The 132629-nt window shown below is 34.6% G+C and overlaps 1 protein-coding gene across 1 annotated transcript; it reads right to left on the bottom strand.

Annotated features, from left to right (window-relative positions):
- Positions 1-32155: 32155 nt before the first annotated feature.
- On the bottom strand, positions 32156-131593 carry LOC148954941 (calcium-activated chloride channel regulator 2-like). Its single transcript, XM_089107996.1, has 13 exons — positions 131312-131593; positions 84295-84571; positions 74771-74909; positions 64975-65130; positions 58014-58113; positions 49785-50015; positions 46919-47242; positions 46064-46291; positions 41650-41820; positions 39079-39184; positions 37838-37987; positions 35936-36160; positions 32156-33747 (listed from the first exon to the last, which is right to left on the bottom strand). Exons 1-13 carry the CDS (start codon positions 131456-131458, stop codon positions 32783-32785), a joined length of 3219 nt encoding a protein of 1072 aa, XP_088964122.1. The 5' UTR covers positions 131459-131593; the 3' UTR covers positions 32156-32782.
- Positions 131594-132629: the final 1036 nt, after the last annotated feature.

The raw sequence follows: 132629 nt of genomic DNA, 5'->3' as shown, positions 1-132629 counted from the left end.
TAAAGCTTTAGTTATAGAAATAGGAATTTAACTTTCTCGATAAGGGGTGGGTTTTGTCTTACCAATATCGACAAAATACGATTTTTTTTTACTTGTTTTACGGAAGAGTTGTCCAGCGATTTAATAAAATCAAAGTGTTTTAAAATAAGTTCTATCAGACGAACATGCTTCGCCCTTTTTTTCTATTAGAAAAACGTTTTATTTTACTTTAACATTAGCTAGAATGAATGAAACAGCCACTGCTTTCAGTGGTTCGAAAAGAGGGGGGAGGGGTCTAACAGCTCCTTATATTCCGAAAATATGTGTTTGTACATCAGTTATAAATCCTCCTTTTCTTCGTATTTTGTTGAGAAAATAAAACAATATTGACAGAAATATTGACAAAGCCAAAAAGTTTGTCACTTAAATTTTGCATTACGTATTTTAGCAGACCCCCCCCCCCTCCTAGGTTTCATTTAAAATTTGGATAGATTTTAATAGCTACTGTGACAAGTTGGTTTTTATTTGGTGTAGCAGGGGATATTTACTAGCCTGAGACATGATAGGAAATTGATTCGCAATTAAAATTTTGACAGATTAGTTTACTTGCTGTACAATATTTTATTCAAACTTTTAGAATAGTTTTCAATTTTGAATAAAGATTTTGTAAATCAATGTTATTTTTAATAATGCAAGTAAAATTACTTATATAAACAAATAAATTCTTGTGTAAGATTCACTTTTGCAGCAAATATTTTTAGAGAAAAAGAATAAAGATGGGACAAGTTTGATGAAAAATCGAAGAACTGTATTGTGCTTCTATTCTACTTGGTATTCTACTTCTATTCTACTTAAGCAATTTTTGGAGAGCACCTGAATTGGACACTGGCTAACGCCGGTCTTCAGCATGGAGCTCGGAATTAGTTCAAAGTAATTGAACAATCGAAACGAAGGAATGGTTGAAGGAATTTAACTATAGACGATAATTAAACTTTAGCTTTAAACTGAGGTCAAGTACACATTCGGTTTTCAGCCAGAAAGCACTCTAAGCACCACAAATTTAGTGATTTTATAATAAGATATATTGATTTTATTATATTTGCGGTCCAGCTTCTGATGAAAATGCCACTCAACAGACTTGATTGTCATTGGATGGTGAATATATTGCATATCAAAATAGCTGATCAAGGGAGATGACCATAAACTGTACAACCTGTATTAATAAAGAAGAAAATTTAAGGAAAATATAGGGTACCGGTGAATTATGCGAACACCGTGAAAGAAGTCAAGTTTGGTTAATGCTAATTAAATATAATAAAACAGGATGAATATATAATAGTTTATAAAAAAAATTTGGGCTATATATTTTTACCTTAGAGGGGGAGGGGGTGAATCATAGCATATATTAAATATGTAACCTAACCTAGGTACTTTCCCCCCTAGCCCCCCCCCCCCCAATTAATCGTTTAAATATTGTAACCCATTGAGAAACAACGGTTTTGCAATCATTTATCTATAGTGGTCTCTTGCAAATAGCCCGTTTGACGGGTTTTCTCTGGTGACTGTAGCATTTCCCGTTTGATATTCCACATACAGTATATAGCGGTATCCACATAATGCACCCGTACAAAATATAGTAAAGAGCAGTCACAAAATCTACCACACGTGGCTCGATTTTAAGTTTGTTGCAGGTACAGAAAATATATTATTTCTATTTTAGCCTATATTCACATCCTAACGTCTAATTAGGTGCGTTATATAGACTACATATTTCTAGTTATCAACTACTATATTAAGCTGAGGTGGCCTATACTCTGGATGAGGTGTAATTCTAGCTGAGGGGTTTTTCACTATCTTGGAAAATAGTCGCACCAGGAGAGTCAAACTTGCAGGAATTAACTAAGACCTTAAATCATGCCCCAGAAAGGTGTTTTCTAGCTCCCTAGGTCATTACTGTATTTTTTTTTTGTCTGAAAATTCAGGAGTCTGGTTTAAAAGTAGTTGATTTCACAATCCTCGGTGCATTTGAAAGGTCCAGACTTCATATTAAAAATAGGAATACTTTTATTCCAAACCTTAAATCTGAAATACTTGTTCAATCTAGAGTGGATGGGGAGTTCACTGAAGCTGAGGAAATTATTAAAAACACCTTGCTGCTAAACTAAGAAACAGTCAGGCTAAGAGAAAACTATTAGAAAACTAGTAAAGCGTTCTATCCCAGTCCCATTTATTGTTCTTTCTAAGAGCACAACTTTGCATGAAGAGCTTGGGGAAAATTATGCAAGTGAGGCTGTTGAAGAAGTAAATGAGGTAGCTCATTCTGTTGAAGAAAATTCAGTAATTGCGAGTATTCCAGACGTTTGTGACGCAGGGTGCTTCTTTTGCAAGGAGTTCTAGTACAAACATTAGTCTATATCTTCATCTATTTTGTCACAGGAGGATAGTCTAGAAACCCAGGTTGTAATGTAGTTAAATCAGATACTCAAGAAAATTCTGGATCAGAAATTCATTTTAACACTAATAGTATTAATTATACTAACTCTTTTGAAGAGCCAGATGGATCGTTTAAGGCTCCTCCAGGAAAGAAACTGCCACTGACTTGAAAAGTAAGACACATGGATGAGGACACCAGTTGCAGTGAAAGTTATGAAGTAAATGAAGCACTCAGAAAAAAAAAGACCTACCGTTCATCTTATGACCGCGGCAAGGACAAATACAACCGCAGCAGAATAGTACGTGAATAAGAGATAGTTGCAGCATTGAAAGTGAAAGTATTGAAAGTGAAGTATGAAAGTGCAGTATTGAAAATTCTCTAGAAGAAGCCATCTTGTTTTTATAGGGTAAATCAGACAGCGCTCAGCTATATCAAGAAATGCTTGGCCCTGTCTAAATTTCATTTTCCATTTTGGGCTAAACGTAATAAAACTAAAAAACATCTTGACTAAACTGCAAACCGCGCGAGTCTAAAACTTCACACGCAGCAGCAGAGCAAAGGGTAAACGAATGGCAGATACAACCGAAAGTTGCAAGCCATGAAAGGTCATCCTTAAAAGACTTTGCCTAGCCATTTTTGGATCCTAGCATGATACGCATATTTTTAGAAGCAAAGGCAACATTGTTTGTCAGTGGCGTTTTTTTTCTTCAAAACATTATCTGTATCCTCTGGCTTTGAAACAAACTACTCAACTAGTTTATGCTCTTCCAGAGAATTTTCAATACTGCATTTCCATACTTCACTTTCAATACTGCAACTATCTCTTATTCACTTACTATTCAAATTAGATTTTTATTGCTGCGGATGTATTTGTCCTTGCCACGGCCATAAGATGAACGGTAGGTCTTTCTTTTTTTCTGAATACTTCATTTACTTCTTAGCTTTCGCTGCAACTGTTGTCCTCATCCATGTATCTTGCGTTGCAAGTCAGTGGTAGTTCCTTCCCTTGAGGAGCCTTAAACGATCCATCTGACTCTTCAAAAGAGTTAGTATCATTAATACTATTAGTGTTAAAATCAATTTCTGGTCCAGAATTTTCTTGAGTATCTGATTTAACTACATTACAACCTGGGTTTCTAGACTATCCTCCTGTGACAAAATAGATGAAGATATAGACTAATGTTTGTACTAGAACTCCTTGCAAAAGAAGCACCCTGCGTCACAAACGTCTGGAATACTCGCAATTACTGAATTTTCTTCAACAGAATGAGCTACCTCATTTACTTCTTCAACAGCCTCACTTGCATAATTTTCCCCAAGCTCTTCATGCAAAGTTGTGCTCTTAGAAAGAACAATAAATGGGACTGGGATAGAACGCTTTACTAGTTTTCTAATAGTTTTCTCTTAGCCTGACTGTTTCTTAGTTTAGCAGCAAGGTGTTTTAATAATTTCCTCAGCTTCAGTGAACTCCCCATCCACTCTAGATTGAACAAGTATTTCAGATTTAAGGTTTGGAATAAAAGTATTCCTATTTTTAATATGAAGTCTGGACCTTTCAAATGCATCGAGGATTGTGAAATCAACTACTTTTAAACCAGACTCCTGAATTTTCAGACCAAAAAAAATACAGTAATGACCTAGGGAGATAGAAAACACCTCTCCGGGGCATAATTTAGGGTATGAGTTAATTCCTGAAAGCTTGACTCTCCTAGTGCAACTATTTCCCAAGATAGTGAAAAACCCCTCAGCTAGAATTACACCTCATCCAGGTATAGCCTATCTCTGCTCATTATAGTAGCTGATAACTAGAAATATGTAGTCTATATAACGCACCTAATTAGACGTTAGGATGTGAATATAGGCTAAAATAGAAATAATATATTTTCTGTACCTGCAACAAACTTAAAATCGAGCCACGTGTGGTAGATTTTGTGACTGCTCTTTACTATATTTTGTACGGGTGCATTATGTGGATACCGCTATATACTGTATGTGGAATATCAAACGGTAAATGCTACAGTCACCAGAGAAAACCCGTCAAACGGGCTATTTGCAAGAGACCACTATAGATAAATGATTGCAAAACCGTTGTTTCTCAATGGGTTACAATATTTAAACGATTATTTGGGGGGGGGGAAAGGTTACAAGTTTAATACATGCTATGCTTCATCCCCCCCATCCCCTTAATGGGCAAATATATAGCCCAATTTTTTTTATAAACTCTTATATTCCATCCTGTTTTATTATATTTCATTATCATTAACCATACTTGAATTCTTTCACGGTGTCCACATAATTCACCGGTATCCTATATTTTCCTTAAATTATCATATTGTAAAATCAATAAATTTGTGGTGCTTAGAGTGCATTCTGGCTGAAAACCAAATTTTGAAGTTGACCTCAGTTTAAAGCTAGACTTTAATTATCACCTATATTTAAATTCCTTCAACCTATCCTTATTATTGATCGTTCAATTAATTTCAACCAAAGTTTAAACACATACTGAACAAGTACTGACAAAACTTATCCTCTCCACACAAAAAAGTGACCCTTTGTCCGCGTCTCCGGAGACAATTCCATACCTATGCGAGCCTGGCGACTAAATCACAAGTTCCGTAGATAATTTTAATTGTTCCGTAAAAGCTGTATTAAATTTAATGTATTGGCTCGGAACAATTAAGTATTACAACATTTTCCTTCTAGAGGCACTGAGCTACAAGGGGTCACTTTTGAAAACTGTTGACTGTCCTTGGTCAGTATATGATTGTACTTTGATTTTAACTATTTTCGAGCTCCATGGTAAGATACCGGCGTTAGCCAGCGTCCAATTCAGGTGCTCTCCAAAAATTGCTACAGATTGACACATATCACAGCAGATTTCTTCGATTAGACACTAAACTTGTCCCAAGTTTATTCTTTTTCTCTAAGAATATTTGCTGCAAAATTGAATCTTACAAAAGAATTTATTTGTTTGTATAAGTAATTTTACTTACATTATTAAACATTATAGGAATTTACAAAATCTTTATTCAATATTGAAAATTATTCTATAAGTTTGAATAAAATATTGTACAGCAAGTAAACTAATCTGTCAAAATTTTAATTGCGAATCGTTTTCTTATCATGTCTCAGGCTAGTGAATATCCCCTGCTACATCAAATAAAGACTAACTTGTCACAGTGGCTATTAAAATCTATCCTCATTTTAAATACAACCTAGGAGGGAGGGGGGTCTGCTAAAATACATAATGCAAAATTTAAGTGATACAACTTTTTTGCTTTGTCAATATTTCTGTCAATATTGTTTTATTTTCTCAACAAAATACGAAGAAAAGGACCATTTTTAACTGATATGCAAACACATATTTTCGGAATATAGGGGATCTGTTAGACCCCCCTATTTCCGAACCACTGAGAGCAGTGGCTGTTTTATTCATTCTAGCTAATGTTAAAGTAAAATAAAACGTTTTTCAACTGGGAGAAAAGGGCGAAGCATTTTCTTCTGATAGAACTTATTTCAAAACACATTGATTTTATTAAATCGTTGGACGACACTTCCGTAAAGCAATAAAAAAAAAATCATATTTTGTCGATATTGGTAAGACAAAACCCCTTATCGAGAAAGTTAAATTCCTGTTTCTATAACTAATGCTGTATTTGCAATAATTGTTCTTTTTGAATACCACGAAACATGCACGAAATGATTTTCTCCTCTCCAGTACAAGAAGTTTTGGGTGTTTTGTTCGAGGGGGGGGGAGGCACAAAAAAAATTTACAAAATGCATCAAGATTAGTTTATTTGCATTTTTGTAGCTTTTTAAGAGCTACAAAAAGGCAAATAAACTAATTTAAACTTTGGGCGATAGGGAGCTTAGGGTGTGCTTAAACCAGTTAAGCCCTTTACTCTGGATGCGACCTTGAGTGTTTATATGATAAAAAGTACAGTTTTTATTTCTCTGTCGCCTTGAAATCTGTTAATGGGTAGTATAGGTAAAAGAGAAAGAAAATAAATCTATTATGTATCTTGTCAAAGATGTTTTGTCAGAACTGAGTTTAAGCATAGAAGCGACTCAACTATATGAGGTAACCTAAATAAAGAACCATCGCCAGAAAGAGACAGTCGTGGCAATTCGTGAATCCCCTAAAAAAATGCTGGGGGGAGGGATGGTAAAATTTTTATATGAGACAAAGTAGTCCGATGCAACATTCAAGATTTAGTTCTTCTAGTCGCTTCATTACATATTCACATTTTGCCATTCAATTTCCCGAGAACTTCAAATTATTGTGATTAATCCACATGTTTTTAGTGCATTTTCAGATTCAGTCGTTTTTTTTACCGAGTTTAAACCCCCCCCCCCCTCTCGCCCCCAGATTTTATCCGACTCTTAAAAAATTGACCAAAATATATGCAAAAAGATTTTGGGTGCGTTTTGTAATACCTTTTCTGATTTCCAATTTACCCTTTTCTGATTGCAAAATCTGAGGGGGCCCAATGTGAAACGGGTGCCAATAAACAATTTTGGGGGGGGGAATGTGACAAGGCCGCAAGTTATTGAACAAATTGATAGATTCATTTGTAAAAAGCAGAAAAAATAAGGAGTGAGGGTGCAAGAAAAATTTATCTTCTGGCCCAGACCGTATTCTGACTAAGGTTGTAAAGTTCATTCTTCCTGTCATCATTTCTGCCCTCACGAGACTTATCAATGTTTCCTTTGGTAATGGTGTTTTCCCAACTGCTTTAAAGCGTGCTCGCGTTATTATTCGTTTTAAAGGTGGATCAAGGAATTATCCTGAAAATTATCGTCCGATATCCCTTTTATCAGTGTTTAGTAAAATATTTGAAAAAGCCATGCTTTCTTGACTTCTTAATTTTCTTAATTGTGAAAACTATTTTCATGATTTTCAGTTTGGTTTTAGGGCGAAGCACTCAACTGAGGATGAATGCGCAACTTTTTTGAATTATTTACATTCAGTTCTTGACTCTGGTCTGATACCTGCTGCTCTTTTTCTCGATGTACGAAAAGCATTTGACTCACCGTACTGAGCAACCGTACTGAGAGCTTCTATCTATTTAATTAATACCTTTCACAATCGAATTAAATCAAACAGATCGTGGTAACGAACTGTAAGTAAGGAGCGACACGACTAAATAGTAACCAAAACTCTAAAAAATGGAATTTGTATATCAATAGAAATATCAAAGGAATTACCTTGTTATGCTGATTCTAAATAAATAAAATTCATTAGGTTTAGTGTTACCCATCAAAAACTACGTGCCTGAGAAAATTTGCCTTATTTTCAAAATAAGGGTAAAACACGCCTTAAAAGTCATAGAATCTTAACTGTAGAAGTCTCAAGCTCCTATTTGCAAAAATGTGGAATTTTTTATTTTTTGCCCGAAGAAAGATCACGGATGCGTGTTTATTTGTTTTTTTTTCTTTTCCCCAGGGGTGATCGTATTAACCCAGCAGTTCAAGAATATCGCAAGAGGCCTCATTCGAACGGAAATTAAAAGTTCGATTGCCCTTTTTAAGTGAATAGAAAAAAATGGAGGGCAACTAGGCCCCCTCCCACGCTCATTTTTTGTCAAAGTCATCCGATCAAAATTTTGAGAAAGCCATTTTGTTCAGCATGGTCAAAAATATAATAAATAAATCTTTGAGGATGACTTAATCCTCCAAAGTCCCCGGGGAAAGGGGTGCGAGATATGAACTTTGCCCAATGTTTACATATAGTATTGGTTATTGGGAAGTATACAGACGTTTTCAGGGGCGATGTTTTCTGGTAGTGGGAGGCGGGGATTATATTCCCTCCTCACCGCCTCGCTCTTTACGCTAAAGTTTTACTCTTTCTAACAACTCTATTTTTTAAAACAATAAAAAGATTTAGCGCAAAGAGCGTGGCGTTGAGGAGGGGACAGCCCCTTTCATATACGGAATGATTTCTGTTTGTTTTAAGTTTTAATGTCGCTCCTTACTTTCAGTTAGAAAAACTTTTTTTTTAATTACTAATAAAAACGTTCGTAAACAAAATTAAATAACTTTTGAAAAAGCCATTTAACCAAGAAAAAGTAAAATTAATATGCTAATTCTATTTTAATTATTCACGTACGATGAGCCAAAATCAAAACCTGCATTTATTCAAAAACATTCAGAAATTAAATTAAAAAAAAACAAGCTGTCGTGATGTAACAGGGCGAGAATCTTGTCAGGGATGTTTTGACGTAACAAGGCATGTAAATAGGACTATTGGAAAAGGGAAGGCATGTCATAGAATCAATGGAGGGGGTACTACTAGCCCCCAATAAATTTTTCTTGCCCCCTCACTCCTTATTTTTTCTGCTTTTTACAAATGAATCTATCAATTTGTTCAATTACTGGCGGCCATGTCACATTCCCCCTCCCAAATTGTTTTTGGCACCTGTTTCACATTGGAACCCCTCAGATTTTGCTCTAGATCTATCCCTGACAGATAGGGATAGGCCACGACTTTGGGAAAATTTGTTTGTTTTTTTAATCTTTAAGCAGCATCGGTAAAAACTGTCAAATGAAGTCTGGCAATCAGAAAAGGTACTACGAAACGCATCCAAAATCTGTTTGCATCCATTTTGGTGGATATTGAATGGCAAAATGTGAATATGTAATGAAGCGACAAGAAGAACAAAATCTTGAATGTTGCATCGGACTACTTTGTCTGATATAAAAATTTTACCACCCCTCCCCCCAAATTTTTTTTAGGGAAGGCAAGAATTGCCATGACTGTCTCTTTCCGGCGATGGTTCTTTATTTAGGTTACCTCGTATAGTTGAGTCGCTTCTATGCTTAAACTCAGTTCTGAGAGACATCTTTGACAAGTTACATAATAGATTTATTTTCTTTCTCTTTTATCTATACTACCCATTAACAGATTTCAAGGCGACAGAGAAATAAAAAATGGACTTTTTATCATATAAACACTCAAGGTCGCATCCAGAGTAAAGGGCTTATTTGGCTTAAGCACACCCTAAGCTCCCTATCGCCCAAAGGTTAAATTAGTTTATTTGCATTTTTGTAGCTCTTAAAAAGCTACAAAAATGCAAATAAATTAATCTTGATGCGTTTTGTAATTTTTTTTGTGCCCCCCCTCGAACAAAACACCCACAACTTTTTGTAGTGGAGAGGAGAAGATCATTTTGTGTATGTTTCGTGGCATTCAAAAAGAGCAATTATTGCAAATACACCTTTAGTTATAGAAATAGGAATTTAACTTTCTCGATAAGGGGTTTTGTCTTACCAATATCGACAAAATATGATTTTTGTTTTACTTGCTTTACGGAAGTGTTGTCCAGCGATTTAATAAAATCAAAGTGTTTTGAAATAAGTTCAATCAGAAGAAAATACTTCGCCCTTTTTTCTATTAGAAAAACGTTTTATTTTACTTTAACATTAGCTAGAATGAATGAAACAGCCACTGCTTTCAGTGGTTCGAAAAGAGGGGAGGGGGTCTAACAGCTCCCCTATATTCCGAAAATATGTGTTTGTACATCAGTTAAAAATCCTCCTTTTCTTCGTATTTTGTTGAGAAAATAAAACAATATTGACAGAAATATTGACAAAGCCAAAAAGTTTGTCACTTAAATTTTTCATTATGTATTTTAGCAGACCCCCCCCCTCCTAGGTTTTATTTAAAATTTGGATAGATTTTAATAGCTACTGTGACAAGTTGGTTTTTATTTGGTGTAGCAGGGGATATTCACTAGCCTGAGACATGATAGGAAATTGATTCGCAATTAAAATTTTGACAGATTAGTTTACTTGCTGTACAATATTTTATTCAAACTTTGAGAATAATTTTTAATTTTGAATAAAGATTTGGTAAATTACTATAATGTATAATAATGTAAGTAAAAGTTCCGTAGGTGATTATACTTGTTCCGTAAAAGCTGTATTAAATTTAATTTATTGGCTCGGAACGATTAAGTAGTACAACATTTTCCTTCTAGGGGCGCTGAAGTACAAGGGGTCACTTTTGGAAAGTTTTGACTGTACTTCAGAGTTGCCACCGTCAGTAGGATTTTACTAGATCTATTAAAAAAAAAATGTAGTAAATTTAGAGGATCTAATAAATTTCCCGAAATCTAGTAAAAACTAGTAAAAAGTCATGATTTATAGTAAACAAAACTTTTTTTTATTTTCCACGAATTCAGAGAAAAAAAATTATTTTAAACATATGACAATTTACAATTTTTGCTTGTCTATTTTACAATTTACAATTTTGCTTGTCTGTCTCAGAGACAGACAAGCAGTCACCTATTTTCATAAACAGACACTTCACTTCCGGCGTCTAAAGGTCAACAAAATCAGCTTTCTGTGTATCAAATCTTACCAACTAAAAATGAAGCTATAATGACACTTGGATTTGTGATAATTGGGAATCTATTGGAATCAAAACAAAAGCCAACCACCCAAGGTGATTAGGTGAATCTCCTCAGTTTGTAAATTTTTATTGAGGAAAAAGGAGCCTGCTGAGAGAAATTAAAAGTAAGTAGAAATGCAACATTATATATATATATATATATATATATATATATATATATATATATATATATATATATATATATATATATATATATATATATATATATATATATATATATATATATATATATATATATATATATATATATATATATATATATATATAAATATATATATATATATATATATATATATATATATATATATATATATATATATATATATATATATGTATATATATATATATATATATATATATATACATCCCATGCGCTTTGACTTGGTTTCAACTATTTCCGAGCTCCATGCTAGGATACCGGTGTTTGCAAGCGTCCAATTCAGGTGCTCTCCAAAAATTGCTACATATTAAAAGGTACAACTGAGTTCTTCGATTGGACACTAACCTTGTCCCATGTTTATTCTTTTCCTCTAAAAATATTTGCTGCAAAATTGAATCTTACACAAGAATTTATTTGTTTGTATAAGTAATTTTACTTACATTATTGTACATTATAGTAATTTACCAAATCTTTATTCAAAATTAAAAATTATTCTAAAAGTTTGAACAAAATATTGTACAGCAAGTAAACTAATCTGTCAAAATTTTAATTGCGAATCGTTTTCTTATCATGTCTCAGGCTAGTGAATATCCCCTGCTACATCAAATAAAGACTAACTTGTCACAGTGGCTATTAAAATCTATCCTCATTTTAAATACAACCTAGGAGGGAGGGGGGTCTGCTAAAATACATAATGCAAAATTTAAGTGACAAACTTTTTTGCTTTGTCAATATTGTTTTATTTTCTCAACAAAATACGAAGAAAAGGAGCATTTTTAACTGATATACAAACACATATTTTTGGAATATAGGGGAGCTGTTAGACCCCCCCCTCTTTCTGAACCACTGAGAGCAGTGGTTGTTTCATTCATTATAGCTAATGTTAAAGTAAAATAAAACGTTTTTCTAATGGAAAAAAAGGGCGAAGCATTTTCTTCTGATAGAACTTATTTCAAAACAAATTAATTTTATTAAATCGCTGAACAACACTTCCGAAAAGCAAGTAAAAAAAAATAATCATATTTTGTCGATATTGGTAAGACAAAACCCCTTATCGAGAAAGTTAAATTCCTGTTTCTATAACTAATGCTATATTTGCAATAATTGCTCTTTTTGAATACCACGAAACATGCACGAAATGATTTTCTCCTCTCCAGTACAACAAGTTTTGGGTGTTTTGTTCGAGGGGGGGGGGATGGTAAAATTTTTATATCAGACAAAGTAGCCCGATGCAACATTCAAGATTTTGTTCTTCTAGTCGCTTTATTACATATTCACATTTTGCCATTCAATTTCCCGAGAACTTCAAATTATTGTGATTAATCCACATGTCTTTAGTGCATTTTCAGATTCAGTCGTTTTTTTTAACGAGTTTACCCCCCCCCCCCCGCCCCCAAATTTTATCCGATTCGTAAAAAATTGACGAAAATATATGCAAAAAGATTTTGGATGTGTTTTGTAGTACCTTTTCTGATTTCCAGTTCACCCTTTTCCGATTGCCAGACTTCATTTGACAGTTTTTACCGATGCTGCTTAAAGATAAGATAAGATATTTAAGATATTTATTTCAAAAAGATCACTATCATAAGCCCACAAAGAGCCGAATTCGGACTTCGGAGTCGACAATATAAATGGTTGCACTAAAACTGGCAAAAATGAAACAACAACAACGAAATAGAAAAATCATAATGAACAATCATTAAACAGTCAATAATTAAAAGTGTAAAAAGTCAATTAAAAAGTTAAAAATATAAAAACTGGTCAAACTAAACTTACACAAATACGAATCAGAAAAAGAATTAGAACGGACATAAAAAAAGGAAGGGGGGGGGGAATAAGCGAATAAGCGGGGGGAATAAGTCGTGGCCTATCCCTATCTGTCAGGGATGGATCTAGAGCAAAATCTGAGGGGGCCCAATGTGAAACGGGTGCCAATAAACAATTTGGGGGGGGGGATGTGACAAGGCCACCAGTAATTGAACAAATTGATAGATTCATTTGTAAAAAGCAGAAAAAATAAGAAGTGAGGGTGCAAGAAAAATTTGTCTTCTGGCCCAGACCGTATTCTGACTAAGGTTGTAAAGTTCATTCTTCCTGTCATCATTTCTGCCCTCACGAGACTTATCAATCTTTCCTTTAGAAATGGTGTTTTCCCAACTGCTTTGAAGCGTGGTCGCGTTATTATTCTTTTTAAAGGTGGATCAAGGAATTATCCTGAAAATTATCGTCCGGTATCCCTTTTATCAGTGTTTAGTAAAATATTTGAAAAAGCTATGCTTTCTTGACTTCTTAATTTTCTTAATTGTAAAAACTATTTTCATGATTTTCAGTTTGGTTTTATGGCGAAGCACTCAACTGAGCATGCATGCGCAACTTTTTTGAATTATTTACATTCAGTTCTTGACCCTGATCTGATACCTGCTGCTCTTTTTTTCGATGCACGAAAAGTATTCGAATCATTAACGCACAAGATTCTTCTTTGGAGACTGTCCCATATGGTATAAGAGGGAGTGATTATTCTCGGTCTCTATCATATCTATCTGGTCGATTCATCTCGGTTGATCCGCACTTTTCTAACCCTTCGGGGATAGAGTTTGGCGTTCCACAAGGATCTGTTATTGGGCCGATACTCTTTTTAATCTACATCAATGACATATTAATGTGGTTCAAAATTTAAAACCTACCATTTGCTGTCATCTTTGTTAACCAGCATCCGTCACTAATTGTTACAGGAGTTCGTCCTCACCGGATGCACTTATTGCTTTTGCTGATGACAGTACTCTTGGCACAGCTAGTAGAACTGAGTCGGATCTTCGCTCAAAGATATATGCCGTTTTGTACGGGTGATCCAATGGTTTGACACAAATTATCGTATCTTAAGTATTAGAAAGCCATTTTTTCTCATTTGGTCCCGAGTCTCAGAAAAATAACCTCACCTAAATGAAATGTATATGTCAATAGGTTCCCTAGGCCGACCTAGGGATCGTTACATTTGATTCCTAAGCATCTCGCTTGACGAAAATCTTTCCTTCAAGCATCATATTGACCAGATTAAAGTGAAAGTTTTCAGGAGTCTTGGAATCTTTACAAAGCTTAAACACATATTTCCAGGGTCGATTCCTAGAATCTTGTTCTACAGCCTAGTTCAGTCTTATATTTCATATTGTACTTTTATTTGGATGTCAACTTTTCCCTCGTCTCTGATGCCAATTTCAAAACTTTATGATAAAGCAAAGACTCTTATTAAGCAAACTAACTGATCTTCACTTAAACCCTTGCTTGATTTGAAATCTATCTATTTTCTTTCTTGTTCTTCTTTCATCTTTTTACAGTTGCATGGCCATCTTCCTGCTGCTCTGTGTAATAATATATCTTTTGTTTCTCATCAATCGACTTATCGTCTCCGCACTTTCAGCAATTTACAGATTGTTCATACTCCATCAGTGAGGTCTGACTTCAACCCTCTGACAACTTGCAACAGGATTTGGAACACGCTCCCTGTGTCTGCACGAAGCTGCCACTCGCTTGGTATGTTCAAATTTATGTTAGGGATTTCCTAGCAAGTAATTAAGTTGTTTTTTTTATGATGATCATTGTATCTTATGATTTTTTTTATCTTATGATTTCTCTTTTGTTGAGTCTCTTAAGGGTTTGAATGTATTATGTTGAAAATGTTTTTGTTTTTTAAGTATTTGTTCCATTTTTGTTTCTCCCCTGTTTTTTCCTGGCCATAGAGCCTTACGGAGGAGTTTGCACTGAAGTGTATTTTGTTGAGTTTATTGATTGAATAAAATTGATTGATTGATTGATTGACCATAAATGGCAATTGTCGGATTAACACATATCAGCTGATTCAGAAGACGGACATTGATTCGTGATTTAATTTGCAAACATAGCTTCTAATAGAAAGTGACCAATTTGAACAGCACATTGTGCGATATTTGGTATCCAATATTTTCTCCCATCTTAATGATATATGCTTCAAATTTTGCTCCAAAATGCATGTCTTTGAACTTTTGCAGATTATCAGGCTTTGTAACGTCTATAGCAAATTGGCTAGTGCGAGCCAAAACATCTGCTTTGATGAAATTTGAACTTAGTTTCCTTCAAGCAGCTTTTCACCTTATTAAGAAGTAAATGAACTTGTACCTCTTCACTCTGAAACTCTATATTAAGTGTGTTCACCGCTGATAAAATTCAACAAAGGAACACACAATGTAATTTAAAATCATTGCTTTTAGGTACATTGTAAAGGACAATAGCTGATCGTATATTATCTGTAAGATAAGATTGAAAATAAAAGTTGACTGTCCCATATTGCTCTAGAAGACGTTATGCCACACAATCCATCGCCAGACATCTTGTTTTTCTAGTGTAAATCAGACAGCGCTCAGCTATATTGAGAAATGCTTGGCACTGTCTAAATTCCATTTTCCATTTTGGGCTAAACGCAATAAAACTAAAAAATATCTTGACTAAACTGCAAACCGCGCGAGTCTAAAACTTCACACGCAGCAGCAGAGCATAGGGTAAACGAATGGCAGATACAACCGAAAGTTGCAAGCCATGAAAGGTCATCCTTAAAAGACTTTGCCGAGTCATTTTTGGATTCTAGTATGATACGCATATTGTTAGAAGCAAAGGCAACATTGTTTGTCAGTGGCGTTTTTTTTGTTCAAACCTTTATCTGTATCGTCTGGCTTTGAAACAAACTACTCAACTAGTTTATGTTCTTCCAGAGAATTTTCAATACTGCACTTCCATACTTCACTTTCAATACTTTCACTTTCAATACTTCAACTATCTCTTATTCACGTACTATTCAAATTAGATTTTTATTGCTGCGGTTGTATTTTTCCTTGCCACGGCCATAAGATGAACGGTAGGTCTTTCTTTTTTTCTGAATACTTCATTTACTTCTTAGCTTTCGCTGCAACTGGTGTCCTCATCCATGTATCTTACGTTGCAAGTCAGTGGCAGTTCCTTCCCTAGAGGAGCCTTAAACGATCCATCTGACTCTTCAAAAGAGATAGTATCATCAATACTATTAGTGTTAAAATCAATTTCTGGTCCAGAATTTTCTTGAGTATCTTATTTAACTACATTACAACCTAGGTTTCTTGACTATCCTCTTGTGACAAAATAGATGGAGATATAGCCTAATGTTTGTGCTATAACTCTTTGCAAAAGAAGCACCCTGCGTCACAAACGTCTGAATACTCGCATTTACTGATTTTTCTTCAACAGAATGAACTACCTCTTTCACCTCTTCAAGTGAAAGAATTTTCCCAAAGCTCTTCATGCAAAGTTGTGCTCTTAGAAAGAACAATAAATGGGACTGGGATAGAACGCTTTACTAGTTTTCTAATAGTTTTCTCTTAGCCTGACTGTTTCTTAGTTTAGCAGCAGGGTATTTTTCATAATTTTCTCAGCTTCAGTAAACTTCCCATCCACTCTAGGTTGAACAAGTATTTCAGATTTAAGGTTTGGAACAAAAGTATTCCCATTTTCAATATGAAGTCTGAACCTTTCCAATGAATCGAGGATCGTGAAATCAACTACTTTTAAACCAGACTCCTGAATTTTCAGACAAATAATACAGTAATGACCTAGGGAGCTAGAAAACACCTCCGGGGCATAAATTAGGGTCTGAGTCAATTCCTGAAAGCTTGACTCTCCTAGTGCAACTATTTCCCAAGATAGTGAAAAACCCCTCAACTAGAATTACACCTCATCCAGGGTATAGCCTATCTCTGCTTATTATAGTAGCTGATAACTAGAAATATGTAGCCTATATAACGTACAAAATTTGACGTTAGGATGTGAATATAGGCTAAAAGAGAAATAATATATTTTCTGTACCTGCAACAAACTTAAAATCGAGCCACGTATGGTAGATCTTGCGACTGCTCTTTACTATATTTGGTACTGGTGCATTATGTGAATACTGCTGGGGGGGGGGAGGTACATAGGTTACAAGTTTAATATATGCTATGCTTCACCCCCCCCCCCCCCCCATACCCTAATGGGCTAACTATTATATAAAAACTATTATATATCCATCCTGTTTTATTATATTTCATTATCATTAACCAAACTTGAATTCTTTCACGGTGTCCGCATAATTCACCGGTATCCTACATTTTTCTTAAATTACCTTATTGTAAAAGCACTAAATTTGTGGTGCTTAGAGTGCATTCTGGCTTAAAACCAAATTTGAAGTTGACCTCAGTTTAAAGCTAGACTTTAATTATCGCCTATATTTAAATTCCTTCAACCTTTCCTTATTATTGGTCGTTCAAATAATTTAAACCAAAGTATAGACACATACTGAACAAGTACTGACAAAACTTATCCTCTCCACACAAAAAAGTGACCCTTTGTCCGCGTCTCCGGAGACGATTCCATACCTATGAGAACCTGGCGACTAAATCACAAGTTCCGTAGGTGATTATACTTGTTCCGTAAAAGCTGTATTAAATTTATTGGCTCGGAACGATTAAGCTGTACAACATTTTCCTTCTAGAGGCGCTGATCAACAAGCGGTCACTTTTGAAAAGTTTTGACTGTACTTGTTCAGAAGATGATTGTACTTCTCAATTCAACTATTTCCGAGCTCCATGCTAGGATACCGGCGTTAACCAGCGTCCAATTTAGGTGCTCTCCAAAAATTGTACAGCAGATTACAGTACAGCAGAGTTCTTCGATAAACACTAAACTTGTCCCACGTTTATACTTTTTCTCTAAAAATATTTGCTGCATAATTGAATCTTACACAAGAATTTATTTGTTTGTATAAGTAATTTTACTTACATTATTAGACATTATAGTAATTTACAAAATCTTTATTCAAAATAAAAAATTATTCTAAAAGTTTGAATAAATATTGTACAGCAAGTAAACTAATCTGAAAAAATTTTAATTGCGAATCGTTTTCTTATCATGTCTCAGGCTAGTGAATATCCCCTGCTACATTAATAAAGACTAACTTGCTATTGCCCAAAGGTTAAATTAGTTTATTTGCATTTTTGTAGCTCTTAAAAAGCTACAAAAATGCAAATAAACTAATGTTGATGCGTTTTGTAATATTTTTTTGTGCCCCCCCCCCCCCTCGAACAAAACACCCAAAACTTCTTGTACTGGAGAGGAGAAAATCTTTTCGTGCATGTTTCGTGGTATTCAAAAAGAGAAATTATTGCAAATACAGCATTAGTTATAGAAACAGGAATTTAACTTTCTCGATAAGGGGTTTTGTCTTACCAATATCGACAAAATATGATTTTTTTTACTTGCTTTACGGAAGTGTTGTCCAGCGATTTAATAAAATCAATGTGTTTTGAAATAAGTTCTATCAGAAGAAAATGCTTTGCCCCTTTTTTCCATTAGAAAAACTTTTATTTTACTTTAACATTAGCTAGAATGAATGAAACAACCACTGCTCTCAGTGGTTCGGAAAGAGGGGGGTCTAACAGCTCCCCTATATTCCGAAAATATGTGTTTGTATATCAGTTAAAAATGCTCCTTTTCTTCGTATTTTGTTGAGAAAATAAAACAATATTGACAGAAATATTCACAAAGCAAAAAAGTTTGTCACTTAAATTTTGCATTATGTATTTTAGCAGACCTCCCTCCCTCCTAGGTTGTACTTAAAATGAGGATATATTTTAATAGCTACTGCGACAAGGTTAGGTTAAGTTAGGTTAGGCTAGGTTAGCCTACGGAGGCGGCCGGAAGTTGGCGATACTAGCCTTACCAAACATAACCTAACCGAACTTAATCTAACCTAACCTAACCTAATCATACACCTAACTTTTGCCTGTCTCTCACCTAACCTAAGCTAACCTAAGTGAAGCGTACGTAGGCTAACCTAACTTAACCTAACCTAATCTAACCTAACTTAATCTAGCCTAACCTAACCTAACCATACTCGCCAGAAAAGGTTAGGTTAACTTATCATGAGCGCTCATGATAAGTTAACCTAACCTAACCTAATTTAAACAAGTAGAAATTTTTATATTTATTTATTAATATTTATTTATACCTAACCTAACCTGTTGTTTTGGAGTTTAGATGAAAGAGTTTGAACCATTGTCTTTAAAAATAGAACGAGTCCATCATTTTCTAATTTAAAAATTTGAGGGGTAAATCCATAAGACAAAGGAGCTAAAATTTAATTTAAAATTAGAATAGAACTTTAAATTTTTCATCTCTTTGAGAAAAAAAACCAGAACTGAAGTGGAACCTTTTTATTTTCTTGGAAAAATTAGAAGAGGACTTTGAATTTTTTATGTCTTTGAACAATTAAGAACTGAAGTGGAAGCTTTTTTCATTTTCATTGGTAAAATTCAGAATTGAGCTAACTTTTTTCACTTCTTTAAGAAAATTCAGAAGAGAACTTGAACATTTTGCACTTCTTCGAGAAAAATCAGAATTAAAGTGATGCACCTTATCTTCATGTCGAAGATTCAATATCAATGTATAACTTTTTATATCTTCTATGAAAAATTTGGAACAGAACTTTAAATTTTTCATCTCTTTGCAAAAAATCGGAACTGAATTTAAGAAAATTAGAATTAAAGTGAAACTTTTTATCTTCACTGGAAAATAATCACAATCATAGTATAACTTTTCCTATCTTCTACAGAAAAATTTAGAACAGACCTTTAAATTTTTACATCTTTGCGATATGATGCGTAATAATTGAAGGTTTATCCGATTCAATGCCAAAAGTTTTGAACTGAGCAAAATTTTTTCATTTCCTGAGGGAAGTTCAGAGGAGACATTGAACAGTTTGAAATTCTTCGAGAAAACTCTGAATTAAAGTTGAGTTCCTTATCTTCATGTTGAATATTCACAATCAATGTGTAACTTTTTCTATTTTCTACGAAAAATTTGGAACAGAACTTTAAATTTTTCATCTCTTTGAGAAAAATCAGAACTGAATTTAAGAAAAATTATAAATAAAGTGAAACTTTTGATCTTCATTGAAAATAATCACAATCATAGTATTACTTTTTCTATCTTTCATCTGAAAATTTAGAATAGAACTTTAAATTTCTTTATTTCATTGAGGAACTTAATACTGAAGTGGAATATTTATATTTTCTCTGGAGAGATTAGCGCTGAAGTGCGTTACCTTTTAAAGTTCAGTAGCGAACTAAAATTTTTCTTCACTTCGTTGAGAAAATTTTATATTAAACTACAAATTTTTATATTCAATGAAAATATTAACCAGTAGGTTATTTATTTTTATATATTAAACAAAAAAATTTAGAATTGAACTTTAAATTTCTTTATGTCCTTGTGAAATAAAGAACTGAAGTGGAAGATTTTTATTTTCTCTGGTGAAATTAGAATTGAATTGTGTTCTTTAGTAAAATTCAGAAGAGAACTTGAACTTTTCTTCACTTCGTTGAGAAAAACTGATTTAATGCATGCAATAAACTAGGTAGTGTCGATAACCTGTCATAGAGTACCAGTGGGAAAGCCGCGTCGTGTCTATGAACAAGCACAGAGTATGATTGGTAGAGCCGTAAGCATATTTCATGTCATTTTAAGATACGTAAAAAAGTTAAAAAAAATACCATGTTAAGAAAATTCAAAAATTATTTAAAAAAAATGGGGATGGGGAGGGGTTCCGGGGGTCTTTGGGGGCTTGAGGGCCATTAGGGGGACCGGGGGCCTTTTGGGTTGGGGTAGAGGACCTCACAACACTGTTCAAATGGAACTTGTGTATTATAACGATCACAGAGTTTCACCCTCAAATCTTCTTCTAAAATTATCTTTTAAAATCATCTTTTAAAATGTCTCTAACTGTTTCGCCGAAATAATTCCATAAAATGTCTAAAATAGTTTCACCCAAATACACCCTAAACGTAATTTCAGCGTGTTCCTTTGTTATTGGCATCTCTGCGCTGTCACATTTCAAATTACTAAGAAACCTGATTCCCGCGCTAAAACAATTCATCCCTAAGATCTTTCTTGGAGAATTGTTTCCATGACGTTTGGTTATTAATATCTTTGGAGTTCGACCAGTAGAATTGTTTCCAGGGCAAGGAACATTAGTGAATTAGATCTATTCCTGGAGCAGTACCTGTCAGATATTATTAAACTTTGCCCGGAAACAATTTGATTAATGACTGACAGCACAGGTGTTCCAAATTCCCAATCGCTTTAATTAACCACGTGTTCTCCCTAATGACTCTACGCCCATATTTGGTGTGGGGTTCGGAGTTATAGGGTCATTTCTACTCAAGTGGCGTCCGGACTATCATATAATCTACCAAGCACACAACTACCCCAAATCAGTATCAATAAATAAATAAAACCCAAAATGAACAAAAATTAAAATAAATATTAGAGTCAAACTCAAAACGAGCATAAATTAATATGAGTAGAGTTTAAAACCACTTATGCCTTCTAAAAGCCAGAATATAGTTTGTACTTTACAGAAAAAACCTTCAAATGAGTTTACTGAAAAAAAATGTGCATTGTCAATTTAATATACGTGTGCTTATATTTATTCCCAGAAATCTTAATTAATTTTTGATTTCTTAAAGTTACAAAAGTGAAAACATTTCAAAGAATTGTTTTCAGTAAAGCGCCAATAACGCAGTAGGTTTTAGGCTTCTGCAGTGAGGCGATACCCAAACTCTTATTTGTAGTTATTTTTATTCGATTCAAACTTGATTTGCATATTCTTTTTAACTTTCACTCGTTTTAAGATTTATTTATTCATTTACATTAATATATATTGTATGTTTGTTCGCATTGATTGTTTATTTAATTTCTGTTCGTTTTAAGTTTCATTTATACTTTAATTGCAAAAAATTTGTTTTCTTTTTAAGCTTGTTTTTCATATTCAATCGAAGCATTACTCGCTTTAAGATCTATTTATTCATTTATATTATTAATTGTTGTATGTTTTATGCTATGATTGTTTATTTAATTTCTGTTTGTTTTGGGTTTCATTTATTCTTTAATAGTAATTTCTGGTCGTTTTGAGTTTGAATTTTAACAGGTATTCGTATCAACTGAGCTTAAGTTTAAAATTACCTTTACTTTTCTTTGAAAAACTTATTTTTTGGAAGGTATTTTTTTTAATTAATCTCTAAAAATATTTGCTGCAAAATTGAATCTTACACAAGAATTTATTTGTTTATATAAGTAATTTAACTTAAATTATTAGACATTATAGTAATTTACAAAATCTTTATTCAAAATTAAAAATATTCTAAAAGTTTGAATAAAATATTGTTATCATATAATATGTGTTATGAATAAATTAGTGTTATCAAACGTATCTGTCAAAAAGACATTGATAAAGAATTTATTCACTCTGATACTTAGATTTTGTGAATGTTATCTGATGTATCAGACAAAAGGAAGTTGATAAAGAACTTATTCACTCTAATACATTGATTTTGACAATTTAATCCAACGTGTCCAACAAAGGATGTTGATATAGAATTTATTCAATCCGATACTTAGATTCACTCAATTTCTTATTTGATGCATCTGACAAATATTTTGATAGGAAAAATTTAATCACTCTGAGACTTATATTTTGTTAATGTTATACGATGTATATGACTATAGATGTATGCAAATTCCTTTTCTAACATCTCCGATGTTTTAATAGACATTCTAAACGTTTGATATGCCAGCATACTCTAAAAATAATGAACACATAACAATGTAATGCATAATATATTTTTAATGAAATAATGTCATGTAGAATATTATTACCAAAAATATATTACGATACATTATTAATATAAATGATCAACTTTGGACATTTGAATCTGTTCCATAAAATAGTTCACCATGTTCTCTCTTGATATTGTAGCTATTGTCATCACTTAGCTCGTAATCAGCAGAATAATCATTATTCCATTTTAAGTTATACACAATTTTTACTGATGTGTCACCGGCAGGTTCAATATGCGTTTCGTCTTTGGTATTATTTAATTCATTGACTGTTTGATCAATGGTACTAACTTTTGCTGGTACTTTGTTTTTTATCGATTTATCTTTATATTCGTCAGTGATATTTTTTATCAATGCCCTTTTTATTTTTCCAGCAATTTCACTTTCTATAAAAGCATTATTTTTACACTGGTAACAGTTACAGCAGATAGACAAGATATGCTTTATGAAATCAGTAGAAGAGTGGGCCTTTCTTTTCCTCTTTACTTTCATTTGTATGCTAATACCCGGAAGCTGACGATATGGTTTAACACTGGGTAACATGTTACCACAAGCACTAGCAAGAAGATGCCCCTCTTCACAAACTATTGTTTTTATGTTGGCATTCTCTTTGAGCGCAATCATCTCCGGAGATCTCAATCTCGCATATCCACCATAATAAGAGTTGAATTTTTTTGGTACTTCAAAGAAATTTAATTCCTTACTGTCATGACAATACACGCATACGTTTCCGTGCTACCACTTTTACTTATTTCATAGTTTAAATACTTCTCCTTGTCAGCATTCAATGCTACAACAACATTATCATGTGAACACGCTTTCTTAAAATGCTTCATCTTCACTTTTTAGAGATATTAGTTATGTGTTTATCGTTCCACTGCATACAAAATACTGATTTAATACATGCAATAAACTAGGTAGTGTCGATAACCGGCCATAGATTACCAGTGGGAAAGCCGCATCGTGTCTCTGAGCAAGCATAGAGTACGATTTTTAAAGCCGTAAGCATATTTCATGTCACTTTAAGATACATAAAAAAAAGTTGAATAATTTCGATGTCCAAAAAAAAAATTTAGTCCAATAAAAAAAAGTGCTACTACAAACTATATTTTTCTAATAGTAAAAGTCACGACTAACATTTCTTTATCATTCTCATTTTGAATTTGGAAAATATTAAAGGTGATTTTTTTATGTTTAAGTATGTTTCATGTCATTTTAAGAGATGAAAAAAAAGTTGAAAAAATACCATGCTAAAAAAATGGGGGGGGGTTGTAGGGTGGGGGTGGTGTGGGGGTTTTGGGAGGGAGGGGGTAAAAGGAGGGAGGTTTCAGGGAGGGGGGTGTAGGGCTATGACATAGTGGGGGGACTTTGGGCCAGAATAAAAAAAGTATGATTTGCCTCATGTACTAAGCTCGCAAACCATTTAAATGCAGTGTTTACACACTTTTTTGCTTTGATATTGCTCTTTACTGACCTCTAAAGATCCAGATTAAAAAATATTTAACAATTCGTTTACTATTTGGGGACTGTATAAACCATTCGATAAATTATATTATAGTTAATTTCTTTACCCACTAAGAATATAAATGAATTACTTACTTCTTGCTTATAGCTTTCATTAATATTCCTCTTGTTAGAATGCATGGTGTTATTTCAAATGCCAATTTTGAACTGAGAAAAAAACTCGTTATCAGAGTTTTTATACCCGTGTTAAACATAAAAAAAACATTAAAAAAAACACAAGAAAATACGCCTAACATATTGCCTAGAATTTCGTAACCATCAAGTTCGTTTACCCATAACAGGAAAACAATCATCGATGTATGAAAACAGTCATGACTTTTAACAGAAACATGAAATTTTAATATAACAATCATTGTACTGTGAACAGCACGAATTTTCATGGTATGTTGATTATAATTACAACATAAAAAAAACAACCGAAGATGTGACTTTTTAGGCGTGGTGATTTTTTTATGATACATGTATAAAAGGTAATATGGATTTGTTTTAGCTGTCTTGTCTCTTTAATTAAGGCAGTAATGTCTTTTCTGCCCTCTTCCTATCATTGACACAGTCATTTCCTACCACCCCGTACCTAACATTGATACAGTAATATCCTATCTGCCCTCTTCCTATCATTGACACAGTAATTTCCTACCACCCTCGTACCTATCATTGATACAGTAATTTCCTACCCCCCCCCGTACCTATCATTGATACAGTAATTTCTGACCACCCCCGTACCTTAGATTGATACAGTAATTTCCTACCACCCCATACCTTAGATTAATACAGTAATGTCCTACCACCCCATACCTTAGATTAATACAGTAATTTCCTACCACCCCGTACCTTATATTGACATAACACTACTCACGAACAAACTTACAAAATATTAAAAGAACACACTCTCCGTGAAAAAAGGTAACAATGATAAGGCCTGCAAGTTTGTTTTTGCTTATTTTTTTCGCGGGGGTAGGGGGGTAAGTATTGAAGGCCAGGGGTCAGTTTTCATAATTTTGGAATAGAAAATCGTTGATTAGTTGTTTTTGGGGGGAAGCCAATAGATGGAGAGTCAGCTCCCTTAGAATAATTTAGAATGAAATATCGTTAATATTTTTTTTAATGGGGGTTGGGTTGAGATTATCTTATCTTTGAACTATTTTATTAACCCTTCCATATAAACTTCACATGCCCTGGGGCACAACTTACAACGCCTGCCCCCGGGCTGTGGGGGATCGTTTCAGCCTTGGAGTGTTGTTATTTGATCTTTGAACTATTTTTAACAAAATAGCTATCGTAAAAATTTTATCGGAAGCGTTTAGGGAAAAAGGGGTGGGAGCTAGTTACCCACCGATCTCTGAAACGGCTCTTAAAAAGTGTCCAAGAACTTCTAATCAAATGACCCCCCTTAAAAGTTTATTTGACCACCCCTTTTATATGAGGTACTTCTTGTACAAAAAAATGATCAAAGATTCAAGCCTTATGGCATTTAGTATAGGCAACGCTATAGCGTTGCCTATAGTATAGCATTGCCTAAGAAATGCAGAAAGGATTTTTTTTCCGCATAATACCAGAAGCTATCATACAAAGACTGAATAGCATATTGGCCAAATGAAGTTCACTAATTCAGAGCAAGTATGCAAAATTCAAGATGTTAAACCACGGAAACAACTAAGAAATTTAACTTCCAAGCAGTCTTCATCAGGTTTCAGAGTAGAGATGGAGAAACTGAAACACCTTCCAACGTTCGCAAGCTAAACTAGAGACTAGACACTCTAAATTCTCAAATGTCCAATGTTAATTCGTCATTTTTGTGAGAATATCCTTTTACAGAGGTTGGGAGATTGGATGTAATTCGGTTTAAGTCAGCTTAAAAAAAAGCCTTTGAGCAAAAAAAGTCAGAAAATTGAAGTGTAATCTTTGTTGCAAATCTTTTTTTGAAGGCTTCTTCCACTTAACGGAAAAAGAACTTCTCAAGTCATTTAAAAATTGATATTCTAAAGAAGGTGATGGAAACTTCAAATGCCATCTTAGCTCCGCCTTTGTTCGGTGTCTAGAATAGTTCCTGGAAGTTTTATTCCCTTAGCTGGACAAATTTTTTTAGCAAGCTTAATAGCACTTCCATTGTAATCCATTGAAGTTTAAAAAAAAAATCTAAAAAGGTCTCTTTGGTTTTTTTTTTATCACGTTTTGCTTGATAGAGTATATGAAAGACGATTATAGGAGGGATTTATAGTTTAAACAAGTAATTTTAAAAATGTTTTCTTCTCTTTTTTTATTTTATTATTGTAAATCGCCTGAACTTGATAATGATTTGAATTTCATTTGACTCGTGCAAATTTATACTCGTGGATTTTCCGTACAATTTTTCTCCGAAAAGGGTATGAATATTTTTTTATGAGATTTTTGTGAGTTTAAAAGAGAAAAAGACTATCTCTGAGAACTTAATTAGTCCCATGAAAAGTGAGAAAAAAAATGACATGACAAATAGGAAAAAAAGGAACATGTTGCAGTGAACGAATGTATGAAAAGGCTAGAGAAATTATCAAACAAAACCTTTTTCCCGGGAATATTTTCCAATAGTCTACAGAAATGTACGGAACCTTAAAAAGTCTTGCCTAAAGAACCCTGAAATATTACTGGTGGGAGAGGGGGCGAAATTCCTAAATTTGAAACATTTCCAGGAAAGAGAAGTTGAACTGATTTAAAATATTAACTTTAGTATATTCTTCTGAGCGAGACTTAAAGTACTCTGTAAAAAATGCCAGTAATTACAATCCGTTGATAATACATTTCTAATCAATATACAAAATAAATAAATTACAAAGGAGTTATGTTAAAAATAAATGTAAAAGTAAATATATATTCTACACAGAAAGTCATTCTGTTTTCTGCGAATTGTTCTAGCCTGATTCTGAATGTTTGCCTACATTATTACATACTCACATTACAGACATGATGGGAGAACATAATTGTACCGTACCCGTCGTCTTAAAATAACAGGAGATAGCCCGTTCGAGTACTAATACTACTAATAACAACTCACCGCAGTACCAAGCCGCATGAGGTCAACACAGCTACGCGCGCTCCTCCTCCATCCTAATCTATTCAAAGCTTCCTCTTTTACACCCTCCCAGGAATTTCACATTTCCTTTAAATCTTTCTTTATGACATCCTTCCACCCAAGACGAGGACGACCTGCTTTCCGTTTAGCCCTGGACGGCTGGCCGAAAGGAACAAGCTTTCCGCCAAGAAAATTCTCCTTAGCCAACTTTAATTTGAAAAAAATAGACTTATTATCTATTTAATTTTTGATAGTTTCTCAAATCATGCTAGAAATCTCCTCTGTGGTATTTTTTCCCAGAAACCCCCCTCTCCCCAATGGAAAGTTTCTCCCACGGAAAATTCTCCAATGGAGAATTACTTCCGTGGAAGATTCCCCCCATGGACAATTTCTTCCGCTGAAAACCCCCTGAAAGCTTTCCCCGGACAACTCCCTGGAACATTTCCAAACGTAAAACTGAGTCGCCAAAGAAAAAGTAAGAACTAAAAATACTTTCCTATAGGGATTCCGGCAAATTTCCCCATGTAAAATTTACCCTGGAAAGACCCCCCCCCCGCAAAACTTCCCTCCCACGTAACATTGTCCCCGTGGAAAATCCAATCCCGATAATCCCACAAACACTATATGTAAGCAATCCGCAAATTTTATAACTTACATCCCTTTCCCCAGAGGCTGTGGGGGATCATCCCCATAGGCATATTTACTGGACTTTTCAACCAGGATGAAAACAATGGTCAGCTCAAGATCTTGATCAGGTGACATTGGGGAAGAAAGAGAGGTGGGAGGGGAACTAGTTGCCCTCCAATCTTTTTGGTCACTTAGAAGGGGTACTTGAACTATTAATTTCCGTTCGAATAAGCTCTTTCTTGATCTTATAGGATCATTGATTCGAGACAATCAACTCTGGGAAAAAAACAACAAATAAACTCACATCTGTGATCGGCAAAAATACAAAATTCAACATCTTGCAGATGGGAGCTTGAAACCTCTATGATTGGATTTTCTGATACGCTAAATCTGAAGGTGCAGTTTTTATTAAGATTCATTCACTTTTCTTGGGTGTTTTTCCCCTTTTTCGGAAGTCAGGCAAATGTTCTCAGGCTCGTATCATTTGAAGTTCGTTACCACGAATTGTTTGACCGACTAATGAATTCAATCATATTAGTATTTTTTCCTTTTGTGCAAGTTACAGCTTGCACAAAGGGGGTGGCACGGGGGGGGGCAGTTGCTCCCCCCTCCAATAAAGTAGAGAAAAAAAATATTATACATCCCATGCCCTTTGACTATACAGATAAACAAAAAATCGCGAAGAAAGGAAGAAAACGAGGACAATTAACAGCCAGTGAAAAAATTGAAAAATAATGCAAATATTTCGGTCAAGACCTCCGCTTGACCGTCCTCAGTGCAGAATAAAACTGATAAAAATATAAAAACCAAACCTTAAAATAAAAACACGAAACTAAAATTGGACGACCCTTTCTTAGTAACGGTGAAAGGGTAACTGAATAAAAAACACAAGTCTAAATTTCATTTCAGAATTTCATTTTGCGTAAAGCACTTTTAAAGGCTGATCGCTTTCCAGTTTGATTGTTATCGGAGACTCTATTCGATTTCACAATATAACTTTGTGGATGTATGTAAAAACGATCAGAATTACTAATTTTGTCATAAATGGGACTTAGAAAAATTTCTCCAGTGTCTCTATTTTTATTCGTAAGTTACGTATATTTATTATTAATAAAAACGTTCGTAAATAAAATTAAACAAGTTTCGAGAAAGCCATTTAACCAAATTGAAAATTGAAAAATTATTCAAATATTTCGGTCAAGACCTCCGCTTGACCGTCCTCAGTGCAGAATAAAACTGATAAAAATATAAAAACCAAACCTTAAAATAAAAACACGAAACTAAAATTGGACGACCCTTTCTTAGTAACGGTGAAAGGGTAACTGAATAAAAAACACAAGTCTAAATTTCATTTCAGAATTTCATTTTGCGTAAAGCACTTTTAAAGGCTGATCGCTTTCCAGTTTGATTGTTATCGGAGACTCTATTCGATTGCACAATATAACTTTGTGGATGTATGTAAAAACGATCAGAATTACTAATTTTGTCATAAATGGGACTTAGAAAAATTTTTCCAGTGTCTCTATTTTTATTCGTAAGTTACGTATATTTATTATTAATAAAAACGTTCGTAAATAAAATTAAACAAGTTTCGAGAAAGCCATTTAACCAAATTGAAAATTGAAAAATTATGCAAATATTTCGGTCAAGACCTCCGCTCGACCGCCCTCAGTGCAGAATAAAACTGATAAATATATAAAAATCAAACCTTAAAATAAGAACACTACACTAAAATTGGATGACTCTTTCTTAGTAACGGTGAAAGGGTAACTGAATAAAAAAACACAAGTCTAAGTGGAATTTCAGAATTTAATTTTGCGTAAAGCGCTCTTAAAGGCTTATCGCTTTCCAGTTTGATTGTTATCGGAGACTCTATTTGATTGCACAATATAACTTTGTGGATGTATGTAAAAACGATCAGAATTACTAATTTTGTCATAAATGGGACTTAGAAAAATTTCTCCAGTGTCTCTATTTTTATTCGTAAGTTACGTATATTTATTATTAATAAAAACGTTCGTAAATAAAATTAAACAAGTTTCGAGAAAGCCATTTAACCAAATTGAAAATTGAAAAATTATTCAAATATTTCGGTCAAGACCTCCGCTTGACCGTCCTCAGTGCAGAATAAAACTGATAAAAATATAAAAACCAAACCTTAAAATAAAACCACGAAACTAAAATTGGACGACCCTTTCTTAGTAACGGTGAAAGGGTAACTGAATAAAAAACACAAGTCTAAATTTCATTTCAGAATTTCATTTTGCGTAAAGCACTTTTAAAGGCTGATCGCTTTCCAGTTTGATTGTTATCGGAGACTCTATTCGATTGCACAATATAACTTTGTGGATGTATGTAAAAACGATCAGAATTACTAATTTTGTCATAAATGGGACTTAGAAAAATTTCTCCAGTGTCTCTATTTTTATTCGTAAGTTACGTATATTTATTACTAATAAAAACGTTCGTAAATAAAATTAAACAAGTTTCGAGAAAGCCATTTAACCAAATAAAAGTAAATTAATATGCCAATTTTGTTTTAATTATTCATGTACGGTGATCCAAGATCAAAACCTGCATTTTTTCAAAAATGTTCAAAAATTAAATAAAAAAACAAGTTTGTTTTAACTGAAAGTAAGGAGCGAAATTAAAACTTAAAACAAACAGAAATTATTCCGTATATGAAAGAGGCTGTCCCCTCCCCAACGCCTCGCTCTTTACGCTAAAGTTTGACTTTCTCACAACTCTATTTTTTTTAAACAATGAAAAACTTTAGCGTAAAGAGCGAGGCGTTGAGGAGGGGACAGCCCCTTTCATATACGGAATAATTTCTGTTCGTTGTAAGTTTTAATGTCGCTCCTTACTTTCAGTTAAAAAAACTTGTTTTTTTTTATTTAATTCAAACAAAGAGATCGTCATTATTCTATGGGTTGTTATTGGTTGTAAAAAAAAAAAAAACTTAGCGCACGTGCATTATACTGACATGACATCTAAATTGTTTAGGATCTTAGATATCACTTTAGTGGCAAGAACTATGACTTCAGCTCTCGAAAATTTATTACTGTGATTGAAATATAATTCAATGGAATTAACACTATCTAGTTAGCTTTGTCAATCCAAGGCTAAGGTTGAATTTTGATGCAAAGAAAGTGCATCACTTCTTTTGTCTGCCCGCATCTTGAATATGCTGTCCAGTTTGGCATCCTGGCATCTCCCGTGATGAATAAGAAAAAATTGAACCTATTCAAAAAAGAGCCCTAAGAATAATTTTTAAAGAAGCTAAGGTCCCATACTCACTCCTTCTAAAAAAGGCCAAGCTGGAAACTCTTGAGCACAGGAGAGGAACGGTGTGCTTCCGTTTTGGGAGGGATTCTGTATACACCACTACCCAGTACAGGGTCAACTCAGGAATGGATAAAACTGACCCTGTACTGGGTAGTGGTGTCTACAGGATCCCATGTCCATGTGGGAAATTTTTCATTGGTAGGAACCATCAACACCTATGTGAACGGTTACATGAACACAAAAATTTAAAAGATAAGTCCCTAAGATTGGAAAATAAAAATGACAATTTTGATTTGGCATTGGCCCTGTTTATTTACAAAAATCCGACACATCGGGCCCTTTCTGACGAGGAAAATTTAATATCTATTGTAAATGGCCTACCACAAACTTTTAAAGAGTTAATTGAGAAAAAAAAAATACAAAAACCGAAATTTTATGTATTTCATTTCATTAAGCCCAAAATTAGCCGTTCCCGAGACATTACTGATTTACCTTTTGACAACTAGCAGTCCCATAGTGGCTTTTTATTCGGTTCAATATCACCCAGAAAATTCCCTGAAAGAAATGTTTTTTTCCTGAAAGGAAAAAGGGAAATGCAGCCTGTAAACTCACGAAAGTATTAAAATAATGGATTTATAGCATTGATAAATTGTTAATTCCTTCATTCCCATTTGAGATAAAACCAAATAATACCAACTGAAAATTCTAATCCCATTATTGAAATCGAATCTGAAACAACTCTATTGAAAGATCGTTGTTTTTCATTTAATTTTTTTTTTTTGCAGAAATTTTTCAATATCATGATTTTTGTTGATTTGATCACAATTATTGATTGATTTGATCACATTGATTGATCACAATTAAAACACCCTATACTAAAACAATATTTATTAGAACTATTACATGTGAAGGTTTTCCCACCTCATTTTTCTACTTAAAAAGATTGTAAATACAGCATATCGAAAGACGAAATAAGCAAAAATCTTTATTCAAAACAGTAAAAATAACGCAAATATATTTACAAAAATCGATGTAAAAGAGATCACAAGTGATACGGCACTTCTTATATGGCAAGGGAGCTTTTTAGGTATATCTTTCCTTACACTGTGATTAAAGCTAAGTCCTGACAGGAGACGGTAAAGTGAAAACTGCGAAGCGAACCTGCTACACGAATTCTCGCAGGTCTATTAAACATGAAATTCTCTGACTTCTTTTCAAAAAACAATTTTTTAAGCCTGGATCTAGCATAATGAACTGAATATTGACGCAATTGATTCTTTTTGACGCAATTGGTTTTGCTAATGCGGAATTTAATATCTGTCAGAACCTAACTATCTTAAAATAGAAATTTTTGGCACCGGTTTCAATGTCCTTCTGAAATCAAACTTTGATAAATTCTGGAAAATCTACGTCACGGACATTCCCATCAGCATTTCAGAGGTATTACTTTGCTAAAGACAGTCTCATTTGTCAATGTTACATTACTTAGCGGCTTGAGCTCGAACAATAACTTTAACTGGATTGAATCACTTGCCCTGGTTGAGCTTTTCATCAAAATTTTCAAATAAAATACCTCTTGTCTTATGAAGATTTCATCAATGAAATCTACACTTGAGTTATATTTCGTCGTTTCCTATCACTAGCTAAAGAGGTCACCGACCCCTGTAAATTAGGACTTGTTTTTAATGTTATTTTAGGCTTTGGGAGTGTTGGAGGAGGGACTTTTTGATAATCACCAGAATTATCATATGGAGGAGGAAAACCTTCCGATGGTGCCGAATAGCTCCCAGACCTTGGGCTACCACCCCCTCCATAAGGTCCATATCTTTCTTCATTTCTGAAACCATAGTCTTGTTGGTTTTGATAACCACTATAAACTGATCCACCTTGCAAATAAGATTCATTTAAGTATGAATAATCACTAGACGGGTTTGGACGATAATTTGGGTAAGCATGAGCAGAGCCTGCTGGTGTTTGTCGGCGCTCATGCTCTGTTAGCAACTGACTGGCAGTCCAATGCACTGGTTGTATAACAGACTTTGCAGCTGAGTCAACTGTGTCAATAGAATTATTTCTTGAGCTATCTTTTAGTACACTAGTTTTTATCTGACCACTTGTATATATTGTAGGATTTTTTAGTGCATTTTCTTTCATACATTTTCCTTTTTCTTTTCTTCTGCTAACTGCACAACAACTAAAAGTAATTATCAAAATAACTGCAAGAAAACCACCAGCTGCTATTCCAGCAATAGCACCCACAGTTAAATGAATGTCATCTTCTGAAACTGTATCTGTTGCGTATGACATGGGAGTTGTCGGGGAGGTTGAGGTTGTGGGTGGAGCTGGAATGAAAACTTCAACTGAATTAGATAATTTTCCCTGGTTGTTGTTCTCATCAACGGCTCGCAGAGCAAAATAATAAGGTTTCTCGTAGTGGGTAAACCGAAATGTATATTCAGTCTCGGATCCAGCAACCAGTGGAGCTTCTGAAATTGTTATTGACGGCTGCTCATCAAAATTGTCGTATAAATCGTCCAAAGAGGTTGAGTATCGAAGGTCATATGATTTGGCTGTAAAAAAAAAAGTAGCGTAAAAAATTTACTCCTAAAGTAAAAAAAAAGTCATTAAATGGTAATTATTAATTGATGAGAATGATAATAGATAATTGAGTAATAGCAATGGAATTAAAATGGACAACAAACTATTTCAATTAGCATAGAGAGCTTGAGGTTGAAACAGCTTGAAACTAACAAAAGAAAAAACAAGTCAAAGTTTTTACGAGTACCACAAATATTCCCCCAAATAACACAAATAAGGCTAGTTTTAGACTGAGGGGTGAAACTGAAAAATGTAGGTTTTTCTGCCTTTTATCACTAAGGTTTTGTATTCGCAATACATGTAATGAGAATAGAAAAGAGTAAAGCTTCCAAATCAGGATAGCAATTGAACTAGCTCATGAAACGCGCTGAATTAAAGAATGTAAGGGAAAAATCATAGTTTGATAAAAAGAACATCAAATAGCTTTATTTGAATTACCGTACCCAAACTGAAAAATATTAACAACGGTGCAAACTGAAATGAAACTGCTCTAGGAAGACGGGTCAGAAGATACACAACAACTGTCGGAAACTATGTGGGACTTACTACTTAAATTTTAAATTGAGAAAAACTATAAAAGAAACCCTAAAAATGTTGACATGTTTGTGGATTTTCTGCCCAAAGAATCTTCCCTTGCATATATACCTGGGCAAACAGTTTTTACGAATTTAGATGACAAATTCCATCATATGTATTCTTGACATGCCTTCTTTGTGGCAAGTGTATTTTTAACATCTTTAAAATTATTTGAAATACCTACGGATGGACAGCGAATCCTTGCTCATTAAAGTTCGTAAATAAGTTACACAACTCAAAGTTTTATTTTAAATATGTAATATTTAATTGTATTGGAAAATTCAACTGCTATTTCTTAAATTAGAATTTTTTCCCAAAGAAAAGATATAATTTAACTATTAATATGTCTTCAATATAACCTAACCTTTTACTTCTCTTTCGTTCTCCCTGCTGTCCTCTGAGCCCCCCCTTCCTCCTTGCATATAAGTTTAATATAAAACTTCAGTATTTTTTTTTAATCCGTGTCCTTTAAAAGCTTTAAAATATCAAAACAATTTTCTGTTCTTTTCTTCCATAATAAAGCGAAAATTAATAGTTTTATGTTTAAGATTTAAAAACTGTACAAATTTTCAATGTCTAAAAATTTTAAACGAGGTGGCAAGAATACATTTTAAGAAACATTTTAGAATTTTTTAGTCCATTAAATGCCAGGTCTTGTTTTCAAGTGAATTAAATTAAATGATTAAACAATTTAAATTAGATTAATTAAATCAAAATAAATTTAATTTAAATTAGATAATTTAATGAATTAAAGAGAGAAAAAATTAAATAACAGCTTAAAATAAGAATCCGAGGAAAAATGTGACTTGAGATTCAGATTGAGCACAAATAATCACATGAGATTGGATCATTCTACTAAGGAAAATTTATAGAATTAAGAATTCCCGGCTGACTTCCTTCATATTAAATAAGCGATGAATTCACAGAGATCGAATTACATGAACATCTCCATAAAAAATTTTAATTAGAACTTCGTCGGAACCTTAGCCAATGGATTGATAATTACAAAAAAATAAGAATGTAACACAAAAACAGAAGATTGTCAAAATCGAAAGATTTTGAATAAAGTATATGGATAGTAAATTTTAATGAGCACTCTGGGAGAAGACTTGGCAAATAATATGGTTCAAACTTCCTTGCCTTCCTTGTAACTTCCTTGTAAACTTCATTGATAATTAAAAAAAATAATAATAAATTTGGGTTGCTTAGGAATGCCCTCTGAATCGATAACAACCGGCTGCTATGAATAGCTCTACTATCTTTCTACGATTTGTTAAAAAGAAAAAAATGACTGATTAACCTAGAACGAGACTGCCTAAAATGACACATTTTAGGGGTGTCCTGGCAGGTCACCAAAGCAGAAGCTTTGAAAAGAGTGTGTGATCAAGAAGGGCATGCCCTCAAAAGACTTAATGCCATGACGATTTTGTCACAGTATTAGTAAATTCACAATAGTGAAAGACCACAAAACAAAATAAAAACTAGAAATAGTAAAATAAAAACATTCTAAAAATACAAAGGTGAAAATACCGTAGCAGTTATAGAAAAATGCCAGATAGAAGAGGCAGGCCTGAAAATAATTACCTAATCCACTGTCGAAATCTGTACCAGGAGCTGTCCACTGAAGCTCAACAACCGCTTTAGACTCTTCTATTCTAACCCTTAGATCGGAAATTCTATTTGGAGGAATTTGCGACAATATTGGAGCATTAACAACCGTTAATGAGTGAGGCGGCAATATCCTTTGAAAACTTGGCAAATAATCTCTGTCTTCTCTATATATAGGAATTTGGCTACCACAACAGGGACCTGCAACGAAATATGTATAAATTTAGTAATTTGTTTAACAAAGAGTCTTTAAACTTGTGACTAGAAAGGCAAAAAAAAAGATCCAAAAAGACAAAATACGGCTTTTCAACTTCCATCATCTCTCTCTTGTGCAATTGAAATCATTCTTGCATGGTCTTGAAAGGGTCAGAAGGAAAGGCTATTATTCATAAAAACAATTTTTGAGAAAAAGGAGAAAATGAATTTAAAACAAATCTTGCAATGCTTATTACTTCCTAACAAGTATTTGATTGTCAGTTACTATTTTGGGGATCTAGGAACATTTTGCGGGCAGTGAAGTTAAATTTGGGATTTGAAAGAATTACAATTCCGGTTTTCTTGTTTGCAAATAAATGTCTTTTCACAGAACCTTCGTTAGCTTTTGCGTGAAGGGGATAGCTTTTTTAAAGTAGCTATCAATAGAAACCTGAGCAGGTATACCAATAACAGAGGGGGCAGGGAAGAGGGAGTCATTCCCCTTCCCTCAGATTTAGTTTATCCCCCAAAATTTTGAAAAATACCTTCTTTTAATTTTCAATAAATAAAAATAAAAAATAACAGCACATTGCCACCCCCTCTATATTTTTGAGAATTGACGACCTTAAGTTTTTGCTTTCTACTTAGATGAGAGCAAAAATAAGAGCAATCAAACTGGCCAAATCCTATAGAAAATTAGAATTAAATAGATTTCATGTTTTGTCTCATTAATCAAACACGTGCATAAGACACACAAACAAGCATTAAAACCTTACCAATGCAAAGCACCTCTTCCATCCCGAAGCAAAAAAAGTTCTAGCATCCCCACCAGCAAGGCGTATGCTCAGCCATTTTTTGTAAAACTCATATGGGTATTGCTGTTGTCTTAGGAAAACGAGATCCCATAAAAACATTTGATTACCTATTTAGTTCAAATATTTGTAATCCGTAAATTTAATCAGGGGTGGTGACCTATTTTTTCTTGTAAATTGTTTCAAATAAATACAGTATTTTATTTTTGTTAGAGCCAGGCACGTACGCAGGAATTTGTTTTGGTGGGGGGGGGGCCAATTTGTTTCGGGGGGGGGCAAATCCTTCAAACCCATTATTCGGTGAGAAAAATCAGAAAATTATGGGAAAATAAAAATCTTGGGATTTCGAGGAGGGGGGGCTGGCCTGGAGCCCCCCCCCCCCTGCGTACGTCCCTAGTTAGAGCTTATTGGCCAATCTGAATTTATAGAGGAGAAATACCTAGTGTAGTAGAGACATTTGTTTGTCTTTTCTGTGACTATTCAGACATTTACAGTTTTGCAGTATTTTGGAAGTTATGTGAGTTTTATTTATTTGTTAGTTTTTTGTTTTTGGTGTTTTTTTTCTCTTGTGTGTTGTTTTGTCTTTTTATTTGGATAATTCCTCATTTTCCCGTTGATAAAGGCTCCCCCGTGTGTAGTCGAAATAGTCAGATTTGTACTATTTAAAATTTTGTTGTTGCTTTTTTCTTTTGTTTTGTTCAACTGTTTTATTTAAATTATACTCGTATTTTCTCTCTTTAATTTCCAAATAATAAATAAAGACACACAAAATATCGGGGCCAGGAACGAGGACACAGGCTACGAGACTTCCTGGCTGCGTATCTACCTGCGGTAAACAAAATAATATATGGTGAAAATTAATAAAACTTACCATCTTCATCTCCTTCTCCTCCTTCTCTGTACGTGTAAGCTCTTCCATCATTATGATCAACAACCAACGTTAATGAATAGTCTGTCTTTGTTTCCAGTGGAGGTATAAAATATCTTGAATATATTCCATCCCCATTTGTTATATCAGGATCTATAAAATAAAGAAAATAGAAAATACCTCAATAAATATTGGAAAATAGTCAATAAATAATGGAAAATAGTCAATAAATATTTTTATACAAAATAATATAAAAGGAAAGAATCTTTATTTTCAATTAAAATGAAAAAAATGTAAAACCTTGCGGAGGGGGCCTAGTTGCCCTCCATTTTTTCGGTCACTTCAAAAGGGCACTAGAACTTTTAATTTCTATTCGAATGAGCCCTCCCGCGATATTCTCGGACCGCTGAGTCGATACGATCATTAAGGTTCTAAGACTTTTAGGGGGCGTTTCCTCCTTCTTCAAAAATAAGAGAAATTTTCCAGGCGCGTAACTTTTGATGGGTAAGACTAAACTTTATGAAACTTATATATTTGAAATCAGCATAAAAATCTGATCCCTTTGATGTAGCTATTGGTATCAAAATTCGGTCGCTATTGGGCCGGGTCGCTCCTTACTTACAGTTCGTTACCACGAACTGTTAGAAAAAAATAATGTTGAAAACTAAAAGTACTGTATTAAAACCCATTCAAAAGCTGTTTACGGAGTCCTTGAAGACGATTCAACTGCTTTCAGTCGGGACATGTGTAGAAAATATTCCAGTTTAAAGAAGTAATGATTTAAAATATTCAAGTTTACGTAAGTTCTGTCCTAGCCTGAACCATTCAAAACAAAAATTGGTAGAATATAAAATCCAATCCTATTTTCTTTTCATTTTGTGTTAATTGGAATTCTGTCCATTGGAGGATATAGAAGCTAAATTTTTGAACTCTATTATCGAAATACTTAGAATATTTCTGGATTACCTAGCAAGTAAATATAATCTTTAGAATTAGCACGAAAAAAAGGGATACAACTTTGGATGATCTTGGACAGTAAGTAAAAATAAATTTTTACCTTAAAATAAGTTGATTAAATTTTTAATCAAAGGACCATCAATAGCAAAAACACACGTTAAAGGCATATTCTGGTAAAGACGATAATTGGCAAACAACTCGACAAGGGCGTAAATGTAACATTACTCCAGCCACACTGTTGGACTGTATTAAGTAAGTAAATAAATATAAAATAAAACTAGAGTTACCTCCGTTTCCATTGTCAATAAGAAATATTTCCTTGGAGTCGGACCCGTTAAACCGCACAATAACGCGCACTCTTGCATCATGTATTGGATAGTCACCAAATTTGACCTAAAAATATTAGTATAGAAACATCAAAACAGAAACTAAGTTATAACAAGTACATTTTACTCCCATATCTTGCATCTAAAATGCATGTTACACAACATTACTCATTTGAATAATAGCATAATTTTCCACGCATAGAAATATAAGTAAACTCGTCTTTGAACGAAAAGGCCGCCGTATGAGTATAGGGGTAGTCTGTAGAAATTCCTCCAATTATTTCAAGCAGTCTTTCGCGAAGAATTTTAATATTAAAGTAAAAATCATCTAACATGGCACCTTCATCAAAGTCCTATTAAAGTCTCCTCTTAACTGGTGCAGCTAACCGTCTTAATTTGGGAATAATCTTCATATTAGCAAACAGCCTTCACATTGGAAAATAACGTTGATAAGGTGAAAATCACCAATATAACTAAATCGAAACGCGTTCTTTTTCTGATTCTTCTCGGTATTGAAGCAATAACGTGCTATAGAATCGGAAGGGCTATCTATTCGGAAAATGAAGGAGGCCTGGTCTGTTTCAGTCTGTTTTTCTATTATCCAATTGTCTTGTTCCTGGATTAAGACACGCAAAATTGGGCAAAAATATTCTCCACATTTAATCGAAGACAAAATTATGGACAGTATCTCCTGAAGATTACTTTACAATCTTTACTTTACAATCAAATTCAGGTATGATTCTTCTTTCTGAATCTTCTCTTACTGTTTGAATTGCAAACTTGATAACAGTCAAATCTGATTAGGCCGATTCCCTTCAATCAATATTCTGATATAAAATAAAATAAATTTTAATCTATTTTGCCTTCCACGTTTTCAATCAAATATAACTACCATAGAAAGCTTTATCACAACGCTCGAACAACTGCAGTGTGCTTCGCAAGGATATATCTGTTGCTGATCCTAAGTTAAATTTACAATATTTATAAAAAATTTTCCCTAGTTTTAGCTGCGCTCATCCTAAAGGGAGTGCCAACATTTTGTTCTCCAGAAATAGAAATAAAAGCAAACTATCTAAACTGTCATTATATGTGCAAAGCGTAAATATCCAAATACAAAACTCAAGGGCTTAGGTGGCTTTCACACAATGTATGCAGGAATTTATGTTAAGTGGCTGATTTATATTACATTAAATATAACCTTTTACGCTTAAACTGTTTTTTTTTTCATCAGGCTAACGAAGAAATTCATAAGACCATCAAAACCATCGTCTAAAATTACCATTGTCATCATAACCAAACTGTTAAAAAATGTATATGCTGAATGGAAGTGGAGATTCAAGCTTCGATGACAATTTCATGGCTTTGTAACAGTGTCGTTAGTGATGAAAATATGGAGTAAAAAAATAGTTATTTCCCTTAATTTATTAACTGCTCATACACTTGTTCCACTTTGTTGCTACGATGTTTAATTTCACAAAATGTATCATGAACTTTGAGCTGTTTCATAAACATAAAGTTATAGCTACTACATAAACATACCAGCTATAATATAATATAGACATTTAAAAATAGCTTTAAGAAATGTTTACTAAAGCACACGGTCATTATATGTGCTAAGAGTAAATGTTCGCATGTGTGTTTTGTAGCTTTGTTCTCGTTTATAAAGCGTGGCCGACTTAGACAACTATGAAATACCTTATGTTATATTACAACATTTTTTATAATTGTAAGATTTTTATGATTATATAAGATTATAAAAGATATATATATTTTTCATAATCTTGGCCTTAAGATTTTATAAGATTTGGTAGACGCGGCAAGTGAAGTCCTCAACTCTTCATATCTATAATAAGACAGAAAAGATTGATATCCCCTTTTTATAACTAAAATGTAACCCAGTATCAGAACAAAAGACTATTTACAGGAAAATAAAAATAAGTGTTTAAATTTAATGTAGAACAATTTCTTGGTAACCATAAAAAAGGTAGTAAGATTCCTTAAACCAAAAGTTCACTTAAACCAAAATCAATAGTTAAAACTAAAATACCTAACAAAGGTAAAAAGTTAGATTCACTAACTTAAATTGAACAAGTTTTTTAAGAAGGTCTAGAACTCGGAATCTTACTCAAGCTGAATGTACACATTCTAAACCTAAAGCACTAACTAACTTGACTCTTGTCAAAATGCTTGCGTCAACAGCTTAGTCTTGAAAATATCATCTGAAGAATTCATCAGAAAACTAAGGGCTGAAGGGGGTTGTCTGAGTAGTACAAACCTTCGTCCCCATAGTTTGTTGATAAGAAAGCAAAGTCAATCCCATTTTTAGACGAGAGAAATATTGGAGCTTGAATAAATTTTGTGTCTGAAACAAATTACTTTAAATTGTAAGATGTTGTAATTAATACACTTTAATGTGATGTATCTTTGGGGGGTTTAATGAACTACGATACCATGTTTGATATGAACATATATGTTCTATGTTTGATATGATACTATGTTTGATATGAACAAATAAAAATAAGAACAACGTACCTCAGCAAGTAATACAAGTGATCCTTCCGAAAAATCAAATATCCTCTTGTCCAGCAAAAGTCGTCCTGTTACAGTTGCTTGGCTTTTAAACTTAGGTTTTGACAACACCTTAACAAAATGCGATTGGTGACTTTGTGACTCTCTCTCAAAAGCATATGACCAAAGTCCAGGCTGAAAGAAAAGATCGTTAGCGTTTTTCTATACATATTGCGTAGATACACTGTGTAGGTATACGCTAATATAGATTCGATAGAATCTATATGATATATTTATATGATGCTATATGAATCTATATGATTCTCATATAGCTTCTCTTTAATAGAGCTTTCTTTGTAAATCATTTGAGATTGTGATTCTAAGCGATGCGCCAGCACAATACACTGATACATTTGTAAAGGAGCACCAAACACTTTAGATTAGTATAGCCACCGCATATAACTATATTAAGGGTTATATTTCCTGTGCAAGTTTGTGCGTGTTATTTTTCTGCTCCCTTACAGTTTTGGTACATAAACAAAAGACGAAAATTTTGCCATTTTTCCATAGCGGAGATCCATAGCTAAGATACACTTCTAGAATCAAATATTAAGATTCGCTATGCAGGGTTCGAGATGTTAAATACGTAAAAATTTATTGAAAATCTTCGAAAAATGGAAAATTTTCCTATTTTTTAAGCACGTATAGGTCTTCTTTTTTAATCTAAGTAATATTAGAATTCTGGCTCTGTGAATGGATTAAATAAATAAAAATATATTTCAACTGAAAGTAAGGAGCAACATTGAAAGTTCAGCGGGCAATTCTGCCAAGAAAATTCTCCTTCGCCAACTTTAATTTGAAAAAAAAGACTTATTTTCTATTTAATTTCTGATCGTTTTTCATATCATGCTGGAAATCTCCTCTTCAGTGGAAATTTTTTCCTGGAAATCTACCCCACCCCAATGGAAAGTTTCTCCCGTAGATAATTCCCCCATGGAGAATTACTACCGTGGAAGATTCCCCCATGGAAAATCTCTCCCCTCATGCGAAAATCCCCTTGACAATTCGAACCCCACTGAAAGCTTTCCCAAGACAACTTCGCCTGGAGAACTTACATATGTAAAATTAGTAACTAAAGAAAAAATAAGACAACTAAAAAGACTTTCTTATAGGGACTTTCTTATAGAAATTTTCTCGTGTAAAATGTACCGTGGGAAGTTCATGCCCCCCCCCCCGGAAACTTTGTCCCCGTGGAAAATCTCACCCCTGATAATGTCTTTATACTTCCTAATAACAAAAACTACGTGTAAACGATCTGCAAATTTATACCTTACAGCCCTTTCCCCAAGAGGTGTGAGGGGTCATGCCATCCCCAAAGGCATAGTTATTAGACGTTTCAACTATGCTGAACACAATGGTCAGCTGAAAATCTTAATAGGATGACGTTGGGGAAGAAAGAGGGTTGGGAGTGGGGCTATTTGCTATCCAATGTTTTTGGTCACTTAAAAGGGGTACTTGAATTTTTAATTTCCGTTCGAATAAGCCCTTTCTCGATCTTATAGGACCATTGATTCGAGACAATCCCCTCTGGAAAAAAAAAATAAACACGGATCTGTATTCTTTCTTCTGGCAAAAATACAAAATTCCACATTTTGCAGATGGGAGCCTGAAACCTCTGATCGGGTTTTCTGATACGCTAAATCTGATCGTGCGGTTTTCATTAAGATTCCTTGACTTTTCGCTGTGTTTTCCTTCTTTTTCGGAAGTCAGGCAAATTTTCTCAGGCTCGTAGCTTTTGAAGGGTAAGATTAAATTTCGAAAATTTTATGTATTTGTAATCAGCATAAAAATCCAATTCCTTTGATGCATCCTTTGTTATCAAACTTACATTTTTCAGAGTTTCGGTTGCTATTGAGCCGAGTCACTCCTTACTTATAGTTCGTTACAGGAATTGTTTGACTGACTAACAAATTCAATGATATTAGTTTATTGTCCTTTTGTGCAAGCTACAGCTGTAGGCAGGGGCGTCATTTGGGGGTGGCAAGGGGGGGGGGGCACTTGGCCCCCCCCCAATAATGTGGAGAAAAAAAAATTATACATCCCATGCCCTTTGACTATACAGATATGGACCCCTCTTGCCCCTCCAATAAAAATACTGGAGATTCGCCCCTAGCTGTAGGTTTGTCGTAATATTGTTTGTTTCATAGGATATACCTTAAAGTTCAATACGGAAGGGGGGGGGGGGCTATAAAGTTGTAAATGACACCGGGCTAGATAACATATATTTTGGTGAAAATCAATTAGTTAGCCAAGGCAAGTCTTGGACGTTTCTGATCACAGAGTATTATTTGAAGAGGAGAAACTCAAATAAATGTAATTGGAGATGGATTATATTGTCTAATTGAAAAATTAATCTATATATTTTCTAGTGCGATTTACAGCTGCCGGCTCATCGCAAAGTCACTTGGTTTAGAGTGAACACATACCTTCAGTAAATACCATTTACTTAATACATGCCATATATAAAACATACCATATATATATTATGGAACACATACCATATATATAATACTATTTTTCATTCATTATTAACATTTGCAATAAAAGAAAGAAAAAATAAAAATAAAGATTGCTCGGCTCTAGTTTGAGTATTCCAAATCTTCGTAGCGTAGTCTGGTCATAGAGATTTCCTGAGTGATTTTCCTAAAAAGCCGAGAAGACGGTTTTTTAAGTGAATTAAGGTTGTGCCTTTTCAACTTGGTATTATTCAAGCAAGTTTTACTGAAATATGTAATCTAATCAAAAGAACGCGTGAATCTTTATCAAAGTCTTGAGTGAGTCTTGTCAAACAAAGAGATCGTCACCATTCCATGAGTTCTTATTGGTTAAAAAAAAACTTCACGCATGTGCATTATACTAACGTGACATCTATAGCGTTTCAGGCTTCTCAATGTGCTACTTTTACTGACATCTCTGGTTGAGTTTAAACTTTGAACTTCAAAGAGCATGGAAATCTCATAGGAGCGGAAACTGAGCGCCAATCATAAAAAAAAAATCACAACTACCATTTTACGATGTTATTTGACCTTAAACTCTTGCACAGTGGTTCTTTCACACGTTGTAATTGTCCTGGAAGATAAATAAACCGCGATTGCGGTCAGCAATAAGCCTACCTTCTAAGATTTCCCCAAGTTAACCTAGACCTACTTTTGACAACTGGCTTTTGACTTTAAATGATGTTTAGACAAAAAAATCCCGACTAAATATCACTTACAAAATGTTTTAGCTGAATATTACAATTTTCCAAATTAATTATATTGATGATCCGATTTTCTTTGAATTTTTTTACTTTTTCCGCGATGTTGCCAGATGCTACACTTTGTGGTGCTACTATATCTTCCCCTGTTAAACCGCTGAAGATTCAATTCTTGCCAGTTTCCAATGTTCTTTAGTCTAGGCTGTACAAGGTCTTTCAGAAAAAAGCATAAAGGAATATTGGACGACTGATGGTTGACGTTGTAATATTGATTTCTCTTTTGTTGCTTCACTGCTATTTCTTCTTTTTTGCGCTTTTAGTGCTTTCACTGATCTTATTCTTTTAAATCTGCAGAACGGTTTTTCTTTTTATTCTCCCCAATTTACTTTTTTTCACTCCATTTATTCCATTCAGCTTTGGTAACTTTAGTTCTTTATTTTGATAGTCCGGACCCTATGCAAACCAAAGGTTGAAAGTTTATTAGGCAACTACGCTTCAATGAAATATCTTATTATAATATAGTATTATGAACTTATTAAATATACCATATAAGGATAATTAAGACCAGTTTTAGGCATAAAAAACTGGCCAGAGGTGTTGCAATAAAACAGGCCTGTAGTAAAAGGCTAAACATTAAATGAGGCTATGCTTACAATAGCTTGCCGGAACCTATGCAATGGACGAATTTCTTTTTTTGTTGTTAAGATGGCTGTCTTAGAAGGATTTTCGCGCTCTCACTGATAACAATGGAAGGTCTGACCCCAAAAAAGTAGCCCAACCACAATCAAACTAGTTGTTACTCTTTCTAAGCCTTCTACAAAAATATGTTACCTACTGAGCGATTCCTATGGCCAAGACAAACCCATAGTTTTTACATGACAATCTAACATAGCTTATTAAACATATTGTTTGACTTGTTCAACATATCAGTGTAACATAACTTGTTGCTTGAAAAAGTTAAATTTCTCCTTAAACGCTGTGTCTGTCTAGACCTTTTTAACGTGAAAATTTTTTTTTACATGGCCATTTTTTTCAGTATTTCCCCGTTATCGTTGGCTTATGTTTCCAACAAGGTATACTTTTTGCCCCTCAGTTTTTCGGATTACTCTAATTTTAGAGTAATCCGAAAAAATTGATGTAATTTTGAAATAAGGTACTTATTATCTAAAGTAGAATACTCACCGTGTTTACTCCATGCAGGGGTGTAAAATAGTGACCAGAAAGTGAGTATTCACTTTTACCCTCAAAAGTTTTCCCACTTGGAGAGGTCAGCCATAGCCTCTTCACATATGGATTGTCACGACTATAGAAGTACAAAGCAAAGAGGTTGTCACGGTTCAGCATTGGATCCAGAACAAATGTCCCATTAACTATTGACGTTGCTGTATCTTGGTATTCCATCTCATGGACCTGAAAGCATAAATGAACATAAAATATAAATTGTATCTGGGAGAATCAATTTTAAATACTTTTTTATCCGTTTTACGTTATTTGTTTTAGTTCTTGCGGAATCATATAAAGTGTTTACTTATTTTCACCTTGAAAACTTAAATTCGTGTGCTGAATCGAAATATGTCAGTAGTTTAATTTAATAATAATTTTGCATTAGAGATAATTTAAGTTTGCCACTATTTAGCTCTTTATTTAGTTCCAAATTTTGTTTTCCAAAAATATTAAATTGTAAAACAAGTATTGAAAACGCAGCTATTTTGTTTTAATATTCTAACTTTTTTCAAAATTTGTATGTCGTCCATAATTTTGCCAACAGTCTAGAAAAAACTACAATGCAAAAGTAAATATGGGATTCTATAACAATTTTTAACCTTTCCGAAATTCTATTTTGGAAAAATAAGTCTCTTACAGAACTTTCTTGCTCTGATTTCTCACTCCGTTGGGCAGATTCATACAAAGTATTAAGTTAAATTCATATTAAAAACTAACGTCTACTTAATCTAATTCTGTCAATAATTTAATTTAACGATAGCTTAATTTTGAAGGCACTTAAATTTAATTCAATTTAAATATTCAACAGTTTACCTGAACAGGTAAGTCACCAAACTCTTCACTATTTCCTAGATGGCGCTGAACCGAAGACAAAAGTGCATCACCAAGTCTAATCATCATTGACAGATGTGATGATGATCCAACCCCCTTAGATGGCACTATTTCAGTAAATCCTCCAGTTTCAGAAGCTAGTTGATGTTGATTTTCGGATGTGGCTGCATATGATATAACTGTTATTTTCATTTGCTTATTTCTGGCCAGATTTATAGCTGCATTTAAATCGTTTGTGTTTGTAGTTCCACTGGTTATTAAGAGCACAACATTTCCGAATGCAGACCCTCCATCTTTCTCGAATAACTGAAAAGAAAAAAAATATTGTTAGAGTTAATAATTAAGTTCAAGCAAATACTCTTAACAAAAACAATCAATATTAATCAGATCTGAAGCAAATATCTAAAAAGAAGAAAATTATGGAGCGTTTTTTTTTTTATTTAACTTTTAAAGAGAAGGTAATTGATAGTAGAGCCATTTAATAGTAATTCAGTTAATAATTAGTTGGATTTGATTTGGACAAGGCATTAAAATAAAATTAACACTCATAATGATTGTGTTACAGGAATCAAAAAGTTCGTAGTAACAAACTGTAAGTAAGGAGTGACGTGGCTAAATAGTAACCGAAACTCTAAAAAACAGAATCTTTATACCAATAGATGTAGTTTCTAAAGTTCGAATTTTGCTTCAATTCTTTAAGAACGACTACTGAAGCACAAGGGTCGTTCAGTTAAAACAATAAGATGCTGTTTTAAAAGTACTAAAAACTTTAGCGTAAAGAGCAAGGTGTTGAGGAAGGGACAACCCCCTCGTGTACGTAATAATTTCTGCTCGTTTTAAGTTTTAATATTCCTCCTTACTTTCAATTGATTTTTTTTTTTTTTTAATATCAGAGAAGAATGACTGCATAGACATATCCTTAAAGTACCAAAGACAGTAAAAATGAAATCGGATTGCTCGATCTGGTTAAGCGGAAATACATATTTAGAAAATTAGAAGAAACCATGAATTCGACTGAAAACTAGAAGAAATTGTGAGTTCAATTTTTAATGAAAGAGACCTCCATTCGCTGTTTTGCATTTTTTGAAAATGGCAAGGAGCCAAATTTAACAAAGAGAAATTTCAAGTGAAATATCAGCAAAGAAATCAGCTAAAAAAATATAGAATCAAACTGCTTAAGAAATTGCAGTTTTGTTTTGAGTGTTTAAGTTGCCTTTGGGGATCAACAAGTTGTTAACTTTTGAATTTCTAGGAAAACGATTGATTTTGAACTTAAACGATTAGTTTTGCTTTTTTATTCTGATGGTTAAGGGTAGTGACGCTGAGGTGAATGACGTCACTACACGGTAGTGACGATGGTTATTTGGGGTATTTTTTCATTTATTTTTTTCATTCTTTTATCTATTTTCATTAATTTCATTAATTTTAGTCATTTTATTTATTTATTTTTATTTATTTATTTATTTATTTCATTATTTATTTATTTCATTTATTTATTTATTTTTTAACAACAAGAAGAAAAAATCTAATAGAGCTTCATTTGTAGGTATGAATAGACCTGGGATGGATCCGGTCGGGGAAAATATTTTTGTTTTAAAATGTCTGGTACTTTATAGAGAATGTCATGGTGACTTTTTTTAATACAAAATATAATATTTGTTACGTGGGAGGAGCTTTTCATGGAGGAACTTTCCATGGGGGAAGGGAATTTTCCATGATGGGGTGCCGGATTTTCCAGCATTATTTAAAAAAACAATCAGAAATTAAATATAAAAAAAGAAGTTTTTTCAACTCAAAGTAAGGAGCAAAATTAAAACTTAAAACGAACAGAGATTATTACGTATACAAGGGGCTTCGGCCCCTCGTCAATACCTCGCTCTTTACGCTAAAGTTGTTTTAGTGCTTTCAAAAGAGCCATTTATTCTAATTAAACGGCCTTTGTGATTCAGGGGTAATTCTTAAAGAATTGGAACAAAATCTGAAACTTTGGCGTAAACGGCGAGGTATTGGCGAGGGGGCGAATCCCTTTGTATACGTAACAATTTCTATTCGTTTTAAGTTTCAATGTTGCTCCTTACTTTCAGTAGAAACTTTTTTTTTATTTAACTTACATAAGATGCATTTTTGTAAGAAAGTATATGTAAGGCGGAGGGTGTCCTTTTTAATTAAAAAAAAGTTTCGAAGAATAGAAAGATGAGTCTTTGTATGAAACATAAGATACTAGAAGAAAAGATAGTGAAAATGGTTCTGATATGCGCTCAGCTGAGATATTTAAGAATAACATACTGTCAAAACGTATTTGACAATACAAAATTTCAAAAGATATTTTTTGTTTCTCGACTGAAAGACTGTATATCCATCATAATATTTGTGAATAAATTCATTCTAAAACTATATACACTAAACACAGATTTGTAAAATAGTAAGGTGAAAACGATATAAGTAACTTTGGCGAGAGCGCACCAGAATTAAAAGAAGGCATATAACCTAGCAAAGTATTCCCCTAATCATATTTACGATCATTCTGTATACTTAATTTTGCTTCAATCTAGCTCAATCTCCAATCTTACTCCTTAAGTTTCTTTTTCTTCTTCTACTTTTACTTCATACTTGCCAACTCTGTTCTTAAAAATCCTAAATTCGTATTTAAATCTTTCTCATGAGCTTGCTTCAACGAATTAACAAACGAGTTTGACTTCTGAACTATTGGGAGAAGAATAAAGGATTGATCGTATATTGATAAAATTAAACTTTTTAGATTTTTCCGTTTTTGCCCGTTAACATATTTGATTTCTTGCTTTTTGAATAAAATTTAATTAAAAAAAGAAAATAAAAATCAATTTCGAACCTTTATGCTTTCTCTAATGGCACACTCAAAGCACTTCTCGGCCATCTTTTCAGGGTAGTCGGGTATACGCGCCACAATTGACTCTCTGTCCTTATCGCTAGATAGTGATGTAAGCGAATCAGTTTCAGCTTTAGCTTTTGCGGAGAAACGAACAAGTCCGATTTCTGTATTGTTTGGAAGATCATAAAGGACGAATCGACGTGCTGCGATTCTTATAAACTTCCAGTTGTCCTACAAAATTATAATATGAATGGAGGAAGAAAATTGTATAAAGAATTACTATTCAATTTTTACCAAAATACAATTAATTTGCATTTCGAACCAGAAAATAGACGATTCATAGTCGTATGAATGGTTTGGGTTTGTTTTGTTTTTTACTGTTAAAGGGTACATATTTGTTATCCATAAATCGTGGTGACAGGGACTTGAAATGTGGTTGCCAAGGCAAAATTTGACTCCTGTCAGAACATATTTTTATTCTATTCTTCGGTTTTCATCTGGTATATCATTTGAAACTCCTCAACTAAGGACACAAAAAAGACTGTCAGAACATATTTTTATTCTATTCTTCGGTTTTCATCTGGTATATCATTTGAAACTCCTCAACTAAGGACACAAAAAAGACAGTTTTTTTTAAGATTAAATACCGGAAACTGAGAATAGTTAATCTTTTCCTCTCCTAAAAGCAATGTATTTTGGATGGAGAAGAGGGGGATCAGGATTGAGGTACCCGCAGAATCCTAAATTTTTAGAAACATCTGGACACTTCTTATTCATTATTAACATTTTAAACTATTATCCCCCTGCAGAAAAGTTCCTGTGTAAGCAACTGTCTTGAAATTATACAGTAATTAAGGGCGTATCCAGGATTTTTCCAGGAAAGGGGGCTACAAAAGTGACTTTTAAAAACGAATCAAACATTTGTTTATATGGATTTCGTTACGTTTTAATGGGTCAAGAAAATATTACGGGTGGGGAGAGGGGTAAAACCGGTACCCCCTCCCCTGGATACGGCCTTGATATTAATCAAGCATTACTTAAATTTAAGTATTTAGTATAGCTAAGGCAGTAAATTGCATAAGATTTAAAAGAAACTAGCTTAAAGTGGCAAATTTTGACTTGAAGATTTTCTCCCTTTCTCTCAAGGAAATTCTTCAAAGACCCCAGCCAGAGTTCAACTGCAAAAGTAGTCTGTTGCATGCTTGAACGCCCCGATTATAGTAACCCTAATGGAGATGAAAATGTGGAAGACCTTACAGTAGTCCGTACACGAATACAGCCGAATAAAGGTGACCAGTTAATAAACAGTTCGTGGTAAAGAACTGTAAGTAAGGAGCAACCCGGCTCAATAGTAGGGAGACCAGCTCACCTTCACCACGGTCCAGGTTCGTCATTTCAAAATTACTCGAACACATAGCGTTCAAAACCCAGGAAACTTTGCCAATGGAAGAGCCATCTACTAGCGATACTTTATTAGTGCAGAGAATTTGCCTTCAGTTGTAAGTAATTTTTTTTAATAATAGGTATATTTTTTCCCTACAGAATGCTATATTTTATGTCTTAGAAAAAAAAGCTCTTCAAGAGCTATATTAAAAGATTTGGTAATTGTCTATTACCTAATATATCTTTCAGTTTATGCTATCACTCTCCTCAAAAGCATTTGGCACCATCAATCAAGAATTACAGATTAGATCAAAACATCATGTAGATGACCCTTTGCCCACGTTCACCACAAATATCCTGCTCAGGGTCGCCAGCCTAGGGTATGGCGAACCATGGCTGGCGAACCTGGGCTGGTGAGCTTTCATTTTGTTTTCATTGCAGTATTTTGTTATGTGTTGTACTATTCTGTATTTTACTAGTTCTGTATTTTTCAGAAATATTGTGTATTTTATTAGTAATATTCTGTATTTTACTAGCCCATCTAAATGAAGAGTTGTTACTGGCAATAATAATAGGATAAAAACAATTGGATCGAGTCAATTTGCATGCCCAGAAGTTGAGACATTGATTCGAAATTTAAGAGTTTGTTAGGTTGATATAACATTCGACAAAGAATATTGAGACGAAACGTATTACCTTGAGGTTACTACGTAAAAAAGACCTCTTGAAATTTTATTTGATCGTTCAAGCTCAAAACACATTATATTTCTGTTAAAAACAAACTGAGCAATCCAACTAACATATTCTAAAAGATTGAAGTAGTCATTGTTGTTTCATTGCCAAAATAAGTAGGTTATACATCATGACAAAAGACAAGGTTGAAAACATTGAAAAATTTAAGACTGGACATGTAGGCTAAACTTCTTCTGCAAAAGTCTTCAATGTTACATCAAGCATATTGGTGCATTATTCTGTATTTTATAAATAGTATATTTTCTTTTGTTTTCAGAAATCATACGAGCGCCAAAGCCTGCTACAGAAAGGAAAAAAGGTACGACTGAACCACAACTACTTCGTGAAGCTGTGCTAGAAGTCATTGAGAAGCAAGTTCCAAAGGCAACAGCTTCAAGAAAATACCAGATTCCTCGTGGACCCTTACGAGATTATGTGAAAAGAATCAGCAAGAACGGCCTGGAGGTTAGAAGTTTTCCTCTCTTTTTTTTCACCACGATAAGCCACTCGTAGAATTTTTACCGACGAACAAGAACGGGATCTTGTCAAATACCTGCAAATAATATGCCATATGCATTATGGACTATCACCACTCGAGCTACGTCAACTTTGTTACAAATACGCCATTTCGAAGGAGCTTAAAATTCCAGATTCATGGATTTGTGGTGAGATTAATCAAGCTGTGGGAGAGGATTGGTATCGGGGGTTTATGCAGCGACACCCCGTGCTTACAATCCGACAGGCAGAAGCTATCAGTCTGGGAAAGGCTACTGCCTTCAACCGCTTTACAGTTCAGCAGTTCTTTAACAATCTTCAGACTCTATACGATCCTCACTGCTTTAGCCCAGAAAATATTTGGAACGTCAATGAGACAGGATTATCGACTGTTCACAAGCCAGGCACTGTCCTTGCTGAAAAGGGCCAAAGGCAAGTCAGAAAGGTAACGTCTGGTGAAAGAGGGCAGAATATCACGCTTTGTATCTGTGTTAGCGCTATCGGAAATACAGTTCCTCCAATCATGATTTTTCCCAGAAAAATATGCCCTGATATCCTACTAAGGGGAGCTCCACCAGGGACCATTGGATTCTGAAATGAAAAAGCTTCTGGATGGATGACGACCGAGCTCTTTGTCATTTGGCTGAACCACTTTATTAGTCATGTAAAACCAACAAAATCAAAACCAGTTCTTCTTATTTTGAACAATCATATTACCAGATATTCTAGCGATCTGCTTGAGCTGGCTAAGGAGAACGGTGTTAATCTTTTAACCATGCCCCCACATATGACTCATAAACTGCAGCCTCTGAATCGCTCCGTTATGTTTCCAATTAAGGCATACTACAATCGAGAACCCGAAGCTATTATGAGCAGAAATAAATGCAAAACCATAGCCATTGCTAATGTTGCAGAAATTCTTGGCTCATCTTACTTCAAGGCTGTTACTCAAGAAAGCATAATCAGCGGGTTCCGCTGCACAGGAATTCATCCGTTCAACCCAGAAATTTTTCAAGACCACGAATACCTAAGTTCACCCGTTTCCGATAGACCAGAAGCACCACCACTGGCCCCTTTCAGCTCAGAAGGTAACTCTGCACGATATTCAGAAGCACCATGTGCAAGTGAACCACCCCTGAGAAACTCGAGTCCAGAACAGCTGCCTGCTACAATGTCTGGTTCTGTTAACGATAGCTATTCAGAAATTATAGATCTTTTCCCATTGCCGAAAGGATCCCCCAGGAATCAGAAAAGAAGAACTGCAAATAGAAAGAAAAAAGAAATCCTAACAGATACTCCAGTAAAAGAAATAATTCCGCAAGAGGTGGAAAAGAAAAACAAGAAACAAAAAGTGCTAGAAATGAAGAAACTAAGCAAGACAGTTGCGAAGTAATATAAATTTCCAAAAAGGAAGCTTTTTTGCGAAGCATTTGAGTATAAAAGCAGCTCTGAAAATTTTGTAGTTGATTCTGATTATTGCAGTGACGAGAGTCTGAATGTTGGCGATGTCGAGGCTGAAACTGAAATATCTGGAGAGATTACAGTCGGTGATTTCATTCTCACTGGAATCGATGGGAAAAGAAGCGGGAAAACATACTATGTTGCGTCAGTGCTAGAAATCAATGGTGATGATCTTGATGTCAAATTTCTCAAAAAGGTTGAACCAAACAAGTTTGTTTATACAGAAGAACAGGCTTTTGTAGAGAGACAATCAGTGGAAATTAAACTTGATCAACCCGTCTCATGCGGAGGGACTAAAAGGCAATCAGAAAAGCTGACATTTGGTGTCGATCTTTCCGCATACAAAATAAAATGATCAGACAAATGTGATACGAGTTACCTGTATTAAATTTTCTTATACCACTAGCTGATGAGCATTAAACATATTCTTAAATGAAAATGGCTCTTCAGGACCTTTTAAAAGTTGTTCTCAATGCTTGGCAAACCAGAACCGGGGGATAACCAAGTTGTACTGAGGTCGTACACGTTTAGCATATCTGACAAAGGTCAGTCTTCTTTGAGTTATGGCTATAACTTATAGGCTAAAAAAAATATCGAAATTTTGCTTGACGACCTGAGTGTGTAGGTACATTTTGCTTGGAAAAAGTTTACTGTAGATTGACAAGCATAGTAGAAAAAAATTATTTTCTAAAAAAGTGATGAACGTGGGCAGGTCTCCCCCTCCCACGCTCAGTTTTTTTTTCAAAGTCAACCGGTCAAAATTTTGAGATAGCCATTTTGTTCAGCATGGTCGACAATATAATTTTGTCTTTTAGGATGACTTAATCTTCAAAAGGCCCCGGGGGGAGGGCTGAAATTTATGAATTTTACCCAATGTTTACATATAGTATTGGTTTGTTGGGAAGTATATAGACGTTTTCAGAGGGGTTTTTATCTAATAGTGGGGGGGGGGGTTGGAGGTTATGTGGGAGGATCTTTCCATGAAGGTAGTTTTCATGGGGGAAGGGACATTGCTCTGAAGAAAGCCGGATTTCCCAGCATTATTTAAAAAACGATCAGAAATTAAATAAAATAAAAAAAATAAGTTTTTCAACTGAAAGTAATGAGCAACACCAAAACTTAAAACGAAAAGAAATTATTACGTATATAATTGGGTTCGCCCCTTAGTCAATACCTCGCTCTTTAAGCCAAAAATTGTTTAGTACTTTCATAAGAGCTATTTATTCTAATTAACGGCCTTTGTGATTAAGGGTTAATTTTTAAATAATTGGAACAAGATTCGAACTTTAGCGTAAGGAGCAAGGTATTGAATAGGGGGTGAACTCCCTAATATATGTATTAAAAATATATGAATATAGAAGTTCGTTACGTAAGTTAATTCGCAAGTTACGTATATTCATTACTAATAAAAACGTTCGTAAATAAAATTAAACAACTTTTAAGAAAGCCATTTAACCAAATAAAAGTAAAATTAATATACAAATTTTGTTTTAATTATTCATGTACGGTGATTCAAAATCAAAACCTGCATTAATTGAAAAACGTAAAAAAATTAAATTAAAAAACAAGTTTTTTTAACTGAAAGTAAGGAGCGACTTTAAAACTTAAAACGAACAGAAATTATTCCGTATATGAAAGGGGCTGTCTCCTCCTCAACGCCTCGCTCTTTACGCTAAAACTTTCTATTGTTTTAAAAAATAGAGTTGTGAGAAAGAGCCTAACTTTAGCGTAAAGAGCAAGGCGTTGAGGAGGAGACAGCCCCTTTCATATACGGAATAATTTCTGTTCGTTTTAAGTTTAATGTCGCTCCTTACTTTCAATTAAAAAAACTTGTTTTCTTTTATTTAATTTGCTTAATGGCAAGTTGAGACACACTGATAAAATAGATTACTGTATAAAACAGTCACGAAAGAATATTTTAAAAACTACTAAATTTACATTTCTAACTAGAAGATGTGAAATCAGGATGGGACGTGCCGCGGACTCAGGGGCATTTCATACAAAATGAGTGTCAAAACCCTTCGAGCGTTTGCAACAACCTGCAAAATATGTTTTATTTTATGAAATTGAATTATTTTTTTAAAGAAGCAATTTAATTGCACCTGAAAATGAACCTGAGAAAGGGTTAGGAAGACTGTTTTCGTACTTGAAATGATGTAATTAAAAAATTAATTACGTTTGTCTAGGCCTATCGACCGTTTTTCCAGCATGTCTCCACTTGCTGTCAACAGTAAATATTTTTACTACACAATTGAATTAATGTCATTTGTGAAACAGAAGGCCACAGTCTGCTTAGGTAAGTATTTTTTTAAAGCTTGTTTCTTATTTAAAACAAATGATAAATATGGACTTTAACTTGATCCATAAACCTATCCATTTTTACGGATCCAGTAAAATTAGCAGTATTATTCCCAGCAAGTGTGTAGGCAGAGCTATCAAGGACAAGTTTCTTCTGCCATACACGTATGCCACATGGAATTATTTACCAGTAGAAGTAATCCTTGGAAAGCTATCGTTGAATTCCTTCAAAGGAAGTTTTTACGTATTTATTACATAAAAAAAACAAGTTTTTTCAACTGAAAGTAAGGAGCAACATTAAAACTTAAAATAATAGAAATTATTACATATATGAGGGGAGTTGCTCCCTATTCAACACCTCAAACCCCCTCCGAAAAAAAAATCCTGGGTGGCCTTGACAAGGAGCGTTTAATTAGAACAATAATACGCTTTTTAAAAGTGCTAAAAAACTAGTGTAAAGAGTGAGGTGTTGAGGAGTGAGGTGTTACGGAGCAAACCCCTTCATATACGTACTAATTTCTGTTCGTTTTAAGTTTTAATGTTACTCCGTACTTTCAGTTGAAAAAACTTGTTTTTTAATTTAATTTCTGATCGTTTTTTAAATAATGCCAGGAAATCTGGCCCCACCTCCACGGAGAAACCCCCTCCCCACGAAAATATCCTCTAGACAATACAATCCCGGCAAAAATTTACCCGGGACATTTACTCTTTACCACTCCGCGCGTAAAACTGAGACGGGAAAGAAAAAGCAAGACATAAAAAGAATTTTGTATAAGAATTCTGGCAAATTCCCCCAGTGCATAATTTCCCCTGACAATTTCACACCCTGGAGACTTCCCTCCCCATGGAAAATTCTCCCGTGGAAAAAAATCAGCCGAAAATCTGCCACCCCCCCCTCCACCAAAAAATATATGCACACATCCTAATACAAATACTATGCGTAAACAACGGGCAAATTTTATAACTTAAAGACTTTTCCCCTGGGGATGTGGGGGGGGGGGATATTTATGCCCAAAGATATAGTTATTGGGCCTTTCGACTATGATGAACAAAAAGGCCATCTCAAAATTTTAATCGGACAATTTTGGGGGAAAAGGGCAGGGAAGGGGGCCTAATTGCCCTCCAAGGTTTTGGTCACTTAAAAAGGGCACTAGAACTTTTAATCTCCGTTCGAATGAGCCCTCTCCCGATATTCTTGGAGCACTGGGTCGATACGATTACCTCTGGGATGAACAAAAAAAAAAAAAAAAAATAAACACGCATCCGTGATCTTTCTTCTGCCAAAACATACAAAATTCCAAATATAGATCTGAAAATTATAGTTTTGCCACCGATAGCAGTTCTAAAAATTTTAGGATGTCATTAACATACTCGTCACGTTTGGAATTTAATTTCATGCCTTACGGTCATAAACCCTCGTCCGAAGTCCCAAGTGATGTTCAAATAGCTGTTGCCTGTAACAGTTTTAAAAATTATCTAAAAAAGATGTGTTAAGTCTCCGATAGGTATTATTTCTCTCTCTGACCATCCTCGGGTAAACTTATTTGGATAGGTTTTTTTTAGTTATATTGTGTACGTAGGTTTATGCATCTCCACTGATGAAAACAAATTTGTATTTGTTTCGTCACTTTACCTGAATTTTGTTTTGTTGTTCGTTTTATACTGAAGGGCCAGGAAACGGAGATCTGAACTGCCGGTGGATTGTAAAATCCAATGCCGTATCTTTTACCTTTTTAGGCTTTGACTTTTTGTTTATTTTTAGACGCTCAGGCTGTTCTTTCTTGTAAACTAAATTGAATTTTAAAAAACGAAATGGCTTATGTAATTGTTTAGCCGAATGGTTTAGCCAGCATATCTTACCCGATCAATCATTGCTGAACTTGAATCTAACGCCAACACAAACTTCACTTTTTCCTCATAGAAATATTGGAACTTTAGCATGTTAAAGAAACTTGACTCCCTGCAATATATGAGAAAATTAACTCTGGTTTATCATAATGGATCTTCTTAGAAGTTTTAGATTTAAGATTAAATATATTTATATAAAAACAACATTATTTTTAGCATACAACAACTACAAAATGACTAAAGCAAAAACAAAAGAGCACTAATATACACAACAAAGAATTATCTTATGCCTAAAGAATCTTAGCTTTTTTCAAAATAAACTCTAATACATGCTACCATTAGGGAAAAAATTTTCGTCTTTTTTTTATTAAAAAATTGTAGACAATTCATATACCGAGACAATTCTGGATAATTCATATCCCGAGCCCAGGCTTACATTCAGGGAGACAGCATCCCCTGTCTTACACCGCAAAAATGTTGTAATTTCAATATTTGTCAATAATCCTCTGTAATTTCAATTTAAATCGCCAGTTTTTTCAGTTTTTACGAGCTCATCTCGGAACATACCCATCATCCAATTTCGTTCTACTTTCGGGGGCCCTAGGCCCCAAAAAAATGATTGTATGCTCTTGGCTAATAACGTACTACAGTCCATTACCTAAATTTCTGTTATCCTTAACAATTCATAAAATTCCATTTTATTACCTTGAAATAGTACATAATATAATTATAAGCTGTAAAAATACTTTTAACGTCATTATTTTATTTTGCATGAAAAGGGAAGAACAAGTTCTACCTTCAAGACATGTCTGAACCTATTTGAAATATTTAAAACGAGGTAAAAAAAATTCCGGGATAAACCCACCACACCATTTCAAACGTTTTAGGGGGCCATAGGACCGAAGAACCCTGTTTGTAGGCTGTTTGGCTAATACCCTACTACTATTATTGCTTTTAATCAATTACTGCTGCACCATGTTACCCGAGGCCAACACAGCTACGCATGTTCCTCCCCGTCCCAAACTATTCAAAGCTTCCCTCTTTACGCAACATCCTCCCACCATTTGGGGACGGCCCACTTTTCATTTGGACCAAGACTGTTGGCCAACCAGGGCAATTTTTGGCAATCTGTCATCCCTCATCCGCAGAAAATGTCCTAGTCATCTCATCCTTTCTCTCATTTTAGCCCTAGAAAGAAAGATTGAACCACATTTTTCGTAGAGCTTACTATTTAAGAAAGTAAGGTCAGTCAGGTGGGTACCCTCTTCCATTTTTCGGAGCAACCATATGGCTTCATAGCCATACAGTACTTGACCACTGTCAGGGGCGTAGCTCCAGCATTTTTATGCGGGAGGGGGCAAGAGGGGTCTACATCTGGAGAGTCAAGGTGCATGTGCTATATAATAATTCTTTCTTCAAATTATTGGGGGGTGGGGAGTGGCAACTGCCCCCTTACCCCCTAAACAATGCCACTGACCATTGTCATCAATGTGGCTTCCAATATTCTAATCTTTGTTCGCAGACTTACAATCCTATTCTTCCAAACTTTTTTCAACTGTGAAAAAACATCCTGGGCCTTGCCTATTCTACTTTTTACATCTTCATTGCTCCCATCGTCTTTACAAATAATACTACCAAAGTAATTGAAACTGTCCACTTGATCAATCTTCTCTTTACCTAACATCACCTCTTCACTTTCACTTATTGCTACTCTTAGCGACTTAGTCTTCTTGACATCAATTTTCAAACCTATTCTTCCACCCTGAACTCGCAAAACCTCCAAGTTCATTCATTTTGCTTTTATTTTCATCCAGGATGCTTAAATCATCAGCATAATCTAATTCTAGGAGAGTTTTACTTGCCCATTTGGTCCTGTGCTCCTTAGGATAAAGTCCATAAAAATGATCTGTATAAATGGGAATAGAACATAACCCTGCCTAACTCCTGACTTAATACGAAGTCAGCTACTAACTTCATTTCCTACCTGTACCGCATCAACGTTATTCTCGTACATAGTACAAACCCCTTTAATGTTTTTATTTTATATACAATACAAGGATAGGACCTTCGCGAAAGCTCTTCTATCAGCTGAATCAAATGCTTGCTCATAATCTGCAAAAGTGAGTACTAAAGGCATTTGATGGCTCAGGCACTTCTCAATTATTAATCTAAGAGGGAAAATTTTGTCGACGTATCCTCTACCCTTCTCAAAACCACACGGTTCTTCTCTTAAAACTTTATCTACGGCATATCTAAGTCTATAAAAGCATCATCATACTAAGTAATTTGCTTCTTACAGAGACCCGGCTAATACCTCTATAATTACCATACTCACTCTTCCCACCTTTCTTATGGTAGGGTTTATTTGGAGTTTTCCTAAAATCACTAGATACATTCCCTTTTTCAAAATCATATTATCAATTATCAGTAACTTGTCTCTAACCTCACAACTATCATATTAAAAAATTCATTTACCACACTATGAGCACCTAGGGCCTTATTGTTTTTTAATTCTGTCACTAATTCTTCCTCACAAAATAAATCTTCCTTCACTTTCAAAGTGTCACAAATTTTTCCATTCTTTTCTATATCTTTCCCTGTTACTCTATCACGGATTAGCACATTCTCAAAATATTCTTACCGTCTCTCTTTAGTTCTTTCCCTCTCACTAATTGTGGCCCTGTTCATATCTTTAACCGGGAAAAGTCCAGATTTACTATTCTCTCTCAATTTATTTGCATGTCCACACAATATTTTACCATTATGCCGTCTCGCTTTATCTTCCAGATTTTCAGCAATTTTATCCATGGCCTCCAATTCACACCTCCTTAATTCACATTTTAATGCTTTCTCCACTTTCTTTATATTTATATTAGTTTCACATGATCTTTCATTCAAATATTTCTTGTACAAGCCCCTCCTCCTCTCTATGAAACATAAAGGATTGTCACTAATATTCCCAGCTACATTTCTAACTTTCAAACAGTTTGCGACAACAAACTGTAAATAAGGAGCGACCCGACTCAATAGTGACCGAAACTCTAAAAAACGGAATTTTAATATCAATAGATATATCAAAAAATCAAATTTTTATGCTGACTTCAAATATGCAAGTTTCATTATGTTTAGTCTTACCCATGAAAGGTTACGAGCCTGAGAAAATTTGCCTTATTTTCAAGAACGGGGAAAATATCCCTAAAAGTCATAGAATCTTAATGAAAATCGCGCCATCAGATTCAGCGTATCGAAGAACCCTATTGTAGACGTTTCAAGCTTCTATCTGTCAAAAATGTGGAATTTTTATTTTTTGCCAGAAAAAAAATCACGGAAGCGTGTTTATTTGTTGTTGTTTTTTTCCAGGGATGATCGTATCGACCCAGTGGTCCTAGAATACCGTAAAAGGGCTCATTCAAACGGAAATTAAGAGTTCTAGTGCCCTTTTTAAGTGACCAAAAAGATTGGAGGGAAACTAGGCCCCCTCTCCACCCCTTTTCCCCCAAAATCGTTCGATTAAAATTTTGAGATAGCCGTTTTGTTCATCATAGTTGAAAAGCCCAATAACTATGCCTTTGGATATAACATGACCCCTCTCCCCACAGCCCAGGAAAAAGGTATTAAAGTAATAAAAATTGGCCATTGTTTACGCAGAGTATTTGTTATTGGGAAGCATGCATACGTTTTAGGGTGAGAAGACATATTTTCTGCTGTTTTTTTTTCACAGGGGAACTTTCCATGGGGAGGGAAGTTTCCAGGAGGTGAACTTGTCAGAGGAAATTATACACTGGTGGAATTTCCCAGAATTCCTATACAAAATTCTTTTTATATTTCTTGCTTTCTCTTTTCCGTCTGAATCTTATGCAGGGAGTTGCTAAGGGTAATTGTCCTGGGTAAATCTTCACCGGGATTGAGTTGTCTAGAGCAGCGGTTCTCAAACTTATTTAGACACTGTACCACTTTTTACCCAAAAAACATTTTAGCTAACGCTTCTCAGTTACTGGTACTAAGTAAACTATAGCTGAAATATAAATAAAATTGCCTACAAAATGCTAAATCCAATAAAATGTTGAAATATAAGGGTTGTTTTTTTTTTGTTTTTTTTTGGCCGGCCACGTACCCCTAAGAAAATGTTTGTACCCCCAAAGGGTACGCATACCATAGTTTGAGATCACCTGGTCAAGAGGATATATCCGTGGGGAGGGGATTTCTCGGTGGAGGTGGGCCAGATTTCCTGGCATTATTTAAAAAACGATCAGAAATTATGTTCTGATCTATATAGTTTATGTTATTTATAGTTTATACTATATATAGTTATATATAGTTTATGGTTTTATCCCAATTCTTTAAGAACGACTCCTGAAACACAAGGGTCGTTCAATTGGAACAATTGGAAGCTTTTTTTAAAAGTACTAAGAAACTTTAGCATAAAGAGCGAGGTGTTGAGGAGGAGGCAACCCCTTCATATACGTAATAGTTTCTGTTCGTTTAAAATTTTAATGTTGCTTCTTACTTTCCGTTGAAAAACTTATCTTTTTATTTAATCTTCCCTAAGACATCACCAATGAGTATTACAAAATATTTCCAAAAATTGTTCCATCCATCTTCTACATAGTCAAATTGTAAACTATCCAATTTGGTATTCAACTGATCACGGGAACTTTCTCTCAAATTCTCATCCTGGAGTCTCCCAATGTCATAACTTCCCGGGAGGTAGTTACCCCTCTTAATTTTCAGCTTTAAATTGACCCTAGATATTGCTAGATGGTAATCTTTACTTTTAACATCAATAACAGCACTCTTACACTAGTATCTTGTATCAATCCCGCAAGTCTTCGGTTTACAATAATAATCAATAAGGTTAGCTGTCCTACCATAATGTGATTACCATGTTAACTTATGGACCATTTTATGACCAAATCCTGTATTGGTTATAACTAACTACATTGTTACACCTAGAAAATTGTAGCAGTCTGTAACCATTACTGTTTTATTTTCCTAAACTAATTTATGTAGACTAGGATACCATCTATCCCTATTTCTGCCGTCCTGGGCGTTAAAATCCCCTAATAAAAATACCACATTTCTACCTGGGACCCTGTCTATTCGTTCCTGTAGCTGTAAGTAAGATTGATCTGAGTTACTACTATCTCCATGAGTCGGTTCTACAGGACCATACCCTCCACTCGTCGGTTCTACTTTGACTGATAATCTCCACTTTTTAGTCATAAAATGAGTGACTAGAATCCTATTACTAATACCTTTCAAACCTAAATAAGACTCGGCAGCTTCCTTATTCATCATGAGCCCTAGGTCTTGCCTATGCACCCCATCCTTCCTGCCTGACTAAATAAATTCTACATCACCTAATTTCTACCCCTGGGATGTCCGTTACATCTTTAATAATCAAAAATTTCTATTATATTATCTTAAATGGTATATAATACAATATAAAGTCATAAAACATTTTCGATTCCATTATTTAATTTTGCATTAAGGTTAAGACCAAAATTCACAAAGCACAATTCAAGACTATTTAACTATTTAAAAAGGGGGATGAAAATATGTGTTTGATAGATGTTGCCAAAATAATTTGTAATGTTTTAGCTATTTAATACCATCTTTCTTATCATAGAAAAGGCTTTGTAAATCATAGATTGGTAGGATAAATTAAAACCCTAAATTTTAAGCTTAGACAAACCATGAAATTACACATAAAGTAATTCTTGCGATGATCATAAAAAAGCTTTTTAATTCTAATTTATTGCTACTTTTATTATAGCCTTTGAAATGCTTAGACTTTTATAATACAAAGATTAAAAAGTTATAGCTTCTTGTCCAGTAACAGCTATAAGATATAGAAAATTGAAAATTGATTCTCGGGAATGAAGTAATCTCATTAATATCCTAGCCTATCTAATTGAAGCCTTTAAAAAAATTACACAGAATCGATGCTCCTTTGTTTAGAAAATAAACGAACTCCTGAAATTATGTTTGGTTCACACCTAATGTGAGCTTTAATGCGAATCACGCAAAAATTTTTAAATGAATGATCAGATTTTTATTTCAATTCTAAATATGCAAAGTTTTTCGTTTTAGATTTACCTGTCAAAAGCTACGACTTTGCGAGCATTTTCTTAATGCTAAAAAAGGGGGCAGAAATCCCAGGAAAGAAGAGTGATCTTTATAAAAACCACACTAAAAAATATACAATACTACAAACAACAGATACCCAAAATCGAGCTTGAAAAAAAGACGTATTTTTAGAGGCAAATACTGTTTAAAAGACAAATTTGCTTTTTTCTCCCGTTCATTTTTTTAATTAAGTTATAATTTATATAATATTGTTTTTGTATTTGATGCTTAACTGAAATAGTATATTTGCTTTCTGTGCTTAAAGTTAAATAGTATATTCATGGTCTAGGCGGAAAAAGCAAAACAGTTTTCTTTTTCAGGCAGACGCTAGCGATCATTTGAACGTTATGAGTAGTGCAAAATGCTTTCGGAGTAACTTCTGCTTACTGTTTACCCGTTTCACCGTTTACTTGTTTTGGGAAAAACTGACTGTTTATCAATTTAATCAGCCACCGATCTCCTCATTCAATGCCTTCGGCCGGGAGTGCAATACGTGGTTGGGGGTAAATCATCCAACGCTTCCTGTGTCTTTCCCCCAGATTTCTCCAGGCACCCATTTAGAGCAGGGCCGACTCTGGCTGAGTTTACAGGGTCACACCAATGACCCCCGCTCCAAACCAAATAGTCGTTCAAACACAAGTTTGTTTAACACGTAGGCCACCCACGTACAGGTAATCTTTTCGGTAGGGGTTGATAATGATATTTTTTTGATAGTTTGAATAAAAAGTACCCAGAAATTCAGAAACTTTACGAATTATGGGGGTCAGAAGGATCGCTCCCTGTGCACATCCCTGACGTAGGCTGCTCTATTTGAAACTGAATCAAAGATTGCAATTCACGTTACCTGTTTTTTATATCAATATGGTCGAATATAACGCTCTTTACTGTCTCTCTGTTGCAAAGTATATTATGCTTAGTCGGTGGATAGCCTTCGGGTTTGCAAGAATCAAAGGAACATTTCTCCGAATCTTCTGTTGTGCAGGCGATGCCGGACGTTGTCCTATAAGGTATATTTATATTTACCTCAAAGATTCTAATGATAAAAAACACGTTCATTAGAAAAAAAGACAAACGCTCAAACAAATCATTATTCGTAATTTAAGACTTTAAAGATGATTTGTAAACTTAGACCCAAGTGGATTGGATAGAATCCCCAACTCTGCGAGAGCGGGGATAGAGGAAAATCAAAAGACATTACGCGTACATGAGTTATTGGAATAACCAGTTTGCATTGTCTTGACAATAGCTTGTCTGTTCATTGACATTTGTCCCCTCTCCCAAGATTTTCAAAAATGCCCTTTCTTTTTTTCATTGAAATTGCTTTTTTTCGTTGAAACAAATGAATACAACAAGATTACGCCCCTAGATTTTAAGAAATTATTTTGCCCTCCCCCTCTGCACTTGCATGAACTGATGCCATTGCACCTGGTGAAAAAAACACTGGTGAAAAACACAGAAAATAAAAAAGAATACAATGAACTTATTCATGACTCATGAGCCTTTTGTATCGTAGAGCTCTAGGACCTAGAGTTTAGGGGAAAGGAAGTTTTGGTAATCTGTAATCCTCATGAATCTTTGATATTATATGTAAATAATGTTGACCAAATTTTCACTCTTAGGTTAATAATTGAGAAGTGCCTAAGTTTTCAAACACCTTTGGTCCTTAGTTTTATAGATTATGAGCAGGCGTTCGATTCTGTTTATAGAGGAGCTTTAGTAATGGTTTTTATCCTTGTATGGTATACCAGACAAATACATTAAAGTGATTAGTGCTATGCACGACAATAAAACTGCCGTGGTTAAGGAAGGAAATGAGGTTAACAGCTGGTTTTGTAATAAATGAGGAGTTAAGCAGGGCTGTGTTCTATCCCCCTTTATATGGATTATTTTGATGGACTTTGTTTTAAGGAGCCCAGGAAAGGCAATGGGAGACCACGGAATCAAATGGGGAGGAAAAAGTCTCCTGGACTTGGATTATGCTGATGATTTAAGCATCCTAGATGAAAGTGTGAGCAAAATGAATGAAGTTTTAGAGGTTTTGCGAGTTCAGGGTGCTAGTATTGGTTTGAAAATTAATGTTAGGAAGACCAAGTCACTAAGGCTAGGAATAAGTGAAGATGAAAAGGTGACCTTGGGTAATGAAAAGATTGATCAGGTGGGCAGTTTCACTTACCTTGGTAGTATTATTAGTAAAGATGGTGGGAGCAGTGAAGATGTTAAAAATAGAATAGCCAAGGCTCAGGGTGTTTTTTCACAGTTAAAAAAAGTCTGGAAGAATAGGAAGATAAGTCTGCAAACCAAGATTAGAATCTTAGAAGCTACAGTGATGACAGTGGTCAAATATGGCTCTGAAGCATGGACGCTCCGAAAAGCGGATGAAGATTTGCTAGATGTTTTCCAGAGAAATTGCTTAAGGATTGTTCTGGGTACCCGGCTGACTGACAGTATTTCAAACAATAGGCTATACGAAAAATGTGGTTCAATACCACTTTCTAGGTCTATAATGAAAGAAAGGTTGAGGTGGTTAGGGCATGTTGTTCGGATGAAGGATGACAGATTGCCGAAGATTGTTCTTTTCGGCCAACCATCTAGGGCTAAACGGAAAGCAGGTCGTCCCCGTCTGGGGTGGGAGGACGTCATAAAAAAAGATTTAAAGGAAATGGGATCTTCGTGGGCGGATGTAAAAAGGGAGGCTTTGAATAGATTGGGGTGGAGGAGGAGCGTGGGTAGCTGTGTTGGCCTCAGGCGGCTTGGTGCTGTGATGAGTTGTTAGTAGTAGTAGTAGTAATGAGTTTAGTATTCATTAGCATACCTGGTATTTCGTTCAAGACAATAGTTCGTGGTAACAAACTGTAAGAAACAGGGTCTTGATAATAATCAAGACTTACGTGGAGGATTTTTCTATGAGAGGATCTTACGTGGGAGGATCCTTCTACGGAGGAGATTTTGTCGGAGAAGGGAAGGGGAGCTGGAGGGGAGCTGGATTTCTCAGCATTAATTAAAAAAAACTATCTGAAATTAAATGAAAAATAACCTTTTTCAACTGAAAGTAAGGAGCAACATTAAAACATAAAACGAACAGAAATCATTACATATATGAGGGGGTTGTCCCCTCCTCAGTACTTCGCTCTTTTTGCTAAAGTATTTTTTGAATTTGTAAAAAGCTGATTATTCTAATTAAAGATTCCTTGTGTATCAAGAGTCATTCTTGAATAATTGGAACAAATATATGTAATGATTTCTGTTCGTTTTATGTTTTAATGTTGCTCCTTACTTTCAGTTTTCACTGGCTGTTAATTGTCCTCGTTTCCTTTCTTCGCGATTTATTGTTTATGGAACAAATAGTCAAACACTAGCGTAAAGAGTGAGGTATTGATTAGGGGCAACTCCTTCATATACGTAATAATTTCTTTTCGTTTTAATTTCTAATGTTGCTCCTTCCTTTCAGTTGAAAAAACTTATTTTTTATTTAATATAAGAAAGAGTGGAGGGTGAAAGAGCGTTTAAAATCAATGATTGAGTGGGTGAAGTTATCAGCGGGAAAAACATTGTTTGATTTTCAGTTTATCTCAGTGCTTTTGAAGGTGAAATGGTAACTACCGTAGAATCCTATAAGCATGCCACAAAAATCTTTTGTGTTACAATTTGATCAGAAAAGGGGTATAATTAATTTCAAACTGTTCGCAACGCATAACAGTAGTAGAAAAGCAAAAAATATTTTTTTATTTCACAAACATATAAAATCAAAGAACTAAAATAACTTAGGAATCCTTGCCCTTAGGGGCGGATCTGAATTTCTTTATACGTTTTATCGGTGTGCCAATGATGACTGGGCCATATATGATGACTACAAACACTTTATTTTTGAATAATACGCCAAACAAACATCAAGCCTGAAACGAGTTTGGCCCCCTCTAAATATAATTTATGAAAAGGCAGAGGCAATATGCATGGTTCTCACCTCTAGAAATTTAAAAACTTTGGCCCAAAACTGGACTTCTGTGTTCTCAACCCCATCAGAAGAATAGTCATCAATCATTCTCACTCATAAGAGTCGAGCCTGTCTCTACCTGTATATTGCTGCCAATAAAATTTTGAGATAACAGTATTTCAAGTATTAAACCGAAAATGAACAGACAATATTCATAGCCATACTAGTAAAGGCCTTAACTAATGGCAATAATATAATAGTATTTAGTTTAGGAGGGGGAGTGCTTTGCACTACATTCAGCCACAAATAGCCAGGGTTTATACTTTTTGAAAACACAGTATGTAAGCACATTCCACCAGTCTTATTTTCAAAACCGGTCCCCAGCCTACTAAAAATTCTTGAGAATTTACAACTGTTTGTATAATTTTGACATTTTCCGAAAAAGCTGTCAAAAATTTTGTAGTTTTCTCCCTCCTCCCCACAAAACAAGTAGCTGCGTACATGTCTAATACGAAGTGCATTGAATGGTTATCAAAACATTCGTGGTTCAATAATCACAAGTCTATATTCTAATTAAAAGCCGCAATCGTTTAATAAATATAAGAATATCGGCATTTGATATCCAAAACTTTGCTAATAGGCCCCATATATAATGATGACGGGTTATAGTTCATAGCCTTTTTCATATGATTGAAAGTGACTTGAAATGGTTAAAGATACCAAATACGGATTCATGCTTTTTAATAGCTTACTAACTCATGTATAATTAAATTCTTTTATGTTCTGCTGCATTCGAATAAGAGTAAAATCAGTAACTAGTATTCTTTTTAACCTTAATTGATTTTGTCATTTCTAAATTAGTAAAACATTTGTTCTTCTTAAAGCGGTACCGAATATGGCATTGAATTTCTGAAATGTGACACCAATGTAGTTAAGCTTTTCTTCTTTTTTTCTTATGTCACTAACCACTTAATAGGATTATTTTATCAATTTTAGTCAAGCGTTCACTTGAAAAAAAGAGGGAAAACTTATTAAACCTGTATGAAACGGGATTTAAGGGTTGCCGGGTAGAATATAGATGGCAAAATCATGTTAGATATAAGGCTAAACAAAATCAGATAGAAGACTAGTGGTCGCTTTTTTTATTTTAGTACTTTGTACTACTGCTATTAATATTGTTTATAGTAAGCACTTTTATTGTAGAAATTATTGGTACTGGTGCATTATGCGGGCATCGCGAAGAAGTCAAGTTTGGTTAATGCTAATTAATTGAAATAAAATAGGATGAATATATAGTAGATTAGAAACAAATCTGGGCTATATATTTGCACATTCGGGGGGGGGGGGTAAAGCATAACATATATTAAATACGTAACCTCACCTAGGTACCTTTCCCCCCCCTAAATCCCAAAACATAATCGTTTAAATATTGTAAAATCCATGAGAAATAACTTGCACATAGCCGTTTGACGGGTTTTATCGGGTCATAGTAGCATTTCCCGTTTGACATTCCACATACAGTATATAGCGGTGCCCGCATAATGCAACAGTACCAAATTATCTCGCTAAAATGCCTCTGAGCACCTGAAATTACGTTTTTTTACTAGCGGTTTAATTTGTGGCCGAAAAACACAAAATCTCCTGATTTCAATCCTTTTTCACCTCGATATTAAAGGCCGAATCCAGTGGAGGGAGAGCTAGGGGGTTTCAGCCCCTCCCCCCCCCCCGAAATATTTTTCTGACTCTTAAAAACGTAACAAAAATGCCTATTAGAAATTTTTGATGCGATTTCTAAAGTTCTTTTGTTCAACTCCCCCCCCCCACAAATAATAACCCCCCTGAACAAGAATCCTAGATACATCCCTGAGGATATTATTTTTTTTTTATTCCCCAGTGGTTTTTCGCCTTTTATCTTGCAAATTAATTAAGTAGTGTTATAAAACTATTTTAAAAGTTTTGTCACTGTTATTAAAAATAAGAATTAATGTTTTAAATATATTTCATTTATATAATTTACTTTTTTTATTAATTTAAGTTAATTAGTTATTAAAGATAGATATGGGCTAACTTTTAAGCTAGTTTTACGTATCGGAAGCAACTTTGATATTTTCTTTTAGAACACACAAAGAGTTCAGTGTTTATTTCTTGTCATCCTAAGATATTCCTCAAAATAAAAAAACAAACAATTGAATTCTCTTTAAATGGCCATTCTACATTAATGGCAGCAAAAAAGGGTCAACACTGGTCACGTACACAAGGACCAAATGTCTTAAATCCCCACCAGTTCCCCATCGGAGTCTCATTATTTATATCATTTCCCTGCTATTTCCTATATTTTCATAAATTTCACCTTTATTCTGTATTTTCTTCCAATTTCTTTTCCTCCACAAATGCGTCCCTTTGTAAGTGTCTCTTAAAGTGGCCTAATCTAGCAAAAAATATGTACATATAAGGGCTATTACCAAACTGTCCCCTTGCGAATGAGATAGCATTGCTAGATAGCCTTTCTTTTAAGAAATTTCATATGATATAACCCTCATAAATAAAATATGTACTTTGTTTTATCTTAGAATCGTAGTCATGGAAAATAAGCAAACATTTTATGTCCTTATTAACCAAATAAATATACAATCCCTATATTGAAGTTACACATAAGATCTTAAGTTTTTGAACAGATTTTTTCGTAGCACATTAAATTTACTGTGGGATTAATTGGGATAATGACGAACACTTTCAATTCTAATCATCAGCTAGCTTCCTCTGCTACTAACAACGTTGTCTCAGTCCACTGCTATGAAGCATGAAAAGTGCTCAAACGTAGGAGCATCAACTTTCAACTGGTTCTCATTTGAACAAGGAGCTGCCCACTCTCTACCACGAGATATATACCTTAGAGGACCACTTGCTCCAATAGGCATCACTTTTTTATTTATGCGTGGTTCACCTCTCCAATACGTGATAAGTATAACCTTGTGTGTATAATTTATGATAGTGTGCAACTCCTCGAGTTTGAACGTCACTCCTAATAGTTTTTTTTCGATTGATCAAATTACCGGCACGCCTTGATGCTTTTGTTGCGCCAACATAGCCAGGTTGTCAACATGCTTCTGCGGCGAGAATTTTATGTCATGTGTCACTACCTATTAGCTGAAAAAGGAAGCATCAATGAACAATTTACAAATAATGCGTTTAGTAGCACTAATTTTTTTCAAGGGAGAAGCTATCCGTTAAACAATATACTTAAAATTTCAGGTATTTTTAAAGAATCATTCTAGCATGGTAAAACATGGTAAACCCTTTCCTAATAGGTAACACAAATGGTTAAGCTTCGAATTCAAAGCTCTGCTTTAATCAATACTTAACATTTTGAAATGTTGAGTATTTCAAAATAGTCGAGAAAAAAAATCGAGCACGCTGCATGTGAACTGGGGTTCATAGTTTGCCCGCCACAAGAACTTGAATTTTATCAAAATTTTCAGTTTGAAAACGTAACATTTTCGGGTATTCAGACTCATCATTTCTTAGACACAACAATTAAGAGATCTATGACTGAAATCAAGGTCTTCTTTACATCATCCGTACGAACTATCGCTGTACCCAGAGACGCTCAAAGGTCTGGGACGCTCGAGACGGCCCACCCCAAGTTCAATGGCTGTGCCACTTGAATCCACCAATTCTCGGAACAACCTTGGCTTTAGTAGTTTACAAACAAACAAAACCTGTAATTTTCGTGAGAAAAATAAAAAAATCAATTTCAGCGCTATCTATAAGATCCCATAATTTCTAATATATAAACTTGTTTCTGCACTAAAATATAACAGAGTGGTTTACGAAGCCAAATTCATGTGAAATATAACATTAAGTTAATCAAAAAAAAAATTACTATTTGTGAGAAAAACCGGTGCAATGCAGGAAATATTTTATAATTGCGCTAGTCGTATATTTTTAAGACTTGAATCGAAACTGAAATAAACACTAATGCTGCTAAAAACGCACTAGTAAAATTAAATAAAAACAAGTTTTTTTAAAAATAACTTTTTAATGGAGTGGAATGATTTATCTTTGTGATAATTCAATTTTTAGCATTCTAATCCGAGTCACTTTTTTTCTTGTTTCCCTTACATTAACAACGACGCCTGGACTTTGCTAGTTTGCAAAGTTGGGTCTATGCAGAAACTTCTTGTTTGTCACCGGAATATCTAGGGAAGGTTCTGAGGGGGGGGGGGGGGTGTACACCATGTATACATAGAAATTTTTTTAATAATAATATGTACTCTTTGATTTTAAATAACCCCGTATACATCCCACTCCAAAAAATTGAGCCCATGTCAAAAAATTGAGCCCATGGCTTTGCCTATTTCATTTTTTTTTTTATTTAGAGAGGTTATTTGGAATCTCACTTCAGGTTAACTGTACTTTAAGTCAAAATGAATACTCACTATAATAAAAATGATCATGAAGAAAATTTCATCTTAGTCTCAATGACAGACGATTAGGTATCGGATAATTTTGGTTATTCTAATTTCGGCAGTGGTGATTCAAAGTGTGTGTTGCATGATATGAGTGTCAGCGGAGAGCAGAAAACTTGGAAAATACATTTCTAAATTTTCGACTGTTTATAACGTATATGTATTTTTAGATGGTATGTTTTTTCATACTTCTAAGTATGGTAGAAACTATTCGAGTAAGAATTGGTCAAATTAAAACATGGCTTTTAAAAAAGTTATGTTACAAATAACACATTTTAGGAAAAAATAGGAACTTTAGAAACTAAATAATATACGGGAAAATGGACTGAACAAATATATGAAGTGCACTTAGTCAAAGGGGAGGGGTACATACTTATCTGTTTCTTTCGATGAAATATTCCTGTGCAAAAATATCTAGTTTTGAAAACTTATCCCTGAGCCTCTATCGTAAAAATCGTCTTCTATCATTTTTTTTCTAGCTTATTCCAATGTTTCCGGCCAAATTGTTAATTACATCATCATTCCTTTAATACTAAAGCGATATGGGGAGGAGTTAAAGACAGTGATAAAAGGACTGAAAAGTAACAAGACCTCAGGTGATGATAGCGTCGTAAATGAGTTTTTGAAATATGATGGCTGCGAAGTTAGAGATAAATTCCGGAAGATTATGAATATGATTTATGAAAAAGGGGAAGCACTTAGTGATTTTAAGAACACTTTAATTAAACTCCTTTATAAGAAAGTTGATACGAGTGAATTTGGTAATTATTGAGGCATGAGCTTGATTTCTGCATGAAGCCAACTACTTCATGTGGTGATACTTAATAGAATAAGAGATGTGTGGATGAGCTTAGCAGAAAAACAGCCAGTGGCAGATCCAGGGGGGCGCACACCCCCCTTAACATAGTCTAAATTAGTCTAATTTACTTAATTAACGCAAGTTTGCTGTAGATAAACTTGCTCCTAACGCAAGTTTATCGGATCAACCTATTTTGCGCCCCCCTAAAAAAAATCCTGGATCCGCCCCTGAAAACAGCGTGGTTTTAGAAAGAAAGAGGATGTTTCTATAAAAATGAAAATACTTTCGATAAAAATAATAAACTTGAGAATGACAAATAGAAATTCAATAAGAATCGATCTAAAGGATGGATGAAGACTGATCTTTTGGTGCTAAAATCATTTTGTCTTAGAGCATCTTAATGATTGTATTTGGCATTTTAATCAACAAAAGTTGTTTTAAATTTTCGAATTGCGATTACTCCAGCAGATTCTTTCTCGAGTTTCATTCTTCATTATTTAATAATATAATGAGAGGACACTTTATCATGAATAGTTTAGTGTTTACGTTTAAACGTCTCTTATAAACTAATGCCTTCGCAGCCAAATCACCTGGTACCACAATACTATTCTTTGTCTGCAACCTTTTTAAATTTCGAAAGGCCATAAGTAAATCTATGAAGACTATGTCAAGTCTGATCTCATTTCAAAATTACACAAAGCCTGCATAAATAAATTTGTGTATTATATTAAGTTTAACATTAATTGAATTTGAACGACGTCAATTTTTATTATTTCAAACAACTATGGGAAATAAGTTCTTTTGTATATATATATTGCTAAGAAATTTTTTTGGTTCTTATGTATTAGACGAGAAACACTCGAGAATTTGGATTCCGAGGATCAGATAAACACTCGAGAATTTGAATCGCGAAGATCAGATAGAACAATAACCGGTTAGTTGTCAATGCATATTGATAAGAATATAGTGTCTCACCATGGATGTTCAAATTAAGAATTGGGATTTGCCAAGGACCGAAAAACAGGCAATTATATTTTCCCAGGATAAGGGGTTGTTGCCTAACCTAACCTAATTTTGCTAATAAAGTATTATATTTTCACCATATTTTGTTTTATTTCATTAGCATTAACCCAACTTCACCTCTCGAGCGTTTCTCGTAAAATACATAAGTACCACTTTTGTTAGAGTATAGACCTGAATACCTTCAAAATTCCTTAAAATCTAAGAAAATTCCTTTTGTTAAAGTTAGAGTTTACCATTAGCAAGGGTAGCTCTTTACTTACAGATTGTCACCAAAACCTAATACTTGGTTATATTTCAATTATTTATTATCATAATATTCTGCACTAATATTTTTTTATTGTAATTTATAATTATAATATATCATTATATAGTTACTTATAATATAAATGATATATTATTGAATTCAAAAGTAGCTCACCCGTTACTATAGTAGCAGGCTGTTTCCCTGATAACATTATTGTGCTTATAGTACTCAGGATATACAGGATCATCGCTAAAGCCAATATTGGGAAACACTCCATAACGCAGTTTTATCCACTCGTTTAAAATTGTAATCCCTGAAAGAAAAGGTGGTATCAGCTTGAAGTGAAGGATTATGTAGTTATGACAAGAAAGTTTAAATAAAAGTCATGCTTGTAACATCTGAACCATTGCTAACAATTGTTACTGATAACTGATTCTGCTGGCTAAAACAGAATGGTTAACATAAAAAAAGAAAATTATTTGCAACATTTTTCTGAGACTTGTTTTTTTGGCGGGAAATTTAGAATGGGACCTTGCACGCTTGTGATTGGAACGCTACTTTCATTGCGTTTACTTTAACCCTTTCGTCAACTGGCTTTTAGGCCTTAGGTAGGGGAGAGGCACGCAAGCCGGGTGGGAACTTATAGGAATGCCCCCCCCCCTGAAACTTCAAAGTTTTCTCAGATTTCTACAATGTCTTATATGGTCAATAAAAAATGCCTAGTTTTAAGTTTTTCCAAATTTGTGAATTTCTGCGTGCGTAATAATTGTGGTAAAAATTGTTAGCATAAGCTACATTTGTGCATTTGAATAAGAAGTACCCAGTAATTTAGAATAATCTAGAGTTTTATGGAGGGGCGGGTCTTGATCCCCTTCCCCTCCATATACACCTGATGAGCAGTTATAAATTTTAAATGGTAAATCATTGGGACTGTTACAACTGTTACAGACAGGAAATGTAACAAGACTCTTTGGCCATAACACCTTTATTAATCTATCCATAGTGCAACTGGTTTAGTGTAACCGTTTCTTGTTTTAAATTAAATTAAAAAAACAAGTTTTTCCAACTGAAAATAAGTAACGATGTTAAAACTTAAAACGAACAGAAACTATTAGGTATACGAGGGGGGTTGCATCCTCCTCAACGCCTCACTCTTTACGCTAAAGTTTTTTTATTGTTTAAAAAAATAGAGTTGTGAGAAAGTCAAACTTTAGCGTAAAGAGCGAGGCGTTGAGGAGGGGACAGCCCCTTCATATACGGAATAATTTCTGTTCGTTTTAAGTTTTAACGTCGTTCCTTACTTTCAGTTAAAAAACTTGTTTTTTTTATTTAATTTTTGAACGTTTTTGAATTAATGCAGGTTTTGATTTTGGCTCACCGTACATGAATAATTAAAACAAAATTTGCATATTATATTTGGTTAAATGGCTTTCTCGAAACTTGTTTTATTTTATTTACGAACGTTTTTATTAGTAATAAATATACGTAACTTAGAATTAACTTACGTAACGAACTTCTATATTAATAAATTTTTAACACGTATATTAGGGGGTTCACCCCTTAGTCAATACCCTGCTCTTTAAACTATAGTTCGAATTTTTTTTTCCAGTTCTTTAAAAATTACCTCTTAATCACAATCAGTTGATCAGTTGAAAAAATTGTTTTTTTTTTATTTAATTCCTGATCTTTCTATTTAATAATGCTGGGAAATCCGGCGCCCCCTTCATCGCAATGTCCCGTCCCCCCTGAAAACTTCCTTCATGGAAAGATCCTTCCATATAGCCCCCGACCCTCTCCGTCCCCCACCAACCAGAAAAAAAATCCTCTTAAAAAATATGTATAAAAAACAAAAAACAAAAAAAAAAGTTAAAAAATATTAAAGTTAATAAATTTAAGAAAAACCCCAGGGGCCTTTGGGGGATCAAGTCATCCTAAAAGACATTTTTATCATATTTTCGACCATGCTGAACAAAATGGCTATCTCAAAATTTTGATGGGGTGACTTTGGGAAAAAAATGAGCGTGGGAGGGGGCCTAGTTGCCCTCCATTTTTTTGGTCACTTAAAAGGTTCTCTAGAACTTTTAATTTACGTTCCAATGAGCCCTCCCACGATATTCTAGGACCACTGGGTCGATACGATCACCCCTGGGGAAAAAAAAAAAAAAAAAAAAAAAAAAACAAACAAACAAACAAAAAAAAAAAAACCCAACCGGTTACTTTCTTCGGGCAAAAAAAGCAAAATAAAAAAATTTTTTTTTTATGCGATTTAAACCACTAAAGGAGGGTTATCTGATACGCTGAATATGATGGTGTGATTTTCATTAAGGTTCTATAACTTTTAGGGGTCTTTCCCCCTTTTTTTGAAAATCAGCCAAATTTTCTCAGGCGCGTAACTTTTGATGGGTAGCTCTAAACTTGATGAAAGTTATATATTTGAAATCAGCATTGAAATCTGATTCTTTTGATATATCTATTGGTATCAAAAGATATATCTATTGGTATCAAACCGTTTTCTAGAGTTTCGGTTACCATTGAGCCGGGTTACTTACAGTTCGTTACCACGAACTGTTTGATTAAATTTAAAAAAACAAGTTTTTCCAACTGAAAAAAAGTAGCAATATCAAAACTTAAAACGAACAGAAACTATTAGGTATACGAGGGGGGTTGCATCCTCCTCAACACGTCACTCTTTACGCTAAAGTTTTTCGGCATTTAAAAAAAGTTACTTATTGTTCTAATTAAACGACCCTCGTGTTTCAGGAGTCGTTTTTAAAGAATTGGGACAAAATTTATACTTAAGCGTAAATAGCAAGGTGTAGACCAGGGAGAAACCGCCCTCGTATACGTAATAGTTTCTGTTCGAAATATTGCTTCTGTTCAAAATATTGTTATACTAGAACTTTTAAATTTTAATACTGCTCCTTACTTCCAGTTGAAAAAACTTGTTTTATTTTTATTTAACTTCTGATTGTTTTTTAAATAACGCTAGGAAATCTGGCTCCACCTCCATGGAAAAATACTCCTCCCTTCAGAAATATCCATTGAAAAATTCAATCCTAGTGAAAATTTACCCTTAGCACCTCCAGGCGTAAAATTGAGTCAGTAAAGAGAAAGCAAGACATATAAAGAAAGTTCGTACAGGAATTCTGGGAAATTCCCCCAGTATACAATTTTTCTTGAAAAGTTCACCCCCTGGAAAATTCTCTCTCCATGGAAGATTCTCCCCGTGCAAGGTCCCTCCAGAAAGAAATTTGTCCTCCCCTCCTCATCCGAAAAATGTATGCATACTTCCCAATAACAAATACTATACGTAAACAATGGGCAATTTTTATAACTTAAAGACCTTTCCCCAGGGGATTGGGGGGGGGGTCAAGCTATCTCCAACGACATAGTTATTAGGTCTTTCAGCTATGTTGGACACAATAGCAATCTCAGAATTTTGATCAGAGGGATTTGGGAAAAAAGTGGCGTGACAGGGGGCCTAGTTGCCCTCCCATTTTTTGGTCACTTTAAAACGCTACTAGAACTTTTAATTTCTGTTAGAATGAGCCCTCTCCCAATGTTCTAGGCTCATTGGATCGATACAATCATCCCTGGGGAAAACAAACAAAAAACAAACAAAAACAAATAAACACACATCCGCGATCTTTCATCTGGCAAGAAGTACAAAATTCCACATTTTTGAACATGAGGGTGAGATTTTCATTAACGTTTTATGAATTTAGGGGGTGCTTCCCCCTTTATCGAAAATCAGGCAAGTTTTCTCAGGCTCGTTACCATTGATGGGTAAGACTAAACTTAACAAAACATTTGGGCTATAGATTTGTACATTAGAGGGGGAGTGGGGGTAAAGCGAACCATATATTGAATACGTAACCTAATCTAACCTAACCTAGCTACCTTGTAGTCCCCCTAAACACCAAAAAACTAAAGCTTAAATCTTTTTCACGGAGTGAGCAATATCTCACTATGCAGCGGAACCTCCATCGTCTGCCAGATCAATGGAGAGATTCTTCAGAGATGATTTTCGGTAGAAGGCTCGACTGCATTAGTTCGACGTGGGCGAAACATCGTAGCTGTTGCTTGTTGATTCTGCTGAGAATTCTTTTCAGTGGACTGGAGTCTTTGCTGTACTTCCATTTCGTGATGCGGTGAGTGTATTTGATAGTAAGTTAAGATAAGATATTGCCTGACAAAAAATATTGATTCTTGGAGACATCTCATTTCGAATGCAGGAATGCTAGAAGTTTCCTTTCATCTTTGAATTTGAGTGTCCATGTTTCGCGTCTATATAGGATTATTGGGATGACTAGGCGTTGGTATACCCGCAGTTTAAAATCAAACTATACTAGTGTAATGTAATTTAATAGAATTCAGTTTAGAACAGGCCTTGACTCGTAGCTAAATCTGAGCTGTTAGTTCAGTTTAAAGCCTCTTTAGGTCTAAAAAATAACCCCTGCTCAAAATATATTCTGGCCTACTTGACTGCTTCAATGAGATAAAAATAACTGATAGAACTCTAAAATAACTATGGAGCAGGATTGAACAGAGGGATAAGGGTTCAAGGCTGTCCCCTCTGAAATCCTTAATTTTGCCGAATTTCTAGATGCAACTTTTTTCAAATGATCAAATCGTTTTTTATTATTATCCCCCTCCCCCCGCCAAAAAACAGCAACGTACGTACCTACTGTTGAGCTTTCTTGTTAGTTGTTTGGGGAGAGAATGTGCATGACTTTTAGAAAAACAGCCCATCGTGTTTTATGATTGTAATGAATGGTACAGGAACTGGATGTGTATGCATTTTGTTCTACATTATAATTAATTTACGTTCACCTTTTTGTGGCAAGTCACGACGAATATTACAATTATAACAAATAACTGACTGTACAAATGTCAAACAAAACTTTTTTGCACGACTAAGACCGCACAAATTTGTTTCTAATTTATGTGTCTAATATGCTTGCAAATACGAACATACTGATGATGTATACGAAAAATAGCTCTTTGGTTTCGTAATATATTCATATAACTCAAATTTTTTGTTGAGATTCTGACAAAGTCAAAATAGCTTTACAGTCATTGATTGCATGCTACAACCAGCGACGAAATAAAATTACAAAAAAAACGATTTCTAATTAACGAGCGGTTTTTTAAAGTCAGATTTGGATGCAAGGAACTGCATAAATATAATATTGTAAAGACATAAGCTTGACAATCAGGCATATACACAGAGATGGCCTTGGGACCAGTATCCCTCCCCCTCAAACTAGAAATGTTTATGATTTACCCTAAAATTTTCCTATAGCAAGGGCGGATCCAGGATTTTTTTCGGGGGGGGGGGGGTACTAATTTTTGAATTTTTTGGGGTGGGTTTTACTAATTTTTGACTCAGTTTTCGACTAATTTTACTGAGTTTTACCTAGGTTTTACTAATTTTCGACTTATACTCGGTCAAAAATTTCAGGGGGGGTCAAACAGGGTAACCCCCCCCTGGATACGGCCTTGTCCTATAGTCACCTATATATAATTTGACCTTCCCCCCTCCCGCCATTAAGAATGAAATATCACCATATGGGGTTATTTACGAGCATCAAATCATATTTGTTTTCTTTTAGTACCGAGGACAGTGAAAAACAAATGTGATTATAAGAATTGGAAACTTATGCCACGGTATGTGTCCTAAAAGATAAAAAAAGGGACATTGAATAGTCAATGAAACAGAATCCCTGCCCCCTTCATACAGTTATGAAGTTTTGATAGTAGCAAAGGCCAAGTTAAAAAAAAAAAGAAACATGGGTGATAAATCAGAAAAAAATAAGCTAAAAATATGGCACATTAGAAGATGTCACACAATAGCTTAAAAAGGTGTAGCTTTTAAGAACAAGCTATAAAATAGAAAGAGAAAGAACAAGCTATAAACAAATCAAACAGTTCGTGGTAACGAACTGTAAATCAACAGACAGAATTTTTGTCCATGAAAAGCGTTTTCAAATTTAAGCACTTAGTTTTTTAATTATTTATGTTCATATTTTAACATGGCAACACCGACAAAATGTAATACTACCCTAAAAACTTCGTAATTTTGAAACCATAAAAAAAATCTTACAAAATAGTAGTTTTCAGGTGAGAATACACCTATCTAGGGAGGCAAAAATTTTCTTCCTTTGTACTTTAGATACATAAAAGGGAACAAATAACAAATTAGTCCAAGATTTTACTTACTAGCTAATGAAAATGATGCATGTAAATTTAAAGAGAAAGAACAAGCTATAAACAAATCAACAGTTCGTAATAACGAACTGTAAGTAAGGAGCGACCCAGCTCAATAGTAACCGAAACTCTAAAAAACGGAATTTTGATACCAATAGATATATCAAAAGAATCAAATTTTCATTATAAATTCAAATATATAAATTTTATTAAGTTTAATCTCACCCATGAAAAGTTACGCACTTGAGAAAATTTACCTTATTTTCGAAAAAAGGGGTTCTAAAATTCATAGAACTTTAATGAAAATCGCACCATAAGATTCAGCGTATCAGAGAACCCTACTATAGAAGTTTCAAGCTCTTATCTGCAAGAATGAGGAATTTTGTATTTTTTCCCAGAAGAAAGATCACGGATGCGTATTTATTTGTTGTTGTTTTTTTTTCCAGGGGTGATCGTATCGACCCAGTGGTCACGAGAAGGCTTATTCCAACGGAAATTAAAAGTTCTAGTCCCCTTTTTAAGTGACCAAAAAAATGGAGGGCAACTAGGCCCCTTCCTACGCTCATTTTTTCCCAAAGTCATCCGGTCAAAATTTTGAGATAGCCATTTTGTTCAGCATGGTCGAAAAATACAAGAGCTATGTCTTTGAGGATGACTTAATCCCCCACTGTCCCTGGAGGAAGGTCTGCAAGTTATAAACTTTGCCCGATGTTTACATATAGCATTTGTTATTGGGAAGTATACAGAAGTTTTCAGAGGGATTTTTTTCTGGTAGTTAAGGGGGGGGGGGCGTCGGGGGTTAAGGGGGAGGATCTTTCCACGGAGGAATTTTTCATGAGGGAAGGGACATTTCTATGAAGGGGGCGCCGGATTTCCCAGCATTATTTTAGAAACGATCAGAAATTAAACAAAAAAACAATTTTTTCAACTGAAAGTAAGGAGCAACATCAAAATTTAAGACGAACAGAAATTATTACGTATATGATTGGATTCGTCCCCTAGTCATTACCTCGCTCTATACGCTAAAGTTTTTTTTTACTTTCATCAGAGGTATTTATTCTAATTAACGGCCTTTGTGATTAAGGGGTCATTCTTAAAGAATTGGAAAAAAATTTGAACCTTAGCGTAAAGGGCGAGGCATTGACTAGGGGGTGAACCTCCTAATATACATAATAAAAATATACGAATATAGAAGCTCGTTATGTAAGTTAATTCGTAAGTTACATCAGATCAAAATTTTGAGAAAGCAATTTAGCCAAAAAAAGTAAAATTAATAAAGCAAATTTCGTTTTAATTATTCACGTAGCCTACGGTGAGCCAAAATCAAAGCTGCATGAATTAAAAAACATTCAGAAATTAAATATAAAAAAACAAGTTTTTTTTTTAAAGTAAGGAGCGACATTCAAACTTAAAAGGAACAGAAATTATTCCGTAAATGAAAGGGGCTGTCCCCTCCTCAACGCCTCGCTCTTTACGCTAAAGTTTGACTCTTTATTTTTTAAAACAACAAAAAACCTTAGCGTAAAGAGCGAGGCATTGAGGAGGGGACAGCCTCGTTTATATATGGAATAATTTCTGTTCGTTTTAAGTTTTAATGTCGCTCCTTACTTTCAGTTAAAAACCTTTTTTTTATTTGATCATACAAAGGAAAACTTGTGTAATTTTCATATGGTTTAGCATGCAACGAAATCAGGTCGCAAAGAACAAGGAATATAATACCAAGCACAATTTGGTGGCAGAAAATTCTCTGTAATTATTATTTTTTTTTTCCTCTTTTATATTTGCATTTCAAATAATTGCACATCATATTTGCGAATATACAAAGGGGATCGTCCCCTCCTGACATCTTTAGGCTCTAATACTTTTCTTCAAAGTTTACGACTTTGCGAAAAGTTACAGGTCGCTTCAAACTGAACCCTAAGGCTACAGATACTGATGTAATAATTTATTGTGATCGGGGTCGTAAAATAGTAAAAAAACGAAGAAGGCGGTGAAATATGGCAACTGTAAGTAACATTAGATAAAAGGATACAAATCACGAGATCTTGGTGGAGGAACCCAAGCTTTCCTCACATAGCCTACATGAATGTAGTGCAAAAAACTATATAACTATCATCTAATTTACTTCATCTGATTAGGAACCAATGGCTAGTTCCGAGGGGTTGCTCCCTCTCGGAAACCATGTGCACCAGGTGGTGCGTGCCAAGCGTGGGGAAACTTTGCCCAGCGTGTCGGAAATATGCGGCACACGTGGTATTCTGGGACATGGCTAGTTTTCACCAATTTTCTACCAGTAGATTTATAGAAACATGAATTTTATATTTTGCATGATAAAAAAATTGGTAATGATAGTCTTCACAGTGGCATGAAGTATTTTATTTCTTATAAAGTGATAGCCTCGTTCCAGAATGCTAGAAATAAATTCCATCCCTCTAACCTTTATAAAGAAAATGTGTAATTAAAAACTAAGCTATAATAAATATTATTACAAATTGGAATAACGCACATAGACAAAAAGTTTCTTATTATTTGGCAAAACTTTCTTATTTTTGGAAGAGGGGTCTAAACCCAGTTAAGACGTGCCTTAACCGTATAGGAATGCCAATAGCCCGGAAGTAAAGCTACTTAAACAAAGCCAAGTTAGCTACTTAAAGAAAGGAAGGAAAAAAGAAGAATGATGTGTAGCATTTAAAATAAGAACAAAGAGCAACCAAAAATAACATTCAAGAGTACAAAGAACTAAAAGAAAAGAATCTGAACAAAACAGATAAGGGTGATATCGTGTAATGACTGTCGTTCCACTGGCGGATCCAGCGGGGGCGGGGACCCGGGTCCACCCAAGATTTTTCTGGCGCCCTCTTATCCTGTTTTTCTCTCTTTTTTTAGAATAAATTTGTCAACTTGGTCAATTATTGGCACCTTTGTCACATTGGACCCCCTCCCCCCAAGATTTTGCTCATTGGCACCATTGTCACATTGGGCCTCTCCTCAATATTTTGGTCTAGATCCGCCCCTGAGTCATTCTAATATAGCTACAATTAGAACAAAATTCTAACTAGGAAAACTAATTCTAACTAGAAAAATAAAAAACTCTAGTTCACTATTTTGTATTTTACTAGTCTGTTTTTTCTTTTTTTTTAGAACCCGCTGGTGGTCAGAAAGGATTACAGAAAAACAAAATCTAACCCACCAAAATTATGTACCAAAATTTTTATTTTATGCAATTAAGATAAAAACGACAATGAAATAAAAAAAGTGAATTTGTCTGATGAGAAAAAGCTTAAATTGTTATTATTGTTGCTAAGTTAAAAGGACATTCTTTACCCAAAAATAACAGGTGGCAGTTAAATAAAACAGTTAAGCCTAGACCAAAATTTTACCAAATCTGAAACTTAATAGTTCAGAAGTAAAAGATTGCTACTTAAAAGACCAAAGAAATAAGAAAAAAATGGAGATGAGTTAATAAAAGCTAAAATACAGAACATTACCATTTTTCGTTTCATTACTATCAAACATTTTCAAGGACAAGTGCGAATAATAACCAGGGTTGCCACATCCTTTCGGCTGGAGCGTCCATGCAGAGTTACCCAATGAGCCTTTGTCAGTCACCAGGAAATCTGCCCTACTCCAAGCAACTCCCGCCCTCGGGGTGACTTGCCGTGGACAATTTGACCATGTTTTGGGAATAATAATTGACATATTCTTGAAATATACCTTAGATTCGGTAGCTTGATAAAGTACTTTTGACGCATAGTGGAATGAAGCCTGAAAAATAAAAGGTTTACTCATTCTGCGGCCATGGGTGACATGTAAGGGGCCAAATGCGTTGAGAAATTATGATAATTTATAATTTTAAAAAGACGCTGTTTTTGGCAATGTGAAGGTAGGGTAGGACACGCCGTAATGAGTAAGAATAGATTTTCTTGAAGCAGTCAACAGCCTAGCTTACAATAAAGTGACTTCTAATATCCGAAATATTTACATCCCTTTTATTTATTTTATATTTTATTAAATTTATATTTAAATGTATATTTTATCCTACTGTGCATTTTAAATTGATATATGCATAATTGTTTGAAAAACCTAATAAGACATGTACAAAAATGCAATGATTAGATAATATAACGGGCTAGTACAGGATACAACCTATGGACACCAACCTTTAGGAGCCCACTATTTTTTTTAGAAACGTTTAAAATTTTTCATGATTCTTTGCCATCGAAAAATCAACTTATCTGGAAAAAAAACTCTCATTTTAACTAAGAAAACGTATATGCTTGAAAATGATTAGTGGCCCATATGCCGGCTCCTCGCCTTAGACTCATTATTAGATATAAATTACTTAATTAAAAAGTATTATTTTCAAAATAAGAAGCCTTAATTTACATAAGCTGCTTGTATATACCTATCTGCTCACATATAAGTTTATTAAATGGACCCTTTCTAAGTCGTAAGCATAATTAGCGCACAGGATCCGCAAGACCTTAATCTGGCTATCACAATGCTACAGCCTATGCAAATTTTATAAGTTATCCTTAAAGAATATTATTTGAAAAAAACTACGTTTTCTAAAGAGTTAAAGAGGCTGAGTTACAAGGTCGAACCTTAAAACGTACAGGGATTAGGAGGCACAGTTGGGGGGCTACCACCCCCCAAACTCCCCGCTTTCGCAGCCTTTAAATATAAAAAAAATTTCTTTAAACTGAAAGTAAGGAGCGACATTAAAACTTAAAACGAACAGAAATTATTCCGTATATGAAAGAGGCTGTGCCCTCCTCAACGCCTCGCTCTTTACGCTAAAGTTTGACTTTCTCACAACTCTTTTTTTAAACAATAAAAACTTTTAATAACTTTTATATACTAATTATTTGAAAAAAATTACGTTTTCTAAAGAGTTAAAGAGGCTGAGTTACAAGGTCGACCCTTAAAACGTACAGGGATTAGGAGGCACAGTTGGGGGGCTGTTAAAGAGGCTGAGTCACAAGTTCGAACCTTAAAACGTACAGGGATTAGGAGGTATATTAAAAGTATATTAAAAGTTTCAAATAAGTATATAAAAAAGTTGCTCTGATGGTGAATCGAACCCGAGTTTTCCGCCTGAAAGTCTGAAGTCTCAGCCGCTGGACTATACAAACACAATAGTAATTGTTGTTTAGCAAATAGAAGGTATTTTCGACGCAAGCAAATTCCCAAAAATCTTGATATGTGGTTTTTGGAAAACAGGGAAGGAGTGATCAGATTGAGCTGAAATTTCGACGATAAGCTCCCAGGCCCCAGGAAAGCTTATCCTCTAAATTTCAGCCCGATCAGACAACGTTAAAGGGGGGTTGTGGAGGGAAAAATTAACATGGGCTAATATAGGAAAACGAGGTTTTTCGTAAATGTAAATTCGGGGGATAATTTTTTCGGTCTGAAAATATCAAAAGGCCCTAACAGGTCGAATTCTGCTTCGAATGAGTCCTCATTCAACCGGATCCGTTGCCAACTGTGGCCTGTAGGCGTGGCTAACAAAAAAAAAAAGAGCTGATGATGAATTGTAAGGGGCTATATTTGGTTTTTTGAAAACAGGGAAGGAGTGATCGGATTGAGATGAAATTTCGAGGATAAGCTCCCGGGCACTAGGAAAGCTTAACCTTCAAATTTCAGCCCAATCGGCCAACGTTAAAGGGGGGCTGTGGTGGGAGAGACGAAACTTCCGGCCCAGTTTACCCCATGAAGATAAAGTCGGAGGAAGATGAAGTTTTGCAAGTTTCTTAGTTTGAGCTTGGGCTACAAAATGCAATTACCTCCGTCTCTCTGCGACCTCTAGGACCTGAAATCGCTTAACATTGTGGTGGGTCGCCTCTTTATAGAGGCACAAGTGTGCCTCCTTGATATCTGTATGGAAGCATAGTACAATTTTTTTAAAGTACAGAAGCCACAGGGATCATGGTTTATGGAAAAAGAATAGGAACAGACACGTACATATCAAATTCTTTTGAGCGCCAGTAATATAAAATGTTTTATTTGCTACTTTAAATGAATAATGTTCAGAAACTCGAGAAATTTGGCAGAGGGGGCCCAAGACCCCCCCCCCCCCACCCCTCGGTTACGTCCCAAGGTATAAACATTAATAATGCAACAAATATTTTAACAGAAATAACTACACAAATCATCATAAATAAATAAATAAAAACTGTAAGAGCACCGGCTAACAGGAAAGAATTACATGCATGACCAAACAAGATATATATATATATATATATATATATATATATATATATATATATATATATATATATATATATATATATATATATATATATATATATATATATATATATATATATTATACATTTTATTAGTATAAGTGGAAAGACTAATTATCACTTACATTTTAAAATGATAAAAGAAAAAAATATAATGTATGGATCCGCCCACATATACCAACATTTTATCAGTTACCAACCTGATCATTACTCATTTTTATTCTCCGTAGGCGCATAAAGGTCTGGCTTTAAGGGGAATGAGAAGATCTGTCTGAGGAAGGAATATATGAAAAAGCACGGGACTGACACACCACCCCTGCTCAATCTCTAATGTGTCGTGTAAGGATCGGGAAGGGCTCTAAAAAAAATCCCAAGTAAATTACTGTGAATTCTCTTACATACTGGTGTATTATCTAACAGGACTTCAGTTCCTGGAAATACAGAAGGCCAGGAGAGAATAACTATTTTGGTACTTGTGTATTATACGCCATTCACTCAAGTGCTTCATTTAATTAGAATCTGTTTCTTTGACGCTCAATCCTAAGGAGATATCACAAAATATGATGAAAGTATAATACTTTAGAAACAAATTTGGGTACACATTTGCACATTAGCAGGGGGGGGTAAAGTATTGCGGGTCTACATGCAAAACGTGTTAGGTACAATTACTCTGCATACAATGAAGCAAGAATTGTTTTCTAACTTCAAACTATCCAAATAATTTACCCCCCCCCCCCTAATGTGCAAATATATAGCCCAAATTATATATTTCTCATCTATTCTGTTACTTGTCTTTGTCTTGTCTCACGCTAAGCTGAATGAAACTAACGAAGAGACCACCTTGTTCTCGAGTTTTAAACAGCGTAAAGTGAGTGGAAAGCTCTCAGTGAGTTGAGTGAGTGGAAAGCTCTCAGTGAGTTGAGTGAGTGGCGTATAATACACAAGTGCCTATATTTTTTATTTATTTTTTATATCCAAAAAAGATATTTTAAAAAACTAGGGTGGCCATTGCCTCCCTTTCCTTGTGATCGGCTCCCTTGTTATATTACCAATGGCAGTTCTGGACTTTCTTTATTTTAATAAAATAACATTACAACAATTGCAAAATGATTATAACCGTTAGATTATTCACTTGAAATTTTGCGCTCCTAAAATTTCTGCACCCGGGGCAAGCGCCCCCTCTGTCCCCCCTAAAACCACCTCTTTATATTACCCTTTTGCCAAGTCTGAACTCCATTTACAAAATAGGACCCTGAATTGAAAACATGAATCAGATTATCCAAAGAGGAAGGAAATCAGAAGAAACTGTCATCAAAAGAGATAACCTGTTGCATTGTAATTATGGTGGGAAATTTTAAGAAGGAAATGATCAGCTTTGTCTGAATTGCATGGATTTGTATTGTTCACTGATTTAAATTATCATTTTAAAGGCTTTACCGGAAAGCTCTCATGTTTTATTCAGCGAAAACTTTTTTCGGATGGTTCTGTCAGAAGATCAGAAGTGGTCAGAGAGAAAAAAAAACTGATGCTGAATTACAAAAACCGGATGTTGATATAAGATGACCTAATTAAGAAAAAAGTAGTTATTAAATCAATGTAAAAAAATAGTAAAGGGTACAATAAAATGTAAAGCTTGATTTTGTTTATTTAGTTATCGAAAAAAAAAAATGCTTGACCTCACCATGAACAGGATGTGAGCTAATACAAAATCAATTCAACAAAGTTGTTCTAGATTTCATTATCAGGACATGCTTATCTTAACTATGTGAAAAAGTAAAATGAGTTAATATTGGATGTTATTAGCCAGCCTTTTTTCCAAAATATTTAAGTGTTGACAAAACCATATCTCAAGCGGCTTCCTCTTATTTTTTTTTAAATGTAGTTCGTCTGAATAGAAATAAATTTGATACTTAAAACTGCGCGGACATTGCCTAAAATTTGCCGACAATAGTTGATCAAATAGCCACATCAACAAGTCCAAGGAGTCTTGTCCTGGTCCTTCTGCTTAACAACCTGCCAGAAGTGTTTTCCAGCAAGCCATTCAGACCGTTTAATTTTTGACTCTGCCTGTATAATTGTCAGTGTGAACCCTTTTGCAATCTTCTTTGTAACGCCCACCTTTAACTCTGTACGAACATAAAAACCTTTATTTTAAGCACGAGATATCACAATGAAGATGTAACAATAAGAGATATCAGCTTTTGTGTAGCTTTGTGTAGTTTTTTTTTTCACATTGAAGTCCCAGCCGTAAACAACTTATGGATGTCTAATTATATGAACAAAAGAACCATCATGTCTGCTTAGTTCAAAGATTTACATGATGTCACTCCTTAACATCAAACCCGAGTTCTGTTCTACCAGCTCCTTAATAAACAACATCTTTGAATGTGGTGAATTACTGCTTTGATACCTTGCTGCTTTAACCAAGGGATTACGTAGTGTTTCAAGCAGATATACAGAACTTGATGTCTCGGACTAAGTCGGACCAGTGTTTCCACTTCTACGGGTTGTTTCGTAGATCTACGGGCGCTGTAGGACCCAAATTAAAATTCTACCGCCACCAGCGAAGGGTTACCACGGTTAGTACCAATGTACTACTTTTAGAACTTTTTTATTATCAAAGTATTACTTTTTGAATACTTTCTGGAAAGCAGTATAACAAATAGACGTTACATTACAGGTTACAAGCCGTATGTTGCTTTTATTTAGTCATACCTTAGACAGCTAAAAAGGAAGAAATAAAATTGTATCGATATACCAAAATAGGTAAGTATTATTTTGTAAAATAGAGGTAAAGATTATAAAAAGTTATTCTTAAGGGAGCAATAAGATAGGCAATATATTATTATTTGGGTGACTGTAAGTTTGTTTCCCCTTGGATGCCAACACTATACTGATAAAATCATTACTACACTAAATTCTGAAAATGTTTTTCCCGACATTTGCCTTTTATAAGATTTTTTAATTCCTTCCGTTTTAACTGTTTACTACCCCCTCCCCATGCTTGGATACAATTTAAGGTCATAACCAAAAGTTGTTTTTTTTATTTAGCATTTTGCAAAGTTACTAGTGAGAATTAGGCTAACTAAAAATAAATAGTGGTAACTATCAAAATGTACTAACTTCCGTTTACAAGAATTGCTATATTCATGTATCAATGACAAAAATTGGAGAACGGGCTATCCCCCAAATTCTTTGCCTCCTTAGATTTTGAAAGAAAACCTTTTTGAAGGTACTTTTATTGATAAAAACCTCTTTGAATATCCAGCGGTTTTTCACATGGACCATGAGACTTTTGTGGCACTTAGTGGCTTACGGAAAATTTTACGGATTCCGAAACACCATCTACAAATTTTCAACGCAAAATTTTTGACGGTTAACAGATTATAAAAAGACACTAGTGGAAACACTGTCTCTGACCCTACCTCATCATTGGGTCCAGCCCTAAGGCCTATTTCTCATTTTATGTACATGACTCATGTTTAATATCCGTGTCCTCACTGGTGTTGAGCAACCCTCGTAATAAATTTGATTTTCATTCTTAAATTTCTTTAACACAAAGTTTCTATCATAAAAACACAGGCAAAAAAACTATTCCCCCTAAAAACCAAAAGAAAATTGTTCTTAAGCATGCAGCTAAACTAAGACCTTGTTTGAGGCTGCTAGACAAAGTCACAAAAGGTATAGCTTTTCTCCTTCATTAGTCTGGAAATTCCCCTCCCCAGACAAAAATTCTTTCGGTTGTCTCCTGCCGATCCTGAAGACAGCCTTAGCTGTGAAAATGGAATTTACCAAATAGTTTTGCTAAAAAAAGTTTTTAAAAAGCTATTTGTATGATTAGAATTTTGACGGAGAAGCCTAACTGTAATCCAATACAATGCAGCATATCTTTAAATACTTCATTTTGCTTTCCTTTGGTTACAATTTCTCAGATTTCATGAACTATTTTTTGTAAACACTCCGTGTTTTTTTTTTTGTTTTTTTTTTGTTTTTTTTTTAAGATAATACGTTTCTTTTACTATAGTTTTCTATGAAATCCATATATGAGAATTAAGCACAATGGATTAGTGACACAGATATGTGGAATTACAGTCCAGATCTATGTCAAAAGAGTGCACAAAGGTAGGACGCCTTCAAACTCAGCTTCTCAAAAATATCCAGATTTTCAATTAAGGGCAAATCTAGTGGTGTTTGGGGGTTTGAAGCACCCTCTCCCTGAAACTTTTGTCTGACTCGTAAAAATGTAACGAAAACGCATTTAAACAATTTTTTATATATTTTTTAAGGTTTTTCTTTTAACCCCTCCCCCGAAGAAAATAATGGCTACTACCTTGTTTTCATTACCTTTCCCATAAAGCCCTATATTTTCTACATATTTATAATTTATTTTAAATTTAATTATTATTTATAATAATTTATAAATTATCACAAATAATAATTTATTATTTATAAATAATAATTTATTATTATTATAAATAATAATATTTATAATAATAATCCCATGCATTCATACCTTTAACGTACACAAAACAACCCAGTAAGCAGCCCCTTGGAACAGACCTAATCTCCATTTGGTCAGACCCTGACCAAAACTTCTTTGATTCCGATGAATTACCGCTTCTACCTCTTGCTGTTTCAAGCAAGTATTCAACTTCATGTGGAACTTACAGATCTTTATGACAGTTTCCTGTAGTTTTATCGTCCTTTTTCATCGATACTTCAAAGCCATCATTAAAGGTTTTATTCGAACTTCTTTGGCTCGACAACTGTGTTGTCAGAGCTTATAATTGACGGTAGCAAATTTTAATCCAGTGGCTTTATTTATGATTTGTCTTTTGTTAGTCAACGATTATTAAGACATAAATGTTTGTCACAGGACCTTACAACTTGCTGAATCATACCAACTTGTAGGTTTCAATATGACAGTTCTTTTTTCATGTTGCGCTTCGAAAAATACACTGCTTTACAACTCTTTCTATTGAACCGTCTCAATTTTAATTTTGGTCCTTCGTATGCCCAGTTATTCTACAATTCTCATTTTTTTTTCTTCTGGAAGTTTTCTCTCTGTGATGCATTTCAAAGAAATACACTATTCTCCTTGCAGTTCCAGCTATTATTCTCCAGTTTCTTCATTGTTTGCCATTAAGTATTTTAGTTGGTTTTTATTTACTTCTCTCCCATTAGTTCTTAATATATAATCGTTACATACTCCACTATTCTTACATACTGCATACATCATTTCTTATCAGAGGCTATGGATGATAGTTATTTGGCGGCAACTATATTTTTTGACATTAAAAAAGCTTTTGATACAATAGGTCATGCAATTCTTTTTGACAAGCTGGAAAATATAGGAATCCGTGGAATAGCTCTGGATTTAATGAGATTGTGTTTATCTGAAAGAAGTTTTAAAGTCCAAATTTGTAAAGAATCGTCTCATATTTTTCTGTTAGAAAATACAGGGTTACCGCAGGGATCTGTACTGGGGCCGATACTTTTTTTTGATTTATCTAAATAATCTTCCAAATTGCATGCCTTAAGGTGATGAGTTACCAATATTGTTTGGGGAGGATACAGCAATTAGTTTGAAGGTGGGCAATGAGGAGGACCAACAAGTGTCACTGGAGGCTGTTGCTTTGAATGGATGCTCTTAGTCTAACGCTAACCTATTTATGCCTAATTTAGAGAAGTCGAAATTTAGTATTTTTGGAAGAAGTTCGAGGACAGTGAGGCGTTTGTCATTTCAAAGTATTAATATTGGAGCTTCCTCCATGAAAAGAGTGGATTTATTTAGATATTTAGGTATTTATATTGATTCAACTCTGTCGTTTAAGACGCATATTAGTAAACTTAAAGCAACAGTGTCCAGGAATCTCGGTTGTTTGCATAGATTAAAGTTTCTGTTTCCATACCAAATCATTAGAACTTTATATTTTTCATTAATTGATTGTTATTTCCAGTATTGTCCGAGCGTTTGGATGCTGACTATCCCTTCACATTTACGAGGACTCCAAATTGTTCAAAATAAATCAATAAGAATTCTGGACCATTTTTTAGCACACCCTAGGAAGACAGAGGAATTATCTGAAATTAAAACATCTTTTCTATTTCTTGATATTCTGGATTTACAACAAATTTTGCACCTTAATTTGGGCATATGGTTTTTGAAAATCCAACATAAAGATCATTTTTTCAATAGTAGGAAACTTTTGGTTGAAAATAAACATAGCCATTTATCAAGAGCTAGGATTAAGTTTCTTTTCCCGTTTGTAAAAATTGAGAGATCAAGACTAAGTTTAAGATATCAACTTCCTCAGATTGCCAATAAATATAAGTTATTTGAATTAGTAAGTGAATCACCATCACTATACATATATAAAAAGAAATTGAAAAAGGTGGTCCTTTCAGCCTACATTAGCGGGAATTGATTTTATTATTTTTTTATTTATAAATTTTTAATTAAATCCCATCCCTATCACCGTGAGTCGATATTTAATTTATTTTTTTTTTTTTTTTTTTTTTTTTTTTTTTTTTTTTTTTTTTTTTTTTAAATTTATTTTAAATTTTGTTATGTTCTTATCAAATTTTCTTTTCTTTCTGAAGCTATGTTAGCGGGAAGTGTAATTTTTTCCCCCTATTGTTTGATAAAGGAGACATTACGAGATTCCTCTCTTCTCCTTTGTAAAAAATTTATGTATATGTTTTTGTTAAATAAAGTCAAGTCAAGTCACTATCCTCATATTTTACATCCATTGAAAAATTGGTCTCCAGGAAATAATTTGAACTCAAAAAGAATTTAAAGTTGAAATAATGTTTCGGAAATATGTTACGGAATTTTCTTTCCATGGCGCGCTTTAAAAAAGTATACTATTCTGCCTTACAGTTCCAACTACTATGCATTCTCAAAAAATACACTTTTCTGCTTTACAAGTTCGGGCATTATGCCATTTTCAATTTGCCTTTTTTCTTTGGACAGTTTTCATTCCGTGGCGAACTTTAGAGAAACACACTATTCTGCCGTGCAGTTCTAACTATTATTTGCACAACTCTCAATTTCTTATTGGTGTCACGCCTCAAAGAATACACTATCCTCCTTTGCATTCTACGATCCTACGCATTGGTAGGGGGGAGAGGAGAGCCAAAGTTTTTGAAAATCTTGTCATTTGTAGGCTACACGTACCAAAAAGAGTTGTCACATAACCAAATTTGGTGAGAAGGAAAAACTGGTGTCCTAGCTGTAGTTTTTGAAGTCATGACGCAATAACAACTCTACAGAAAACGGGAGCTGGCTTTTTGTACCTTAACATTTGCAAATCTACGAAAAGGGGTTGTCAGTTCTCGACCAAACTTGACGGGGTGAAAGTCAGTGCAATAACCCCGTCTTTTATTGGCATTCTCCTCTAAAAAGTATAAGAGACGCGTCTCAAGTCTTAGCTTTGTCTTGTTATTTTATCTCAACAATATTTAGAGACCAACAGATGTTATTCCTAAATTTAAAGCCAAATTTCGCTAAAAGGAAAAACAGAAATTTTTGACATAGCATTGCGTATCCAGACATGCACATAGCAAACGAGAGGGGGGGGGCCTTTGAACACCCTTATAAGTAAGTAATCTTAGGAATGAGCGCATAATTTTTTGCGGGGAGGGGGTCAATTTTATATCATTAAAAAATATGTTAAATAAATGGAATATAAGAAAGATTGGAACATTTCAGGATTTTTGTTCGGAGGGGGGAATTACAAAGAACTTTAAAAACACCTAAAAAACTTGTTTATATGCATTTTACGAGTTGGACTAACATTTTAAGGGGAGGTGTCAAACCCCCTAACCCCCCTGGATACTACCTTGACTGTGAAAATGAAGCCCTCGTGGAAGCAAAATGAAAATAAAAATGAAGCCCTTTCAAGTCGCCGTTTGTAAACATGGCCATCTGAGGCTTCTTTTTGTTAAACTCGGTTTTCAGAAATCAATCATGGGAATTTAAAGTGAAAAAAACAGAGACTTTCAAACAAATTGGGAGTCTCAGTAAATTATATTAAGAAAAAAAGAAAACCTACAACTGGTTTTCCTAAAAGCACTGTTAAATTTAAAATTATTTCAATCAAGACAGATTCGTAACTTAAATTTAAATAATTTGAAATATGGAAAACAAGGAAACCCTACTTTCTCTAGTCGACAAAAAGATTTCAAAACTGTAAAATATTAGAATGGTTAGAAAAAATTTTCAAGGCTTTTACGATTCAATTTTTCAAAATCAAAACAAATCCTTTGGATGTTTTGAATTTATGATATTATTTCAATTTCAGACTACTCTACCCCAGAATGTGGGGCAAGGTAGGTATCGGTTACTATTGAGCCATGCCGCTCCTTGCTTGTATGTCGTTACCACGAACTGTTTGAAAAAATGAGCTGGGAGACTATTTTTATTCTGCTTTAATTGAAACCTTATTCCATTCTTTAAATTTCTTTTAGCTTAGAAACTGAGTTTTTTTTCCTACTGTTCAAGATTCTTTGCTAGCCTTAGGGGGAGAGCAAACTCTAGACAAGATCAAACTTCTAACTTAGTCTCTAGAAAAGCTTTTTTTTTGAAAATATGGAAATTTTGTTCAGGAAAAGAATATGTGTTTTATTGTAGGCTGTTTAGCGAAAATAATAAAACAATAATTAATTTAACCCAGTATTCAAAATTGTAGAAAATAGCTTAGCCCAAAAAAAAAGATTAATGAATTCTCTTTTAAACCACATAGATTGAAATCATGTTGTCAAAAAAGTAAAGATTAACAGTCATTTGACCGACCTCAAAATTGAAAGATTAAAGAACAATGATAACGTTTTAAAGGTAATAATTATGTAGATGGTAAAATAAAATCGACAAAAAGACCAAGCCAGCTATTCCCACATTTAAATACACATAACAAATGATTGATTATAAAGCAATAATTTGCTTGTATACAATATTTTTCCTTACCCAACATAACAAAATCATAGACAGCGCAATAACGCTATTGGAAATTGGAGTGGCTTGTGCCCATTTTATTAGTCGAAAATGATTGGAGGGCAACTAACCCTCCTCTCGTGCCCACCATTCCCACAAACACATCCTATCAAAATTTTTGGACAGCCATATTGTTCAGCGTAGTTGAAAGGTCCGTAAATTATGTCTTTGATGATGACAATTCCCCCACAGCCCTCACATCAAGGGTTGTAAGTTATGCCCTGCGGGTATATAAGGTTTTATAGAAAGCATTGTCGTAGAAACTTAAAGGGCTCATTCGAATGTAAACTGAAAGGGCTAGTGCCCTTTTTAATAGTCAGAAGTGATTGGAGGGCAACTAACCCTCCTCTCAAGCCCACCATTTCCTCAAACACATCTAACCAAAATTTTGAAATAGCCATTTTGTTCAACGTAGTTGAAAGTTCTGGAAATTAGGTCTTTGAGGACGACAACCCCCCTCACAGCCCTCAGGGAAAGGTTTGTAATTTATGCCCTTGGGGCATATAAGGTGTTTATAGAAAAGGTTGTCATAAAAACTCAAAAAGGGCTCATTCGGTTGGAAATTGAAAGTCCTAGTGCCCTTTTTAATAGTCGAGTTATTTGAAGGATTGACAAGTTTATAGTAGCCTAAATACCGATGTGGGTACAATGTATTATTATTTTTTCCTTTTTTTTGTTTAGAACAGGCCACTTCGTATCGAAGGAGTTGTCTTAGAAACTTCGAAAAGGGCTCATTCGATTGGAAATAGAAAGGGCTAATAGTAGAAAGTGATTGAAGGGCAACTAGTCCCCCTCCCACACCCACCCTCCTATTTGCCTATTATGTTCAAAGACTAAATGTTGCCTTAAGATTAAATCAAAATGCAGTGTGTTAATGCTAATTCCCAATAAGGCATCTCAGCAGTATCCCAAGAACGACTTACTTGTTACTTGTGGCGGGAATCAGGCGTTTCCACCTCGTCCGGCATCGATGATCTTGGAGACCTTCTTGGACCATGTTGAGCGATCTTCTGCCAGCTGCTCTGCAAAAGCAAGCCACTGAGTTGACCATCTGTGTCCGAACTTTCTGAATCCCCCGATAGGTTCAAGGTTTGATTTGTCCAGGTTCCACCAGTTTTTCCTCTGTCCTCCTTGACGTCTCTTCGAGGAGCTAATGGGCTCGACTAGAAGTATTTGGCAAGGCAAGTATTCTGGAGGCTTCCGTAAAACAAGGCCCAACCATTTCAAACGGCGTTCTTTAATAGTGAGCGCAACATCTCTCTGAATATTGCACATTCGACGTAGATCCGCGCTGGAGATACGGTCACGCAGCTGTATTCTGAGAATTCTTCGCAGACAGGTATGCTCAAATACCTTCAGCGTATTCTCATGCTGTAGTTTTACCGACCATGTTTCGCATCCGTAAAGGAGAACGGTGCGGACTAGTGCCATGTAGATTCGAACTTTCGTTCGGACACTGACTTCGTGGCGATTCCAGAAGGGTTTCCGAAGGGAGGCAAAGACTGTCTGCGCTTTCTGTATTCTCTGTTGGATATCAGCGTCGGAGGATACGTCAATACATATTTGGGAGCCTAAGTATGTAAAACAGTTGACTTTTTCCAGCTGAACTTGATTGACAGTTAGTGTGAATGATCTTGTGTCGTGCTTAATAGCCATGAATTTCGTTTTCTCTGTGCTGACTTTCAAGCCGATCAGGTCTGCCCAGGCCACCACGTTGTCAAGCATGTTTTGAGCTTCTGCGGGGTCTGACAGGAGGCCAACATCATTCGCATAATCGAGGTCAGTCAGTGAAAGATTCTGTCCGATCTGAACTCCTGGATAGGACGACATTGCATTTTCAAGCACCCAATCGACGCAATAATTGAACAGAGTCGGAGAGAGGACACACCCTTGTTTTACTCCGAACTCAACCAGGAATTCATCAGTTTCTTCACCATAGACTCGAACTCGGCTCACTGACGCGTCATAGTATGCCTTCATCAGTTCAACAAACTTCAGCGGCATTATGTCATTCTCTAGGATCTTCCAAAGTTTCTGGCGAGTGACAGAGTCGAAGGCGGCAATGAAGTCCATGAACATCAAGATCAGGGGTAGATTGTACCTTTCAAACTGCTGGATAATGAGGCGAAAAACGAAGATATTATCAGTACAGCCTCTACCTGGCCGAAAGCCGGCTTGATTTTCTCGGGTTCTTTCCTCCCTTGCCCCTTTGAAGCGGTACGACTGACAATTTGTCCCAAGGACGACTGAGGATATTATGTTGAAACTGTCAGGGCTACTTCTGCTCTTAAAATGTAACCAATTCAAAGTAGCGGTAGCGTATCCAAGATACCAAATAAAGTGAACAGATATGTAAGTTATAGTAAGTTTTCCATTTCAGGTCAACTAGAGGAGGTATGAAACTAAATTAAACACTACTATTTGTGTCCAAATTTTTAAAATGGTGTATGTTGTTAAAAATTGCTGAAAATTTTTCTCCAGCATACAAATAGCAGGCCAAACTATAAAGACTTAAAAAAAAACAAAGATTTAAAGAATTATTTTCTTTTTCCCTGAAAAGACTAGGTCAATATAAAAAGAATAGAAATTAATTAGAAAAAACTTTTTCCACTAAATAAGTTTTTCAAAGAAAAGTAAAGAACTCCATTAGACCAAAAATGAGCAAAAATAAAATCAAATAATATAAGCGTAAAACTACCACAAATCCGCATCGATAAATAAATGAAACCCAAAACGAACAGAAATTACAATACATATTCGAGTTAAACTCAAAACGAGCAGAAATTAACATGAGTAGGGCTCAAAACCCCTGTGCCATCGCCAAGGCCAGAACATAATTTGCCCTTTACTGAAAAATACAAATGAATGTGCATTGTCAGTTTAATATACATAGGCTATACTGATATTTAGTAATCAAAACGTTAATATTATTTGATTTATTAAAGTTATAAAAGTAAAAACATTTATAATTTTTCAGTAAAGTGTAAATTATGTCCTGGCCTTGGGAAGGTATAGGGGCTTTGAGCCCTACTCATGTTAATTTCTGCTTGTTTTGAGTTTGGCTCGGTTATTCATTGTAATTTCTGTTCGTTTGGGTTTCATTTATTTATCGATGCTGATTTGTGGTAGTTTCACACTTAGATTATTTGATTTTATTTTTGCTCATTTTTGGTTTAATGGGGTTCTTTACTTTTCTTTGAAAAACTTTTTTTGTGGAAAAAGTTTTTTAATTAATTGCAAAAAATAGTGGTGCCACAAAATGGTTAATACATTCCTGTTCAAACACTGTGTTTTTTATCTATTTCAATTTACTTTATACAAAAAGAAAGGACTAACAGTCGTTTGACCAAGCTTACAGAGATTAAAGAGCACATGATTTATTTTAGCATACATTTTCTTCATACATAAGAAAAGGATAAGGTTTTAAACGTAGTAATTATGTAGATAGTAAACTAATCTTGACTAAACGACCAAGTCAGCTATTCACATACTTAAATGCAGATAATGAAGTCCAAAATTGGTCTATACTTTTAATTGGGTTTGAAATTACCCATTAAATTACTAGCATAAAAACGTTGATCAAAACTAGTTATCGTTTGACTCAAGGCAGCTAGTAAACTTATTAACTATTTTTGATTGCAAAAATCACTTTGCAATCCAGGATATGTATAAGATTATATTTAAGACATGACTAATATTTGGAACTGCCGGTTACTGCTTACTAAGCTATTATATGAGCAATTGTATTCACACATCTGAATATCTGTTTTGATTTGGATGCAAATCTCTCTGAGCTAAAACATAGGAAATTTTTTTGATTGTTGATTTTCCTACTCATTTGAAACAAATTTTTTTTAATAGTTTTAGTCCTCTAGAGATTGGGACGTTTTGTTTCCCGGGTGAGACGAGATACAAAAAAAAAAGTAAGTCTTGATGATTTAACGTCCTACTTTAATGTACAAAATTAAGTGTACTTTTGAAATTTTACACGGAGAAGGTATGTCACTGGAAGTCCTTAGCGAGAAAATTTGTCTTGAATTTCTCTTTCTTAAGTGTCTTTTTTCTGGGCATTCTACGTCTTTGCCAAATGACCATCAATTAAGACGACATGAATTTATTGACTGCTTGGGCTGGAGGGGGGGGTGATCTTCACAGTAGCCAACACCAAAATAAGACTAATTTCTCAGAAACTACTGAAAAAATGGTACTTGTGTATTATAAGGGCCCTCAAAATAGTCAAGTTTGGTTAATGCCAATGAAATATAATAAAAAAGGAGGAATATATAATAGTTTAGAAACAAATTTGGGCTATATATTTGCACATTAGGGGTGGGGTGGGGGTAAAGCATAGCATATACTAAATACGTAACCTAACCTAAGTACCCCCCCCCCCTAAGCCCCAAAAACAACAGTTTAAATATCGTAAACGCGACGAAAACCACGCTTTGCATTCCATTTCTCTATTGAAATACCCGTTTGGCGGATTTTGTCTCTCATTTCCTTGATACAGTATATAACGGTGGGCCTGTATTATGCACAAGTACCAAAAAATCATGCATTACCGGGTAGGACTCCCCAAGCACATTCTGACTTATGCAAAATATTTAAATCAATAATTTCTGTAACAATATTACAAAGTGTTGGCCACCAAGTTTTCATTAATATGAAGGCAATCCCTTTCAGTTTTTTTTTTTTTTTTAACTAGCTCAAATCCCACCCTTGACCGTTCGCTTAGGGCTGCTTTAGTCGTAAAATTCCCAGAAGTTGGCTCTTTAGTACAAGATAAAAGAGAAGGCTAGGAACCAGTAAACGATCTTAGAAGTATTTGCTACCCTATCAAGGATCAATGGGAGGAGGAATACATTAGCATAAATGGATTCTGAACAAGCATACTGGTTTACCTGTTTCTATTATTGAGTCAAAAGATAGAACTTTAAGTAACAAACTATTCATTATTTCGGTAAAATTCTACTTTAGTTACTTTTACCTATCTTGGAAAGGGGTGAGGTTAGGAAAATGAAACTTTCAGGGATGGGTCCACAGGCTAAAATATGTCCTGGGAAGTATTTTGATGTACTTATCTCCTTTCCTAATCCCTCTAGAGGATCCTGAAATTTGCCTACATGACAAGTCTATACCTATTGAAATTTTGACAAAACAACATTTTACCTTAATTTTCAGTTATAAGATTCTTTTTCTCTGGCTTTAATTCTGAAAATCCAATTCCTGTTATTTGAGTAGTATTTTAAGCCATATCAATGTTAATTTTCAAAATTTAGGAAATGTATTTGCATATCTTTAAAACTCTATAAATCAGGATTGAGCATAGTTGTGAGGCTGAAAACAATTTTGTTGGACTTCATTTTAAGCAGAAGATCTATTTTACAAGGTTTCACTTTTATAACACACATATTTTTAAAGGTCATCAAAGGTCAGGACCCTCTAGAGGGAGAAGGAGTGGAGGTAGGTGCTTCAAAATACCTTCCCGGGACATACTTTAGCCTGTAGATCTATCCCTGAAAGTTTCATTTTCCTAACCAAACTCCTTTCCAAGATAGCCAAAAGTAGCTAAAGTAGAATTTTACCCATTATTTCAACTTAAATTAGCTTTCCACCTTTGAAATAACTATTATTCATAAATCTAAGCAATGTTTACATCCATGAGAAAATGAGTTTGTAAACACACTTGCACAGGGAGTGTTTGGTCATTATGATGCATCCCTTTTCCATTTGCAGGGAGCAAATTTCAGGTAATTTGGAACAAATGATATTCTACATTTACGAAAATATCATTTGTAATAGGAAAACTTCATCTATATCTGAAAATCAGAACTATAATTACAGACGATTTTCTGCGGCCAGAGGTTAAAGCGCTTAGCAATTAGCCCCCTGGTAAATTCGATTTTAATGGTGCCATGACTTGTCTCACTAGCAGATATCTTTGCTATTGAAATTATGGGTTGGAAAAACTGTGTATATCCTTTAGCAAATCTACCGTATCAGAGAAGATTCCAAATTAGTTGTTCATTATTTTAAGATCATCTCATCATTACCAAGTACATTTTTTTCGACAACAAGTATGGTAGACGAATTAAAAGCTTGTATTTCGAATAATCTAAACAGCCAAGAAAGGTAGACAGGCGCAAATGCAGGAAATTTCTTCGAAGGTCCTACTTCAGAATTAGGTAAGTTATAAGAAAAATTTATATATTTATCGGAATCATCCTGTTGTTTAGGGGAGGGGGCAAGGGCGGATCCAGGATTTTTTCCGGGGGGGGGTTACTAATTTTGACTCAGTTTTCGACTAATTTTTACTGATTTTTACCTAGGTTTTACTAATTTTCGACTTATTTTCGACTCGGTCAAAAATTTCGGGATGGGGGGGGGGGGTCAAACCGGGTAACCCCCCTCCCCTGGATACGGCCTCGGGAGGGGGCTCTTACATGGTTTCAGAGACCACACTGGCTAAGCATCAGAAAAAGAAAAAAAATGAGGATAATAGCAGACAGTGAAAAATACAAAAAAAAACTATGTAAATATCTCAGTCGAGACCTCCGCTCAACCGCCTTCGTTGCAGAATAAAACAATAAAATTTATTCACGTCTAGTGTTTGTTTTAAGGTTTGTTTTTTTCATTTAATCCTGTGGACTCTTATCTGTATTTTTTTTTTTTATTATTTTATTCTACAGTGAAGACGGTTGAGTGGAGGTCTCAACCGAAATATTTCCATGGTTTCCTTCTATTCGTCACTGACTGTTATTTCCCCGATTTCTCTTCTTTACGATTTTTGTTCGTTTTGGAGGATCTTACGTCTAAACGAAGATCATTTTTGGGTCAACTTAATTATACGAAAATATATAAATACTGACTGGAATTTTCCCAAGACATGGGAGAACGTCTCATAAGCCTCTAACTAATTAGGTGATGGAGCTTAATAAATGTCTGTAGTATCAAACTCCTTGCTCAAGAGGAGGTCTGGCCTGACTATAGGATTTATAATTTAAAATACAGAACCCGTTTTTAATGCTTTGTTTAAGATATAAGAAACAAATCAAAAATGTTTTTCACAATCAATTATGGAGACAGGTGCTCACAGAAATTTCCCTGGTGAGAAAAGGGGAGGGGGGATGAAAATAAAATAAAGTTTTTGGTGCTTACGCATTATACCTAACCTACTCGAGAAATTTGCTCTCGTAGACGTGAGAAAAACCGGTCTGTATTCAGAGACAATTAGCTCAGGTTCAGTGAAAAAACTACGATGTAGGTGTATTTTAATTAAATATTTAATATATAGAGTTGGTATTTAAGTTACGTTAGGTTATGTTAGGCATTTAATATAATGCGTTCTAGACAGCCTGCTTTCCATAATTTTGTTTCTAAAGTATTATATTTTCATCATATTTTTGTATATTTCATTATGATTAGCCTGACTTCACTTCTTGAGTGTGTTTCGTATAATACGTAAGTACATTTTTTTTTTTTTTTAAGTTTGAATGGTGCTTATTAAGAATCCGATAAACACGCAAGAAGTAAAGTTTCGTTAATGCTAATGAAATTAAACAAAATAGGATGAAAATATAATAGTTTATGAACATAACTGGGCTAATATTTGCACATTAGGGTATGGGGGTAAAGCATAGCATATATTAAATACGTAACCTAACCTAACCTAGGTACTTTTTTTCACCTTCAACCCCAAAAACATAAAGTTTAAACATTTTTCACGGAGTGAGCAATACCTCACAAGGCAGCGGAAACATGTTTTTCATTAGTATTTCATTAGTATTTCATTAGATTCTAGATGCGGTTCCTTGCGTGTTTATCGGATTCTTAATAAGTACCGTTTGAATTTTTACTTACTACAAGATTTGATACTTTAACTTTATTTTACTAATTCAATGAGGAGACAATGGTTCGATACCATCATTTGTAGGGGACCTGTGAAGAGGTTAAAGCGATGGGTATTCACATAACTTACAATAAAGTCCAGAGTCCGTGAACCCTTCTTCTGGGTGTGAAGCAAATTTGGGCAGGTATTAGTATAAAAGTATTATAGGTTATAATATGAATAAAGAAGGTAGAAAACTAATGTAGTGCCATGTCTTTATTCTATTGAGCTTTTTTCACAGTTTTCCTATCATCCTATCTAGTTCTATAGCTTTCAACATGAGCTCATAGGACCTGAATCACACTTTACGCACAAAACCTTGAAGTGTATAGAACACCATAATAAAAACATTTACCCCTCCCCTGTACCAATTGTAGGCTCGCTTCGCCGCCATTTTTTTATTCTAAAAGCTGCTGATTGGGAAGACAAAATAGTTTCAACTTTTTCTTTCTTCCACCTAATTTTGGTAGAAACAAAACACTAATTTACCATGTTCAAGCTGACCACTACTCATACCGATCCATTTCCCCTCCCCCCACTTTTATCACCACCATAACTAGTTTCATAACTTCCATTACCAGCCCATGTATCATCTATAGTAATGGACGCTAAATAAGGAACAATCTTAGTCAATAGAGACCAAAAGTCTAAAAAGAACAAAACTTATAGGACCAGACACAAATTGTATGCATAATACTTTCTAAGCTATCATTTTTTTCTTAGTCTTTTTTACACAAAATGAAATTTCCGTAATTTTTTTTTTTTCAAAACCGTTTAGAACTGTTAACGAGGGTAAGGATATGAAAAACCAACGGGCTCTTATTTGCAAAGGGACACTGACCTTGTCTTGGCGTTTCATGTGCAATTAGAACGAATGACTATAAGATAAACAGTAAGGCAGAAAATAATCTACTTTTTCCTTTTCCAGAGTCAATAGGCGAGTGAAAAAAAAAATCAAACTGAACTAAAACGGAATCGTTTCAAAATGTTCTTTTAAACTTAAAGTATAAAAGACATCAAAATAAAACATTTCATCCCCCGGGACTGGTCCGGTCATGGTTTTTCTTCCTCCCCAAAAACAACAATTTTTTTATGATTCTTCAGGATGTTTCAAAATTAAGAAGTTTCTAGGCCAGTATCATATTTTCGTCAGTGTTGTCACGTGAAACGTCAAAATAAGTAAGGATAACTAATCGGTTAAATTCGAACGCACTTTACGTCCGTACAACTGCAAATGCTAATAACCTTTCGATTCCCAAAGACAACTACAAAGGAAAGAAAGATATTTGGTGCCATTTTTTAGCTCTTTTTTCGCCAATTTTTCACCCACGTTTTTTTTATTTACATTTGGTCCTCACTACTACGAAATCCTACATAGTTGCATGAGGCAATTTTTTTATTCAAATTTGAATCTCCATTTTCCATAATTTTTTAAAGATATATATGGTTGTACAAGTTTCCGTTTGGCCGATTCAAATAATCATGCTTCATTTACACTGTCCTTTGTAATTAAAAAAGTCTATTTTGGTCTAAAAAGAACTTTTAAGTGACGTTTAAACTAAACTTCTGGCAGTAAATTATTGTCGCCTGAATAAAAGCTGCATCGGAGGTAGTTTTTGTAAATATATTCTTATGTAATAGAAAATCCGTCCTAAGGGGGCGTAACCAAGCATCATAAATTTTGGCTCAGTTGATTCTTGGTAGCTCAGATACAACCCTGGGCGTTTAAAAAACATGCCTTTATCAACACAGAATTTATTTAAATATCGCTTCAGGGTGATCATTTGACTTTACATTCAATTTTCGCTTTGACCCATAGGTAGAAAATTACAAAATTGAAGCAACTTCACAAAGCTAAAGCGGTTACTGATGAGGTTTGTTAATTATAGTCTGGGCTATGCATTGATTAAGAATATTTTTATTGCAGGTGTAAGGCTTTTTTAAATAAATGATGAACGATTTAGGCACCGTAAAACCATTAGTAATCATCTTTGAGTATACACCACCTATTCACAGTAACTAGATTATTGGGCAATTGGATCTAAAAATGTATTGCAAAATTGGGGGTATAATTACTTCTTCAGACTATTTTTTTCTTTTAGAAGGTCTTAATTAGTAACAATTTGACCATCATACTGGATTCTTTTTAATAATCATAGCTAAAGCAAGCTTAGTTTTGAAAGCAAAGAAACTAAGAAGAAGGAAAAACTCCAAAAGTGCCAACGGGTGAATTATATGGAGAATAATAGAAAAACGGAACAATATCAGATATTCAAAGGGAGAGGGGATGAGGGCATATGGTTTAAGGACATACCCTCCTTAAGTCCTTGAAGCATGAATTACAATTTTGTGTAACAAACAGTAACAGAAAACAATAAAGATATACTAAAAACCACTCATATAGTCAAATAAAAATCCCACCTGGGTAGAAAAAGTCCTTTTTTCAAAATTACCAGTAGTTTTTATGTATTTCACCTCTGCAACTTTAAAACCATAGCACCGTTTCTGCAACTTTAAAAGTGCTTGAAAGTCTTATCAAAAGTGCTTGAAAGTCAAGGGGCTGTCCCCTGCTCAACGTCCCGCTCTTTACGCTAAAGTTTTCTCACAACTCTGCTTTATAAAACAATAAAAAACTTTAATGTAAAGAGCGGGATTTTTGTTCCAGTTGCTTAAGAATGACTCCTGAATCGCAAAGGCTGATTAATTAGAATAATAAACTCTTTTAAAAAAGAAACTTTAGCGTAAGAGCGAGCTAGTGAGGAGAGGCAACCCATCTCATATACTTAATTAAATAAAAAAAACAAGTTTTTTAAACTGGAAGTAAGGAACGACATTAAAACTTAAAACGAACAGAAATTTAGCTGTATTTGAATGAGACGGTCCCCTCCTCAACGTCTCGATATTTACTCTAAATTTTTTTTTTTTTTTAAACATTTAATTTTTGAGACAAAGTAAAACTTGATCGTAAATCGCGCGGCGTTGAGGCGGGGACAATCCCTTTAATATACGGATTAATTTCTTTTTGTTTTGATTTTTAATGTCGCTCCTTACTTCCAGTTAAAAAAACTTGTTTTTTTTATTTAATTTTTGAACGTTTTTGAATAAATGCAGGTTTTGATCTTGGATCACCGTACATGAATAATTAAAAAACAAATTTCATATTAATCTACTTTTATTTAGTTAAATGGCTTTCTCTAAACTTTTTAAATTTTATTTACGAACGTTTTTATTAGTAATAAATATACGTATATGAAAGGGACTGTCCCCTCCTCAACGCCTCGCTCTTTACGCTAAAGTTTTTTATTGTTTTAAAAAATAAAGTTGTGAGACAGACTGAAACTTTAGCGTAAAGAGCGAGGTGTTGTGGAGGGGACTGTCCCTTTCGTATACGGAATAATTTCTGTCCGTTTTAAGTTTTAATGTCACTCCTTACTTTCAGTTTAAAAAACTTGTTTTTTTTTATATTTAATTTTTGAACGTTTTTGAATAAATGCAGGTTTCGATCTTGGCTCACCGTACATGAATAATTAAAACAAAATTTTCATATTAATTTACTTTTATTTAGTTAAATGGCTTTCTCGAAACTTGTGTAATTTTATTTACGAACGTTTTTATTAGTAATAAATATACGTAACTTACGAATTAACTTACTTAACGAACTTCTATATTCATATATTTTTAATTTGTTTATTAGGGGGTTCGCCCTCTAGTCAATACCTTGCTCTCTAAGCGAAAGTTCGAATTTTGTTCCAATTCTTTAAAAATGACCGTTTAATCACAGAGGCCGTTAATTAGAATAAATAGCTCTTATGAAAGTACTAAAAAATCTTTGGCTTAAAGAGCAAGATATTGACTACGGGGTGAACCCAATCATATATGTAATATTTTCTGTTCGTCTGAAGTTTCGATGTTGCTGCTATTGCAGTTGAAATACTTGTTTTTTTATATTAAATTTCTGATCTTTTTTTAAATAATGCTGGGAAGCCCGGCGTCCCCTTCACAGCAATTTTCCTTCCCCCATGGAAACTTCCTTCATGGAAATATCCTCCCACATAACCCCCGACCCACCCCCTCCCCCACTACCAGGAAAAATCTCCCCTGAAAACGTCTGTATACTTCCAAATAACCAATGCTATGTTAACATTGGGTAAAATTCATGACTTTCAGCCCTCCCCCTGGGAATTTCGGGGGATTAAGTAATCCTAAAAGACATACTTATTATATTTTAGAACATGCTGAACAAAATGGCCGCCTCGAAATTTATATCAGTTTACTCTGGGAAAAAAATGAGCATGGGAGGGGGGCTAGTTACCCTCCATTTTTTTTTGTCACTTTAAAAGGGCACTAGAGCTTTTAATTTCCGTTCCAATGAGTCCCCACACGATATTTTAGGACAACTGGGTCGATACGAACACCCCTGGGAAAAAAAACAAAAAAAAAAAAAAATACACCCGCACCCATGATCTTTGTTCTGGCAAAAAAATGCAAAATTCCATATTTTTGTAGATAGAAGCTTGATACCTGTACAGTATAGCTTTCTGATACGCGTAATATGATGGTGTGATTTTCGTTAAGTTTCTATATCTTTTAGGGGGTCTTTCCTCCTTTTTTCGAAAATCAGCCAAATTTTCTCAGGCGCCTAACTTTTGATGGGTAGGATTAAACTTAATTAAACTTATTTATTTGAAATCAGCATTAAAATCTGATTCTTTTGCTGTATCTATTTTTATCAAAATATAGTGTTCTAGAGTTTCGGTTACCATTGAGCCGGGTCGCTCCTTACTTACAGTTCGTTACCACGAACTGTTTGATATTTTCTCTTCCTGTTAAGTTTTAATGTTGCTCCTCACTTTCAGTTGAAAAAACTTGTTTTTCATTTAATTACTGATCGTTTTTCAAATAATGTACGGGAATCCAGCCACCCCCCCCCCCCTCCATGGAAAATTCTCTTCCTCCACGAGAAATTACATTCATGGAAAGATTCTCCCACGTAACTTAAATTAGCGATATTTGCGGAACTAATTTTGTAAGCCATAGTAACAAAACGGCCAAAGAGGTCGAAACTATTTTTATGAAAATGAAAGTCACAAGTTGAGCAATTCTCAAATGACTGAAAAGAGTGAAAGAAAAGATCTTTAAAAGATATCCGTAATAATTTATGTTCGTTTTAAGTTCTAATGTTATTCCTTACTTTCAGTTGGAAAAAAACTTGTTTTTTTTTTAATAACAACCACAATCCGAAGACATAAAATATCTTTGGTTTATTATCACAAAAAAATCATGGTTACGAAGCTTTTTAAGGAAAAATTAAATGCTAAGATTGGCCGGACGATAACACAAACAAATGATTACTTATTTCGGCCATTATTTAACAAAATTCGAACTTTAGCGTAAAGAGCCAGGTATTGAGGAGGGGGTGAACTTCATCATATAGGTAATATGAGGGGGTTCACTCCCTTGGCAATACCTCGCTCTTCACACTAAAGTTCCAATTGTGTTGCAGTTCTTTAAGAATGATCCATGAATCACAAAGGCCGTTTAATTAGAATAAATAGCTCTTTTGAAATTTCTAAAAATACTTTAGCGTTAACAGCGAGGTATGGAGGAAGGAACGAACCCCCTCATATGCGTAATAATTTATATTCGTTTTAAGTTTTAATGTTACTCCTTAGGCCTACTTCCAGTTGAAAGAACTTGTTTTTTTATTTAATTTCTGATTGTTTTTTTAAATAATGCTGGGAAATCCAGCACCCCCTTCACAGAAATTCTCTTCCCCCATGAAAAAATCTTCCATGGAAAGATCTTCCCACATAACCCGATCCCCCCCCAGAAAAAAATCCTACCCTGAAAACGTCTGTATGCTTACCAATAACCACTACTAGGTTATATATAAACAATGAGCAAAGTTCATAACTTTCAGACCTTCCCCTGGGGACTGTGGGGAATTAAGTCGTCCTCAAAGACATAGTTATTAGAGGCTTCGACTATTTTTAACAAAATAGCTATGTCAAAATGTTGATCTGGTGACTTCGGGAAAAAAATGAGCGTGGAAGGGGGCCTAGTTGCCCTCCAATTTTTTGGTCACTTAAAAAGGGCACTAGAACTTTTAATTTACGTTCGAATGAGTCCTCTCAAAAATTATAGGACCACTGGGTCAATACGATGACCCCTGGGAAAAAAAACAAACAAACAAAAAAGACAACAAATGAACACTCATCCGTGATCTTTCTTCTGGCAAAAAATACAAAATTCCACACTTATGCAGATAGGAGCTTGAAACCTCTACAGTAGGGTTCTCTGACACGCTGAATCTGATGGTGTGCTTTTTATTAAGATTCTATGACTTTTAGGGGGTGTTTCCCCCTTTTTTGAAAATAGAGCTAATTTTCCCAGACTCGTAACTTTTGATGGGTTGGAATAAACTTGACGAAACTTATATATTTAAAATCAATACAAAAATCCAGTTCTTTTGATCTATCTATTTGTATCAAAATTCCATTTCTTAGAGTTTCGGTTACTATTGAGCCGAGTCGCTCCTTATTTACAGTTCGTTACCACGATCTGTTTGACACAGATTAGGCAATCTATGAAATCATCTCTCAGATAATTCATGTCTACTGAAGAAGCCAGTATTCTAGGGTGATGTTGAAAAAGAGTGGTTACCCCAAGAGTACAACTGGGAAGCAATGAGGTCTTTAACCGTAGAACAAGCCGTCTCAAAAAAGCAGACATTCGGAGGTCATCACAAAGCATACGAGGATGTAAACCATTATACTTTCTCCAAGGTGCAATTTATGACAATGTAAGGTGACATTTTTCTTACATAAATTAAATTTACTGCCCACCTCTTTCGGTTACTATTGAGCCGAGTCGCTCCTTATTTACAGTTCGTTACCACGATCTGTTTGACACAGATTAGGCAATCTATGAAATCATCTCTCAGATAATTCATGTCTACTTAAGAAGCCAGTATTCTAGGGTGATGTTGAAAAAGAGTGGTTACCCCAAGAGTACAACTGGGAAGCAATGAGGTCTTTAACCGTAGAACAAGCCGTCTCAAAAAAGCAGACATTCGGAGGTCATCACAAAGCATTACGAGGATGTAAACCATTATACTTTCTCCAAGGTGCAATTTATGACAATCTAAGGTGACATTTTTTTACATAAATTAAATTTACTGCCCACCTCTTCAAACTAAGCAGGTACTGTTGATTGTATTTTTTATATTGGTTTTTTAAAAATTTAGGTGCTGTTTTTCCAAGTATTTTAATTCTCTTTCTTCATACACAAAAAATCTTCCTTGTAAAAAACAGTGAAAAAATTTGAAACACATTTTTAGCTTTACACATCGTATCATAACACCTTGAGCGATCACGATCGAAATATCACTTTTATTAAAATTTGTATAATTGAGACTGAAGCTATACCTCGGATCTATTCTGAACGTATATAGCGGAAGCAAAATGGTGAAGGAGTGATGGTACTCCTTAGAAATAAAATCTCCAGAAAAATATTTTGCATTAAGAGGTTCTATGTCGATGTGTATCGAGACCAGTGTTGTAGTTTTATATGGACTTTGCATTAAAAGTACAAATTACATGGGAAATAAAGAAGATAGAAGTGAATGAACTTTGAGTCGCCGTTGAATCTTGTGATGGTCGAATTTTGTTTAAATAAATTGATAGTTTATATTGAATTTTATCTGCGCTTCATGATCCAAGGGTGTCAGTAATTTTATTGAACTATAAAGTCTTGAAGTAGGTAGGGGTTTTAAAAGACTTCTTCAGCTTATCATGGAGTTGTTATATTGAGAGGCTCTGTGTTGATATATTATAATTTTAGAGTCGTAACTTCAGATGAACATTCAATAAGAAAGTTGTCATCGCTAAAAACCCTTAAAAAAAATCATAAAAGAAAAAAAATGCAAGCGGTGAAATCTGAAAGTGTAGATGTTTTTTTTGATAGCGATAAGTTTTATGAACTCTTAAAAGAAAAAAAAACTTCAAATGAACGGTTCATATTGATCCGTATGTCTAGTTCATAAATTAGTACACTCAGTAATTACAAGGAACCGTAAACCATTGGAATTGGTTAAAGGATGGTATAAACAGGTTCTTTGCTGATGTATTGTCATGAATTGCAAGTGAAGACAAGCCTTATTAGCAATGCAAAGCTTTTAAAAAAGTCGTGATTCAATTTATTAAAGAATGTGATTTACTTGCTTCATCTTACTTCAAGGTGTTGACAAATTAGAATAGAAACTTTCGTGACTATGCTCTTTTAGCTCTAAAATCTTTTATGAAATTAGTCCCGCATACAATTTTAAAATATATTTTTCATGGGTAAATGTTCATTAAAAATTACTGTGTACAAAAACCAGGAGCGCAAACTCACGAAAATGTAGGGTGGACATCACATAGATTTGTTTTAAAATGAAGATACAAAAGGTGTTTTTTTCAAAATCTAGGGAACACACTTCTGTGTTTCTCAACATCGTCAATGAAAAAAAAAAAAAAAAAAAAACTATTTTGAAATCTACATCCACACCCCCCCCCCCAATTTGCTCCCCTCGGCAAAGCCAGGGGCAAAAATAAACCATAGCAATCACAAAATATATACAAGAAATGACTTTCAGAGATACCATTTCAGGCGGGAGGGTGGCTTTTGGAGCAATGAAAAGTATTTTTGACTTTTTAGGGACAAATTTTACTCATACTCTGGGCCATATCCATTATTTTTGTTCGGAGGTTTTTTTTTCTTGTACAATAAAAAAAACTTTAAAAAACACATAAAAAATTTGATTATATGCATTTTTCTTACGTTTATATAAGCCGGACAAACATTTCGGGGGGGGGGGGGTTGGAGTGGAAAACCCATACGCCCTGGATACGGCATTGCTTATACTGTTATTTTATTTGACATTCTTTATTAACTATGGTATAACGAAGAAAAAGGGTCTTTTAAGGGAGTCAAGAGTATAATGTCCATGGTGTTTAGTTCTCTAAAGATGAAAAGTGACATGAAATTTGTATCGCTTGAGATTTTAGGCTTGCACAATTATAAGCATTTGATTGGTAAGAACTTTGCAGAGTGTTTTGGAGGCAGGTATCTTACAATTACGCAACAGTAATATATTGTCGGGCTGTGATGTTTCATTTGAGGATCCTCACGTTGGAATGTGGAGGAAAATTCCCCCTATGCCTCTGCGTGTAGATATATTGCGGAGAGTTATATATCTCGAAAAATAGCTCTTGTAGCAAAATGTATTGACTCTGCCAAAGGCAGGGTCATGCCTTGATAAACTTGGTTTTTTAAAGGCATTAATAAAAGAGGGTTAAGATAGAGGGTATTGAAAGGGTATTTAAATAGATAGTTTTCATTACGCAGTTATAGAGAATAGCAATACTCTCTTTTATTTACCAGTATTCATTAGCTACTAATGGAAGAACCATGGAAAAACCACAAGGGTAAGGAGGTTTTTTTTATTATTATTATGAAATTTGTTTTGAATAAAGTTTTTGCTAGTTTTAAAATCGTTTTGACAGAATAATCAAAATTTACCGAACACCCAAGGGTGCCTTAGGAAGACAACTCAAAGTACAGAAATCCTAAATTAGGTTTCAGACTTGATTACAGTTTGACTGGATTCGGGTGATTGTGTTATTAATGCAATGAATTGGGATTATTAGCTTTTTCTCTGCTCATATGAAAACGAAATTTAGTGTCTTTAATTGGCAGTTTCTGTTCCGTTCCCTTTTATTCAAAAATATATGTTTTAAGTTCCTTCCGGTCAGCTGCTGGTTTTCTTATGGTACATAAGAATATGCTATTTTATTTTCCAAAAAAAAAAAATTAAGATTAAGGAAATTTTCTAGATTTATATGAAAAAGACATGTATGATCTTTTTTGATGTGCCTGTTCATTTTAATATCCCAATAAACAATAAATATTGAAAAAAAAATCGTATTTAGAGTCAAATTATGATTACTGCATTTTGTGTAGCATTGGCAAATTAGCTTCGGGGGCTTACTGTCTTACTGCGTCAGTAAATCCCCGAAATTGTCGAAAATGATTTTTTAAGAAAAAAAAATGACAAAAAAAACAACACATTCCCAAATACCCCCGAAAAACCGAAAACCATAACCTTTAGAGCTTATAGCCGAGACTTCATCAATTTCGACGTAAACGAATGCGCCTCAGTCTTCTGATCGATATTTTTGGCTTGAATTTTATTTTTACATTTGGAATCAAACAGTTCGTGGTAACGAACTGTAAGTAAGGAGTGACCAGTCTCAATAATAATAGAAACCCTAAAAAACGAAATTTGATACCAATAGATACATCAAAAGAATCAGATTTTTGTGTTGATTTCAAATATATATTTTTTCTTAAGTTTAGTCTTACTCATCAAAAGTTACGCGACTGAGAAAATTTGCTCTATTTTCGAAAAAAGGGGAAAACACCCCCTAAAATTCATAGAGCCTTAATGAAAATCAGACCATCAGATTCAGCGTATCAGAGTATCCTACAAGTTATGAACTTTGTCCAATGTTTACATATAGCATTGGTTATTGAGAAGTATACAGACGTTTTCAGGGGAATTTTTTTCTGGTAGTGGAAGGGGGCGGGTTGGATCGGGGATTGCGTGGGAGTATCTTTCCATGGGGGAAGTTTACATGGGGGAAGGTACATTGCTATGAAGGGGTTCCAAATTTTCCAGTATTATTTAAAAAACGATCGGAAATTAAATAAAAAAAAAACAAGTTTTCAACTGAAAACTTTTCAACATTAAAAGTTAAAACGAACAGAAACTATTACGTATTTGATTGCGTTCACCCCCTAGTAAATATTACGCTAAAGTTTTTTTTAGTCCTTTTTTTATTTTAATTAATAACTTAATAATTTAAGTTACCAACTTAATAATTTTTAACTTAAAAAAATAAATAAAAAAAAATTCTTCACATTATTGAGGGGGCAACTGCCCCTCTTGCCCCCCCCCCAACGACGTCCCTGCTTGTTTGTTGTGAAGACAGGAGACAAAATTAAAATCTTAAAAAAGGATTTGAAATCTATATTCGGGTGAGAAGAGATATTTACCCTCTATTCAGGTTGCTCTTCCCTCCTAGATTTAAAAAAATATATTTGTTTGTATCTTCATTCTTACAAAAAAAGAGAAAATTTCCTTGAACTCCCTTACATTTTCGTGAATTGGCACTTTTGATTGAAGACCACCTGTAAATAAAACCCCGTCTGAATCGCTGTGATTGAGGTCATCAGGATTCTGCATCTTGAGATGATTACAAAAATTGTGAGGAGCAGATTCCGTTCTGTGCATGCCCCTCCTTCTGAGCCAATAGGCTTACTAAACCTGTAACCAAGTACTGCTTCAATGCTTAGAAAAAAATAGAATGTTTATTTACTTTAACGTTATTAGAGCCATTCACCTTTCTCAAGTTTTGAACAAGCAGTTAGGGGTCCCAATTAACATAGCCCTTACTTCCAACATCACTTAAGCGAATATCTTTCACAGTCACAACCTCTTCAATTGCATTGGTTATGTACTCATTTAATCCATGAATAAAATAAACCAAATAGCTGTTTTACACAATCAGTAGCCCTATAAGTCGTCCACATTTACATGAATGTTGCTACTTCTGGGAGAAAATACCCACATTTGAAGCTAAAATCTATTTAAATGTAAGCTTTCGTTGATTAGGTTAATTTACGCTTTACATGAGGTTTATCTTGATAAAGCAATGATATAAAAAGTAGTAAAGCAAGGTCCAAATATGGAAAGAAGGGCGGTTGGTACCATTTTTCTCATTTTACCGGCAGTTAAAAGTCAGAGACAACGATCAGAACTCATCAAGACAGGCATAAATTGCCGCTATTAAAAGTCAACGGGATGTTATGCCACTGTCATTAAGAAATTTTATCACATTCAGCATCTTTCAACACCGCTACTTAATGGTTCGCTCGGTAAGGGATATTCAACTACCTTCCGGGTGGATCACAGTGAAGAACAATTACATATCATCCTTTATCTAGATGTTTTCGTAACAAGTCAGCGGAATAAATTGAACAGGGCCAGAAAGGAGCAGCTTCATAAAGTATTATCAGTGAGACATGTAACCTAATAAAAATGTTATTGCTGAGAAGAAGTAGCAGAAAGTGATCTTGGCTATATACTGAACTTTATATTTCTTGCCAACAAAACGTCTGAAACTGAATTGAAAAAAAAACCTTTATTGGGACTTGTTCACCCCTGTGCGTGGATTGGAAGGCTTCGAAACTGAGTTCCTCCCGAGATCTTGATATGATATGCTAAGATTGTTCCTGTTGATTCTTATATGTACCAGATATTCCTATTTTTGGAATATGTGCCCGCTCTAAATGCTGGACTATTACAAAATAGATTCCTGTGTTTGGACAAGTCCTTGTTACTAATGGTCTTTGGCCTTATACTCATATTTTTAATATTTTTTTTTTGTATGACAGGATCCAATGCAAGTGTGAGCTAGGAAATAATAAGACTAGGGAAAGGGAAAGATATTAACGGAATAGGGCTACAAATTAAAAAGAAGGTAAAACTAGGTTAAATATGTCAAAAATCTAAGAAATTGTAGGAAGAAATGCGTACATGTCCATATATCGGAAGAAGGGGGCTCGAAACCAATTGTGCACATTTCTTGCCCAAGAATATTTAGTGATCTTCCACTTTTCAGATTCGTGTGGTTGCCTACATCTGTCTTGTCCATTCACTTTTATCATAGAATACAGTTGGACCATTTGAATTCTAAAATACACCTCACTTTCCTAAAAATTCCTCACCTTCACGGTTTGGGTGTGATTTAATTAAAATATAATAGACCAGAACTTTTATCGATCAGTTAATCTAAAATACTCCTGAACATGTCCTCTTCGATAGAAAATTCCGCATGTACCAAATGAAACCATGTAAAGTGAAAATTTTAAAACTTTTTTTGCTGTGAATTTGTCAACAGTTTTTAGTCGCTATTTATTTTCATCTTAGAGGTTAAGACCTAACTAACCAAAAAACCTGTTTCATTTCTTCACCCATAAGAACATACCCTGAAATTATATATCATGGACAAGCCAAAATTTAAGGTTAATTGAACAAAATTGCAGCAGATGGGAATTCTTTCAAAACCGCCAATCAGAAAAGCCATGCACATGGCTTTATTGCTTATTTTATGGTACGCAATTTTCAGCGCACTTGGAAGTGCAGCTACCAAACTACGCCAAATAATTTTCTGATTGTGCCACACTGTCGTAGAGTCCTTTTATTACCGGAGTCTGCTTATTTGTCGTTGCTTTTTTCTTATTTTAAGGACAGGATGATTTTATGAAAGACATTTTAAGGTTGCAGCCTTAAAATGCAACAAATGAAATTATAAAGTACCAAATACAGTTAAAATGAAAACAAATTTCTTAAATTGGTTAAGTCAAGAGCGGATCCAGTATTTTTGTTCGGGGGGGGTTTTACTAATTTCCGACTCGGTTTTCGACTAATTTTACTAATTTTTACTAAGGTTTTACTAATTTTTGACTCGGTCAAAAATTTCGGGGGGGGGGTTAAACCGGGTAACCCCCCCCCCCAGGATACGGCCTTGGGTTAAGTTAAAACTTGCAAAACCTTCCATATCTTAACAAAAAAGAAAAAGTAGGAAAAACTGGGAATTCAATTTTTAATTAAATAGACCTCTATATGTAGTTACGCAGTTTTTGCTGGCTGCGGGTGCCAAAAGAAGTAAATAAAAAACAAATGGTGCAAAAATAGCAAATAATAAGCTAAATACACATGGGAACACCAAGTTTAAGAAGGTGGGCCTTCAGCTGAAGCTGTAGTTCTTCAGGGGATCGATTGATTGTTGGTGTTTGAATATTTATTGTGTTTTCGCAGTTCAACGTAGCAACACTGCCAAAAATGCCCTAAAATCTTCATTATTTTGGGACAACAAAATGAAACATCATAGAAATTCGAGGTTTCTGGTATGAATAGACCTAAAACGGGTCCTCGGAGCAACACATATTATGTTTCGATGTCCTTGATATTTTAACAATTTCTGAACCGAACAGTGGCCCGTCGGTCGTTCCTAGAAAACAGTAGATAACTAGGAGAATTGATTTAGTGCAGAGGTCTATCAAAAGGCCTAGCTTGGCCGATCTAATTAAGTGTCAATTTAGTCCACGCTTTAAAAACCACCGGTATCATAAGAAATCATGGTACTGTTTTACTTAATGGTACACACCGCTATAGACTCTATTAAGGAAACTAGTCAAACAGGAGAGATAGATATCCGGTTACAATTGTCTATGAAACAAATTTGGGCTATATATTTGCATATTAGGGGTGGGGTGGGGGGCGGAGGGGTAAAGCATGGCATATTCAATACGTAACCTAACCTAACCTCGGTAACTTTCTCCCCCCCTAAACCCAAAACAACAACAGTTTAAATATTGTAAATTCAATGAGAAACCACGCTTTGCGATCAATTTAGATAACAATTACCCGCTTTGCGGGTCTCCATGTTAAATTGCTATAGAGTCTGTAGCGGTGTGTACCATTCAGTAAAACAGTACCGAAATCATTCTCTGGATTTAAGGTGTCAGACTCATGAATAAAGGAAATAACAAAATAGCACATAAACTGTTCATTTGGCAACCATGGTTCACATAGAACAAATAAAGAAGCGCGATTCAATTGTACAAAGCAGGGGCTTCTACCTCCTTGTTTTTTTTTTCATTACCACGCCTTATCATCTGTCCAGTCCTGATGCCCCCTGTTAACATATCCTATTTTTGAACCTTGAGGGGAATTATTCACTATACAAAGCCTGCTCCCAAAACGAGATGAGCTACCCAAGTTCAGAACCACGTGTGCGATTTCCAGTACAAGTATCCTCCGAAAAAATAAAATAAAGCACAGAGAGTCTTTAGGCTATTTATTTGTCTATATTTACCGTTTTAACAAGGATTCATTTACCCTTATTTATACGGGTAGCATCTTGTACAGCGAAAATGTTTACTTGGTGTGAGAAATGTAAATAATATCAAAATTGACGAGCCTCGAACCTCTGAAAACTATACTGCCGAGCTAACGGTGGGTGACAATGAGCCAAATTACTAAGTTATAAGAACTGCCATTAACATTTTCCAAGAAGTAGTCTTATGTTTTTTCCATTCAAATTTTCCTATTCTACTGCGTCTGAATCGAAATCTCATCTTCTTCCTCTTAGGTTTTAGGTTAATTTTGTCACAGGACAGCATCTTGCAATTCGGCTCATAAAATAGCACGATTTAATCATAGAAATCAGTGACTCTGAGGTTGTTTTCATTACCACGCACAAGCATATCTCCAGTCCCTTAATAACACGTCATGTCTACACGGTTGTCCATTAGGGGGGGGGGGGCAGGGAGAATTTGTCCTTCCCTTCACAGATGAAAAATAATTTTTTGGTATTCTTACAGAAAAAACAGCTTTTCGGTTTGTTCATTGAATTTAAGGAGAAGTGCCTCCCTAGATTTTGGAAAGGGCATTCTACCCCCTCTACAAATTCTTGAAATGCACCAGTGCACATCCATCGTTCTTAAAAGGTATTGTTCAATATACCAAATCTGAACCTTCCTTAAACTGGGTGTGCTCCACGTGTCATGAACCATAGGTGCAAAGTAAAGTGCAAGCATCCTATTCTATAAATAGAGACACTACAAACTGAAGTTTCTCATATTATTTACTTGTATCTGAATGTCTACCCGTATACCTAGCTACCCTTATTTATTTGGATCTTTTGCACTGCAAATGGTTAATTGATAGCAGAAATGTAAATAGAACCAAAATTAACGATCCTCAAAACTTGTCTGCTAGCAACGTTGCCGAATTAACGGTCGGTAACATTTTTCTCTAATAGGCATTCGATTCCTTCGATGTAGCCAGCAACTGAGTTAATAATGGGAACATAATTTACACTTTCCTCTTAAGTTTAGATAAGAATGAGGAAGCTTGTAGCTAAGATAGCTATCTATCAAGTAAATGGTCTCATTATGTCATGGACATTGATATCCTTTTGATATTACCAGAGTAAAGTGAAAAAAAATGGTGTTACGATTTCTTCAATTTTACACTACCGAGTCATAGACACGGTATGTAATGGCTTTGAACTTAGACTTTATAGGTGGGTAGATGTTTTCTTTGTCGAGTGTTTGTCATATTGTTAGTTCCAATATGGAAACTAAATTGCCGACAAAAAATGATAAAGGAGTAAATAGTCTCTGGGAGACCTGCTTATCCATGGACAATAATTTCCCCTTTCCAGTTTTACTGTTATTACTACTAACAACTCACTGCAGCAAGATACCGGCACAGGCGGCACGAAGCCATCCAGTATTAGTAAAAAGAAAACAAGAAAGAAAGAACCACAAGGCACTTACGCTAGAATTTTAAGGATAACGGGTCTATTCCACGAAGGGGTCAATTTGATCAAAATAACAAAAGGAGGCACATTGTTTGAAAGGTACGGGAACAAAGTGGAAAATACATCAAATCTTGAAGTTGCTGGGAGACCCAGAACAACCTCTCAAATATACTCATACAATCTATCGCCCTCCTTCAAATGTGAGAAAAGCATATCATGCATAGTAAACTGAATTCGTTCTTCGACCAAAATATTCACTAAGGTACTTCTGTATTTCAATCAAATAGTTCTTGGTAACGAACTATAATTAAGGAGTGACTCAGTCCAATAGTAACCGAAACTCGAAACTCTAGAAACCGAATTTTGATAATAATAGAAGAATTTACTTTTTATGTTCATTCCAAATATATAAAATCTATCAAATTTGATGTCACCTATCGTAAGTTACGAGCCTGAGAAAAGTTACCTGATCTTCGAAAAAGGAGAAACACCCCCAAAAAGTCAAGCAATATCAGTGAAAATCACATCATCTAATTCAGCACATCAGAGAAACGTATCGTAGAGGCTTCAAGCTCCTATACACAAAAATGTGGAAATTTTGATTTTTTTTTTTGCCAGAAGAAAGATCACGAATGCGTGTTCATATATTTTTTTTCTCCAGGGGTGATATGTATCGAGCCAATGGTCCTAGAAGATCGAGCGATTTGTTATTGGGAAATATACAGAATTTTTGGTGGAGGATTTTTGTATGGGGGCATTTCCCCGAGGATAATTTCTGTGAAGGTAGAAAGTTTCCAGGGGAGACTTTACACTGGAGGAGAATAATAAATAAAAATAAAAAACATATTTTATCGACTGAAAGAAAGGGGAAACATTAAAATTTTAAACGAATGAAGGGGCGTCCCCCCTCATATACGGAGTAATTTCTGTTCGTTTTAAGTTTAGTGTTGCTCCTTACTTTCAACTGAAAAAAACTTCTTTGTATTTAATCGTCTAAAGGAGTGAACACCCCTACTATCAATCCTAGCGTCGGATCCAGGACTTTTTTTTAGGGGGGGGGGACAAAATAGGATTATCCGATAAAAAAAAATTTAGGGGGGAGGTACAAAATAGGTTGATCCGATAAACTTGCGTTAGGGGCAAGTTTAATTAACGCAAACATGCGTTAATTAAGTAAATGACACTACTTTAAACTACGTTGGGGGGGCGCACCCCCTCACCCCCTGGATCTGCCACTAATCAATCCCTTAAATACCTCCTTGCTACTGTCTTTATTACGTCTCAGTCTTAGCCGACTATCCCGTAAGATATCTTTGTGCAATTTCTCTCTAGAAATCTCTTTTCTACATATTTTCACAAAAATACGCCGGTTCTGACTTTTCAACGAATATTGTTTGGCGCAAAAGCATGATTCCTTTAGTTTCAACACCTCACCCCTGGGAGAACTACTTCGGCCATAATAAATGGGGTATACTTTTTAAAGGAGCATCTAAAAATAAGTTAGGAAAATAAAAGATTCTGAGTACTCAGTTTAAAAAAAAACAACACTTATTTCATTTGAAAATACCTGTAATTTGTACTAACGCAAATTTAATAGCAAGGCAAAACCAGATGGACTACTTTTAACTAACACCCAGGATTATCAGAGATATCGGGGAATGGGTGCAGTTGATAATATTCTAGGGTCATTCAGGAGGCCAATTTATAATGAATGTTCTGTTACAAAATATTTCGTTGTTCTTTGCCTTTCAAATTGAGGGCATGTCCCTCCCTTTCTTTTCGAACTACACCCATTTAACACTAAGCAGTTTTTGTCTAGCAATTGTCCCTTCAATTGTTTTCATGATTTAATTATATCATTTATCAAACAAAAAGGATTGCCCATTCCAATTCCCCAAGTCTAGGCTTTATGGGCCCCACGCATTGAAAACACATCAGAAGTGACTTTGAAACATTTTAGTCGATGTTCCCTGGTGCGAGATTTGCAACCCATTGGTAAATAATTTGAATATTTTTGGGTGCAATAAATTACCACGAGTTGTACTATTTTATGTTTCTCTTTAATTTGAAATACACACCTTAAGTTTTGTTCTTTGGGTAATCGCAAGTCTTTTTTGGCCGAAATGAGGTATCACTGAATAAAATAGACTGTATGACCTGGTAGCTATATGAGTTGCTAACTACAAAAAGGAACAAGTCCAAAAAACAAAATGTTTACTGAAGGCAAAAATTTATATCCTGTCAAGCAAAAAAAGAAAATAGTTTCTTAGATTGTATTATTAGCCTTAGGCACTTAAAATTGCTAAAATTACTGAACTCGAATGGCTGAATAAAATGAACTATATGAACTGAACTGAATGAATTAATATACAGATTACAGAGTCAACATAGTATCGTTAATCAAACAGTTCGTGGTAACGAACTGTAAGTAAGGAGCGACCCGGCTCAATATTAACCGAAACTCTAAAAACCGGAATTTTGATACCCATAGATTCATCAATAGAATCAGATTTTTATGCTGATTTCAAATATATAAATTTCATTAAGTTGAATTTTAACCATCAAAAGTTACGTGCCTGAAACAATTTGCTTTATTTTCGAAAAAAGTGGGAAACATCCCCTAAAAGTCATTGAAATTTATTGAAAATCACACCATCGCATTAAGCGTATCAGAAAATCCTGCTGCGGAAGTTTCAAGCTCCTATCTGTAAAAATGTGGAATTTTGTATTTTTTGTCAAACAGTTCGTGGTAACGAACTGTAAGTAAGGAGCGACCCGGCTCAATAGTAACCGAAACTCTTAAAACCGGAATTTTGATACCCATAGATACATCAATAGAATAAAATTTTTATGCTGATTTCAAATCTTTAAGTTTCGTTGAGTTTAGTTTTACCCATCAAAAGTTACGCGCCTGAGAAATTTGCCTTATTTTCGAAAAAAGAAGGAAACACCCCCAAAAAGTAATAGAACCTTAACGAAAACCACACCATCGGATTCAGCGTATCAGAAAACCCCGCTGCGCAAGTTTCAAGCTCCTATCTGCAAAATTGTGGAATTTTGTATTTTTTGTCAGAAGAAAGATGCGTGTTTATTTTTTTTTTTTTTTTTTTGATTTTCCCAGGGGCGATCTTATCGATCCAGTAGTCCTAGAATATCGTAAGAGGGCTCATTTGAACGGAAATTAAAAGTTCTAGTGCCCTTTTTAAGTCACGCTAAAGTTTGAATCTGTCACACAACTTTATTTTTTAAAACAATAAAAAACTTTAGCATAAAGAACGAGGTGTTGAGGAGGGGACAGTCCCTTTCATATACGGAATAATTTATGTTCCTTTTAAGTTTTAATGTCGCTCCTTACTTTCAGTTAAAAAAAACTAGTTTTTTTTATTTAATTAAGTCAAGAACCATGTTTTTCATGTGTTGTCTATTTCTTTTTTTATGAGGCAAAAGTGCATAGTATGTGCATGATGTATGTATATATACAATATGTACACACTATATGAGTTGCTAACTACAAAAACGAACAAGTCCAAAGAACAGAAAATTTACTAAAGGCAAAAATTTACGTCCCGTTAACTTAAGCAAAAGGAATAAAAAAAAAGAAAACGAAAATAATTTCTTGAATTGTATTATTAGTCTTAGGCACTCGAACTTTGTTTCTGTCCTATATATTTGTGAGCCCTCTATAGAATTTTGATTTTCTTCTGATAAAAATTTAACCAAAGCCTTATTAAAAATTTTCCTCGATAAAAAAATAAATGAACTTAAACAAGACGGACAAAAAGGTAACCGAAGGTAACCTTTGAACCGCTATTAATTTAACCAGATAAGTATAGTCATAAAAACGAGTCTAGTTTTGCTACAACTAAATTCTCAAGGTAGCACAAAATATATATCGGATTTCAAGCGAGGAGTGAATTCAGGGCATCTGCATACCCTGAATAGGGCTTTGGGCCCTACACCAGAGTATCTCAGGATTTCCCGTATTTTCTGTATTTTGCTTAAAATTCGTCTGTTTTTGTCTTTTGAAATCCCCCTCCCTAATATAAATTCCTTGGTATGCGCCTGAAGAATATAGTAGACCAATTTGTCAAAAACAGTCAATTTCACCTCACCAATCAATCAGTTTTTTTTTAACCGTTATAACAAAAGAAGACTTTTATCCTTATAACGAATAGAAAAAAAAAACACTAATTACAAAAAGAAACCTACACATAGATATACATGAAGACACTAGGTCCGTTCTTTTGCACTAAGATCTTACATCTAAGATCTCACATCTTTCTCCAATGATTTCCACTCTTTTAACTGATCTTTGTTCTAAGATCTTACAGCTCAATGATGTTAGCAAGAAGTGTGAAGGATTCGCTGATCAGAGCAGAATGATGAAGTTTGCAAAAGAACGCTATAAGATGTAAGATCTTAGACTTAAGATTTCACTTTTAAGCGTTCTTTGTCAAAACATGTAAGATCTTAGCACAAAGATGAGTAAAAGAACGGCCCTACTATTTGAGATAACTGAGGCCATGGATGAGTTGAACCTGTGTTTTCTTGTGTTTAAACTCTTTCGTCAATTGCTGGGGTTGGGTTTGTCAGAACCCAACGTTTTTCTCGTCAAACACCAGAACCCAACACCGTCCGTCTTTTTGCATGCCAAATAGTTGCTGGTTTGAAGGTGTTGGAGGTCTATCAACGTAAACACAAAAGGTACCTCAAATAATTAAAGGAGACATAACGACCTGTAGCTTACTATGGCCTGAGAAAAAACTTCAGATAAGGGAAAAAGTAAGTAAATGCGGAAAAATTTGAGAATTAAAAAGGCTTGCTAGGCGAATGGTGATTAAAGGTGATTAAATAAAAAAAAACAAGTTTTTTAGCTGAAAGTGAGGAGCAACAGTAAAACTTAAAATGAACGGAAATTATTCTATATATGAGGGGGGGCTTCCCCCTCCTCAATCCTCATTCTTTACGCTAATGTCTTTTTTGAAATAAGAAGCTTTAAAAAAGCTTCTTATTCCAATTCAAGGGTCCTTGTGTTTCAGCAGTATTTCCTTAACAATTTTGGCAAATCCTCAAACTTTAGCGTGAAAAGTGAGGCGTTGAAGGTGTCGTTGCTGCTTACTTTCAGTTGAAAACTTGTTTGTTTTTTTTGTTCGATTTCTGATCATTTTTCGAATCATGCCCAGGACACCTGTGAGATACCAGCCCCGTAAACTCACGATTTCTTTCTGTAAATAGTTCATGTAATATAATAATTGTAAATTATTTGGTGACGCCCCGATTTTTCACTTTTTCTGCTTAAGAATTAAAATGTTGTATTGAAATTAATATTTATGACGAATTTGAATATTTGTTTTAAGGATAATTGGACACTAAATTACACTCTTTGAAGCATATATCCCCTGCCTACACAATGATATATCACCCCTCCTTCGTAATAGCTGATGCGAACTTATACATCCCTACTGAAAATTTGGTACTTATGCATTTTATGGTACCCACGAAAGAAGTCAAGTTTGGTTAATGCTAATGAAATATAATAAAATAGAATGAATATATAATAGTTTAGAAACAAATTTGGGCTATATATTTGAACATTAGGGGTGGTGGTGGGGGGTAAAGCATAGCATAGCCTATATCAAATGCGTAACCTAACCTAGGTATCTTCCCCCTAAACCCCAAAAAACAACAGTTTAAATATTGTAAACGCAATGAAAACCACGCTTTACATTCCAATTCTCTATTGCAAATACCTGTTTGGCGGGTTTAGTGTCTGGTTTTCTTCATACAGTCTATAGCGGTGAGTACCAGATAGTGCACAAGTACCGAAACTTTGATGAAAGATGAAGCAAATCAATTTAGCTTTAAAATAAACGTCGGAAACATTTTCTCTGCAATAAAAAGGGAGGTAACACCCCGCAGCACCATTTTCAGGCTTATTCTACATGAAGGGAGATGAGAGGTTAAATCCTACCCCACCCCACACCTCTTTCTATATTTATCTGAAGGCTCGGAGTTAGGCAATTCGGGCATTGTAATGCACTCCCTGTCTATATTTATCCAAAGGCTCAGAGTTAGACAATTCGGGTTTAAGTTAGAAAATAATGCGCTCTTTTAGGCACCCCCCCCCCCCTTTAGCCGATGCGCAGTTGTACATAACTATACATAATCCCGTGAAAAATATACAGTGAATCAACTTAGTTAAACAAAGAGTTAAGATAAATATCCATATTAACCATTTATCTTGTATGGACTACGTGACTTATCAGGAACAAACGCGCCACCATGGGGCATTACTTCCTCTGCAACTGGAAATTTCAATAAGCAGTAATTGATAGTTTTAAATCGGTTGGACATCTCAGAATTTTGAATTGAGAGGGAATTTGTCCTCTTTGGGGCAAAATCATAGTTTGATGCCACAAAATGGTTGGAAAAGTCACATCACGGAAACACAATCTTTATCGTCGCTCAAAAAGGGCATTAGAACTTATACGCCCTATCCCGTCTTCAAGGATCATCGGTTCAATACGACCACCCTGGGAAAACGACAACAAAAAGACACCAAAAAACAAACAAAATATACAAACTAACACGTACCCGTGATCTTGCTTCTGAAAAAAAATTTGCAAAATTACACATTTTAGTAGATAAGAGCTTGAAATCTCTACAGTGGGGTTCTCTGAAATGCCAGATATAATAGTGTTACTTTCACTAATATTGCTTGCCTTTATAGGGGTAAATCCCTCCCCCTCTTTGAAAATGAGGCAAATTTTGTCGGGATCTTAGCTTTTGATGGGTAACACTAAAATTAATGAATTTTATATATTTGGAATCAGCATAACAAAGCCAATTTTATGATGTATCAATTGTTATCAAAATTCCTTTTATAGAGTTTCGGTTACTATTGGGCCGAGTCGCTCCTTACTTACAGTTCCGTAGTACAAACTGTTTGATGTTGTAGAGGCAATGGAAACATTTAATTTATTTTAAGTCTTTTTTAAAAAGTTTAAACAATACAATGTTTAAAAATAAATCAGTAGTTTTGCCAAAAGTAAATTGAGGAAACGAAATACCTGAAGTAGGCCTACTTCTTTGGCTTTTAGGGGAGAAAGAAGAGGAAAAAGGAACAGCACTGAAATGATTAGTTCAGTTACTTGAGGATGTAAGAGGGCTATGTTAATCCTCGTTATCTAATAACGATGCAAAAAGAAAAGAAAAGGTCCTTTTACTGTCAAACTTGTCAAAAGAAATCTACCATTGCTTCCCTTTCCTCAATTAGTCATAAATAATGGTCGCCATGATTCAGAAAAAAATTGCAAAAAACTTTCGGTTAGGAAAAGAGATTTTCAGATTCCGGATACTATTTTTATCAGTCAAAGCGAAATACCTTTTTCAATTTTTTATCAAAAAGCATTGATGTCAAAAAACCCAGGGACCTGTCATCCATTTTCAATTGAAAAGGGCTCAAATTAATTGATTACCCATTCACTGATTATAGAAATGGTGGAAATCAAGCAGAGGTAACTGTCAAGTATTTATTTATTATTTATTATCTATTATTTTTATTCACAAGTAGAAAGTTCTATTTTAGTGCATGTCTGAGCAGAATACCAACTATTGAACTTTTGAAATTCCTGAAAACAAAATTATAGAAAAATGGTAGCCATTATAAAGGTATTTCCACTAGGCTGGGAGGTTAGAGTTTCTCTGGAAAGGACATGCCAGAAATTTGATGGTCAGTTGTTTGATTCAACTTATTAGTCGCATCGAAATATGGCAGAAAGAAAAATAACTAAATTAAACAAATTGTAGTAAAAAAAAATGTTATGTTTTTCATTGGTTTAGCCTTTAGGCCTTACCGGAATTGGGTGCCCACTCTTTTTCCAGGTCATCATCCATTTGAATCTTAAAACATGATATCAAGCCCCCTACCGAAGTGGCAGTTCTAGCCTCTCTTTCGACCAGGTCAAAATCTTGATTAGCGCCCTCCCTGTCTCCCAACAATTTTTAGGTTAAATTTTAACTTAATTTTCATTTATTAACAGGGTTTTGCCAACTGCGCCCTCTACTTTATTTTAATAAAAATAAAATTTCAGAAATTACAAGTGATTATAATCGTCAGATTATTTATTTGAAATATTGCACCCCTAAAATTTCTAAACCCGACACAAGTGCCCTCTCTGCCCACACGCCCCCCTAAAACACCTCTGCATACTAATTAGCACCCTACCAGATCCTACTTTGGGCCGTATATCCATTCCTGAAAGTTCTATTTGCCCGGAACAAAAACTTTCCGATATACAGAAAATCTGGTACTGGTGCATTATACCTAACACACGAAACAGGTCAAGTTTGGTTAATGCTAATGAAATGAAATAAAATAGAATTAATATATATTAGTTTAAAAACAAATTTGGGCTATATATTTGCGCATTAGGGGGGCAGGGAGTAAAGCATAGCATATACTAAATACGTAACCTAACCTAGCTACCCCCCCTAAACCCCAAAAATAACAGTGTAAATATTGTAAATTCAATGAGAAACCACGCTTTGCGATCAATTTAGATAGCAAATACCCGTTTAACGGGTCTCCATGTCTGCATTCCTTGGACAATATATAGGCCTAGCGCTGTTTTAGAGATAATGCACCAGTGCCGAAAATCTTTTAGCCTGGAAGTTTACCAGTAAATGCACCTGGGCGGGGGTCCGTATAAAGTAGTCTAAAATTGTGGGACAGTGGTTTTTCGCTGTTTCAGGAAGTTGTTGAGCTAAGATTTGAGTGTTTCAAGTTCCTATGTTTACCCTTTCGTCCCTGTAAGACTTCAGGATTATATAAAGACATGTCTGTTACCTGTTCTAACGTGAAAAAAATCCAAATTTTTAATGTCTGCCATGTATTGACTATGGGTCTTGGCAAGGTGGCTCCCAAGACTTAAGGCAAATTCTTAGTCAAAGTTAGTTTTTATGCCCAAAGTTTTCCCTATTTTCCAGAAAATTTTCAAACCTGACAAATAGGAAATAGTGTAGGAATAAAGGAAAACTGTATCATTTTTGCGGATTTAGTTGTTTTGTATTCTTCTTTGTACTTAAGCCTATTTCTCGTCAGCAGCTGAATTGTAATGCCAAATATAGCCAATTTGAAGAAGGGATATCGACAAATATTGGATATAGCCTAGGACTAGGCTATCTCCTGAACGTTAGAGGCGGTCTGTTATGCATTTAAACTGGGAGCAATACTAAAAACTCATTAATTAAGGAAATTTTGAATAAAAAGTATAGTAAGAAATTTATTATTTAAGTAGCGTTCATTTCAAAAGAGGGGATAAATTAGACTGTTATCAAGTTATTTTACGGACTTTTGACCATCATCTGGCTATCAAAAATACTGTCCAGGAGCACAAATCACGGAAACCTAGAGGATAAGGGGAATTCATTAATGCTGATACGAAAAAAAATATATGGTAGCCTACTTGTTAATTATTCGGAACATACTCAAAAAGTGAAGTTCGGTTAATCCTAATGAAAATTAACAAAATATGATGAAAATATAGTACTTCAGAGACAAAATTATAGAAATTAAAAGAATTATGGAAAGCAGACCGCACAGAAAGCATTATATTAAATACCTAACCCCTAACCCCCTCTATATATTAATTATTTAATTCAAATATGGGCCACCTACATCGTAGTTTTTCTCACTCAAAATAAGCAAATCATAACCGAATGCTGAGAGACAAGCCGGTTTTGTTAGATCTTACAGAGCAAAAATCTTGGGTACTGTTCTGTTATCTGAAAAACACGCGAGAAGTGAAGTTTGGTTAATGCTAATAAAATAAAACAAAATAGGATAAAAATATAATAGTTTAGAAACAAATTGTGGCTATATATTTGCACATCAGGAGGGTGGAGGTAAAGCAGAGCATATATTAAATACGTAACCTAACCTAATCTATGTACCCTCTTTTGTCCCATCAACCCCAAAAAACTAAATTTTAAATATTGTAAACGGAGTGAGAAATCACTGTTTGCAATGCTTGGCATAGGAATTCTCCGTTGAAATAACCTGCTTGACTAGTTTCTTTTATCATGTTCGCTATACGATATGTCGCGTGGCTTCCAGCTAACAGAACAGTACCAATCAGGGTTGCCAACTTGAACACTTTTCGTGTGAAATGCACTCTTTTTTTTATGGCACTCTTTCTCACCACGGACCAGATATGCACTCTTTTTGCCCAATATTTGCTCTTTGCACTCTTTATATGATGGGAAAAGTATTAAGCGAAACAAAAAGCGGTACTTGACTTGACTACAGTGAAGTCAGCTATAGTTCACGACTTGGGCCTCTCGATTTACTTGGACCTCTTATATTCCTTTCAAAACATATGGATAAAATGGAGACAGAACTTTAACTACATATTTGATACAGTCAACTTTAATTCAGTTAAAGATCCAAGCAATAAAAATAACCACCTGCAAATTTCCAGCAGAGGACCTTTTAAACTAAAAATAAAAAATGATAATCATTATCTAATCCATTATTTAGAGGTTTATTTAAGTAGGTAGTCCTCCTAACTTATTGATTAAAATATTGATTGAAAAATAACTGATAATTATTTGTAAATGGTGTAAGAGCCGCGCGCGCGCAAATTTTTTTACTTGCACTCTTTTTTGGCGTCGGCAGTTGGTAACATTAGTACCAATTCTTGAGTGTGTTCCGAATAATTAACAAGTACTTTTCAATATCTAGGGGGGAGGGGCTTTTTAATATTTTAAATGAAAATAGTAAAATGTGATATTTTTCCCAATTTGGCAGGGGCGACGCAATGCCATCCTCCTCCAAATTGGCGCTCCGGCTGCCGTGTCCAATAATGAGGCAAATTACAAAACAATCAGTTTGGAACTTATAGCTAAGATTTGAAAATGTATCCAAATAAATTTTACCTCTAAATTACAAAGAAAACGTCCGCAGTCTTGAGGTTCCTTCAAATTCCTCGGAATCCCAACAAGAATGTTTTCATAGCCACCATCTTTTAAAACAATTCCGTTCACTAAAATTGGTAGAAGCAAGAAAAGCGGAACTGAAATCATATTGCTATTATCATAAACTAGTAAAACAATATATCAAAATGTCTTAAATCTGAATAGCCAAATTCACACATCCAATTTTGACGTTCTTTTCATCTGTTATATTGCCACTTCCTAACTTTTTTCTCTGGCTGCTTATTATTTCTTCTTTGAGCCTAGAATCGTACTAATCTTTATTAAAAGCTTTTCCTGGAGCCAGCGAGCTCTGAGGAATTTCCGCCAATGACAAACCGTTTCATCGAAGTGCTTCAACGCCGAAATCCGGTAGCTTTATCTTCGTACCCGGTGTAAAATGTTCCGCTGGAATTAATAGCACGAAAACCTTTAAGGTGCATAGCACATAAAAAAAATTAGTGGAAACAAGGACACCAATTCTTTGATCAGCAAAATATACTAATGCTTGAGAATATTTTGTTTAACAGACAAGTGCCATACGTTTTTTCGTATCTTCATTAAAAACATTTACACCCCCCCCGGGATTTTTGTTCAGAACTTCTATAATCTAGAATCTCTGAACATAACCCCTAAGAATCTCGGTATAGACTTATCCTGAGGTATTACAGTCCAATTTTACTAATATTTCTTGTTCCAACATGTACAAAATTGGTTGGGGGGGGGGGGTAGAGTCAGACAAGGGAGGTATTCTCTTTACATTTTTCTCTCAGTGGAGTGTATATCCATATCTATGGCTCTGTCTTCCCCCGAGAGTTAATAAGCAGCATCCCAAAAGCTAAGCTTGCAATGACGTGTTGTAAAAAGAATGACAACGAAAACGGAAATATATTAATAAGTAGATTGAATAAATAAACCTAGGGAAATTTCCTTACAATATTATGAAAATAAGAACTAGGGGTCAAACCATGTAGTGAATTAATTGCGGTTTTCCAATAAAGAGTCATTAATTATTTTGCTGTTGTGACGAATTTTACTCCCTAGCCCCACCAAAAATGTTCCTTTCCCTTCTCGTTGCAAATCACTGTGCATCCTCTTGAACAGGCAATTACGCAGGAATTTAATTTGGGAAAACACGACGTTGAAAGGGGAAAACTGAAAGAAAATAGTGAAAACTCAAAATAGTCAGTTTTCTGTAGAAAACAGAAAACTGAAAATAGTGATCCTGGAATTTTAAGGAAGAGGGGTAAGAAACTTTAAACTCCACCCCCCTCTTGCGTAG

The sequence above is a fragment of the Artemia sp. Qi Xiang Cuo genome, chromosome 2 (genome assembly GCF_049724085.1).
Source record: "Artemia sp. Qi Xiang Cuo chromosome 2, ASM4972408v1, whole genome shotgun sequence".
NCBI lineage: Eukaryota > Metazoa > Arthropoda > Branchiopoda > Anostraca > Artemiidae > Artemia > Artemia sp. Qi Xiang Cuo.
This window is presented reverse-complemented; position numbering and strand designations above follow the sequence as displayed.

Bases quoted from the DNA above. Each gene is read 5' to 3' on its own strand.
- LOC148954941 (XM_089107996.1), bottom strand. From the start codon at position 131,458: ATGATTTCAGTTCCGCTTTTCTTGCTTCTACCAATTTTAGTGAACGGA. The intron at 36,161-37,837 runs GTAAGTTTTATT...ATTTCGTTGCAG, and splicing joins AGGAGAAGGAGATGAAGATG to GTCCCTGTTGTGGTAGCCAA. The intron at 33,748-35,935 runs GTAATTATTTTC...TTTTTTTTACAG, and splicing joins AGATTTCGACAGTGGATTAG to CCAAATCATATGACCTTCGA.